Below are 144,179 nucleotides of genomic sequence, written 5' to 3' on the forward strand. Positions count from 1 at the left end.
TTCTGGTTCACCTATTGTGGTTGCTGGTGTATCGCAGATTTTTCCAAATATTTTTGTGTTCAAAGACATTTACATTGTGCTTAATAAGTGTGTTTAAGTTACTTTCAATGTGATAACAGCATGTGGAAGTGGTATTTTAAGGCTATAAACCATTAAACAAAGGTTTCTACTATTATAATGTATTTTCTATACATTTTATGCTTGCGATCTATTTATTCTCTTTCACCGAGTTGCTAAAAAAAAACAACAACAAAAAAACCTAGGGAAATGGCAGGGGAAACTTCAAATGTTATGTAAAAATGGCAAATATCATGCAGGAATGGCAAACAAGGATACCGGAGAGCCAGGATAAAAAACGATTGTTGAAAGAGTTCATGAACTAAAAAAAGAACAAACATTAAGAACACAACAAACACAGGAAACAGGCTCAACATGTAATCAACAGAAGACAACAGACTATAATGACTGGAGGAGAAATGAACAGAATAGAAGAAACTAAATTCAAAATAAGAGAGAAGAAGCTGATTGGGTGACACGAGGAGCAGCGATGACAAGACAAGTTGGAGACAATGACAAGGAAGGCATTGAAAAACTAAACAAAACAACAGATATCAATACAAAACCAAACACAATGTACATTTGAATCTCCAAATTTCAACACACAATCCTTGATTAAATATTTGTGATGATTGCACCGGAAACATCCATCCATTTTCAACACCGCTTATCCTGGTTAGAGTCGCGGGGCGCTGGAGCCTATCCCAACTGACTTCGGGCGAAAGGCGGACTATACCCTGAACTGGTCGCCAGTCAGTCGCAGGGCACATATAGACACGGACAACCATTCGCACTCACATTCACACCGTCACTGATTGGGAACTGAACCCACGCTGCCCGCACCGGAAACAAAGAACCAGAAAAGAAAAGAAAAAAAAAACGTTTCAGGCTCAAACCATCACCATTCCAATAAAAAACTAACTTTTGATGCTAACGTTAGCTCTGTTGTCCGAGGTTGCTGCAACATTTTGCATTTAAAAGGCCGTTGCAACCCCCCTTAAAAAATATATTTAAAAAAACAAACACTTTTTGTTATATTTGATAAAACTGTCAGTATGACTTGTGATGATGATCAGTAAAAAAGAAAAAAAAAATCCTACCTCTCTGGCATCTTTGTCCCTTTTTAAGAAAGCACGGTGTCTGAGGAAAAACAACCAAAAAGGAAATAATTCCATGTTTTTCTTAGTTTTATTGCCCATGTTGGCAGACGAGGGATGGACATTATTATTATTTTTTTTTTGAGGTGGCAAATTTCACACATTGTTTCAGTAAAGCTCCTGAAGCCTTAGGTACTAACAGGTCAGCTCGAGGCTGCAGGGGTGTGTTTGTTCGGAATGTGCCCACAAATGTACGAAAAATAACTTACGACTCCAAAGTCATGTCTAGATAATTTTAATAATATACTTCTGTCTGTACATACGGACATCTTTTAACTAATATAACAAAATGTGATTTTTTTGTGTGTGTGAAAAACTACAAACTGTACCTTTAAACTAGGCCATGGATGGGGAATATCTTGGTTCACCCAATTAGCCTCATCTGTCCGGAAGATCTCAATCAAGCTCTCAACTGTGGTTGACTTGATCTATGCCTCTTCATATCTTTTGCACATTGTGTCGTCGTCCACAGAGATTGAAAAAAAGACTACTTTGACAAACTAATGAATAGAAAGTACAGACCTGATTTCAAAATGTACGGAGTAAAACTAAAAAGCTGTCCAAAAAAATAAACAATCAGGTCAAGTACGGATACCTGAAAAATCTACTTGAGTACACAAAAGAAGTATTGGGACTTGTTACCTCCGACATGTAATGACTGCTTGACTGACATGTAATGACTGCTTGACTGCTTATGGGCCAGAAGTTAGAAAAGGGAGCAGTCAAAGCCCACACAGCTTCTTTGGCTAATGCATACAATGTCGTTTATTACCTACATGCGGACAGAAGTAGGAGGAGTAGTGCATTTGTGTGGTATTCCGTGAGTGTGTCACCATACTCCAGATGTTCCCAGATTACTACTTTCCTCCGTCCATCCCTCCATCCATCTTCTTTGACCTCCTGTCCTGCCCCACTGATTTACTGCTGTTGATGTAATCCCACCTTTTAACTCCCTCTTTGTCTCTCTCACTGACTTTATTATGCATTTGTCTGGCCATCCATCTTCCCATATAATCTCCCCTCTAATACTTACTGGTTATTTCTGGACGTGTCACATATAGAGGGAGCTGGCGTATTTATAGGCTGCAAACTAGAATGAATAGTCCTTCAATATACATGCAAGTTAACATGCCGCTGATGCCAAAATGAATCAAGGGCAGCCTGCAGGATGCGTGTTAATGAGGGGATTAATCTGTGTGTGTGTGTCTCTGTGTGTGTGTTGTCTCTTTGCTGTTGTATCTGGGTGTGTGTGTAAGTGTGCGACACCAGTTCCATGTATTACCGTTTTTAATTTCAGTCACTGTGAGAATATTAAAACATTACATGCATGATTAGCGAGGGGTATAATTCACAATAATTCTGCAAGTATATTTTTACATAAAGCTTATAAAATTTCGAGTTTATCGTCATTGGAGCCATGGGTGAGCTAGAGCCTATCCCATCTGATTTAGGATGAGATACACCCCTCGACTGGTGCCCAGCCAATCGCAGGGCACATACAGTATACACGAACAACCATTCACACTTACAGAGTCTTCAACTAACCTACAAAATATGTTTTTGGAATGTGCGAGGAAGCCGGATACCTGCAGAAAACCCATGCAAGCAATGGAGAACATGCAAATGTAACACAGGAAGGTGGGAGGGGTTTGCAATTTTAAAACAAGCACTTTTTACATATTTGTTAAAACTTGCAGTATAAATTTGACGAACTTCCGGTTAGCAACAAAACTTCAAAAGAAGGAACTGGACAGATCCCGAGACGAAACAAGAGTGAACATGGGAGCTGCCTTTCAGAGGTGGAGAGGACATAATCAGCTGGTTATCTTTTGTAATAAATATTAAACAAATAACTTATAATAACATTATATTGTTTGAAGATGAGTGTTTCATAAAATCAATACAAAGAAAAGATTTTAAGTCCATCCCTGATATTTTCCTGACAGAATTCATTAATTTATCTCACGCCAAAAAAACAAACAATACCCTGGAAACTGAAAAACCCTCTCTCTTTCTTCAATGCATTGTGGGATTATATTGCTTTTCTACTGACAAAATGAATTGTGAGAAACCTTGAGGGCACTATACAGGGGATTAATTAGACTCAACACACATTCAAACAGCACTGTCAAATGTCAGACATGTACAGCGCACTATATAGCGGGTATGGGAGTGATTCTGAACAGACCATCTGTTTGTGCTGTTTGAAAAGAAGGAGTACTGAGGGAAGCTGTAGAATGCTACGTTAGCTTCTCTCACAAGCTTCTTGTCACTTCAGATTAAAAGATAGAGGTGTGATATACTGCATGTGTATTATGTTTTAACGTTTCATATTTCATGAGGGGTTTGAAATCTAATACCCAAATGGTTGTAAAATGTGGAATTCTGTCTAGCTCTTGTTTTTTTTTTTTTCTTTTTTTACATTGTGCAGTGCGGCACGGTGGCCGACTGGTTAGAGCGTCAGCCTCACAGTTCTGAGGACCCGGGTTCAATCCCCGGCCCCGCCTGTGTGGAGTCTGCATGTTCTCCCCGTGCCTGCGTGGGTTTTCTCCGGGCACTCCGGTTTCCTCCCACATCCCAAAAACATGCATGAATTGGAGACTCTAAATTGCCCGTAGGCATGACTGAGAGTGCGAATGGTTGTTTGTTTCTATGTGCCCTGCGATTTGTTGTATAGGAGTTAATGCTAAAATGTTACTTAAATGTTGCCTGTTTAGTTAATAATGTTTTTAGGGTTACAGCGGTTTAAACCAGAAACAGTTCATTATTTAAAATGGTGAAAAATAGTTTCTGAATGGGAACTAACAACCGGTGCCTCGGGACTAATTGCGTTTGACCTTGGAGACTCTATTGTATAGCATCATCATAGCAATCCATATTCCTTGAAACAAATATACAACTGCTGTCTACATCGAGGTCACGAACAGTAAATCTTGGGCTGTGATTGCATGTTCTGACAAAACAACACATTTATCTTGTGTACATAAGATAAGCGCTCATTTTCTCTTTGGGGAAGAAAAATAATCAGAGTTGGTATTTAAGTGTACGACTTTGTGTGTTTGCATTAAAGAAAGGTCATGCTGTTGGCATTTGTTTTATAGATATGAAAAGAATGAAGTGTTTGCACTTTAAAGAACCCTGACTTAGCAGGTAACATGTGAAGGTAGGTACAATCACTGACTGCAACATTAGAAACACCAACGAAACCCGAGACATCCAACATGAGAGTGATACATAGGGCTGGGAGATAGGGCCTTGCCTTAAAATAACCTCAGAATCTTTTTTTCACAAAAATATGATTTCCGATTTTAATTCAGAAAATTCTGAATTGTTTCCCCTTAGCTTATTAAAAGAAAAAAAAAATGACAATGCCAAACAAACTTTGAAAAAGTTTTCTTGCACATTAATTTGCACTACCTTCCACATTAATAATACAAATAGATCATGTAAAATTATGTGCTTCTGCTTGGGAAAATGGCCCCTTTATCAAAAAACGTGTGGAAACGGTGCGATCCTTAATAGATTAACATTTTAAATGCTAAACAATTTAGATGATATTTTATGGAAAATTGACTTTTTTAATGTTTGTATACAAATGTTGGATCTCTGGAGTGGCTGCCCCCCACAAAGTGTTAAATTAAACAACCAAATATCTAAATAAATCTACATAAAATGAACTGTCATACATTGAGTTGTACAACAGGTGAGGCAAGGCGACCTTTGCCACACTGACTGTGCTTTTGTAAACTAGCTCCTCCATGTTTGTAGCAACGCTGTTAGTGCAAGCAGTGTAAATAACCAAGGACACATTTTGAACTACAGGAACCAATAATAAAAATGGATTAAAATAATCATAGTCCAAACAACATTGAAAAAAAAAAAAAAAACCTGTAGCACCCATTACTGGTGAGGTATTGCATTAGCTATGTTAGCATTAGCAGTTACAGCAAGTATCATAAAAACATCCATCCATCCATTTTCTGAGCCGCTTCTCCTCACTAGGGTCGCGGGCGTGCTGGAGCCTATCCCAGCTGTCATCGGGCAGGAGGCGGGGTACGCCCTGAACTGGTTGATCATAAAAACAGTCCCCGCTAAATTTATAGTAACATACATTAATATATACATAATATTTATTTCAGAATAATAGCTTGACACAAGGACTTACAGTTCCCATTTTGTTGAAAATTGTGAGTTATTTATGAAATTGTCCCAATTTATTTAGACCCCAGATGGCTGCCTATCAAGATACCTGACTACATTTACAAAAACTATTGTATCACAAAACAATATACAGTATATTTACAACCACAATAATAAACATATTGCTATATTAATGTGCCATTGCTCATTTAAAGCAAATGAACATTAGCACCTTCATAAAGGCTGGATGTTTGCTATAGATAATGTACTGTATGTATTTGAACTCAATAAATAGTATCATGTGTCCTAAAATAGTCTGTATTAATTACATTGGAGGAACTTTGTGTATGTTCAATGGTGTGAGCCAATCAGACCCAGTCATTACTTGTAAGATAATTTTAGTAGTCGACACAATCATTGTATTCATTTACTGGCAGCACAGTGGTAGAGGCAGCACATTCACAGCTGGTAGCTGTTGGAGGTTGAAAAACATTACATCTGTTTTTTGCTTCACACAGTTACCACCTGCATGCGATGCAGCGCAGCTTTATTTCTCTTGTGACAACAATTACGAACAAAAAGAGAAAGACAGTTTTGTTTTGATCCACAGCGTGTTGTTCCCCCCTTCAAACAAAACAAGACAGTTAAATCGGTGCTTTTGTAACCATTCTGCAAAGCAAATTCCTTTAATGAAATGCGAGTTTGCATATGGTCATATGGGAGACAAAACAGATGGCATACTTTATACAGCATGTGCATAAGTATGTTGTGCAGTTCAATTCTTTTATTTGCCTCATGGCCCAGTGTGGCACGACATAGAAGCGAAACGCTTTCATGTGATGACAAGATGAACGCTGGCTTGATCTTTATTATGAAATATTTTTAACCTCAATGCACACAGATTATATCAGCTGTGCCGACAGAGATTAATCACTACGATAACAATGTCTGGCGTGCACAATGGCCACTGTAACCCGTCCACACATCTCACTGTGGAGATATGGAACCAGTTCGTATTTCTGGTATGTGAAGGTCAGAGGTCAGGCCAGATCAGTGAGAAAGTCCATGGTCATGAAACCAATCGGACATAATGAGCTGTTGACTGCTCATGGAGTTATGTGCAGAATCAGATTTCAGCATTCTCCCCCTTATGTGTTGCCATGTCAATCTAATCTGCACAGAACCTTCAGAATCAGTAGTGCTGGTCGATGTAACTTAAACTACATTAGCAATGGGACTGTTTCTTTAACCATGTAGATTTCAAATTCGTCCTGACAGGGCCAGAGAATCTTTTTTTACATGCGATGATTGATTGGTCAGAACAAGCCAAGTTCAACTAACAAAACACATTTTGTGCGATCTACACACATCAATGGATTTAATAATCTACATCTCTGGTGAGAATGATGTCGTTTATTTAATTTTTTTAAATTTTTCTGTCATGTTATTAGATAAATATTGATTCTGAACTGCTCCAGATAATGAACATTGCGAAGTGGTACTAATGCTTGTTGGTATAGTATTAATCGTTTCTATAATTGTGGCATGGTGGTGGTGGTATTAAGAGGTGGATTAAGTTGGTTAAATCCTTACTGACTAACAATAATAACAATAATCATCATCATCATCATCACCCTCATCATATTTATTTGTATAGCACATTTCAAAACTTTACAAGGTGCAAAAGAAAAACAGTCAACAAACAAAAAACCATTGAGCAATTTACACAAGCATTGTAAAATACAAGAAAAATTAAATCAGTACAGTCAATAAATAGATCATAAAAACATGTACAGGTACATGTACAGACATTTTCGGGGACAGGCGCTCAAGCCAAAAATGTGCATCCATGGCCAATAATTGAGATCAGTGTCAGCGCCAGAGCACGTCCGCTGGGAGGGCATTCAGTCGGTATAGGGGGCACATTTCGCCACTCAAAAAATGTATGTGATTCGCACGTGCAACATCCGGTGCTGTGGTCTACAAACGTGCTTCTCGCAGTGGAGAATCAATTGTCATAGATTGCTGTGGAGGTGCCAAATGCTAGGCTAAGTTTGAAAGCAGTCAGCTTACTGAGCAGATGCATGTATATGTTACTTTGACAGGAAGTGACATGAATATAGGCAAATGATCAACATAGTCTCTTTTTTTATTTTGCTTTGATTTTCTGTTATCTTTATCTTACTGTTAGTGACGTAAATAAATTGATTCATATTTTGATTAAATTATATGTAAAGATTGGCACGAAACTGTCACCAATATCAATATACCTTATCAGACTGTCACATAGCTGAATTTAAGAACTACCTTTCATTTCAAATTAGAAACCAAATTTGGGTAGTTAAAGATAATGATTGGGGGGTTGTAGATCAGGGGATGTCAACTGTGGGTCTGTGAAGTCCATGGTACAAATAAAAAGGACTATAATATAGACTATAATAGCATGGGTGTCAAACTCATTGTAGTTAATGGGCCACATACAGCCTAATTTGATATCAAAAGGGACCAGACCGACAAAATCATATCATAATTAATATAATAATAAATAATATTTATTGAGAAAATGTTGCTTCAGTTTGCCATCTACAGTGCATGTGTGCATAATAGCTGATCAGAGTGATTATATTTTAAGGTACAAAACTTTAAGTCACAGGTATTTGGAACTTATAAATACAGTATTAGTCTTTCAAATTTAAAATCAACTCATGAAGACCTAGTAATTTTTACCACTCCATTTTCTACATGAGCATAATACAGCAATACTCAAAATGAGCATTAGTCCCCACAACCACAATATGTATTTTTACACTTTCAAATTCATCCTCCGGGCCAGATTTTACACCCTGGCGGGTCGGTCTCTATATTAGAGTAATATAATTTACAAAAAAAGTATATAGGTGTAAATTACACGTCAACATAATGTTACGATTTTAAATGAAACAAAACTGGTGAACTTGTTTCATTTGCTAAATTCTCTACCTGTCTGACAGCCGGTGTTTCTGTCTGTGTGCTGCAGCTCGCCTTTATGTTCTCCCCTTCTCTCTTCATTAACATGACAACATCACAATTTAACATCAGTAAACAGCAAGACAAGGCTCAAAAATCATGGATTTTATTAGTACAAAACCTTGTATAATAAGCGTGATGCTAGCCTGAAGAGTGTTCTCTTTTTTGAGTGTGTTTAAAATGTTGGCCCAGTAGCCATGTAATGTTTTCAGCGGTGTACTATTGTGGGTAATTTTGCACCAAAATTAGTCAAGGATTGCGCGTTCCTTCCGACCGGAGTCGCAGGAAGCAGCGCTCAACTGCATGTCATGAGAGCCATGAGGGGAGTGTGGGGAGGGGCAAGGCAGTAGAATATGTGCACTGCAGATCAGTGAGGTCTTTCAAGGACTCAAATAAAAGCCTGGCAGCTATCAAACGGGTGGGGGGGAATTGATGACAGAGAGGGTTTTTATTTTTTTAATTTTTAATAATGATGAGTAAAGAAAAAAATGGGTTAAAGGCCACTTTTGCCCCACTTTTCTCATCCAGGGCAAAATGGCTAATACCGGAACACCACTAGGGTTTGTGCACGTCCCTGCACTTAAGAAAATATTTTAAAGTAGACACTGTGTTTGCCGGCCTGATATCTCCAGGGAGGGAATTCCAAAGCCTTGGGGCCCAGATAACAAAAGCTCTTTCTCCTCCTCCTTTGGGCCTCAAAGAACTGTTAGTATTGTATTGTATGTATGTATTTATACATTTATAAATTACTGAATGCCCAGGTAGCAAATGCACGACCTTCCACCGTGTGTAAGCAAATCTATTTTTATTTACATTGCATTTCTCATGAAGACTGCTCACAAAGTGCTTCACGTGATTAAAATACAGAATCACAAAAATTATACAGTTAATACGAGGAAAAAAAAATCAAGTATTTCTGGGATAACTGCGGCCTGCCTAAACAGATGCTTTTAACTGCCGTTTAAAAATGTTTACTGAAGAGGGAGCTCTTAGCTCAAATGGAAGTGGGTTCCACAATTTCTGAAGTTCTATCACATTCAGTTTTTAATCTTGGGGTGGGATAGTAAGTAAAATGTGTCAGCAGACCACAACGACCAATCAGGACAATGAAAGTCCACCAGATGTGTGTTGGGAATAGTCCGGTCAAAGTTCGATCAGCACTCCCCTAGTCGACGATTGAAATTGTCTGGCCACCCCACTGAAAAATTCCTGGATTCAAATAAATGACCCTAAGCAGGTTGCAACTGTAAAAGCTAAGCTGTTTGCAGCAACAATTGGATAGAAGTGGTATGGGATACCTTTAAATGTGCTGATCACATCTCTGAGACGAAGCCTGTAGAGCGTGGAAGGGCCCTAAAATGGAACCCTGAGGAGCACCACACGAAAAGGGTGAGAAAGACTTTGGCTTATAGAGGACACCGACCTTTGATTGACTGGCAACTAAATCAGCGTGTAATTAACCTTTCATCCTAGGTCATGGGATAGGCTCCATCTCCCAGAAATCCTTAACAGGATAACCGGCTTTAAAAAAAAAATGGATCGATGGATTTTGAATGCAATATTTAAGATATGATTCAAGTGTAGACTCTCATCTTAAATTTACCGTGGATCCTTGGGTTACGAAATACCCTGTTTACGAACAATTCGGGTTACGTCCAAAATTTTCGTAGAAAACTTCCCACTCGTTCCATATTATTTTCAGTTTGTGAACATTCCTGGTATGGACGAACGGAAAGATCTATGTTGTGCTTCCACTTGCGCTGCGAGACGATCATGGACTCTGCATAACACAGCTGTAAGATGAAATCTAGTCTGCTCCGCGGCCTAAAGTGGAAATCTGTTACGCTTTCCTTGCAGGTGGAAGTTCTGCCACTGCATCTTCGATCAGCCATTCACAAATCTAATAGTGTTTGTGACTGACGTGATAATAGAAGTCCGGAAATTATTTTATTTTCATGAAAAAATACTATTTACAGTATGCATGTTATTTCTTGAATTGTAGTGTCTCTGTAATTAAGACAACAAACGGTTAACGTCAGCGTAATCACATTAAAATAGCTGTGTGTGTGTTCACTTGGCAGAAGTTAATATTTTTTTTTTTTAATCTGAGAGGAAGCTGGAGTGCCTGCAGAAAAGTCACATGCGCATGGGGAGAACATGCAACTCGACACAGAGAGGCCCAAGATAAGATCTGTAATTTTATCCATGAATCCATTCTCTGAGCCGCTTCTCCTCACTAGGGTCGCGGGCGTGCTGGAGCCTATCCCAGCTCTCATCGGGCAGGAGGCAAGGTACACCCTGAACTGGTTGCCAGCCAATCGCAGGGCACATACAAACAAACAACCATTCGCACTCACAGTCACACCTACGGGCAATTTAGAGTCTCCAATTAATGCATGTTTTGGGATGTGGGAGGAAACCGGAGTGCCCGGAGAAAACCCACGCAGGCACGGGGAGAACATGCAAACTCCACACAGGCGGGGCCGGGGTGGAGTTTGAACCCCGGTCCTCAGAACTGTGAGGCTGACGCTCTAACCAGTCGTCCACCGTTCCGCATCTGTAACTCTAGACTGTTTTTAAAAAAAAAAAGAAAAAAAGAAAAGGGCATTCTCACCACATCCCCATCTTACTGCCCTCCTTTGTATGACTTTTTTTTGTAATAAAGATATTTAGACTCAAAATTAGTTGCTATTACTTCACAACCATGATGTCCTCTTTTCCCTGGATACGTCTCCAAAATAAGAAATTTTTAATGACATCAGTCTGCATGTATTCTGCCACTGAGTTGGCTTGAGTTTCTCTAGTGTCTATTGTCACACTAGCTAGTATCTAACTTTTCATTACGCTGTTTACATGTCAATCATTCCAACTGTGGTTACTCCCAGAAAACAGGTTTACCTGTGGCATCTAGTAACAAAAGGTGTTTTTTTTTCTTTAGTGCCAGATAGAATTGTTTTTCATATCAAATGCCATTTGTTATTTTGACTTTTTTGTTATTTAAAGGAAATGTATTAAATTTGACTACCATTACTTTTGAAATTAGCTTTTGCTTGAACATGAAACAGTATATTAAGCTTAGTACAGTGATCTGGTGATCTTGTTGAAGTGGGTACATTTGTATATTAAAAAAAACAAAAAAAAACAAAAATCCATTCATACTATATTTAGACTTGAACAATTTCTGAGTGTACAAAGTGTCCAGATGCGGCAGCGAATAGTGATACAGCTGAGCATAAGCCATCATTTTCCAATGATTTGAGGTAACTACTAGACAGTTTGGAGAAGTGGCAGCTTAAGGATGCATGAAGCCATTGCATCACTAAGCCAATGTTGCTTTGTAATTACATGAGATAAGAAGATGACTGGAGATTTAGTGCATGTCTTGTCTAAATGAGAGAGGTTATTTGTGTGCTGGGGGGCATGGGACCAGACACTCATTTTACAGGCTTAGGCCACCATGCTGTCGGGACCGTGACTCTGATGTTCCTGTGTGGATGTACAAACGAGTACACGTGCAGGCAAAACGCACAAATGCAGACAACTTACACACAGTATAATGGAAGCAAGGCACAATGTTGTTTTTGCTCGTCAATTTCTGTTTATTGCCCGCCAAGGGCGGACAGGGGGAAAGCCAACCAGCCGGCAACACAAATTTCATGTAACCGATGATAAAAATAAATAATAATAATAATAAATGAATTTGATGTGCTTTTGGACCATAATTCATTGAATAGTTAATAATCTCAAAAGCCTAAAACGAAAAATCTAACGACAAAAGGAACAGAGTAAGGACTATCATCTACACACCCAGGAGAATTAAGTCATAAGGTGTGAGTACACACCTCATTCACTCACTCTCTTATTTAGATTTCCTCCCTTTTACTGGTCCGAGAAGAGATGCAAGGTACATGGACACTACAGTATATAAAGTACTCACCATTGTGTTGCTTTTAAATGGAAGAGGCTGAGTTGAAGTGGTTGATGTAGGTTAGTGCTTCTCAAATGTGTCACACAAAGTAACACCTCTAAAAATACCAGAATGACCAACATTAGCGTCATCGTCAGTGTTCATCAACGAGACAGAGGATTTAATATTATAAGCCACTGTAACATACACAGTTTAAACATTAACAGTGTTCTTGTGCTGGCAACGGACTCCTGTGTGGCAGTCGCCAAACTCGAACGAACGCCACATTTTTTTTTCTTCTCCCAACTTCTCACCACCAACTTTTCATTTTGGAGGTTGTTTTGTCTCATCCATCTTAACTCGGGTCATTTATCTACAGGTTGTAATACCGTTAGCTGAAGTGTGATTGACAGGTGATAGTCAGTCACAACAGCCTGGGAAAATGCATGGGACATAAACACATGGCCGTAATTTGATTGGCTCAAAACAGTTTTGTACAGTATAGTCTATCACAACAACGGGCCCACAAGTCGCGACGCTAAACCAACCGAACAACCAGCTAACCAATAAATGATAAGTTCAAATGGCAGGAGAGGAAATTTCAGAATCAGATTAGTCGTTACAGTACAGACACTGAAACTTTATTTCCCAGTACTTTACATCCAGATAAAATTAATTGAGGGCACCATATAAAGTTGATCAAAAAACTGCTCTGCACATCACTGCCTTAATCAGACAGCACTGTTGTTATTAAATGTCACGACAAAATCCACACTATATCACCGCTAGACCAAATTCTAACCAGACACGCACACACACAAACACATGCACAACAGTGTCCCATCATGGCAGACTGTTATTTCTTTCCTCATTAATTCCTCGATTTTGTTCAAGCAGTACTCAGCAAGTTGCAATGTGCCCACAGCCCGCGTGTGTGCGTGTGTGTGTACGTGTGTGTGTGTGTGTGTGTGCGTGCGTGGTGTGTGTGCATGCTTAGTGGCCAGACGGCTCAGCTGTTTGTTTGGGATTCATCAGGCGTTTTAAGGACTCGTGTGGATAAAAGTGGAAATTACTTTGGGAAAGGAAATGACGACTGTGTGAACAGGACACAAAAGTAGTGTAGATGAGGCGCATAAGAGATTAAAGTGGCACTAAACTGGCCCAAAAAATGTCACACACAAATTCTACACACCACAAAGAAGAGTAAGGTGAACAAGCCTGCTAAATCTGAATGAATGAAAAAAAAATTGCTTTGTATATAACATCAGTATTCAAAACTTGAGTAATAAAAGCCACCTCTCAGACGCTGTGGGTGTGTCAAATGGATGTGCCAAAAGGAATCAAGCATAGAGAGCTATCACCCCGATAGCTTATAAAATCAACTTAAAAAATAAATGGTTATTGTAGACTATAATCATAAAAATAAGCACACAAGTCAACTTACCCTCGTTGTTGGTGACATAACGTCACAGCCGAACACGGCATCTGACAACAGATGTCACACGGCTGTTTTAGCCCCGCCCACAAGATCAGGAAAATTCAAATGGTGAAAAAGATGCTTAAGCTACACCTGAACAATTCAACACTATATTGTTATGTCTTTGCCTGTTTTTAGCACTCTTCAAACATAATTTATTTAGAAAAATAATAATTTCTGCTTAGTGCCACTTTAAGAGGAAATCAAGGGACACTGGAACATGTAGACATAGCACCATATGCCGCGTAAGCCCATTATCCACTACTCAAATCAGGTTGCACTTATGTGCACCAATGGATTACGCATGGACTGCACCATTAATTAAGCCTTTTCTTTCTTTCTTTCTTTTTTTTTTGCTCCTTAGACACCAATGAGATGATGGAACATCACACTCCTCCAGCAGCCAAGTGGACTCGTGCTGATTCATGTAGAAACAATGGACATACAGAGTGTTACTATGACTGTGACAGTTTCAAAATGTTCTCGGAGACCCATCAAACAGCACCCACATCTAATGTGTGATCCTAGATCTGAGTGTAAAATTATTCTATTATTTAAATATTGGAGGCACATTTATATCCATGTGATGTTTTACGTCACTCTGTAAGCAGACCACATCTAGCAAGCAAATGCACTGAAAACTGTCAAATTGTATTTGACACGTTCCGTCGTGTGAAAACTATTCAAATGAGAAGCAGCGTGTGATTAGAGGTCAGAGGGTGGGTATGCTGTTGGTGCTGCACGTGAGGAAGACGTCATCGCAGTGGGAAGGTGACACAGCAACATTCAAAACTGTTTGCAGCCACTTGTAGGTGTGTTTTGCAGCACTAGTTGGAGCTTTCATCAAGAGGTAATCGACACTCCGAAATCTTGGAGAATGGTGGCATGAAGATGCCTCACAGGAAAGAAATCAGGCCAAGCTTGAAGTTAAAGTGTGCAATGTGAAGCCTTGTGGTTTAAAGTTGTCAACATATGTGCACGTTGTTGTGAATGACTCAGACAAGCTTAACAGATGTACACCCATCAAACCTGTCATGTCACTACCAAGTGTCAGGTGTGGGTTATCTATTGGTTATTTCTAACTCAGAGATCTTTTGACGTGACTTGCCATTGAAAAGGATCCAATCAGATTTGCATACCATCCATCCATTTTCTTTCCATTTATCTGAAACACAGGGGCAGTAGTCTAAGCAGCTCAGACGTTCTTGTCTCCAGCCATCTCCTTTAGTTCCACCGAGGGTTTAATTAAGGGTACCCAAACAATTTCTGAAATTCCCTTTCAAACAGCTGCCGTCTCATCTCTGTTATGTCTGTGACAGTACCTCAGACACTGGGATACTTGCAGGTGAGTGCCTTTCACAAAGAACAACCAATCAATGGACAAACCAACCACCCAACCAATAAATTAATGAAACAACAAACAAACTGAGAAACCAACCAAGACATTACCCAACCAACCAACCGACCAAGCCCTCGTAGGATCCATTTCTTTCATATATTCACTTTCACACAGCTGCCCTTCCACCTCTGTTATGTCTCTGATACTACGTCAGACGTTCAGAAATTTCCAGGTTGACTTCAACCCCCTGGCACGGGAAGAAGCCGACTTGGACAGTCAGTGTGAAAAGGACTTGTGTTTTGCAAGCATTGCAAACTTGTTCATCCATCCATTTTCTATTGTACTTAGACCCTGGACTGGTCACCAGCGAATCACAGAGCAACAAGCTGAGTCACATTACTTTAACATGAAGTAAGCAGTGAAAAACACTTTTTGATTAGACAACAGTTGCTGCGCCATGCACATTTGTGTGACATCGCCCACGACTGGCCTGGCATACATTTTAGTGTACTGTGTTTTCACTTAATTTTTGCTTTGAGAATGATAATGGTTTTGACAACATTGTAATTTCTATGAGAAGCTTTTCGAAGTTATTTGTTAGTTGCGGTTCATTGTTGTGCTAAAATGACCTTAGTTGTCAAAGAGATACCATCGCTTTCATGTCATTTAATGCATTTAGAAGTATTATTTTCTTGAACAGCATGAACTGAAGAATGCTTACAACTCACAATGGAATCCCATTATTCAGGTCCAACACAATACCTCAGATTTTGTTAAAAGACGTGATCGACTAATTTCTATCAGTTTTTACAGAGTACTAAATGTCAGGGAGAGAAAAGATAATACACCTCCCCTGTCACAGAGAGAGATCGCACATCATACAGTACATCACCTTCACAAGTACTGGTGGCGCTCTTACATACAAATCCTCCAGTTTAGATCGGCGAGTTAAGACACACAATCCTCAAATGCCTGCCCCGAGACCGCTGGAAGCAGTTTCCCCAGAAATCTGCGGACATATAAGCTGGTGATTAGGTGCTAAGAAAGGACATTTAAACGGTAGCGCTGCTTCACTCGGAATAATCAATTAGCCATTAAGACTATCTGATAACCAGTCTCCTCAACTTAAAAGCTGTGCTTGCTCTGCACAAACCATGTAAACAAAAATATGCAGTATGTCAAGGATGGACATTTGTTTTTCCTCTCAGGCACAATTTTATAAATCAGGGGTGTTAAAATATGAATAACTGTTTATGTTTATATAGTGTATCATAGCATTTGTGGGTTAAATGGTTCCCTACCAAATTACTTTGACCAACTTTCTGGTCATTATGGAAATAAATGTATGCACACTGGAAATATACTGAGCAGTCAAGTGCATTGTACCGCCTCCAACGTGACATGAATAAGCCAATCACATGATTGAGTAAGAGGAGCTTTGCGAGTGGGAAGAGTGGGTGTGTGCGAGATGGGCAAGCAGTAAGGAAGAAAGGTAGGATTAAGCAAATAATATCATTAATTAAAACTATATATGTATCTATAGTACTCATCATAGGCGAGTCGCTTTCATGAGCCACAAGGAATTAGTGTGCTTCGTAGTTTCAAATCTATTGCCAAAGGTGAATGGCTTGGCCAAAAATATATATATATAAAAAAAAAAACTCTTACTACACCAAAAACAGGATGTTCCAGACTGATGTGTTTTGTACTCCTCAGAGTATTCCTACTCTATGTACAATTATTATCAGAGCTCTCAGTGCCATGAGGCATATTAGGCCGCAATTGCAGTTTGTGTAATCTGTAGTTTTTTTATGGGAGCAGGTGATTGGGCCCTCTCATCATCCGCCAACCTGGAGGACCAGTTGTTTTTTCTGTCAGGGTTTCCCTTCCCGTGCACATGCTTACAGCACCTGGTATTCCCCGGCGTTTTCCCATCCAAGCATTAACCAGGCCCGACCCTGCTTAGCTAGCTTCGTTCTCAGGGTAGCATGGCCGTAAGCGGGGCTATGTACTATACACAACAAATATAACCATCGCCACATCAATGTCCCACATTCAACATGGCCACCACATAGGCACGGGAGGATCTAGTATATACTGTATCTTTGACCCGGCAATACGTCAGTCCCATCCTCTGCCTGCATTGTGCGAAAGCCCCAGTAAACAACAGCACACAGTTCTGGAACTAACAGACTTTGCCAACAGCATTTTGAGTGACAAATGGAAAACATTTTTGGACATATTTTTCACTCCTGACGGCCCCTTATATATATATATATATATATATATATATATATATATATATATATATATATATATATATACACACACACACACGGAAATATTTATTTCCATAATTTGAAATTATGGAAATAAACATTTCCATAATTACCCTAACCCTATAACAACAATCAAATACACTTTTTACTAAGGAAAATAACAAATAGTGTGGCGATAGTGAAATCTTGCATCTCTTTGCACTGTTATGGTACTGTACCGTACCTGTGCATTGTAGAATGCACCTCCCAATCGCTGTCTTCTGTTTTGTGAGGAATGTGCGGTCTGCGTGAACCGTTAGAGTCTCTTGAATAGCTGGGCTGCATTTCGTTTGACTCACCAGCCACACATTAGTACTTGAGACACTGATGACTCAAAAGTAACTCTTGCTGGTTTGCAGAAGTAACTGTAGTCGAATGACATTTTCCTGGAAAAGTAATTAGACTACGCGTTACTGGCATCACTGGTTATCATTAACCTCTTTAGGCATATGGCTCACGTGATGGCCAGGCTAATGTGTGCTAGCTAAAGCCCATTAGCCAACACACACATATTGACTACCCCGCTGAAGTGCACTCAATAAATCAAAATAGAGAGTCTCGCTCAGATACATTTTCACAAATAGGAAGATGACAAAACATTTCCTTGGCTGTTTAATTTCACATTTGATGGATGGGGAGGCACTCCAGAGATCCAACACTCACACAACCAATCAAAAAGTCAGTTTTCGATGATACTATATATCCACTTTCATGGGACTTGTTTTACTTTTAATTGCTCTCATCCTAAAGTTTTACAAGTGACTCTCTCATTTGTATATTCTATTTAAATACCGTGGCGGCATTAAAGTATGCTTTGGCCCAGCGTGAGAGACAGAATAAATATAACCCTTCCATCTGCCAGTGCAATCCAGATGCTGTCTCAGAAATAGAGGATTATAGCTAAATTTAGAGCAAGCAGGCTGCATCGAGGGGGAAAGAAATATTCGGTGATTAACTCGTGGAGCATCAATCCGGGGCAAGTGACCGCGTCGGAGCAGCCAATAGGAAGGAAGGAGGGAGAAAAAAAAAAAAAAAAAAACAACAATTTGAGACGACCACCGACAGTGTGAAAATGAAGCCATCCATAAGCGCGAGGGGCCGTCAAGACGAGAAAGGGAAATGTCCAAACAGTGAAGACAGCGAAAGAAATGGAGGTTATCGAGAGACCGGGTCATTTGTCACAGTCAGCTCAGTGACTCTGTTTGATGAGCCTCCTTAATTGTAAATATCATTTACTGTTGCTGTATTCTTATTTTCTTATAATTAGGGCTGTCAAAGTTAAAGCATTAACTCATGATTAATCACCCAAAAAATTATCATGTCACATTAATCATGTATTAAATCAGGTTAATTACACAATTTAGTTTGCCTGTACACACCTTTACCATAACCGCGGATGGATATTTGAAATGCGGTGGAGGTCGATATAAGGTCAGTGATCAGGTCAACGCTTACGCCAGTGCAAAGATAAGTGAGGAGAACCGGACTGTTGTGCTTGGCAGAGAGATTTGCTTCAAAAGTCATCCTGATAGGAATTAAAAACAAAAAAAAAAAAAAAAAAAAAAAAAAAGTTTTAAAAAAGGTAATTTGCATATTGTGCACCACTTTCATTGAAGCACAACATGTTTAAAATACCATCTCAAAGCAAAATGTGGTACTATGTGTGGTATATTTGGCACCTGTGATTAATAAAAATTTTAATGTGTGATTAATCTGATTTTAAAAATTTATCAATTGACAGCCCTACTTACAATGCGAAAATGTCCACTCCAGTAGTGGCGTGCCTAGAATAGGGTGGTGGACCCGGGCATCCATCTTGTGGGGGGGTCCAAACAGGTCAAGGTGGGCATGCCCCCCTGTCACCTCCACCCACCATGGACAACTGTTTCTCAAGGGTGAAAAACTTCGATTCGAACACCCCCCCTCCCCCCGACGATCGTCTTTTGTCCTTTTTTACAAAAATAAATAAATACATTTAAAAAGTTTGATCCAGATGGAGTCATTGTTAATTTTGCATGGCAACTCATCAAACCTTTTGTTATATTCTGCCCACACGCCATGGTGAAAACTCAAACACTTCCCAGGAAGAGTTTGTTGACCATTTGAAATGGCCAAAATCCGATTAATATGGCTCTTGGCTGCTTCGAGCCAAAATGGCAGACATCCTGTTCATTTTACAGCATTTCTTCTCCTCAACTTTTGTGTCAAATGGTGAAACTACAAACTACAGGGTCAAACTTCTTTTGACCCCGCGGGAGTCGCTACTGAGTGAGATTTGGTAGGTCAAAGCCAGGACGTTATACACGAAGTAAACCAGGACACACAGGCACCCATCAACTTTGAGGACTGTTCGGCTATGTTAACAACAAAACTGGTGAATCAATGCGGGCAGCCATGAAAAAACAAAACAAAACAAAACAAAACAAAAAACAAGCAGATTCTAGTGGAGTTCTTTTTAGTGCACATTCAACCTTGCCTCATGATTTCCCAATTATATTTAAAGAGATTCATAAAAGGAAACAATCACGCACAAGGTTATTAGAAATTTTATAACCTCTGCCAAGGCTGCGCCAAAATGTTTGACTTCATAGTTTTAGGCACTTCCTGCCACTACCTCGGTTTGGCAAAGGAGATTCATGCATTAGTCAGAGAAATGCAAAATACTCTTGCAATGTTAAGAAACACCTAGGTCGTGATATATTTGCACCCTATAACCCGTCGACCTGTTACATGGGTCTCTTCAACCATTCCTACATGTGATGTGTTTGACCCCTGTACATCTGACTTGTGTTTTGCCTATGCAGAAGTAACTAGCAACAAAGCACATGATTATTCCATTCTGAACAAAGAACACAGAAACGCAGTTTTTAAGTTAAAACACTTCATATAGATATTCTGCCACTTCCTAAACACAAAGTGCTGAAGACCAGCACCCAACATACAGTGGGAGGAAAAAGTATATGAACCCTTTGGAAATTCTTATATTTCTGCATAAATTGCTTCTAAGATGTGGTCTGATCTTTATCTAAATCACAAGAATAAACAGTGTCTGCTTAAAGTAATACCACACAAAATATGTTTTCATATTTTTATTGAAAATAACATGTAAGTGGGGGCACAGTGTCTGATTGGTTAGCACGTCTGTCTCACAGTTCCCAAAAACATGCATGACAGGTTAATTGAAAATTTGACACAGGCGGGGACAGGATTTGAACCCCAACCCTCAGAACTGGGAGGCAGATGTGTTAACGAGTCATCCACCGTGCCGCCAGCTTGCTATCATCAATGGAAAAATTAATTCACAAGTTTATCAAGATATTGTGTAGAACCTGTCCAACAGTTGAAGCTCAAAAGAGGATGGGTGTTGGAACCGGACAATGATCCAAAACACATAAGCAAATCAACAACAGACTGGCCGCAGAAGAAGAAAAGAGCGGCCCAGTTAAAGTCCTGACCTCAACCCTACTGAGATGCTTTGGCATGACCTCAACAGAGCGATTCGCAAAAGACATCCCAGGAATTCTGTTGAATTGTAACGGTTTTGTACATTTCAGAAATACCAATGGGTTCACATAATTCTACATTGGTAATTTTTTTAATTTCTGTAACATAAATACACCAGTATGTGGAAGGTCTTTAACCTAAATGATATGTTTAAAGCTAAAATATAATTCCATGTATTTTCAAACTTACTGTGTCACTAAAAAGGAAAACAATATTATTTCTTGATTAAGTTGTGAAATTATTTATTGTAAATCACTTGCATTAGTGAACAAGAAAAAGTCATTTTAGTCATCTAAATTTCAGTTTGAAAAGATCATTAGAATTGAAAGAATCCACATCAAAGCACGTCATGATGCCAGATGGTTGCTATATGACAGGTGGTCTAATGCATTTGTTAATCATTCTATGTCTGTGTATATCTCATTGATTAGCTTTTTTTCCATGACATCTCTTTAGCGTTTACACTGCAATCAAATTGGTAGATATTTTCATCCACATTTGATCAATACCTGATTTGGATCTCAAAACATACAATTCTCTCTATTGTGTGATGTACAGTATGTCCTGGAAAATCTAAATTGTGTCACTTAAACCATGTCGTCGTAATCCAGCCGGATGGAAACAAAACGACCGTATCTATCGTGTATTGTTTCACATAGCTGACTTTCATGCATGTGACATACAAATACACATTGTAAAGTATTCCTTAGCACCTGTTCTTACTGTCCTACTCGCACAGTTCTTCAAAAAAAGAGCCAAAAGGTGCTTGCTTCCAGCTCTTTGTCACTCCCAGTTGAGGTTTACTGCAAAACTGACACAAAGCAAAACAGAACAAAACATTGTATATTTAAACACTACAATGTTTAACTAAACTATATTTTTTTCTTAACGAAAGTATAATACAAGTATGATGCAAAATGCCATAGACGGGCTAATGAAAATGAGTAGAGATGATTGGGTAATTATAAACCTTCAAATAGGTGCTACTTAAACACACAGAGCAGCACCGTATCAAAAAAAGTCTAAATTCGGACTTGCCTGGATACTGTAACAGCTCATTAAAAACAGTTGCTTAAAAATATGAAATATAATGGGGGCACAAACGATGACCCACGATATGGTGGAGGAATACTATACTCCACTGTATTGAATTTACACACATCGGCCAAAAAAACAACATCTTCTGAAGGCAATTATGATGATGAACGAACACATACAAACAAAGAGTCCGATTTCCATACAGGACCTAATCCGTACATTCTGAGGTTGCAACGTGATATGAGCGATTGTTCACCTTCTGCGTCGATATCCATTTGTCAGCGGCGATGGCACAAGCACACACACACACGTGTACCGAATGCCACATACTGCAACTCACGAGGGCCAAAACACATTGCACGTGGTGTGACACATGCAACACCTTATGCGTATGACGGTTCTGGGTTGTTTCGATCAAAGGTGGCTCCAAGTGGAGAACATGAAATTAAAGATGGAGCACACAGGGTTCCTCTCACTGCTGCAAAGTCAGTCAGTCTGGCAAAACATGGCTGTGCAGACCTATAGGGCAGTGGTTCTCAAACTTGGGACCCCGGTCCACAAGCTGTAGCTGGTGGTCGGCAAAATAATTATTGTCGTATTATTTTAAATAGTGCATACTTGCATATGGGAACCAGTGCGAACAAAATGTGTATAGTTTCAAGAATATAGTACATATTTTTTAGAGAATAAAGGTGTCTTTTTCACAATTAAGTTGTCTTTTCAAATTCGCTTGTTAAAATATGGCTTTCCTTCCCAAACTTTGATTTGGATATCATAATATTACGTCTTTATCTTAGAAACGTTATTGCCATAAGATTGAACAAAGACACAGTTTTATCATGACAAAATACATCTTTGTTGTAAAGAATACCACTTTTTTCCTTGAAATATTTTTTTTAATTGTAAGATTACAACTTTTTTTTAATAAGCAACTTTTGAATTAACTCTTCCTCTATTTAAGAGTATATGAACAGTTCCAAATGCCAGTTAGTGCAAGCATAAATCCTTCAGGGTTATGCTAGAAAACAAAAGTGTCAGGAAAAGCCTACTAGAACTTCTGATCTTTATTTGGGGTTAATCAGAGCACTTTAAATGGTGGTAGATGTGTGCTGACTCCAATTTAAAGAGTTTTAGTGATACTGGTTATTTCTGAACACAGCCATAGTTATAAGGGTGTGCACACTTGTGCAAACATCATCTCAGTTTATTAATTAAGCTCGTGAAAAGATTTTTTAAAATTTTTTTAAATACCAATTGAGTTGTACTGATTATTAAAGAAAGCTTTGGAATGATTTATCTTGTCATTTTTTTAACATCACAAAAATCTAACATTTGAACAGTCATGTTAGTTTTTTTTATATTGAATGTTGATGCTTATTCAGACCAGATGTGGATGCAAACACAAAAATGCAAAACACAACAAAAGTGGCTTTTCCTCTGTGACTTATCACCGAAAACTGCAAGAAATACTGTAGTCGTATACACACCACTGTGTGTGCGTGAGTGCACGTCTACACTATCTCCCCTGTCCATGAACTCAGCACTCATACACACACGCACACGCACACGCACACGCACGCACGCACAGTTATATCATAACCCGATAAAATAAATGTGTCCGTTTAATCCCAATGATTGTATTTACACAACGGCCGTTGTGACTTTAACGGATTTGTTTGTCCTCATAGGATTACAAAGAAGCCAACTGAGTGGCACGACTGAGCCTTAAACAGCGACACCATGTGTCCGTTTGTAGTACTGCAGTTTGTAGGAAAAAGAAAATAACACATTATATATGTCATGGTCACATGCTCACGTTGGTGCAGGCAGCATGGGTTCCCACTCGGTGACAGTTCTGAATGTGAGATTGAATGGTTGTCTGGCTCTATATGTGCTCTGTGACTGACTGGCGATCAGTCCATCATATAGTCCGCAGGGTACACCGTGTACACCAATCCCAGGGCACAGTGGCTTTGCAACACCTAAAGTCAATCTATTCTCCTTTTTCAGCCAGAAAGAACCTGTTGACGCTCAACTCCGATATAGTGTGAATAATCCAAATTAAGGCTACCCAGTCCTAAACCTGATGTATTACTAACATCTGTGTTTTAAATGAATTTGAGCCTGGGTTTTATTTGCATATAATGGCCCAAAGGCTGTAGGTTGCCCACTCCTGTAGTAAAACGAACATACAGAGACTTATTAGAAATTCATCAGCTCAATAGCATCAATAGGGTTCTCAAGGTAAACAGACTGACTTGATACTTTTCACACGTGAGGTGAATGAGGAAGTGATAATCACTGTAAATAAAAAAAAAATAAAAAAAGGAAAAGGCAAAACACATCACCAAGGATGAACATGATCACGTCGGACAAAATCATGAGCTTCAATGCCTCATTTTTCCTCCTCGAACAAATAACACTCGTCAGCCATTAGTCATCATTACTACGCCGGCTCTCCCCCAGAGGCACTTCAAAAAATAAAGAAATAAATAAAAATGGAAAAAAAAATAATTCTTTACACATTACCTGAATCAAAGGTCTAAACGATATGACTCACGTCTCAAAGTCTGACACTGAATTTTCCTTTAAAGCAAAGAGCCTTCGACGGTGCGTCATTCTTCCTGTTAATCTTCTGTCTTGCTAGCTTGCTCGTGTGTGCTCCCATGAGAATTTAGAAGGAAACCATCCAAAATTGTAAGCACGATATCATGTTTGGACTATTCATCACCAACTGTTCCAGTCAATAAACATTGATATTAAACTAAAACAGATGCACAAAACCCTTTGTTTGACATCGCTTCAAAGTGTTAGGACATGTAATGTAGGCGTACATTACCTTGGAGCACACAAAAAGGTGACTGAACCAAAATTGTGGATGTCTGCAAGGCTTTGCGCGGAGCCTGCATTTATCTGTGCTAGTTTGGATTTTTGGAAACGGAACAGAAAATATACAGAAACCAAACGGGCAATAGCAACATGCTGAGGAGCATGTCATTTTTGCAAGTGCCCCAAGCACACAGCTAGCCTCGCTAGCTTGGTAGTGACATTAGTGGCAGAATGTTAGCATTTTGGTTGATGGTCTAAAGCGCACCATCACTTTACAGCTAATACATTGCTTACCTTGACTGCCAAACGGGCAATTCGGTACATTTGGCAGAAACGATCCTGGGTGGGCGCAGTTAGTAGATCGGTTTCCACATATGTTTGCGTGAGAAATCAAGATTGAGCCCATTTTTTCACCTGCAGACCTTTAGCAAATCAGGCCCCTAGTGGCACCACCTGTTATTTTTGAACATAGCCAGCGATGGCTAGAGACATGGTTTCTATGCAAGCGGAGGCCGCGGTTCGCTACGTACATACAACCTGTTGCACGAACGTCAGCGCTCCGACACCGACAGTGACTCCTCCGTCTGCAATTCCTCCCGTGCCGAGCAGGTGACAGAAGCTCTCATCCGTGGGGTAAGTGGAGCATGTAGAGACATTACTGGCAAGGGAAAGCATCAACTTTGATATGGAAAAAAAAATAAAAAATAAAATAAAAATTCAATCTGACAACATTAGCTACACAGCACGTACACGCTCTGCTGCAACATCTCCTGCTGTCTTTCTGGAGTGGATTACCACTTGCTGTCTTTTTTTGTCACCTCCTCAAACACAAAACCAGATTGTGTTGATGTGTGTGTGTGTTGAGACAAATAAAAAGGCGGAAGCACATCTTGTTAAAAGTAGGATTTGTATTATTTTCTTATCACGCTCATGGTTAGAACCTCTGTTGTTATGCTTTGTTTGTTTGTTTGTTCGGTTTACATTTAAAGTCATTCCAGTCAAAAGGTAAACATGATTGTAACTGTTGTTTCCAACATAGTAAATGCTTCGGTTGCGTCGTCAGACAACATCGCGTACACTCTCACACGCCCACTTACCTTCTTTTGTGTCCTAATTCTTATTAAGTGCAACAATGATTTTTACCCCCCCCCCCCCCCCCCCCCCCCCACCCACACACACACACACACACACCTTTACCCTCATAGCCATATAGATACCTGGGCTGGATCACACACTGCATTGTGCTGTGAGAATATAGAATCCATGCGTTGTATCCTAATATGATCAGAACAATACACTCTATCTTGTGAATAAAAAGAGGGGAAAAAAACTTGTGCTCATATATATATATATATATGTGTGTGTGTGTACTGTATGCACTTTGATCCAAAAGTGATTGCAAAGGTCACATTCTTTTAAAAACAGTCAATGTACATACCCACCCACACACACATTAGCTCTACAATATAGACTGTCAATTAGGTATTGTTTCAAAGAAACTGCTAGAGAGAGAATACAGTGAAACCTCTGAAGTACAGATGAAAATTCAAGGCCAATTCAAGCCTTCTTGTCATTTTTCCTTATCTTCGGTTCAAAACCAGCCATAAAAATGATAATAACCATATGCCGAGGCATTGATGTAATAAAAGTTCCCAAACAGCATATTAGGTAAGGGAGAAGACAAGTAACTGCCTCACACTCCAAGCACACGCCAAGTCCGTAAACAAAAGCAGTGCATCTCAGCGTCTGGCTTGTGGACGTCATGGGTAGCCATAAACTAGCAGCTCTTCAGATTTTTATAGCATAATAATTCACACTGTTCAAATTGTTACTGTTGCATACTGTATTGTCTACATTCTGCATTTCCTAAAAAGAAGACAAATAGTTGATGTTGCACTTTCCTAAAAACAGAAGTGTGAAGTTGTTAATTCATTTTGAATATCATTAAAACTGTTCCTCTTTTCACAAAACAGCAATTTATTTTTCATGTTTTTCCCTTACTGTACTGTATGTGAAATGAACCATGAACTTAAAATCAAGGAGAGTGTGAGTTTTGGCTTTTTGTTACGGACATACTTTTTATACATTTATGAAGTTTCACCACTATAACTGACCCCCTGAGGGCAACCATAACTACCAAGCAGCATGTGATGACAAGTTTAACACCCCTGCTCTAAACTCAGCAATTCAGAATTCAAGAAAAAAGAAAATAAAAATAAGCCTTGAAGACTAGATGTTGGCTCAGTTAGCACAAAACACCACAAAAATGTTTTGTGTTTTCTTTGTTTTTGTTTTTTTGGGTGTCGCTGCCACAGAAGGGTACAGGTGATGGCAAAGAGGAAAACTTTTATATTTTGTTTTGGATTGCTTTGGATTTGAGATCAGCACAGCTTTTCAGTTGAAGATAAAAATTAGGGGTAAATATTGGCTGATCACGTCGTTTATAAGGGAGAGAAATGGCCAAATTTTGGAATTTGGACGCGTTGAGGCACCTAACACTCAAATGAGTATGTATATTGTATTATGATATAAACAGGTTATGTGTCGCGGTAGGTACAGTAATAGAAAGTGTTGGTCACGATCATGAGAAAAGAATAGAGAATGCCATGTAAAAAAGTCAGTAACATTCAACTCGAGCCATGTGGTGACTCAGCGTTGCTTGTGTCGGGTTTTGATATATCTGTAAATCAATCATTTTACCATAAAGAGCCCATGAGCAAAAAATACTAGCGTCAAAGTCACTGTTCTGCCTGACATGTTTCTTTTCACAAACACAGTGTTTTTAGAGGGACCAACCCATGTTCTCCTGCTAATTACTAAAGAATGGAAAAATCTACAAAAAATATGTTTCTGGTGAAAGAATATAATCTTCTCTTTCTTTTGGTAGGTTCAATGCTTATATTATCACAGAACAAAATATTCTGTGGGTCTTGAAAGATCAGTCAAAATGCTCTAAAACAACTAACAATGTGGGGAACTCTGCTTTGAAAACATCTTGTAGTGAATAAGTTAATACAAGTTTTACAATGGCCACTTTCTGACCCTGGGATGGTTAAATTAAATTTCCATTATTTCCTATGAGGAAAATTGATTTTAATCCCAAACAAAATGGCAAAGAACTGATTGTGTTCCACTTCAGAGGTTCCACTATATTCCCGCATGTGGCAAGTGTGAAGTTTGTTCAAGCTTCATTTTCAAGTAGAACACACAAAAAACTTTTGCAACACTAACAAGCTCAAGGCTTGATAACCAGTCTGCATGCAGCCCAAGTTGACATATGGCTCAATTGTATTCCATCACCATTAACACAGACATATCACAGAAACGTAGTACTAAAAAAATAAAATAAAAAAATAAAAAAACAAACAAACAAACAAAAAAAAAACACTTGCATTACATTTCAAAACGTTTGAATGTTCATTTGCAGTCCAGTCTTCACATTTACACACGTGCTTGAACACCTCACGTGCCACTTGTTTGTGAGGGGTGAGAGAGAGAGAGAGAGAGAGAGAGAGAGAGAGAGAGAGAGAGAGAGAGAGAGAATCCATCAGTGCGTCCCAGCAAGAGTCCATATTGGGTGGCTGGCAGGGTTGTGGTAACCATGGTGAAATAAGTTGCGAGTTGCCATGGTAATGCTCTCCTTGGTAAGCAGTTGTTATAGTAGTGGTAGTGGTTGGCTTATGGCTGGACACAATCTCCCCACCATCATTTTGCTTTTTTAAACGTATTTATTAGTTTATTTTTTTTTGCATTTGAATTATGTTAAGTGTGTGGATGTGTTGCCTGGATGTTAGTATCCGCTCAAACATCCAGACAATACACACATACATACAGAAGAGAAATGGGCAATGAGATTGTGGCAGAGCACAACAACCGCAACACACTCCTTCATTCCTCCTCGGTATTGCTCAGTGTTCACATGCAGGGATGCTCCTCTGCGACTGTGCACGTGTGTGCTTTGTTAACCTCGGACATTTAAATGCTTTTACGAATGTTTCTCCCCTGCTTGACTGTGAGTAGAGATGGCAAAAAAAAAACATGAGTCCCACGTTGTGTTCATGAACTATCTTCTGCTTGGGGGATGAAAAAAAAAAAGAAGCCCTGTAACTTTCCACCTTAGGTGTAATGTTCCCATCGAGATCCAGGAAAAATCCAATCGATGCAGTTCACTTGAGTTCAATTTGTCCTGTTGCGAGAATCTATGGCAATTAACCCACAGGAAGTGAACTAGCCAATCAAATGCGTGGGTGGATTTAACGATGTATTTTTTTTCTTTTTTTACAATTATTTAATAATTTCAGTCTGACGTTGCCACTTTTATAAATGCTTTGTATGGCGTGCATGAATCAACACACACACGCACGCACAGACGACACACAATACACAGACTGCATTTTTACTGTCCCGCCCGCCGCTGTACTATCCACCCTATGAAGGCCCGTTGGCATGGTGACGCTGATGCAACGGCCGTTGCTAGGAGATGAAGAGCGTGGCCAGCAGTAGCATGGTGATGGTGAGCAGGAGGCGGTCCCGCGACGGGCTGCTTCCGCTCACGCTCTTCTCCAGCTTGGGGACAGAAGGGTTGAATTCATCTGAGGGAGACAAGAGGCACAAAAAACACGAGTTAGAAGACAAATTATTTGTTCCATTTCTTTTTCTCTGCAAAAGATTGAGAGGATATTACATCCATCCATCCATCCATCCATTTTCTGAGCCGCTTCTCCTCACTAGGGTCGCGGGCGTGCTGGAGCCTATCCCAGCTATCATTGGGCAGACATCAGACATCACCTGAAATAATACTCTTCTGAAAGTGAAAATAAACATCTAAAAAGTAAACGCAATAATCACAAACAAATGTTTTTTTTAAATTACAGATAGAGGTGACTGATCATGGCTACCTTATCCTTCTTGCTCTGTTTTTGATCAGATACTGGACTCTTGTACTTTTAGCTAACATTTTCCTTGGAGTGTTAGTTTATTTTCTGAGTTGTTTGATTGTATACTGTTGGGCGTAGCAGGAAGGCCTGATGTTTTTGTATGTTCAGGGACTAGGTGGTTTTCATGTTTTGATTTACCGGTATTTATTAAGTGGTCATTTTGTCAAATGTTTCAATTCAAAATGTAAAAAAAAAGAAGCTTACACTAGAGAGAATTAATTATGATACTGTAACGTGTGTAAATGCACATAATGATGGAAAAAGGCCATAAAAACTTGACTTTCGTTGGCTATGGAGAAAACCAACCTTTTATTCTGAGTTAAAATAGGTAGTTAAGAGGTGTTTCTTGCTGTGATCATCTTAAGTAATTAGGTTATTAGTGACATACTTTGCTTGAAAACCCTTCCCTGGATTGTCATTTTCATACGTCCGGGATATTCCATTGGTGTGGCAACACATAATGGATGACCCACTTTACTGTTGTCACGTGCAAAATGCTATTGACAGTAAATATGAAGACAAGTTAGTTTGTCATTGTTGGAAAAAGAAAGCCCTAACTTATTTTGAGGAGAATCCCGTACGATGTTTGCGGCATCATCTCGGAGTTTAATCTCATTCGTAAACGTTCTAGTTCCAGGAAGAGCGCTTCCAGGCGTATTTCAGGCTGAACAGGGAGCTTTAAAAGCCTCCGGCACAGACGTCTCAGTATATTATTTTTCTAATGTCCCAGAGTTTGGGACACCACAATTATTATGCCTTCCCTCATTTCTCCCTTCTGTTCACAGTACAAGTCAGCCAAAATAGCACTCAGAAATCACTCCGCCAGCCCCGCTCCCATTGGATGAGCTTTTGACGTCACCGCGTCAAAAGCTCCCGAATATAATATTTTTCTATCCGATGACGCAACCCTAAGCGTCAGACACCCTCTGCATTGGCGTGACGCTCGCCGTCATGTCAAAACACGCTGACGCCCCCTCGGCACACGCACAATGAATGGGAAAGTCGAGGGCGTCAGACGCTTTGCCAAGTGCAGTGTGAAAAGGCCATAAAGCCATTGGAGAATTCTTATTTGAAACACTTGTTTTTGCAAAACCTTCGGGTCACTTTGATTTGGCTTTTTGTCATTATCATGTCAACTTCCTCTCCCTCTGTGTCACTGCCTGTCTCTCCTTTTCTGTCCCTGTGTCTCCTGTCTATGTCTGTCTTTCTTTCCTTCGTTATGCAGTCTTTTTTTGCAGACTCGGGCCTGCCAAGACCATTTGATCCGGCCCAGCATGTAATTAAAAAATAAACACCTCTCTGAGGAACTATTAAAAGAAAAAGCCCCAAATCATCACAAATGTTCATAAAAAAAAAAAACTAAAACTTTCAACGGAACCAAGGACATTTGATGATTGCATCATTTTTTTTAATCACTTTAGTTTGGCCCTGGCAGCACGTGGTCGACTGGTTAGCACATCTGCCTCACAGTTCCTTAGGACCGTGGTTCAAATCCCGGCCCCGCCCGTGTGGAGTTTGCATGTCCTCCCCGTGCCTGCGTTGATTTTCTCTGGGCACTCCGGTTTCCTCCCACGTCCCCAAATCATGCGTGCTAGGTTGATTGAAGACTCTAAATTGCCCATAGGTGTGTATATGAGAGTGCGAATGCTTTTTTTGTTTATATGTGCCCTGCGATTGGTTGGCGACCAGTTCAAGGTGTACCCTGCCTCCCGCCCGAAGATAGCTTGGCCCTGTGAGAGCTAAAAACATTTATTTTACAAAAGGTATAATTTATAAATATAAAAAATATATAGCAGCATCAATGTCATCCCACCATTAATCATAATCCAGTTTTTACTGAAACTGGAGTGATTGATTTGATGATAAGGTTTTTATTATGTAGTGACTTTTAGTTGTGTTACATAAGTGAATAGCCCTTTATAAAAGTCTGACTTATGTTAGATTAGAAAGTTAAACTCATAAGGTGGAGTCTGATACAAGGTTTTCATCAGACAGCAACAATAGATTTAGATTTTTAAAATGCCAATTTAGTACCTATCCCCTGTATTAATCTTCAAATGTGCAAATATGTTTGTGGGGGGGGGGGGGGGGGGGGGGGAGTTAACTTGCATTGAACATTCAGGAACCTTGCTATAAGGCAGTATAACTGTGATCCCTTCCAACCACTCATTGAAGAAAGATAATATTGTACTGGGAAAAAAATGGTAAAAAATACACAGTTTTATCATTATCACACTTGGAATGATAAAGATTAAAAATATGAAAAATTAACAAAGGTAAAAGAAAAGTCTTGAAACTTTCTGTAATCATTTTTGTTGTGAAATTAACAGAAATGTACATTTTGCATGCATGGGGTAATGTCCATCCATCCATCCATTTTCTGTACCGCTTCTCCTCACGAGGGTCGCGGGCATGCTGGAGCCTATCCCAGCTATCTACGGGCGGGAGGCGGGGTACACACTAAACTGGTCGCCAGCCAATCGCGGGGCACATAGAAACAAACAACCCCGTGACCCTAGTGAGGAGAAGCGGCTCAGAAAATGGATGGATGGTTGGAAATACTTTGGTTACCTTTTGTAGGCAGGAGCGAAATATAAACTATGTAGTAAGTCACACACCACTGCACACTTCAAGCACAATAAATATATTGTTCAACAAATACCTCTCTGACAGTGTCAATCAAAATTGGACATTTTATTTTTTGTATATTATTTTTGTAAAGGCAGAATACAGCCCGTCTTGGCTCTCATTATATTAGTCAAGTGTACTTCATGATGTGACAGGTGATGTTTAGAAAAAAGCAGACGGGCGGCTGAGGGACACACACACACACACCATGTGTCAGCTGTTATTATAGAGCTCCTATTGTTCTGCAGTGATACACTCCCTGTCACACACACACACAAACACGCACACACACGCATGCACACGCACTTGGTGACGTCATAGAAAAAGTGCTGCACATGAGGTTTTGTCTCGCCGTACAAGCCGGCTAACGAGACAGGGGAGCAGACATTCTGTTATTCATGTTTGATGGTGTTCAAATAAAGAAGGGCAATATTATAGTCTGGCAGCTGCTCAGTGGCTCACACAGACAGGAGAGTAATATAATGACAGGCCGACACCTGCTTTTAAACATGGACTCTGTCTCCCACTGCTGTGATCTGGTGAACTCCGAGCAGCCCAAGAGACCAGGTTAAATGAAGGGTGGGCAAAGTATAGCCTGCGGGCCACATGTGGCCAGCTCAAGTTCTTTAATTCAGCCCATCAAGCATTTACGTTATTGAGCCCTGTAAATTTGTTGCATTAATTTTGTATGTTACTTATTAATTTTGTAGTCAGTCATTGACGGTGTAGTTGCCATGGTTTGTGTTTTGGTTTGGGTTGTGTTTAGTTTTGTTCCATGTTTTCCTGTGTTCCATGTTTGTCGTGTGCTCATTTAGTTATTGTGTCCACCTGTTGTCGTCAACCTTCTACCTTGTGTCGACCAATCAGCTCTCTCCAGCCACTCGTGTCTTGTTGTCTCGTCAATCTGTTAGTATTTAGTTCCTTGGCTTCTTTTAGTATGTCATTGTCTCTGTCTGTGCCATGTCTTAGTTACCAGTCATGTTTTGTTTTCACTTGTAGTGTTATTCAAGTTTAAAATTTTTAAAAAAAAAATTTTAAATTAATTTTTTGTTACTTTGGTTCTCTATTGTGGGACTTTGTTTAGTTTGCTTTTTCCATGTTCCTTGTTTGCCTTTTTTGGGGAATTAAATATATATATATATATATATATATATATATACACACTCTTTCACTCCTGCCTTGCCGCTGCTTCCCTGCACTGGGGTCCTCCACGTTTTTGCCTTGCCTTCAAATAACCAAACTGTGATAGAATGACCAGACCAAAACAGGACCCAACGGGAAGAATACTGCGTCACTGCACGCCATCAGTCTGCCTCCCAGCGCCCTCAGCTGCCAACCATAACTACCCTCCTCCAGTAAGCCCTATCATTCAGTCTTCTCTGTCCTTTTCACCTTTGTCCTCCACTTTTCATAGTTATTCCCCATGCCCTACAATTTACCTTCACATTGTTTTTTAGATTTCGATTTTTCTGACTCTGACACAGATCCCCCCCCCGCCCCCCCCACCTCCGATTCCTATTTTTTTCTCCGTCCTAGTCAGTTTTTGTCACATCACCCCTTTTCCAACCCCTGCAAATCTAATCCAGAGTCCTTTTACTTAGGCACCTGTTTAGCCATTCATCTGGGACTGCTGCGTGGTGGCCAACTGAGGCTCCCAAGTAGAGGTCCTATTTCGTCGTCCTGTTTTTCCCCCCCCTGTTTCCAAGTCACTTAATTTTTCACCAGTTCCACGCATCCAATTAAGTCACGTCCATCCAAACCTACCACCTCGTTCCGTACAACCCGTTTTTCCTAGTTTACCTTCCCGAGTCCCTGTACCCTCCTACTCCCAATCCTCAATGGCGGCAGGCTGAGGGAGCGACTGCAGACCCCGCTTCGGCAGCTCTGGCAGGCTCCCACTCTGGCGGCCGCCTCCCAGGTTTGGCACCATTGCCGTCTGCCTGAACGGCCCTGTAAAGACACTGGTGCTTGGCGTCCCGGACGACCTCCTGAACCGCTCAGCCAAGCACCTATCCTCGGGTGGCCTGGACGGCCACCAGACTGACCTGAGGGGTGGACTCTGATACTTATTTGTTACTTTAGTTATCTGTTGTGGGACTTTATTTAGTTTGCATTTTCCATGTTTCTTGTTCGCCTTTTTTTTTGGAATTAAATATTTTTTCGAGACTCTTTCACTCCTGCCTTGCTTCCCTGCATTTGGGTCTTCCACATTTTTGCCTTGCCTTCAAATAACCTAACTGTGACAGAAGTGGTACAATCGCCTGACTTGGGTGCAGGGAGCATGTGTTGAGTTACTTATGGTGGCGACCCATGTTGGGACAAGCTGAAAGTCACGACTGCATTGCAAATAAAATATAAACCTATTTTGAAAACTTTATTAAAATTATTTTTCATTACATTGTGAATGATTAATTACTAAATTTTTTAAAACCTCAAAAAGAAAAATATTTATTTTATTTAATGAAATTGCTTAATTATTATATCCATTCAAAATGACAACATTAAAAACTTTTTTTAAATTAAAATTCTACATATTTTGTGTACATGTTAACATTCTCTCCCCCCCCAACTACAAATGACCTGGCCCATCTGTTGTGTTTAAAAATCAAATGTGGTCCTTGAGCACTAAAGTCTGCTCACCCCTGGGTTACTCTTTGACGGGTCTGGAAGCTAGTGAGAGAGGCTGACATGGACGGCAATGTTTTTAAAGACACAAACGAGCATCTCACACAACTGGTTCAGACACACCCGTGCGCACACATGCTCGCAAACATTACGTGAAAATGTTCAACTATAAACACACAATTACTGCCTCACACGAGATGACATGAGTAGTCGGAAAGTGGTAGATTGTGTCTGATGAGTGAAGACGCCACTGTCATGTTGACATGAATGAAAGACCTCTTACATTGTCTATATTTGCAATGTACGGTTGAGGCCAAAATTATTCATGACAAAGAAAATGGCAAACGACTACATCAATTGCAATGTACTAGATCAATGGTTAAAAATTGCACCTTTAGTGTGTTTGAAAACAAAATGTTCTAAAAGACTAAGGCTGCACTCCATCAAAAACCGACATCAATGTGTAAAGAATATCACCACGTGGGCTCAGGAACACTTCAAAAAAGCCAATGACAGTAAATACAGTTCGGCGCTACATCTTCTTTTTCATGGACGCCACTGCTTATTTCAGCAAGACAATACCAAACCACATTCTGCACGTGTTACAACAGCGTGGCTTTGTAGTAAAAGAGTGCGAGTACTAGACTGGCCTGTCTGCATTCCAGACCTGTCTCCCATTGATAATGTGTGGCACATTATGAAGCGTAAAATACGACAATGGAGACCCCGGACTGTTGAACAGCTGAAGCTGTACATCAAGCAATCAAGCAAGAATGGGAAAAGAATGGGAAAGAATTCCACCTACAGAGCTTCAACAATTAGTGTCCTCAGTTCCCAAACGTTTATTGAATGTTGTTAAAAGAAAAGCTTTTTTTGGAACGTGTTGCAGCTATAAAATTCTAAGTTAATGATTATTTGCTAAAAACAATTAAGTTTATCAGTTTGAAAATTAAATAGCTTGCCTTTGTAGTGTATTCAATTAAATATAGGTTGAACATGATTTGCAAATCATTGTATTCTGTTTTTGCGGCACGGTGGCCGACTGGTTAGAGCGTCAGCCTCACAGTTCTGAGGACCCGGGTTCAATCCCTGGACCCGCCTGTGTGGAGTTTGCATGTTCTCCCCGTGCCTGCGTGGGTTTTCTCCGGGCACTCCGGTTTCCTCCCACATCCCAAAAACATGCATAAATTGGAGACTCTAAATTGCCCGTAGGTATGCATGTGAGTGTGAATGGTTGTCTGTTTGTATGTGCCCTGCGATTGGCTGGCAACCAGTTCAGGGTGTACCCTGCCTCCTGCCCGATGACAGCTGGGATAGGCTCCAGCATGCCCGCGACCCTAGTGAAGAGAAGCGGCTCAGAAAATGGATGGATGTATTCTGTTTTTATTTATGTTTAACACAAAGTCCCAACTTTATTGTAATTGGGGTTGTAATTAGATCCAGCATTGCTGTGAAAATAGATGAAAAGCGGTATTGACTGCACTAATCTTCTTTGAGGTCATATCAAGTTGTCGGAAAAAGGTGTCCTCAGGCATTCTAGTGAGTTACCACAACACACTCCTTTGTTTGAATAGAAAATTAGGAAAAGTACAGGCTAAACTTTATAACACTTGACTTTTGTCAACAAAAACTTTTGTCTTCCAAAACCACATATTTTATAATATTTTTATAGTCTGAAAATTCAAGTCGCAACACAAGCCAGAAACCTGTTTTGAGCAGAGTGAAGATCACTTTAAATGTCAGTCAGAACATTTCCTGACAGCACCTTTCATTTCTGATGCTTGTTAGTTAGGTAATTTGATGAACTCAGTGATTCAGTTCATTATGATATCCTTTTCACCATTATTTCATCCTCATCGCACTTAGCCCTAAGCATAAGTATATTCAGCATTATTAACAACAAAAACCATACACAATGCTAATTATTTATTTTCCAAACAGTCCATGAATGCAGTTAATTTAATATAATTAGAAATGGCTAAAATATTGCTTTTCAAGTTCAACGCAAATCTTATGTACTATTGTCATCCAACCATCCATTTTCCTCCACTTATCCGAGGTCGTGTCGCGGGGGCAGCAGCCTCAGCAGGGAAGCACAGACTTCCCTCTCACCAGCGACTTCCTCCAGCTCTTCCAGGGTGATCCCGAGGCGTTCCCAGGCCAGCCGAGAGACATAGTCTCTCCAGCGTGTCCTGGGTCGTCCCCGGGGTTTCCCCCTGGTGGGACGTGCCCGGAACACCTCACCAGGGAGGCGTCCGGGAGGCATCCTAATCAGATGCCCGAGCCACCTCATCTGGCTCCTCTCAATGCGAGAGTTAAGAGTTGGAGACCATGGCTTTATGAAACTAACAGAACCATATAATCTGCAAAAATCAGAGATGCAATACTGAGGGCATCAAACCGGACCCCCTGTAGGCCTCGGCTGCGCCTAGAAATTCTGTCCATAAAAGTTATGAACAGAATCGGTGACAAAGTCCAACCCTCACCGGAAACAAGCCCGACTTACTGCCAGCAATCCGGACAAAACTCCGACACTGGTCGTACAGGGACCGAACAGCCCGTATCAGGGGGTTCGGCACCCCATACTCCCGAAGCACCCCCCACAGAACTCCCCGAGGGACACGGTCGAACGCCTTCTCCAAATTCACAAAACACTACATGTGTTTTGTTGGGCGAACTCCCACGCACCCTCGAGGAACCTGCCGAGGGTGTAGAGCTGGTCCACTGTTCCACGGCCAGGACGAAAACCACACTGCTCCTCCTGAATCTGAGATTCAACTTCCCGATTGACCCTCCTCTCCAGCACTCCCCGAATAGACCTTACGAGGAAGGCTGAGGAGTGTGATCCCCTGTAGTCGGAACACACCTTTTTAAAAAGGGGGACCACCACCCCAGTCTGCCAATCCAGAGGCTCTTTCCCCGATTTCCACGCAATGTTGCAGAGTCAACCAGGACATCCCCACAACATCCAGAGCCTTTAGGAACTCCAGTCGGCTCTCATCCACCCCCGGGGCCTTGCCACCAAGGAGCTTTTTAACCACCTCGGTGACCTCAACCCCAGAGATAGGAGAGCCCGCCTCAGAAACCCTAGACTCTGCTTCCTCATGGGAAGGCGTGTTGGTGGAATTGAGGAGGCCATTGAAGTATTCTCCCCACCGACTCACAACGTCCTGAGTCGATGTCAGCAGTGCCCCATCCCCACTATACACCGTGTTGATGGTGCAGTGCTTCCCCCTCCTGAGATGCCGAATGGTGGACCAGAATTTCCTCCAAGCTGTTCGGAAATCGTTCTCCATGGCCTCACCGAACTCCACCAATATCAGAGTTATTCCCTCAGCAACCGCCAAAGCTGCATTCCGCTTGGCCAGCTGGTACCCATCAGCTGCCTCATGAGTCCCACAGGCCAAAAAGGCCCGATAGGACTCCTTCTTCAGCTTGACTGGATCCCTCACCACTGGTGTCCACCAAAGTGTTCAGGGATTACCCCCACGAGAGGCCCGACTACCTTATGTCCACAGCTCCGGTCGGCCGCCTCAGCAATGGAGGCGCGGAACATGGTCCACTCGGTCTCAATGTCCCCGCCTCCCCCGAGACGTGGGTGAAGCTCTGCCGGAGGTGAGAGTTGAAACTCCTTCTGACAGGGGATTCTGCCAGACGTTCCCAGCAGACCCTCACAATACGTTTGGGCCTTCTTCCCCCACCATCGGAGCCAACTCACCACCAGGTGGTGATCAGTTGACAGCTCCACCCCTCTCTTCCCCCGAGTGTCCAAAGCATGTGGCCGTAAGTCTGATGACACGACCACAAAGTCGATCATCGAACTGCGACCTAGGGTCTCCTGGTGCCAAGTGCACATGTGGACACCCTTATCCTTGAACATGGGGTTCGTTATGGACAATCTGTGGTGAGCACAGAAGTCCATGCGACTGTTTCTACTTTCTTTCCAGTATAATAAAATATTTGTTAATTTTATATTTGTGTCTGTCATCAGCTCTTACGTTGGTTTGTAGACTAAAATAAACGCTAAAAAACATCAGTGCAAGAGTGCAACCCGCTGTTTAGCTGCCTCAATGTTTGCATACTTATTTTATTGTTTCTCACTCACCCAATTGACTTCACTGAAGTTCCACGCGGTGTAGGCTGAGGCTTGGCGCGAGAGGGAGCACATCAGACTTCTACACATTGCGAAAGCCTTCTTTGCACAATATAATCTAATTCCAAGTGTTGCACTGAGGCCTTTGTTCGAACCTTTTGTTCGCCACCGCTGTTTGGCACAAGAACCTCTTCATGCGCATTCTTCAGTGGTTTTTGCCACTTTCTTCTTCGGGGTCGGCGGACTGTAGGAATCAAAAATTGTTTTGAATTTGAACGATTCCGTGAGAATCGGAATGTTACCCCTTGTGGTTGTAGACTTAAATGTCTTGTGGCGTTTTGCAGAGGGATTTGGGGAGAAAAGTGGCTTTTTGCATTAATCTGCCAATATAGGCATCCATGAGGGTGGGTAGTCTTCCTCCAATCACACACTCCGCTGCTTTCCTGCCCTTCGCAGTACAGCTGCTGAACCAACTTGTGCAGCAGTAGGTCAGGAGGCTCTCCATAGTGGATCTGTCAAAGCTTATCAGTAGATGTTCGGGGAGCTGGGCTTGGCGTAGTTTCCTCAGGAAGTACAGTCTTTGACGTGCTTTCCTCACCGGATGGGTGATGTTGGTCGACCAGGTGAGGTCTGCCGAGATCTAGACTCCAAGGAACTTGAAGCTTTCCACCCTCTCTACCTCCTCTCCATCAATACATAGGGCGGTGTACACAGTTCTTTTGGATTTCCTGAAGTCCATGATCATCTCTTTCGTCTTGGTCGTATTCAGGTCCAGGTTGTTGATTTCACACCATTGCCCGAGACGCTGGACCTCCTCTCTATAGTCTGACTCGTCGTGGTCCTTGATCAGTCCTACAGTGGTGGTGTCATCCGAAAATTTGACGATCGTGTTGTTGTTGGGGTGAATGGGAGAGCAGTCTCCAGTTCTGTTTTTGTTGTAATTCATCATTAAAAAAAGACCATTAAAGCAACACGTTTTTCCTCATGGTTTTGAGATTGTAGGGTAAAAGCTGCAACTAGCTATTAATGTGGAATAAATGGGTGGCAACAATGGGGAAATGCCAGTATCAGCAAAATATTGAATTTAAAAAAAAAAAGAACTATGAACTAGTTCAACTTTGGAACGGTGAACTTTGTTCAGAATTTTGAATTATGAACTATGAACTGAACTAGTTCATTTTTGGAAAGGTGTACTGAACTGAACTAATTCGCATAGAAAAGGAACTTTCCCAACACTGGTCGTCACAAACATTATATACAGTGTAACGTAAAAGCTATTAATTCCTGCAATACTTATACAACACCACCAGGTGACAGTATCGCTCTGCAGACGCCATCTTGTTCCCTGGTGCCTTCAAAGCGGATTAGTTAGATTTTATTTAAGTTGTATTATGCAGTAATTAACTTGTCTTTATGTTCTTTTTCTATTTAATTCAAAAGGTGCGTTTTCATTTATTTTGGTTTTATTTAACTGTATTTTGAATTGGTTAACTTCTCTTTATAGTTGTAAGTTCTTAATTCAATGGGTAAGTTGTTTTACTTGATTTTGCTTTAGTTTTATGATACAGTGGTTAACATCTCCTTATTCTTGTATTCCATTTATAATTCAAGGTTTAACTTTATATTGGTTTTATTTAGTGTTACTGTATACAGTATCCACTGATATTCTTCTCTATACTTGTATGACAGTTATTAATTCAAAGGTCGAGTCATTATGCTTTATTTTGATTTTAGTTGTATTGTATCAAAAGTCCCTTTCTTATATAGTGGTTAGATTGTCTTTAAACTTGTATGACAGGAATCAATTCAGTAGTATTATTTTATTTCATTTGTATTTAGTTTCATGATACAATTGTTAAATATGTGTACGATCATTTTTAATTCAAAGGGTAAGGAGTATGTATTCCTTTATTATGGTTTTTAGATTCATTATATAGTGTTTAACTTTTCTTATTATACAGTATTTAGCTTGCGTGCACAGTTAAGAAAGTTTAAAATGTCACTGTGTCTGTATGGTTAATACTGTGCTGTCATTATTATACTGACAGTTTGATTAAATTCGTTATGTCTTTACGTTATTTCCTGTGGGAACAACTTGGAAGTCAACCAGTCGCAGAAGGAATTGAGTTCAACTTTGGAGGTTCTGCTGAATCAAAATTGGAGACAATGTAATTGCAGTTAGAAATAAAAATGCTCTGGATCCCGGTGATGCTAAAAGCGACCGAGTGACTAACATTACATTCTCATCAGTGACATCCCTCCCGATGTTCCTGGCAGAGGTCGTCCAACACGTCGTCAACGGTAATTGCTGCGATAATAAAGCCCATTAAAGAAAAAGCTTCTGATTTCTCCGCTAATGGCCGGACCTACTGGTCAGATGCTGAAACCTGAACCTTCGCGGTGGGCAGATGAGCATCATCATGCTGCTCGGGGAGCTGCTCACGCCACCTCACGCGAGAGGAAATCTAATAGCAGAACCATCATTAACAGCGAAGGAGGCTGAGTGAAATGGAAACAGTGACAACAAGGAGGCTGATTTGGAATAGGCTGGTGTCCTTAACGTGAAAGGTGAACAACAGTAATTAAAAATGTGTCGCGACGAGTGTAATTGGATGTCAGTCGAGGAGAGGCCTTTGCGACTTCTTTGTTACTTTGCGAGAAACACATAGGCGTCTGTTCATGGGGTTGTTTGTCTGCAATTCTTGCTCTTCACTCTCAGAAATGAGTGTCAAAACTTGCTATTGACCTTACAGATTCTACATGTCCAAGCATTGCGCGCTTATGGTCCAACTCAAGATGAAGGCATCTCAAATATCCATCCATGTTTTTTGCTTTTGTTTTCTTTTTTGTTTTTTTTAGGCACACCACCAACCAAAAATGCCACAAAAAGTATATCTACTGAAGTCATGATGATCTCATCTAAATTTACTCACAAATGTACTTACCGTACTCATTGTGAGCGTGATTTATTTTGTTATTTGAATGACAACAGGTGGATGCACAGGTTAACTATGTACCTACTGCCATCTAGTGCAAGTGCATTTAATTGTTCTGACTATCATGATGCGTCGCTGGCATACTGTAGATAGATGAACAAACAGAATATTTGTAGTGTACAGTCATTTTCAGACCAATTAAGTGAAATTGGATCATTTGCTGCATACCTGATGATCTCTCACGGCACACTAATGTGCCAAAGCACAGTAGTTGGAAATCACTGTTCTATTGGCCTAACTCTGCCTAAACCGGTATGTGTCTTAAAAGATGATTTCTTGACGAGATTAAACATTTTCAACATTTGTCATAAAAGGAAAGAAGTGCATGGGATCCTAGATGTCATAATTCCATAGACTTTGAAGAAAGTGGTATTTTTGGCCAATATTGACACATCATGTACTGTTACAGACAAAATTTGAATGGGCTGTAAATAAAACAGTTGCCTGTGTTCTTTGCACATGAAAAGACAACTATGAATCCATAGTTTACCAGTACATGATAATACTCTCATTATATATCTATATAGAACCTTCTTCCTATTATCATTTTCTTTTGTTGTTGTTGTTGATTTGGGGGGATGGGGGAGGGGGGGGGGTGGGGGTAGAAGAACACCGCGGAATATACAAGTTATCCCAGCGAGTTCATATGACCCGCAGTCATTTCCCACAGCGGTGATGTATTTTCTCATGACAGTTATGAGAACACACTGATTTATGAGACAAATGCACACACGCACACACACACACACACACACACACACAGAGAAGAGTGCAAACACTTGACAGGATGAGGATTGATGCCCACGTGGCTGCTTGCATAACTAGACCTGGCTGGATGCACGTTTCTGTTGTTTGTGTTGATGTAAAGGGATCTGGCACACGATTGGCGGAGACATTTGATTGTGTCTGTCGCGTACCGATTTATTACCCGCTCCGCTGCCAACGTTAATTCAGCGCTGACAGATTTACCATCATTCCAATGACATCAATTGCTGTATAATCCTGAGCAACATAAGGCTTGCCAATATGTTGTAATTTAGTGGAAAAATCCAGCTTCTCTGTATATACTCACTATGCAATACACAGTCAGGCCCAAAAGTCTCAAATTGACTCATCATGTTTGTCATCTGCACTGCTCCTTTATTAGCGGTGCTCAATGTCTGGCTCATGAGGCAATATCAATATTCGTTCTAAATTGCAGTTAAAAGTATTTTTCTAAATTCCAGGAAACTTTAATTGATAGTTCTTATTAATATGGTGTTATGTAGATAAATTGCAGTATAGGGATGGGCATAATCAATTCATTTATTCTCATGAATTTGCTTGATTGTGTGGAATTGCTCGCTTCATGGAGCAATTGAGACACAATGGAGTGCACAATTTGTATGCCTTTAGCCAATTGCAGAAGAAGAAGGGTGAACATTATCAACATCACTTTCAGCACAAACTGGATTTGTTTTCCAAAGCGTTACACAAATTATTGTATTTTGAATCAATGCCAACACGCTTCGCCATGACTGTAAAAACAGAATGTAAAATTCTACCATATTTTTAAAAAATGCTTAGTTTTTGACGAACTATGACTTTTGAAGTATTACACCACTGCGAACTACATCCACAATAATAAACATATTCTTAACATCTCAGTAAAGTGAAAATAGGTACGTCTTGCAAATTTGATCGCGCCATTAAAATAAATAAATAAATCACAACATACATTGTAGCGTATACGGGTTAAGTAAAAGTAAAAATCTAGGAGAAAAGAATGAGCTGGAAGCGACGGCTGCGTTTCTTCCGGTTTAGTGTAATTTTAAATTATGGTGTTATAAATTAAGATATTTTATCTAGTAAAAGGGGCACCACGTCACTTTTTATGTTTAGCCTTTTTATCAGTCTCGTAATCTGAAGGTTGCTACACTTTATGAAATGTTGATAAAAGTTCTAGACGGCCAGGGGTTTCTTTCCTCGAACCCAAACACACGCAACAATGCAGTGTGTAGTGAATTTTATGGAAGACTTAATGCTCCACCATGGGGAATCTACAGGGAAGCAATACAGAACAACACAAAAACTAACAAAGTACAGACGAACATTGGCAAAGGAAACTGACTTGTGATGTGAGATTGGTAGAATGAGCGTGTAGTGACAATGCATGTAGCTGGGGATTCCTGTTCTCATTCATTTAAAACCCAAATATGCACTAATCTGTACTTTTAGTGGACTGCAAGTTTGACTTACGTGTTTTGATCAATTCAGGCAGGTGGGTCGACCTTCCGGGCATTGGCTAGAACGCTCACGAGGAATGGTTTGCAGGACAAGGAAGCAAAGAGAAAAAGACACAGGTTGGCCGGCGCACTGGCAGTGGCGATGCTTGCCACGCGGTCCGGGAAAGCTCGCACCGCAATTCCTTCCCAACGGAGCCTTGTCCGTAAACTGCCCCGCACCCAAAAGGGTAGCTTTGGGGAGCTGGCAGGTGCTCCCTGCGGTCCACGCTTGGACCGGCAGGGAAGTTTGGTGTCTCCCAGCCTCCGCCACCTCGTAGTGAGGTTGGGGTCTCCCAGAGCTGGGCCAGGCCTTCGGCAGGTGGAACAACGAGAAAGTGAGAGAGAGCGAGAGAGAGCGAGACAAAGGAGCTTCAGCTTTTTTATCCGCTTCAGAGAGCGAGGCCGGCCCCTTTTGATCAAATGGAAGGCAGACTGCGCCTCTAGAATTGCATTTCATTTTAGTATAATTTGTGGTTTAAAACCAATGGAATCAAATATTAATCATTGGATTTAAGATAACGAGACCATTGTTCCCATGCCCATCCTCTTTAATCCCTGTAACGAATGTTTCAATTGTATGTGTTTGTTGAGAACACTGTAATATTTGCAATGTGGCATTTGTATGGTGTGGAGTGAAACATTTCATCTGGTTCAGTTGACAACAGATTCGACATCAGACATTCAAGTTTGCAGAAATACAGTCGCTATTGGTGTTCATGTAAAGTTCTTACAATATTAGATCCCAGTCAATTCCGGTAAAGATTGTGGTTGGTGAACCCGCGTTCACAGTGACGTTCCGCCACCTGTGGGTGTCGCGAGTACCCCGTCCATTGTCCAGTGGCAAGTGGCGCGGTACACAGCAGGGCAGAGACGCCTTTGTTGGTGAGATTGTCCAGGCTGGCTGGTGGTGGAAGTGAATTAATTTAGCATTCGTGTTCAAAACTAGGTGTCTTTTGTCTTTTTGATGCTCCTGGTGCTAGTAATTCACTTAGCATCGGCGTGCAAAAGCAGATGTCTGGCTTGTAATTCACTTAGCGTCTGTATGCAAAGTTGAATTGCCATTCCGTAGTCGTCCACCTCGGCGGGGAAAGCGGCGTTAGCCCAAGACTGGGGTGCTGGGTGTCATCTTTTAATGGCGTGTCCGCTACAACATGAAATGAGGCTTCAAAATAATAAAAAATAAAGCAATTGTCTCTGCTCTCAAACGCTGTCGGTGTGTCCACTGAATGTATATTTTAACTGTCGATCAAATACCGTTACATCTGGCATCTCTCTTATTCCTACACATCCCTACATGTCTGAGCCGTGAAAATATATCTGTTTAAAGCCTCCAGTGGCTGGATTATATTCCACCAGGTTGTGGGAGGGTTTACAAGTCAATCAAAACACACACACACACACACACACACACACACACACACACTTTAGCACAAAAAAAAAAGTTCCTGGGTTTTAAGCAGCTCTCTATTTATGTATACTGTACATACAGTATATATTTTGTTATGTTATATAATGAATGCAGCTAGAAATCAAAGTGTGGAGATTCTCTGTTGTCAAAATGCATGGGTGCCATCAGCAAATGGGGCAATAGATCACTGACAGAAGCCTCTCAAAATATCCACTCTCTATCCTTATTCTGCATGGTTCCTATACTTTTTGCCCATCCGCCTTGTCCATGACAATCGCGCCATGTTTTTGTGGTTCAATAAAAAAATAATACAGTATAATGCAGGTGGAGCCTCAAAACTCAGGGTCGCAGTTTTTCCTTTGCAGCGTGTCAGTCGATGTCAGGTACTGCCCTTAATTGTGTCGTGTGCAGGTAAGAGTTGCCAACTGTAATTTTTTTAAAATTTGTGATCATCCACTTGAGTTACTTTTAGCTGTCAGTCAGTGTGCGATGGACCTAAGTAACTCATATTTGCGCCCTTTAGCCACTGACACGAATGAAAGTGCTCAGGTTTTTATAGTGTGGGTGAGGGGAGACTCATGCCGGGGCCCAAGTGCGTCACGCAGTGTCATTTCAGCCACGACCAAAAAAAAAAAAAAAAAAAAAAAATCAATCAATAAATAAATCTACCTCAGCTCCCCAACCCCCCCAAGCAGGCTTTCTAAGCAATCAATTACCCAGAACGAAATTCAAATTTAAATTCAAATTTGACACACAAGGTCCTCCAAAGGTTCTTAATTCCAGAGGAAAGTTGAAATGGATGCACCGGTCTTGGTAATGCTGATAAAGAAAATGTATTTAAAATAAAAGAAAATTGTATTATCTTAGTATATTATCGTCCCAAATGTAAATTATGTATTAAATACTTACAGGCAGCCTAAAATTGTTCACACCCTAGCCAGAGTTTGAGTTGAATTTCCTTGATAAATGGGGCATTCATTGAATAAATATGACTATTTCCATTTTTGGCAAAAAGCTAATAATATTTTTTTTGAATATTCATAGACAGTCTTACCTTTTTCCGCTTTGTTTTTTTGTTTGGTTTTGTTTTTTTTGTTTTTGTTTTTGTTTAGTTTTTTTACCGACATAAGGAATGGGCACCTAGCGGCCCCCCTTGTTTTTTTTTTTTCAAAAAACATTTGAGCAACAGTTTGAACTTATAATAGCGCCATTCAATCACCATTAAAGGGCAGACATTGCTTAATAGCACTTCCACCTGGTCTTCTCCATCAGGAACATCATTAAGAATAGAAATCAGTTTGCGTGTTCACCAAATTTACAGCAAGCTTTACATACCCGGATTGCATGGAGATGTTGTCAGCACTGACTGTTATATGACACTGATGACTCATACAAGACAAACAGAGGCTCTTCTATCTCAGGGAAAGAGGCTTTGTCGTGTAACTACCAGGAAGAGCATACTAGCATTATATGTATTTGGTAAGATGCCAGGTAATGCCTAGTTCAATTTATCTTAACATACAACAGAACTGACCGGGAGATTATTACATCGCACACAACTCACAACTGCTCGAGATCAGTGATTCTCAAAGTACAAGTCAAGTATAGTATTCAATTTTGAAGTTCGACACATTTACATTAAATCTTTAAAAACATTTGTTTTTAAACTTTTATTCACAATTCTTTTTAACATTTATGTGCAACACATTTCAAATGAAAGTGGCACGGTGAATGTCTGGTTAGCACGAAAACCTCACAGTTCAGAGGTCATAGTTTCCGGCCTGCCTGTGTGGAATTTGTTCGTGCATGTGCCGGTTTTCTCCGGCTACTCCAGTATCCTCCCACGTTCCATAATCATGCATGTTAGATTAATTCAAGACTAAATTGTCCTGAGGTGTGAATGTGAGTATCAACTCTTGTTTGTCCAGTCCAGGATGTAGGCCCCCAAGTCAGTTGGGATGGGCTCCAAGGCACGCGCGATCCTAATGATGATAAGCGGTACCGAAAATGGATGGTTAGCTGGATGGATGGAGAACTAAATATAAACATTATTTAAGTGGATTTTTTTTTCATTTTACCATATTTAAGTGATAAGTTCAAGCTGCATAAAATTACAGTGTCTAACAATAATATGAAATATATGTTTTACGAATAAAACCTCTGTTTTGTTTTTGATGAACACTTTGGCATACTGCACCATTGTAGTTTAATGTTGGTGATCATGGTGGTACTTGTACAACTAAGTATTGTTTTAGGTGGTATTTGGTGTGAAAAGTTAAAAAAAAACTTATAGAAACCAGTGAGATTCATGTTCTTTTATGACATTTGGCATGAACACTAATGTCCAGCTGCGATTCCAGTGTGAACAAGTATGAATGTGTCTTGTTACATCCCGATGTGCCTCAAAGATGATTTCCACACTCACTCAGGTGCAAAGACAAACATGACTCACCAATGTCGTCCATTTTTAGGCCCGGTCTAAGCGTGTAGTCTGCCTCTGTTGGTTCTGGCTCATCGTCTACATCAGAGGCTAAGAGAGAGGACCAGGGAGCAAGGGTTAAACGAGTGACCAAAGAGGTTTTAATTACTTCTCACCCAAGAGCTTGACAGACGCGTGCAGGAAAGCAACAAAGGAAAGAGCATTGGGGTTAACAAAATGGCCAGAAGCGCTATGACTGACAAGCGGCGGCAGCACAGCGAGTCCCGCGGAAGAGGGGGGAGATGTTTGGTGTGAAAAGGGATGAAGGGCAACAGAGTCCGTCAGGGAGGAGAAGTTAATATTCCAGGGATGGCGAAGTTAAAACAACCCGACAGGCCAGGAATCAAAGTGTGTGTGTGTCAGAGCCATGGGAGGGGTTAAGGCCACATATACATACCCACCCACTGACGATACATAGCAGCGATAAATTGATTTTGACAAGGAGTGAGGACTGTGGTGAGAGGGGGGGAGAGTGAGAGGGGAAGGATCACCATCACAGACAAAGCCGAGGCGATGCTGGAGCGAGAGAGAGAGAGAGAGAGAGAGTGAAAGAGAGAGAGAGAAAGGGGTGGACAGAAGGATAGATAGATAGAGAAGGAGAGAGGGAAAAGCAGCACTGGGGTTTGTGTGTGGAAACGCTGCAGGGGAAACTCAGCAGGAGTATTAATAACACTATACCTGTTTTAGATTCTGTGTGTGTTTTTGTGAGCGTGTGTGGGTGTGCACGCACGTGTGTGTGGTCGTAACTTGGCTGACAAATGTTAAACCTGACAAAAGAAATGTATTAAGAAATGTCCTCATCAGGCAGCACAGTCGCCTAGCGGTTCGCACATGTGCCTCATAATTCTGAGGTTCTGCGTTCGAGTCTCGGCTCACGCCGTCCTGTGTGGAGTGTGCATGTTTTCCCTGTTCTCGTGCTCGGCTTCCTCCCACATTCCAAAAACATGCATGGTCAGCTCAAGACTCGAAATTGTACATAGGTGTGAAAAGTTGATTGCATGTGCCCTGCAATTGGCTGGCGACCAGTTCAGGGTGTACATCGCCTCTTGCCCAAAGTCAGCTCAGATAGGCTCAAGCTCACACGTGAACGTAATGAGGAAAAACGTTATAGTAATTAAGAAAAGCATTAAAAAATACACGTAACTTATATTCTCTGGTACTTTAAAGGAGACATATTATGCATCGTTTTCAATTATAAAATAATTCCCAGGTGTTTTAAAAACATGTCTGTAATGTGCTTACCCCAAGTATCAATTAATAAATACACTTTACACAATCTATATTTTATCTTGCAGAAATTAGCCTTTTTGGAGGGGGTGGAGGCAGAGCTTGGTGTGACTCTCCTGAAGTGAGTTCGAACTGTGAAGCATACATACTGCAAGCCCCTCTAAAGACACCATGGATTTTATTTTCCTTTGCGAAGGCAGCACTTCATCATCAAGCCCCCGAATTATACTTCGACCATTAGTGTGAGGATCTGTGCGTATGGCGCATGCATGGACACATCCCCAATATGCTGGACCCCTGCTATTCGCGGGGTATACGGACCTAGCCCCAATGCAAATTGAACATTTCCACGAATAAATGACACTATCCTCAAAGTGATTGTCCATTGATGTGACTGCCCATATCTAATAGTTTCGATCATAATTATACCACAAACTATGATGACAAAACACATCAAATGCATAACAAATGCTTACAAACCTCTTCAACCATTGCTATATTGCCTTCAAAATTAGCTGTTGTAACGGATTCCGCTGGTTTTGACGCCACGTTTTTAAGTCCTAGTTTGGACAAACTATCGTGAGCCGCAGCAGACATGGGCACCACTGACTGTCAATCACAAATCTAACACCACTGCTGACGTTTGGTTGAGGATCACCACTTTGGTATTTTTTTGGGCGTAACTCGGGCTGAAAGAAACTGTTTGTTGTCTATATCGAAGAGATACTACAATACAATAAATATCACACAGACTGGAGACAGTTTTTTGCCACAAAAATAAAAAAACATATTTTCAGACTTACAGAAAACCACGACGTGGGTTCAGATTTACTTGATTGTTTAATTTCTCACGTGATAGTTGGGGTGACCCACCTCCATTTGCGTGCAAGCAATTGAAAAGTCAATTTTCCATAATACAGTAAATCCACTTGAAACCCTTTTAAACCTGAAAATATGAACTGAAATCTAAATAAAATCACTTTCAAAATCACTTTTAGTACCAGTGTGGCCATCAGGATACGGTCATGAGGTGTCCCCAGTGAAGCATAAAGACGTGTTTTGTGTGAGTTGAGAGAGGAGCTGTGTGGGCGGACCAACCGAGATGGAGCGTCGTTGTGGGTGGGAAAAATGTGAGACTCACCTGTGGAGCAACAAACGTACACACGTAGTCTCAGGCAGCTGCGGCTGTGGTGATGAGTCGGCGTGGCTGTAAAAAAAACACAAAACGCTCATGTTTAGATTGCCAGATCTGAATAATTACATGAAATAAAAAGCAATATCCAATCATGAGCGCTTACAGATGTAGTAGTACTCCTGTCCGACGTGGAACTCGTATCCCAGCGAGAAGGCGCTGTAGCGCTGGAACTTCTCCGAGAACTTGATGGGGGCGTGGGGGGCGTGCGGCCGGTTGCACTCCCACCTCTTGAAGCCCATCTGGGGGTCGCAGCTCCTGTAGCCGCGGTAGCTGACCATGTAGAGGACGTACTGCTCGCTGGTGCCCACCATGCGCTGGCTGTCGTTGTAGTGAGGGCAGTAGATGTCCAGGTAGTCGTTGACGTTCACCTGCATTGTGTAGCCCTCGCGACGCAGACTGGACACATGCAGACAAACCAGGACATCTTGGATTATCACTATTGTTTTGGTCCAAGACACGGACGAAGCGCCACATATATTTCAATTAGAAAAGGATAATAAAATATTAGATTTATTAGTTTACCATTATTATTATTATTATTATTATTTATTGCTGTTGTTGTGTTTTATGTTAGGTTCAAACCTTATTTTGTGCAGCACTTTGTTACAGCTTTTTTTTTTAAAAAGTGCTCTACAAATAATGTTGAGTTGAAGCTATACATTTTTATACTGTTTTCTTTTGCATTCATGGTGTGCAGCTGTCACCACGAGTAGGTTAGCTGTTTTAATCACCTGATTTATCAATTATAATTTTGACATAGTAAAAAACTAAGTATTTGCACATATTCTCAATTTATATTACTTAAGGTTTTATATACATTTATATGTATTGTGCAAATTCTTTTGTTCGATAGTTTTTTGCCCTGATTGTGGTGTTTCGCTTAATAATGTGTATTTTTTTTTTTTTTTTTAGAGAATTGTTAATTTTGTCATTCATAGTCTGAGCAATAGTTAGTATCAGGTGCATTACTTTTCACGAAATACAAGTGTATTATAGCTACACAATGTACAGATAAGCCCAAAATGATTTACATATACTTCCATTACTGGAAAGAAAAAAAAATGGAAAGAGATTGTCAAAACAACTTGAAGAAGTTGTTTTAGATATTTTCGCAGCTTTTTGGGGTGACCTTCCTGAATTATTATTCTTCATATACCTAATTAGATATGACAATTTGGAATAAATGCAATCTTTTGCACCATTTTAAAAGATAAACTTCTAGCATGCAGTGATTCGCAACCAGGGTGCCGTAGCACACGACAATAGTGTGCCGAGAAAGATCATCAGTGGTGTTCTGGAAAATGATACAATTGTGCTTATTTTGTCCCCAGATAATTATTTATTCATAACAAATATATCATTGTTCATCGGTCTGAGAGCTGCGTACAGTATAAGACAGGCAGAACAATTAAATGCTCTTCCACTAGATGGCAGAAGCTCCATTGAACCTGTGTATCCACCTTTTGCCAGTCATACAACACAAGATTAAAAGAATTTGTGACTAAATTGAGACAAGATCATCATTATTTCGGTTGTCATACTTTTTGTAATTTATAAGCTGTCATTCACACTTTCTTTCACATATATGAACAATTGAAAGTCTTCGATGAACCTAACAAGTACGTTTTTTAGAATGTCGGAGGAAGCTGGAATTCAGAGATCACGCAAACTCCACATGAGAAGAGATCGGAGGGCAGAAACTTAGAACAGTGAGGCAGGGATTTAGTAGGCAAGTATCACTAAAAAACCAAATGCGATATGCAGTCGTGACAGCACATGGAGACAGGGAGACGCAGACTGGGAATCAAAATCATCCATCCATCCATCTGCCGTACCGCTTGTCCTCACAAGGGTCGCGGACTTCCTGGGGCCTATCCGGAGAACGTGCAAACTCCACACAGGCGAGGCCGGATTTGAACCCGGGTCCTCAGAACTGTGAGGCAGATGTGCTAGCCAGTTGATCACCGTGCCGGTTTCAAATCATATAAAAGATCAAAATTGTCACAAAGTATTATCAATATTTTATGCTTGTGTATCATTACTGTATTGTTAGAGATAATACATCACAATAGCCTATTGATATGTCCCACTCGTACTGTATTACTGTATTGTTAAAAGTTGATGCATATCAATATGGAAAAAAATGACTGGAAGACTGTGTACTGTATTGTTATATCTTGCCAGGTAAAGTCAACAAAAAAAGTCCAGAACAGTCATGGTTCTGTTATTTGTAGATTGGAGAGAAGCAATGACACGCCCGACAGCAGCCACACACATCTACTGAGTTATTAATAACGCAAAGAAGGTGTGTAAGTAAATGTGTGTCGACTATTTGCCGTCGCTTCAGAATGGACTCAGGGCCCATGGGGGCCACCGCTTCCCACTCAATGTTAGCACCATGTCGTCCCCTACTCCCAATGCTCGTACATCAAGCCGAACTGCATGCAACGCTTGCCATCGGCCCTAAAAGAGAGTTTGCCTGACAGCAAGATAAGCCCTGATCGTGTGTCTGGAAATGTGTGTGTGTTTGTGCAGTTGAGGTGACAAAATGAAATATATTCCTTTCTGACATCCTAAAGTCATCTTTCTCTTCCCATGACTGACCATGGCTCATATCTGCTGTAAATCACGCAGCCAGTTGGAAAGTTCTATCAAGGAGGTATGGGCGTGTGCGTGTGCGTGTGCGTGTGCGTGTGTTACTAAAAAGTCACATGGGGGCAGCAGAGTGCCACGTTGTGCCTGATGCAGCGTCTCCTCCTCCTCCTCCTCCTCCTCTTCCTCTTCCTCCTCATTGCTGGTTCTAGGTCAGGTCTCCAAGGAGATGATTATTCAATTATTAAATGAAGATCGAAACACTGAGCTCAGTGTCTTCCTCTCACCGCTCTCCTCAAACCCTTGTCCTTCCTCATCTCGTTTTCTCACTTTTATAGCTACATGAAGGAGTAATTACAGTAAATGTTGGGCGCTCGTTCATCCGTTTCCTGCCTCTGCAAGCTGCTCCTCTTCCTGGACAATCTGTATTTTTGTTCCTGGGTATGTAATAATGCGCAATACCGACATATTGTACTTTAATCTGGAGAAGAAGAAAAAAAGTGAACATTTGGCTGACTTAGAACGGAATAGAACAAAAAGGAACAGGAACATTAGACATGAAAATGAAGATTTTGTATTACAGTTATAGTTGTTCCAACAGAGGACTGGGGAATTGTTGTACTGTGAAATTAAAGAGTCACTTGCATGATAGCAATTTATTAGTCAAGGAACCATATTTGGTAACTACAATTAAAGTCAAAATGCTACACTCCTACAGAACCATGTTTTTTTTTTTTTTTTTTTTTTTTTTTTTACATTATTGTAAAATAATGCATTAACAATGGGTAGAATATAGACAAATATATTACAGCTCTATTGCTAACTACAACATTGAAAAAAGTGTCAAAAGTATGCAACTCTAATGTAGTACATTCCTTTTGGGGGGTTAAATAGAAGGACTTCTTCGTGAAGTACATTATATTTACAATCTTCCCCTTTATTTAAAAATGCTGTAACTGTCCGTAGAGAACTCACTGCAAAACTACACATTATTTATTTTTAAAAAAAATGTATTTTATTTTACTATCTTTAGCCATTGATTATGACACACCAATATTTAAATCCTAGACTTTTATTACGCGATACAACTAGACAACTAGACATTTCTTTGTCTGTATTGGTGGTAGGAATCGGTTGCAGTACCCCGCAAATCCCCCGGATTGACTGTATACTGGAATCCAGTCGTCCATCTGGTATACCTTCCGTCTTTTGCCAGGGGCTCGAGAAATCGTTCAACGCTGCTCACAATGTTAATCTTATTATTTCATTCTTTGCTTGATTGTCAAAAAAAATGATTCATTTCAATCACCTCACAGCAAGGTAACACCGACTTTAGTCACTAATCCTTCCCCTACAAGGGGTTAAGTCTTTCTCTTCTCGTGTTTACAACTGACTTTAAGAGTCATCAGAAAGAGAGCTACTGTAGCAAGGGTTAACGGTGAAGGTCTCTTCTCCTCTGCGGCAGTGGAGCTTTTGTTCCGTTGAGACAGTACGACAAAATACAGCGTAAAATATTTCAAGGGGACGGTATTTATAGTGGTTGAAAAAAAGAAAGCAAAATAGAGTAACGGATGCTTTGACCAAGGAGTCCTGAATGCCAATCAACTTATGGAGCAGTGGGAGCTAAAAGTGAGCAGGTGTGTAAAAAAAAAAAAAAAAAAAAAAGAAAGAAAGAAAGAAACACCTAATGGAGAGTTTAAGGGCTTGCAAAGAATAGCAGGGAAGAACCCAAAGAGAGGGAAATGAGCTCAGAGCATCTTGAGTAATCTGGAAGCAAATCCCCGCCTTAAGATAAAAGCAGGTTTTACCATCCCCACGGTGTGTGTGTGTGTGTGTGTGCATGTGTGTGCGTGTGTGTGCGTATGCATGCACCTGCTTTGCTTTTCTGCTGTGGACAAGCATTTACTGTGTGTGAGAGACATCAAAGCGTCAAACTGGATGGAAAGATCTCTTTAAGGAGTGGATCAAAGCAAATATGAAGAGATGCAAAATGCAATTTAACCAAAGGACAATATTGCGCTAATATGGCACCAGAATCCCCAGCTGCTGTAATAAACGTCAGAACACGAGGAGAGAAAACAGACCAGTCCAAATGTATAATGAGTTTTTATAGGAATGAGTGATTTGGGGCTTCAGGAATAAAGGAAATGATTACGATCCATCTAGTTGTACCGCTGCAGCCTAATAAAAAATTGACATTAAACAAAATATACACCCACGTATTCAGAGGAAATAAACTGAACCATTAAATATACAAAAAGTTGACTCGTGGTACACAGGCTCCTTCTAGTGGTCCGCGGATGAATCACTTCATTTGTATTCAACATTTTAGTACAATACATTCACATTTCATCTTTAGGAACTGATTCTTTGTAAACATTTATTCAGGTACAATTTTCATTTGACGTTTATGGACAATGCATTTTAATTGACTCATTATTTCAGTACGGTGTTTTTCTTTGTTTTCATGTTTAAGTGCACTGTCAAACTGTGCATAAAGTCACAGTGGCTTACAGTCCAAAGTTTTGAAACATTACGAAACAAGTATTTTTTTTAGATGGTACTCGGTGTAAAAAGTTTGAGCACAATCGGAACGCGTTCTTTCATCGAATATGCTCTGTGATTGCGTTACGAGACAAGTCACCCCCAAACGGATAGCAGTCCGACTTCAAAATTCTCTGAATGAAAATGAGGCCAACGGATGCTTACGTTGCGCCCCTGTTTCTTTGTGCAAACTTAATGCGACACCCTCCATCCCGTCAGCATTACATTTCTTTAGTGAGCATTTACATTTCAACAACAAATTTCCATAAAAGTGTGTCTGTTTAGAGTGCAGAGGAAAAATGGATCTTTGTGTTATTCAAAAACGCCCTAATGGATTTCCATTCGCCTTAATGGAGTTTATGACATAATAATGCTCTTGGGATATAAGCAAGAGAGGGAAGGAAATAAAGTGGAGTTGCCTCTGCTTCCCTTCACGTTTCATGTTGAATCACTTGTCATTCCATCTCTCTTGCAAATACAAAAATTAAGTCGTAACATTAAGGGATAAAATGCCTTTTTTGTTGGGTTTGTTCAATCATCTAACCAGAAGGAGGTTTTAATCAACATTTAATCTTATTAATACATGGCAAGTCTCTAGAGAGACATTGGCAAGTGGGGTCTGACGGTTGCGTTTAGATTCAGAGTCACTAAATTACTACTTTATTCTCATAACGTTCTTTTCAGTGTGGACCTAATACTGCTGCATATTCATGGAATATCCTCAAATAACTCAATTGCACTTGAATAAATGGATGCCTCTGTCTAAAGAGACAGACACCCACAATTTATTGCAATACATTCAGTCCATAGGCGCTATTGTTTACACACAACCTCAACAATTGCTGAGCCCATATGAATGCCTTGGCTAACCAAAACAGCAGCACTGTCGCACAAACCACCGTTCCTGCTCAATATTAAAGTCAATGTAAAGAAGAGGAGAACGAGCGACAATGTCAACGACTGGAAATGTTTCAGGCTCACATTTTTGCAGGTTTTATTCATGTATTTGCTGCTCTATGTATTGTGAACACTATTCCTAAAAGATTTTTCTCATGAAAATCTCACAATGCCTTTTCTAGCCATTAGTATTTAACTGTTTAGAACAGAGACTCTCAAACTTTGGGTCCAGCTAGAGGCACCTTACAGTGGAGACATTTTTCCAAGCCCCCCCCCCCAACCCAATAACTCTAACACCAATTAAACATCGCTTTTCCGGGGGTAAATGGCCCAGTAACAAAATCATAGTTTAAATAATATAAACAACAATAAGTTGCTGTTTTCCCCTTTGTTTGTTTATGCTTACACATAACTATATGTTTGAGCCATGAAAATTCAAGCCTCCGGGGGCTGGAATACAGTATATCCCGTCGAGTCGTCACAGGGCTTTTTGACACTGTGACAATGAGGCACTCTAAAGCCGCCACTCCTGCTACTTCAGACTTTAAAAAAAATATTCTTCCCCCTCCTCGCTCTTTCGTCTTTCAGTGCATGACATGAATGCTATCACGGCAGATAACGAGGCGCTCTAAAGCAGCCACACCTGCCCGGAGCCCTAGTCCACTTGTTGGCTGTCACATCAGACCTCTTTCCCCACTTGCTCTGCTGTCTTCTCTCTGAGACACTTGCTGCCAACCTACGAGGCACCTTTTTTTTCCATTTCTTGCTCTTTCGCCTTTCTCTGCGCAACATGCGTGTACCCGTGGCTGACAGAGGCGCGCTAAAGCGGCCACACCAGGGGACTATCCAAAGGGAAGATGTTTTTTTTCAGGAGTGTATGCATAGCGAGAGAGCTAACTGCACGTCACAATTGTAGCAGATAACCGCTGTTGAGAATGATGGTGCTCAAGTTCTTCTATCGTGGGTGAGCAGAAACTAATGCAAGGGCAGTACACTAGCAAACATGAAGAGATGTTTTTTATTATAAGGACTGTTCTATAGTTATCACACGTTTCCATCACCATTTGCCCTTGTGTGCTGAACTGCTTAGCTCTGTACACTAACAAATATGAAGAGAGGGTCTTTATTGTATGGAAGCCTTTCAAAGTATTTTCCCCTGACAAACCTCCTTTATCAAACATTGCACACAATGGATCCAGTATTATTTGCTTGTGCCCAGTGGATTTCCCATGCTATTATTTTTCCATGCCTAACCAGTCTTGCTACTCCGGTGTATTACATTTAAAAGCTCACTGGTGCCCTTTTTTAAAACACTCTCGGTGAGAAATGATATGAACAGGTACATTCCGTACAAGGGTTTATTAAAACCTCATTGTTCAGGGATTATTCAGAAGAATGCTCTTTAATTGGAAATGTTAAATAATCTCATCAACAGCCTTGAAAAATTGGCATGGAGACCAACCATTAGGAAGACAAGAATGAAGCAGAACGAGATAATTAGCTCAACTGTCCACCAATGAATTACACATGTAATTGGACGTTAAGCTCTAGACCAGTGGTCTCCAACGTTTTTTGCACCACGGACCGGTTTAGAGTAGGCATTTTTTTTTTCACGGACTGGCTGTCAAGGCGTGGCATAAATATACAGCAAAAAAGAAATTAATACGACCGGCTTAAAAACGTACGTTAAATGCATGAAAAAGACAAGTCACCATAGCGCATAACGGATAAAAGCTTTCTTTTTCTTTGAGGTCGTAGGCTCTTCTTGTGGCTCCTCATGTGGCCTTTTTCCTTTTGGAAAGAAGCTCTCCAAAGACATTTGTTTTTTACTAAATTTTGCTACTTTGCTGACTTATTTTTAGTAACGTATCACGTGACTGACGTCCAGTCTAGTGTTGTTTCGTTCGCGAAAGTTTCGTTCAAAAGAACAAATCTTTTCAGTGAACGTAATGAACTGAATCAGTTTATGAAATGATTCGTTCTTTGAGGTTGGCCGCCGCCACGAGCGAGTCAGCTGGGAGCGCAACCGGAACTACTGCAGCGTTCTGTGCGGTGTTTCCATGTCAAATGAGACGCGCAGCTGTTGCAGCGGAGAATATCTGGTCATTTCTCAAAGTAAAACAACAAAATTTGACACGCGAAAACGAAATACAACGGAAATTATATCAATTGGTCATTCCTTCTATGCGGCCCGGTAACAAATGCCTCATGGACTGGTACCGGTCCGCGGACCGAGGGTTGGTGGTAACTGTTCTAAACATTTAAATGTATGTGGAAAGCTACCTTATTCTTTCATAGATTACATCTTATACTGTCCCGCCACCCTCATGAGGATAAGTGGTACGGAAAATGGATGACTAAATGAATGGATCTTATACTGTTACATGTTTAGTCCTCAGGATTAATGCTAAATTAATATCGCCTTTCTTTACCGATTTTCCCTTGTTCAATTTTAGCATTCCTGCTGACTCTCCAGTCTCTTTAGCACACAGGATGCACAATTAAAATTCTATTTCCCAGCATGACACACTGCGTGAGTTACAGGGGTCTAATGACACGACATCATCGCGATAGACGACACACCCTGCCACTGGAGCCGAGCCAGTTAAACAGACGTGGATGTGGTGCCGTAACTATAAATTCATCTTGCTCTAATTATGTACACATACGTCTTTATCATAAATTGTAGTCACATTATATACTGTAATACAATTACAGCAGAACCTCTGAAGTCAAACATAATCCGTTCTGTGATGCAGGTTGACTTCCAAGATAAATAATCAAATATTAATGTGAATTCAAGTACGCTGCTGTCATAAAAGATTGATAACTTTACAATGTTGCCTTGAGATATGAGTTTAATTCGTTCCGTGACCACACTCGTAACGTAAAACACTCGTATCTCAAACCACCTTTCTCCATTGAAATGAATAGAAATGCCATGGATCTGTTCGAGCCTCCAAAAAATAACCAACAAAATACTTTGTGTTTTTTAATAAGAAAAATAACTGTACAGATTAGCAGATAGAAATACTGTATAAAAAGGAAAGTTTGTGCCACATTTTCTGCTTTAATTCAATGGATACAATGGCCACACTCCTTCTGGTGTGCACCTGGGTGCAGTATGATACAGATATACAAATATACATAGAGCCGGTCAAAACTCCTCAGTGGGCTGCAGTAATATTAGCCGTGTCAGGAGGGGCATGTAACATAAAAATGATGCCAAAAAAAATCATACGAGTGACTTGCTGTGGCGACGTCTGATAGGATAAGCCGAAAGTTAAAACAATAAAAGGCGATGGTGAATGGAGAAAAGGAGAGGCACAGTCGCCAATGCGCATTTATTGAACACAAACCGTAAACCACATAAAGACAACGGCCACACTCATGCAGGAGATGCTGTCGACCACAGCTCACACTCAGACACTCGCGTATACTCACCGATGTTACACGCCGCCCCATCAGACCCCGCCTCTTAAAGGAACATGCATGTACACCGACACTACAAAATGTACAGTATTTTCTATACATTTTATGCTACATGTTTTCAATGTTTTTAAAAAAGTGTGTTTTAACATGTTTAAATATGTTAAGTGTCTGGAAGGGTAAAACAAAAACAATTTCACATGGAAGCTCTACATTGCGGGTTTCCATCTATTGTGTATCTGATGATATTTAATAAACTGTATTGCTCATATTGTATTGATTAGCAAGATGCTTGTCATGTCATACTAAGTTCAAATTTCGGTTTTAAAATTACGGTCAGCCTTTTCTTCAATGCCATCACTGGTTACGCTTCTGTGATAAGAAAAAGTTGAACACTTGTGGAGGTAATATTTTGCTAACTGAGCTAAAGTTTCATAGGAATTGCTCGATTCGACATGTTATCCCCATAGCACTGCGGTTGGTGTTAAAAAGTGTAGCTTAACAGTGGAACAACAAAATGTACTGAAATGTATTGCTTTGTAGAAACGCGCCCGAAGAGATGTACTGTAAGTCTGTGCTATTTTTAAAGTGGTCCAGCCACGTTCCACACATTGCTATTCAGGATTTAAATGGTATTCAGCCTCCCGAGGGCACCATTCTTCATCTCATTTTACTCCAGCACAGACATGCCAACCTGGTGTGTGCGGTGTGCAGTGTGTGCGTGTGTGTGTTTGCGTGTGTGCATGTGTGTAGGTTCCAATCAGACATCAGAGCAGAGGAGAGAAGGTAACATCTCTCCTGCTGAATGGAGAATCCCAGACGTGTAGCATGACTGACGCTGCCATCAAATACGGAGGAGAATCTTCCTACTCCAACTCCCTTAGCTCCTTTGTGTCCTAACTTCAATTCTGTCTCTATCTGATTTTTTTTTTTTTTTTTGCCTCGGATAAACACAGACAAGAGTTAAAAACCTTGATAGCATGCCTTTTGATAATGACGCTGTATTTGGTGCACCTGCACAATTTAATGAGATCTAACACAATAGATTTATCAAAATATTTAGAGTCAAAACAAAGAAACGAGTGTTTATTATTGCGGTTGGAGGTTGTAGTGATGTGGAACTGCACTGAATCACAATGCAAGCTGTTTCCCTAATACAGCAAATAGTGGTGGTTGGCGTTGATTTAGTCAGCTGTAAATAGGGGGAGGCATATATTATGGAGGAGGAGTTTATGTGTATGCATTTTTAACAATATTACTGATATATTACAATTTCTGTACTGTACTGTATTTATAATTTCACACACAACATGGTGAAGTTATAACATGTCAGTCGTCACGTGATTTAAAATCATTTTTAACAGTACACAGGGAACTTGATTACATTAGGTGGCGTGTATATAAAAAGGTCTCCACATTCCTGTTTCAAATGCCAGTTTTTATGACAAAAATGAAATGATAATGATGAAAAAAGTAAGTCATAAATCATTTCGGTCACTTAGTCAAGGTGGAGGGAATTATGAACAGTTCCAAATACTAGTCTAAGTTAGCACATTTAAAAGCGGTGACACCAGGCATAAAAAAAAAGATGTATTCAATTATGGAGATTCAGTGAAAACACAGACCCCCCCCCCCCCCCCCCCCAACCCCCCACCCCACCCCCACCCCACAAACAAAAAAGGCATTTTGCTAGAATGTGTCTGTCCGAGAAGAAGGGACGGGGTGTACACACAGTGCAGGAGGACCGAGATGTCAGTGATGATTTGTGAGAAACATTTTTCATAAAGATGGTATCACCTGACAGGTGTCAGTACAATGTTCACAATAATAAAAGGCACACATCAAACTGTAAGTACAGTAACAGATGACAAATGGACTGCGCCACCGTTTGTTAATGGGACAATTTTAACATTGACACTGGGGCTAATCTGGTCAGTGAGAAAGATTTCAATAACTGACTCAGAAGCCAATACAAGTCAGATTTACACAAATGTATACCCCTGAATGCCAAAACAAACAAAAGGTGGATGGATGCAGACTTAAAGAGACAGCAAAAGGCAAACAGCATAACGTATTAGTCCCCATTAGGCCTGCTGTAGTGAGTCACTCCTAGGAGACAAAGCAGCCAAGGACTTAGGTTTAGTGAAGAGGATCTATCAGATGGCGGCACGTTAGCACATCTGCCTCACAGTTCTGACGACCCGGGTTCAAATCCGGCCTCGCCTGCGTGGAGTTTGCTTGTTTTCCCCGTGCCTCCCTGTTTCTCCAGGCACTCCGGTTTCCTCCCACATCCCAAAAACATGCATGGAAGGTTAATTGAAGGCTCTAAATTGCCCATAGGTGTGAATGTGAGTGCGAATGGTTGTTTGTTTGTATGTACCCTGCGATTGGCTGGCGACCAGTTCAGTGTGTAGCCCACAGTTAGCTAGGATAGGCTCCAGCATCCCCCATGGTCATGAAATATCCCAAAATTTTATGACAAGAAAAAAAAAAAAAAATCTAATTTAAACAGCGTTAAACATGAAACATATTTGTAATTTATGAGAATAAAGTCAAAATAGAAGACAAAATACAAAATCAAAATGTTACAAGCAAAAACTCTTTAAAAAAAACTCAAGCAAAATCTTTACCTAAGAAACGGTTCAATTAAAATGTTTTTCATTAACGGTGAATAAAAATGTTATCGAAATAAAAGATTAAAAACAAACAGTTCTAAAAGACGAAATGAAAATGTAGTGAAATTAAAAGTTAAATACAACTGAACTGTACTGCTTTTGCACTGATTGTTTTGCATACCACTAGTGGCATACCACACTTTGCGAATCACTGCCTGAGATCATTCAGAAGATCCAAAACTCCATTGCTCAACAGACAATATGGCATGATCATTTTACCTGTCTTTTCAAAAATGTATACATGAGTGGAAAGGTTATCCCTGCCGTTGTCAGCCGAGATTCCTACTTTACTAAAGACTGTTGCTTTCCTGTCTCAGAACTCAGCGCCCTCACTCCTCACAATGGAAAAGGCAGATTTTTTTTGATGTGTCTCTTGTGTTGGATCTAATTAGACTGAATGTGCAGGTGTACCTAACGAAATGGCTGATGGGTGTACTTTGTTCCAATAGAAATCAATAAGTGCCTGGAGTGTGTCAAACAGGCTGGAATATCCTTCTGTCAAGGCTGATACAACACATATTCTCTCTGCTCATGGTCCAATGGTGGTAATTGATAAAAGTGTTACAGCTTCAAAATCTTTTCATTCTCCTGTTATGTTCCCCTCTGCTCCCTCTCTCTCTCTTGAGCTCCTCATCTTCACAGCATCCTGTCTTCTTCTTCCTCCTCCATCCATCATCCTGTCTGTCTCTTCCTCTCCATTGCTGCACATATTGACTGCACAGTACGAAGGAGTGTTCAAGCTGCGCCAAGCCAACAGTGGGTCCTTGAACATGCACCACATGGGCAAATGTATTGGGACATCATGCCATTACACTTGAACACTTGGAAGTGAAAATTGAGGAAAATATGTAGTTGGCCTTATTGAATAGGGATGAGCAGGACCACATTTCCGGGTTTTTGACTACAGTACATTTCCTTGATTAACAATGGTGCAAATTAATCATCAGTTATTTGGTCACTTGTTTAAATCTGAAACGTAAAGAAAAAAATTCAATTTTGTGTTGCAAATTTAGGTAGTAGGAAATGTTTCAAAGAAGCCACAAAAAAACAAAACCCGCAGAGTTAATCCTTTAACATTCTCGCTTATGGTTGTGACTTTGGAGGCATGTTATCCCGTAAAGTTTGTACAAATTCCAAATTGTACGACATTGGGGCATTTGGGAAACATGGTGGGCTAGTGGCTAGCACATCTTCTTCACAGTGAAGAGATCTGAGTTTGAATCTGTTAGAACATCATCTATGTGGAGTTTGCATGTTCTCCCTGTGCTTGTGTGCGTTTACGCCAGGTGCTCCAGCTTCCTCCCATGTCCCAATAATATGCTTCTTAGAAAAAGTGAAGACTAAATTGTCCAGAGTTGTGTGCCCTGTGATTGACTGGCAGCCAGTCCAAAGTATGCCCTGCCTCGAATGGCATAAGCTCCAGTTACCCGAAACCCTTTTGAGGACAAGCGCTATAGGAAACGGATAGCAAAGTAATCAATAGCATAAATGCCACAATAGTCTTCTTGAGACAACAAACTTGTTTCAACATCTCCTTTGCTGGTTGCAGCCAAGGTGTGCACTCCATTTCGCTTCGAGTGCTCCAAGATGCAGTTAATCAACAGTCAATTCCACACAATCAACAGAATTCTTATCTTTACTTGTGATTCCATTATGCTTATGTGCATCCATCCAGCCATTTTCTATACCGCTTATCCTTAGTAGGATCATGGGGCACAGCCTAGACTAGCTTCCAGCCAATCGCAGGGTACATCAAGTCAAACAACCATCTGCAATCACTTTCACAACTATGGACAATGTAGTCTTTGTTGAAGCTAACATTTGGAAGTGTGTGTTAGCCACTAGTTGGCTGGTGCCCAGTTCAGGGTGTACCCTAGCTCTCGCCCAAAGATAGCTGGGATAGGCTCCAGCACGCCCGCGACGTTGGTGACGATAAGCGGTACGGAAAATGGATGGATGAATGTTAGCCACTAGTCCACCCATTTTTCTAATCAATCAAACCTACAGTATATTGTGGGTGTACAACAATCAAAGATGGATGGAATTGATGAGGTAGGGACCCAAAGAGGAAATTAAGAGAAAGAGACATAGGTGAAAGAATAAACAAGGGCTTAAACGGTGATTAAAGGAAAATGTTGTTTGTGAATAAAAGCCAGACAAGTGCTTTCGGCCCTTAATTTGCTTGCTTATTGATTTTGTTTTCACCTTTATTTATCAAGCCCTTTCCAAGCATTCAGCGTATCACGGCAGACTTTCTATCTGGCAAAGCCTGACAATCCCTTTCTTTTATTCCGTCCCTTTGCTCCCTATCAATGCCTTCGAGGGAAGGCCTCTCCATCCCAGTGTGCTTTCGGTGTTCCAGAAGTCGCCGCTAGAGTGAACGACGTTGGAAGGAGTCGTAGGCGGCCGGCCAGCGCAGGCGGGGACGTACGCTGAACGAGAGGGTGTGCATGTTGTTGGCAAAGCTCTGCTATGATTGATGCTGATGCAGTCGGATGGCTGTGGATAGACTCAGCACTCAGCCAGACATTACCCTCTGACCCAGCTATTGATTCTCGCATTCACTGCCCCAAACAACACAACGGCCACTCTGACCCTTCTCAAGCAACCACCACACTAAAAACACACACACACGCACGCACGTGTATACAGTTGTCCAGATTGATCGTGTAGCATCGTCCTATGAAAGCTGATCAATGTGCCGCATAACAATCACTCTGCTACTTCCTGCCTCAGTGTGACGGGCCTACGTCCCACTGACTGATATGTTTGGGACAGGCGCTAAAGGCTCCAATATCAGTGCTTCGGGAAAAAGAACTCAAGCACCGTTTCCAATGATAACAACATCAGTCAGGAACGTCTCCCGAGCCACATTCAATACGGAATCCAAGGGAAAAATGCATTATTTTCCAGGCAGAGGGATGAGGTAGGGTTAGAAAAAGTCATGGCGTAGATAATATTTTCTTAAAGTGGAAAGGTGGAAAAGATCTGCCTCATAAAAGACCTTGCATATGAAGAAAAGTTTTGAGCCTGTAACTTTGCTCACTCTGCGATATTGGAACCTCGGGTAGAGCAAAATCTTTTCCAGGATTTATTCATATCTTCAATTTTCTCACATCAGATATGATGGAAATAGATTGCATTCCAGATTCATCATAAAATTTTGCATTCATAAATTTTTTTACAAGCATTACGTTTACTGATAAAACCGAGATCCCCACAGTGACAGATGGCGATCCTTACCAAATGAACCTAATCTAACCTGACCTAAACAAACCTAACCTATTGCAAACAAACCTAAACCAAACGAACCTATCGTATCAAATTGACCTAACAAGTCTAACCTGAACTTAACAAATTTAACCCTAAGAAACCTACCCTACCCAAAACAAACCTAAACAAATGTAACCAAAACAAACCTAACCTAAAAGAACCCACAGTAACTTAATCTGACCTAAACAAACCTAGCCATAAGGAACCTAAACTAATTTACAGTAACATGAGCTCAACAAACCTACAGTAACTTAGCCTGATCTAACCTAACCTAAATGAAGCAAACCTAACCTAAACAAACCTACAGTAACAAACTCAGGGACTCAACTGTATTATGTCTATAAGAAGAAAATACTGACATGCTTCAAATAGGGACAGAATAATTTGCCACAGCTATTTGACCCAAGTCGTATATTCTGACAAGTTTGACACGGCGCAGCGAGTTTGATAACTGTAAGTCCAAGGAGACTAAGCTGAAAAGAAGGAGCCCTAATGGGCTTCCAAGACAAAACCACAGCTGGCTTTCAACATTAGTCTCCATGGTGACAGAAGAAGCCCTTGCCATGGAGCTTTTGTCGCCCAAAAAAGGGGAGGAAGGAGGAGGCTGCGGGGGTTCATTGCTTGGTCTTCAAACCCATCCATTACCTTTTTATCCACATCTCTCCTCAGACTCGCTAATGGCTAATTAAGTAGCACTTATTATCGCCGCACATTATCACAAATCATCAGCTATTACTGTGGCAAATTGTGTTCCATCCAGTTTTTTTTTTTTTTTTTTTTTTAGAGGAGACCCTCTTTTTTCTTTTTTTCCCCACTCACTTGGTTGCAAAATGAACAAAGAGCAAGGCTAAGAGCAGCCTGGATACTGTGAACTATAGAAAATAACCTGGGTTATATGACACACTACATGCATGGCTGAAATAAAGACTCGTCAAAATGCAGAGGACAGTCTTACAACATGGTTGTGTGGTCTTGAACATCTGAACATGGCAGAACTTCTTACATTTACACCCAGTTTGTTTTAAAATATGTATTATTTTTCCTTCTGCTAGGGTCAAAATTTGGACCGACAATAGTAGGCTTTACACGATCAGCATTTTTGGGGGCGATCAGCGAGTTTAAAAAAAAAACATTTCCAACTTTGTGGGAGCACTTTGGAGATGGCCCCTTCCTGTTCCAACATAACTATGCACCAGTGCACAAAGCAAAGTTCATAAAAAGACATGGATGACAGAGTCTGGTGTGAATGAACTTGACTGGCCTGCACAGAGTCCTGGCCTCAAACTGATAGAACACCTTTGAGATGAATTAGAGCAGAGACTGAGAACCAGGCCTTCTCGTCCAGCATCAGTGTGTAACCTCACAAACGCGCTTCTGGAAAAATGGTCATAAATCCCCATAAACGCTCTTCTCAACCTTGTGGAAAACCTCCCAGACGAGTTTTTTTTTAAACTGTAATTGCAGAGGGCGGGCCGATGTCCTATTAAACCCGATGGATTAAGAATGGAAAGTCACTTAAATTCATATCTGAGTCAAGGCAGGTGAACAAATGCTTTTGGCAATAAAGTGTAGTTTAAGGCAAACGCGGGTGACAACACTTTTAACCGACTGCAAATTATGCTCTGCTCGGGCAGCGACCATCTGGAGCTCTGAGTTTCAAGCCCATCGCCCGCTTCCGCTGTATCCGCTCTCGTCATGCAGCCGGGGCACGGCCCGTCGAGTAAAGAGAAGCAAGCGATGGCTTAATAAAGTATCACTTCAGTGGTCTTGTCACCATTTCATTATATAATTTGTGTTATTCTGAAGAAGCAGTCTTTTGTTTTTATTTTTGCTCATTTTATTTTGTAGTTCACACATAGCAAACAGAGTACGTTCTAAGTCGTCTCTTATCTATCTACTCCTTTTACATTTAAGTGAAATGTCTGGGAAGACTTTTACATAATTTTCAGCTGGATGTTAAAATGTCAACAAGTTGAAAATGTTTTTTTTACTCTAAAAAGTGTTATATTTGGGTGAAACCTATGCCGTGTTCAAGAAAGGTTTGTGTTTTATATTTTTGAGAAATACTTGGTTCAAATAAAACATATTTTCATGACAATTTCAAGACGTAATGGCATGATTAAGTATGGGTACTATCGATGAATACTCAAATGTAAGTAGCCTACTTGTACTCGTATTTGGTGGTATCGGTCAATCCCTATTGGTTTATGTTGTGTGTTAATGGCAATATTTTAGGTTGAAAGGCCTTTGTCTTCTGTCGACTGCTGCATTCTTGTAAGAGCACACACCTCTGAGTGCAGAAACTGGCCCTTGCCACAGTGCGGTCGTAGATCCAGAAAAAAAAAAAACAAGAGAACATGCAAACTGCACACAGGAAGGCCATTGCCGAGATTCTAATCCAGAACATTAGAACTGGGAGGCAGATGTAGTCACTACTAATATTACTGAAAATGCAGTAGGAAAACCGAACAGAAATAAAGCAATATTCTATTTCTTTTATTCATAGGATGCAGAAGGTTCTAGATACTTCAGCGACTAAACTTCGCGAGCTTGAAAACAATTAATCAATCTGAGATGTCAGATGGTTTTGTTTATGGTTATGTTTTATAAGTATTGTCTTACATAAATCCATCTGGCAAAGAGCCAAAATAAACAAAACCTCAACCCGACAACGGACTAAATTAATTCCATGTCTCTCTCTCTCTTTCATGGTCTCTCTCTCTCTCTCTCTCTCTCTCTCTCTCTCTCTCTCAAAAAAAGGCTGAACCATTAAATGTAAATGGGAAACTCATGCTGAATCATTGTGAAGTAGCAGAGTGAAGGCACAATATTAGGAGCCAATAACATCAACAATACTACGAGCACTGCACTAGCTTAGTGTTGTTTGTTTTGAAACATCCTTTCCAAAAGGAGCCGCTTCAGTACTATTCTTTACGTTAATGCAGACCTGCCAACCTATAAAAATTCACTTCCAGGACAATTTGTCCAAATTTGTCTGAATTTCCATAAATTCAAAATTTTGTCAAGAACATTTCTATGCGACAGTCATAATCATAATCATTCATAAATTATGGGTTCAACATTTGTCATTCTAATGTTTTTATTACATCAACCTTGTCATGGTGGACACAGTTGCAGCCTGAATCAAAGTGCCATTATGTGAGATTTTGTCGTTCCATCATCAAAAATATCTGTGTCTTCGGATTAATTCACCTTTGCCAATTCTGTTTACAACCCTGGTCACAAAAAAAAACAAGCAAAAAGCAAAAAAAAAAGTCTATTTAAGGAGTTTAATTAGATCTCAGACATCAAAATTAAAACTCAGCACTCTATTTCGCAAACAAACAAATAACATTGCTGATCGACTGAATTGGATAGTTTACTGTATGTATGGACAATGATTTTGGTTTCTACTTTGTGCAATGTACTTCTTGTACACGTACGAGAGGTTCATGCAAGAAGAAGAAATGTAATTACGTCTTCTCTTGCATGCTATTCATATTACGTATTTATATGTCCTATATCCACAATCGCTGCTGAAACAATGCAAATTTCCCCATTGTGGGTCTACGAAAGGTTATCTTATATTAAAACTGTTTATTAATGATAATAATAGTATACTTTTAATCTGCCCAAGCTCTGAAGTGATGTGTGCAGTGACATACTAATTAATTTCCGGTTCAGAATTGGCTTCCTGTGTGGACGTGTATTATCTTATATTTATATTTCTAAACACATATTAATTGGCCTGTTATTTTGTTCAAAGTGAGTCACTCTCTGCGAAAACGCGGTTCCAGCCAGACCTATGTGACAAGTGTATTGTTTCACCAAATCATTTATTTCGATGTTTTGCGACTGCTTGTAACGATAGCTTAGCAATTAGCATTGACATTGTTTTTGACCTCGTCTTCGCCTATCCACTCTTCACTGTCCCTTTGTGACACTTTTGCAAGAAGCATGGCAAGCAGTCTACCTTATTCGCTACCATGCAGGTGATGATCAGTGACTCACAATGAATTGACTTTTTTGATTTTTTTTTTTCCCCCCAAAAAATCCAGAACAATCAGTGTTATTCAATGTTCAGTGATAGCAAAATACGAACAGAAAATTCTCTTTTGAGTGTTTGTCTTGCCAAGGTGAAACAGCATGTGGTTCATTATTGTTCTTGTATGCTATGTTCCAAGTTACTGAAAATAATTGGATTTTATGGTAACAAGGTGGCACTTTTTTATTTTAGTATAGCCCCGACGCTCAGTTGGTTGGACATTCAAACTACGCCCTCGTTTGTTGCGTTGATACACCGGGACTTGAGTAGAACAAATTTAATGAATTCACACGTTGTTGTTGAAGAGAAATCCTGCAGATTAGAACAGAGTGTTCATTTAAGAGTTTCAAGCTCAATTGGCCATTAAGAAAAATAATTATCTGTCAAAGAAATCAATGGAGCAAAACAATGCTAGGAAAAACATTGCTCTGCTAGAACAGTTGTTATGATTCCTGCATTCGCTGACTTCCTACTGTGTGAGATGTGTTGTATGTGTTTGACGCACATTTACTGTGCATGGATAATGTATACGACTCGTTCCAAATGTTTTATCCAATCGATGTTAAAAAAAAATAAAAATGAAAAAAATACAACAGGACAAATAATATAGGAATACAGTGGAACCTGCAGTTGGACACCTCAAGATGTACTATTTAGAGTTCAACCAAAAATTCTAAAAGTATGCCTCGAAAGTCAAATGAATCCTCAGAGTTCAAAACCATTATCATTTGCATATACAAATAAATGTTACCAAGTAGATGCTAACAGGATACATTAAACAACACGTATTAATTCCACAAAATACCTACAAAACGACGAGTGAAAAATCCTCCTGTTCCCAGTCTCTGATGTGCCTATTGGACATCCTTAAAGTTTGACTCGTTTTACTTTATTTTATAGTAGTTAACTTATCTTTAAACATGTATGTTTATTTTTTTCATCTATTCATTCAAAGCATGATATTTTTCACATTGTTCTGATTTTATTGAGTTGTCTCACACATTGTTTAACTTCTTTTTATACAGTGGTGCCTTGAGATATCAGTTTCGTTCATTCCGTGACCACACTCTCAAAACACTCATATCTCAAATCAGCTTTATTCACTGAAATGACTGTAAATGTAAATAAACCGCTCCAGCCCACCCAAAAAAACTCACCAACGTTAATTTATTTTTACTTGTAAAACAGTTAGAAATGTTAGTAACAAAACAAAACAAAAAAATCACCAATACAGTTGATGAATTTCTTGGTGCCGAGGAACTATGAGTTGAGTAACTTCATGTAATGCTTTGCCACCATCTTGTGGCATCTGTCGGAGATTATTAACCTTTTCGGGGGGGACGTCAATTAGTCACGGAATTTCGCTATTCTTTTCAGGAGGCGCATCTATTCCCCACGAATCGAGGGGGAACACTGTCGTGGTTCATTTCCCCGACTTTCATGCAGACACGTGGGTTCTGTTCCCACTCGGTGATGGCGCAAATACAATTGTGAATGGTTGTCTTCCGACCAGTCAGCTGGGTTAGGCTCCAGCTCCCCGGGACCCTGAATGGTATCAGCGGTGTCTGGCATGGATGGATGCATGTACGTTGTATTCTATATATTTGGGAAAAGTACTACGATCTGGTGGAGTGTGAAACTGTGTTTCGTGGGTTTTCTTGTCACGACTTGGTGGTGATGTGGAGATTCTCTCCAGTGAACATGAGCCGACTCTGTCAGACTCAACAGTCTATCAGTGGAACATCCTTCTCCCGTTTCCCACCTCCACATCCTTCTCTCCCCTCTTATCAGCCTTATCTGTCTCTCCTTCCATTTCATATTTCACGTTCAATCTTTTTGACGGCGCTCTCCTCCGACACCTGAGTCTCCCTCCTTCCTCTTCCCTCCACTGGCCCGTCAATGTGTCGTCTCTTCTCCCGACCGTCCAGCCCCCCCTTTCCCTGCTTGCTCCTGATGTCAATATGTCGTACGGTGTGGTGGCCATCTGTCAATCATCATGTGACAGTCATAAAAATGTGCATTGACGTGGACCTGTGTGAGTCCGTATTCAATAAAACATCACAGGCAAGCACCTGACCTGCTTTCGCTGCCTTTGAAGCTCAATGTGACTCGATGCCGACTCTCATGAGAAGTCGTGCGCAAAAACAACAAACACCTTTTACTACCCGAACGCTTAAATTTGAAATTGTGGAATGATGAAGGGCGGACTCTGAGCAACAGTAGAAACATAAATAAATAAAAATACTTGCTACTTCTTGGTTTGAGGAGGAGTTAATAAATGTCATTTGATTCATGCTACAGTGACTAAAATAAATGTGCATATTTTTCCCTTCTAAAAAAACAAGCATAAGAATAGATCATTTTCTGTTTGTTGCAAGGAAGAGAAATTCATTATAGGCCTAAGGAGTTAGTTGACAAACTAGTCAAGTTAGGCCAACTACAAGGTACAACGTAAAAGGTACTTTTGTTGTCAAATCTTCAATATGTGTAACACATACAGACGATTGAAATTACGGTACTCAAGGGCCTGCGGTGCTTCAAAAGACAGTACTAATAATAACATCAATATCAAAGCTAAATAAACTATAGTATATGCAGTATAAAAAGTACTGGTATTACTCGAATGTGCAAATATCAAAGGAACTAAGACAAACTAACTAACTAACCAACCAATCAAGGGCGAGAGAGGAAAAAACATCCTTTTCTGTTTCTTACGAGGTGTTTCTTTAGAAAATGTAATGTAATACTAGATCATTATTTTGCCACAACGTGAATGCATTCTATAAGTGGAAGTGGATAAGGCAATGTTGGCATTTATTCCAGAAAGAAGACTTTGCTGGTTATTACTTTGACGCAGCGGCCGTCGTACTCGGCGAATGAAACAGCGAGGTGAGGGTCCATTTAGGAACTGATATTCTTCATGTGGCACTAAGGTTTGCCGACATGTCGCCGTCTTTTCTCACACCTTTGAAACGTACTGTATTTATTCACGCTCGGCCATTTATTCAAAAGCCAAGTGCAAGAGCTGTGAGTGCTCATAAAGCCGCCTGGCGCAACCCCGTAGAAGCTCTGCCTGTACCGCCCTGCTTCCCCAATATGAAATATGCATGGGGCATAAAGAGCATATGGACCATCCATCTCAATATCCGCTCCAGCCCACCGTCAAAAAAAGATCATTAAAGCACACACACACACACACACACACACACACACACACACACACATGCATACATAAAAACACAGACTATGCTTAATGGTTTATCAGTTTGAGTGTCAATTTTGTGCTGACGGAGCATATGCAATAACACACTCATGCACACATATTAAGGCAAGACAGCTGTGTACATTTGCTCACTTAAAATGCGCGGTCATAATCGAAATGCATTACATCAGCAGCTGTCACACAACACTAACGTATTTATGTACTCCAAAAACATCGATGGACAATGTATCTCTCTTTTATGTACAACTCACACGTACCCGCTCAGTATTTTCTTTGTCTGCTCTATCATTGTGTCAGTAACCTTCCGCTACAGGGAATTCAAACGTAACATGAGAGAGAGAGAGAGAGAGAGAGACGTCGACACGTACAGGCAGTAAATCTCCAAACCCAGTGTCGGTGGATTTTGCCTCAATGAAGCGAAAGGCAAACAAAGAATCTAAACCAAGGATCCCCAAACTGCGGCGCGCCCGCAGGGATGCACAAGACACAATTGTAAATGTGATCCCTCCTTCCACCGCACAGTGAAAAGGTTATAAAATCAAAGCATTTCTTCGATAAAATTTGACTTTCACAGAACTTCATACAAGAATTACTAACAAACTAAGTAATCAACTAACAGTAACTCCAGATAATCAACCCTTCTTATGTAATTGGCTAACATTGTAACAAGCTAATGTTCTAACTCGGGATGTTGAGGTTTGGGATACTGCTGCTGTAGTCGTATACTGCAGACATGGTAATGTTAAAGTAAATGCCTTTGCTGTATTTGTGCCTAACGTCACATGACAGGCAGCATCGAGTCACATCGAGTTAAACCGGTAACGTATCCCTTGGTCACACTTCTCCCATAAGAACCTGGCGGCCACTGTAAAGCAGCACTCACTTGGGATGGGTCAAAGCAGAACTGTAGCATTTATGAAGATAATAATGCTGATTTTTATTGACACTGTCACAGAGGTATTCAATTTATGTCAAGAGTGGGTATTTTAATATTAACAGTGTTGAAGTTATTTTTTGCCTTGCGACTGAAACACGACCAGTCCAGGTTGTACGCCGGTATAGAAAATGAATGGATTGGATAATTCGTTAACAATGGTAATATGTTACTTAACATATGGTCTGTACAGTTTGGCTTTAGAGGTTCCATGTTCGGTTGCAACTGTGAAAGATGCATTCACCAATGAGTTCCAAATAGAGTCCAAATGGTGTGAAGATGTATCATTAATAAGGTTAATCGTTACTGGCGTGCCGGTTAGAGCGACTTCATTTCAAAACACATGCTTTGGATGTTTGTCGCCTTGAGAGTTGGCATTGCCGGGTTATTTTGCGCCTCACCTTGGTGACTTTCCCTCAGCCCCGGGAAGGCCGCCGGCACTCCCGGCTGCCTCCTGGTTTGAAATTGTAAGTGTGCACTTTGAAGGCAGATGTGCCACCTGCTCACCTCAGCTCCTCTGGACCTCATTTGACAGCCAATTTTAGGCACATGTATAAAAGACGCTGGTATATTTTCTGAGGCAGCTGGCTTAGGAGTTTGACTTTTTCTCCCATTCCCTCTGGCAAGGACTTCCTCCCCGCTGCCACCACAACTGCCATCAAACGCAATTTCTTTCTGGTCTTGGTCGCCGCCAATCTCTCCACTCTTGTGTAAAGTGGTAATCCCTTTGCCACCTGTCGTTTTACCTGACTCAATATCTGAGTCATTATCTCTTCGCCCTGTCCCCTCCTGTCATCCCCATCTATCTGCTGCTATGTACAATATCTCCATCTGCTTTGCTTATCTACCATGGGTTGACCCCTTTCATCTCCTTGCCTGTCTGACTCCATCCCAACATCCCTCCTCCCCCGTCAGTCGCCGATTGAAATGCAGAATGTTGCTGATTCACTTCCCCGCATCCTCTGTGGCATCAGGTTTGTGGCGTTCATAGCCAAGGTTCAGACTAACGACAGGCATCCGTCCATTAGTTTGTTTATCACGAGGATCACAGTGCGAATGGGGGAAGAAGGCAGGGGACTTATCTATGAAGTGAAGTTTGTATCGGAAAGTAAAGTCCATGTAAATAATTTAAAATACTTCCATTTGCTTGTAGACTTATCTCACAGTCACCTCCGGGCCTTGTTAAAACAGTCTAATGGGTGTGCATTTAGTTCAAAGGAGTTAAACAATGAATTACGTAGACACAAGGTCAGGTGCACAGAGGTGGTTGCTGGACTACAATTTGTCATAGGTAAATCATGGGCGCATCATGCACTATAAAGTCTTTGGACAGCTTCTCGGACTGTAATGCGGTCTGTGAATATAATGGAAATCATACATATACAGTACATATGAATATTTACATGATAAACATTTTGACAACCAGTTCAGGGTGTACCCCGCCTCCTGCCCGATGACAGCTGGGATAGGCTCCAGCACGCCCGCGACCCGAGTGAGGAGAAGCGGCTCAGAAAATGGATGGATGGATGGATAAACATTTTGAACAATCAGGTTCTAATAAATGCACGGCATAGTGTTCAAGGGGTTAGCACGCCTGCCTCACAGTTGAGGGGTCCCAGGTTCAAATCTGCTCTGCGCCTTTGTGTGGAGTTGGCACTAGCTTTGTGCCCCCCGCCACCCAAAAGAAAATGCAAATGAGGTGAACTGATGATTCCGAATTGTCCATAGGCGCAAATTGGAGTGTGAATGCTTGTCTGTCTATATGCGCCCTGTGATTAGGTGGCGTAGTTGCACCGCAACGCTCACCAAAAGGATTCATCAAATAGAAAAACAAAGTCGTAGCTGATCACAATGTATCCTGCAAGGTGTTCTCCAATTAACACTGTATACTTTCAGTATATAAATATCGGTGGATACCATTAGTGTTTGTTTTAAAAACAAAAAAAAACATCTATAATGGTGTCTTAATGACCCCCGCATTGTAGTAACTGTGTTTTGCAAAGTTTCCATTATGGAAACTGCAGACTGAAGTAAGTCAAAATTAATACTTACTAGGAAAATAATATTTTTTGTTTTTTTTTTCCTTATTAGGAACTTTTTAAAGGCCACTCTGATCAAATGTAAGATCTTACATTAAAAAAGTGAGCACGTTACAAATCAGCACTCACTAAACCGTTTCCTATTGATGGTTTTGCCCGTTCTGATCTCCATGATGCTACAACACAAAAGGAAGATGTGATGTCTGATGAACCAGACAGCTCTCTCATTTTGTAACGAGCCCAGAAAGTACAAAGGTGACAAAATAAAATAAAAATCACACGGCACCAGCAATTCAAAGCTGTACTGGATATGAATAATATTATTATGTATATAAATCCTACCTGTCTTAATCCATACAGGATTAGATCTTGACATCTGAAAAATGAGGCAGTTTAGCAGAATGAAGCATTATCCACACAGCTTCTGTCTTGTATTCTCAGTTTGTCTATGGAGTACTGTGTACCTTCGCGCTCTTTTAAATTGAGGTTTTACTAATCTGCCGGTACGTTCACCCCTCAAAAGGTGTTGATTTATGTGATTTACCTGAATTACATAATATCTCACCCATTTTCCAATCATCTCAACATGTCCAACCTTTGACCAGACAATGGGTAAACATTTGAGCACTCCATAATGGAAGTACGTTACGAAATCAAATTATTCATCATTATCTATATACTATTTATATTGCTTCTCCAAAAATAGATATACATATATTTCAAAATATTCTCCTTTTGTTATGTAATTCTGATTATTTAACTTTTGTCTCATACAAGGTGACTCAGCTGAGTGGTGGGTCAGCGCCCTCGTGTCCTCTATTGACCAGCTGCCCCTGTATTAGAGGCATGCCTGGATGAGTCTGGTGTGGAAGAACCTGAGAGTACTGACTGACCTCAACCCCCGAACAAAGACATTTCCAAAGACACACTCCAAAATCTCATTGAAATTCCTCCCAGAAGAGAGAGAGAAGCTGTTCTTTATCATTTACTGTATGTAACTTTTTACTGACTGAAAGTAAATTTTTTGCAAACCCTTAAGATAAAACACACATCTGGACAGTTTAGAGCAGTATAGTCATCTGATGGACAATACTTCAAAGAGATTAGCAAAAGAATGTCAGAGTTCGCTGAGAAAGAAATGACATATGTGTTGTACTGTTGCTCCTGAGGGTTTTATGTACCTGGCGGCTTGCATGAGTCAGAGAAGAAGCAGTAAAAGGAACAAAAAACAGAAGGTAAGAAATGATGATCGGTGCCTTGACTGCTGGAATTAGGCGATACATCGATGTGATAGTGACATTCTGCTAAGCTGCAGCATTATCTAATTTGGGTGAAGAGAACCATAAACGCTGCATCACAATAATGACTTTATTCCCCCGCCCTTATTTTTACCATCCGATAAAGACAGAAAAGTCTTTGTTTCTAAATCACGACAAAACTACAGTCTACAGATCTACATCGCTGTATGAATTTTTACTTTTGATTTATTGAGATATTGACAGTATGTTTATTAATGTGGTTGTAGTTTGCAATGGTCTAGAACTGCACTGCATCATACTGAGTTGTTTCGTGTACCTACATAAGGCAGTCAGTCCATTAGAAACAGCTCTCAGTATGATCCAGCTCAGTTACACACCACCACAAACTACAACCACAATAACATAACATGTTGTTACTTTGATAGCTCTCAAATCTGAGCATTATTATCTTTGTACTTTCTGTGCACCAGAAATTGTGCACAGTGCACTGAGAAAATACTGAGAGGGTACGTGTGAGTTGTACATAAAAGAGAGATACATGGTGCATAATTTGTGTATTAGTTCCTGTCTCGGAGCTCATTCAATTACATACGGCGTGCATGTAATTTAATGGACTGGGGGACTAGCAAGTCGTACGTGCATGTCCACCAGTGCAAATAATGAGCAACAGAGCAGGAGAGCGAGTGAGGGAGGGAGACTATCATGCTGAAGACAGCTGTTTCATACATCGTGTGCTTTTGTTCTGTCTCCTATCCAAAAAAAATAAAAAAAATCTTCCACACAACAGCGGTCTGCCAAGCGGAACGTATGTTAGTCAGCCAAACACTGGGCTTACAGTTCAGCCATGCACGTTCACACATTTTCATCACTCACTTTTGTTTGGAGGGGATGGCAGATTTCTGGCCACCACATAAATTTGGGCGCCGAAGTCCCTACAGAGTCTTATTAACAAGCACGCACACACGGAAAACGAGGGATGGCAAGAGACCTTTGGGTTAGAGTTCCACCAGGTCTGTTTCTGACTCTGGTGTAATGTGATGAAACCGGCATGCAGCCAATCAGAGAGGACTATTAGCCAACCAGGGAATCACCCACAGGTCAGCCAGCCAGACACACACACACACACACACACACACACACACACTGACAGACCAAATCATCCTGGTGTTCTCACTTAAATCACAATGCTGTTCACTGCAGGCTGAACAGAGCCTTTCCTGCTTTCCCGGCTATCAAGTGTTGCATGTAGACAGTAATTGGACCGCTCCTAATTGGTTGTGGTCCACCGCTTCCAAGAGCAAATGCTGTCTTTGCATAAACACACGTCCTTGTGTGTGTTGAGCATGTTTTTTTTGGTGTTTTTTTTTGCATGAAGAAACAAAGGTGAGGAGGTGAATAGGAGAGAGAAAAGAGAAGGGAAAATGAGATGGAGAGAGGAAGAGGGGTGAGAAAAAGTCAGCACCACAAGAAATGATCATGTTTGCAGCTGCATGAACCTTGACGCTTGGCTCATGTTCTGCGTGTGTCCATTTGCATGTGTGTGCGACTCCATAAACATGGTGGAATCACTTGGGAAAAGACAGTAGCTGAGGGATCATTACACAAACATGTCTGAGTCACTCTACAAACATGGTGCAATCTTTCCACAAACAGCGGAATCGCTTAACAGACGTACTGAAATCACTTCACATACATGGAGGAATCAATCCACAAACAGGGCAGAAACACTCACAAACATGGCAGAATCAAATGACAAACATGGACAAATCACTGCACTAACAATGGGGAGCTACTCCACATACAAATCTACAAAAATGGCAGAGGAGTCACTCCACAAAAAATGTTGGAATCACTTCACTTACAGTATACAGTGAAACCTCGAAAGATCAGACTAAATGGGGTGGGGCGTCGTCCGATATAGCCGATTGTCTGTTACATTGAAGCACTTTTTTTTTTTTTTTTTCATTTTTAGAATTATTGTTTTGTTTTTTTTGTTTTTTTTCGTGGCCTAAAATGCCCAGTACAGTAACAAAGTTATTGTAAATAAACAGAAAAAAAAACTTGAAAATGAAAGTTTCACATTTTTATCCAAACTTAACATGCTTGGTCATGGTGACCATTATAGACATACTGTACTCATCATAGGCAAGTCGCTTTATTGAGCCGCAGGGAATTTGTGTGCTTCGTAGTTCAAAATCAGTTGCCAAAGGCAAACGGCTTGAAAAAATAGTTTTTGACTATACCAAAAATAGCATGTTTCAGACTCCAAAGACTTTTTGGAGTTTGGTACTTGTCTGAGTTAACGCCGGAGCCATGCCGCTCTCTCGATGCTCTATGTGCAACAGACAATAGATATAACCACGCCGCCACGGCAATGCACCACATTTAACATGGCCGCCACGTGGGCACGGGAGGCACGTCTTGTGGAATTGGAACTAGTCGTATTGTATATCTGTGACCTGGAAAAACGTCAGTGCCATTCTCTGCCTGCATTGCACCACAGCACTAGCAAACAACAGCGGCCAGTTCTGGAACTAACAGACTTTGTCAACGGCTTTTTAAGTGATAAATAGAAACTAATCTTGGACACACAGTTCAGTCCCGACGGTCCGTTTTATCCCATATCCGTTATATCGGGGTCAGTTTTGTCGAGGTTCCATGACGAGATGCCATATAGCATCCGTATGTTATATGGCAGAATCACCCCACACCATGATGAACTCGTCCTACACACATGGTAGAATCACTGCACAAACATGACGTAAACACTCTACAAACATGGCAGAGCTACTTCATAAACAGTGCTGAGGAATGACTCCACCAACATGGTGGAGGAGTCACATGACAAATATGGATGAATTGTGCCACAAACATGGCAGAATCTCTCCACATACATAGCAAAATCTTTTCATAAACATGGTGGAATCACTCCACAAACGTGGCGCAGTCACTGTATGAAAATGGCTGATCTACTCCAACACATGGCAGAGGAATCACTGCACAAAAATGGGAGTCACTTCACAAAAATATTGGAATCACTCCACTTGCACAGCGAAATCACTCCAAATACGTAACAGAATCATCTCGTGTGATGACAGAAAAATGGCAGAATCAATACTCAAACATGGCATAAACACTTGACAAACATGGAGGACGAGTTACTTCGCAAACAATACTCAGCACAACTCTTCATGATGATTCATACAAGCATCAAGAAGGAAAAGGCTTTCCAGTACTGTATATCATTCACAGTTGCTTTGTTCCAGTGTGTTTTGACTCTCACTCACACACACTCACACACACACAAACACGCACACACAGTCATCAGCACGATATTATGAGCTGAGACAAAGACCTCCCACCAAGTGCCAAAGTGCAGCGTCAGCCTTTATCTTCTCCTTTATTAGCCCCTCGTCTCTCGCCTCTCTCCATCGCAAAGCCCGCCATCCCTCCCATCCCACTCGATCCAACCCTCCTCCGTCACGTCCACTCGGTGCAACTGTGCATGTATGATGGCATTTAAAGCATCTCGCTGCCCCCCAGGGCTGAACACATCATTCTAACCGTCCAGTGTTTTTTTTGTGTGTTTCTTTTTTTTTAACACGTTAGTATTTAAAAGAGATGGATGCGACATATTGTTAATTTCTTCATGTACTGTATGCATTGTGCAAGAGGCAAAGAGCTCCCTTTTCGTCAAACCAACATGGTGAAGATGATTGAGTCGTCCTCCAAAGGAAGCCGTTGCTTTTGTTCAACAATACATGACAGACCAAAGGACTTCCACTGATTTGGTCTTGTCCAACAGGACTAAAATTTTTTTCAGACCCTGTTAATCCCCCACTGATTAATGGGGAACCTCTCTTTACACTGTGCTATTACGTTACCTACAGTGAAATCTCTAAATTCTAATGCTCCTGAAATTATACGATTAAGAATTTGACTGCGGAAGGTAGGACCACATCTCGACTGACAGTAAAGTTTGTTCAAATGTTACATAATACATTTCTTGCGCAATAACCCTAGAGAAAACCTTGGAGGAATTGACACACCTAACACTAATAATGTTTAGAACTTCCTATATAAATATTTTAAACAGTAAATGTAACACTATGAGCCAATAATACTCTAATATCTTTTTTTTGCAACATTACCCTTAAGAATAATCAGCATACAGAGCTTTTTGAAAGATACTTAGCAGAGCTGTTAAGACTCTGTCGTAACTTCAACTCTGCTTGTCCCCGACATACAGTACAATGTCTTTCAGTCGAAATGTATCACTTCAACATACTTCCTTGACACCAATTAGTCCGTCAGCGACAAAAAGTGCGAAAAAACCGGGACAGGTGATTGGTTTAGCAAGTAGGTGAGGATCGGTTCCAAAGGGGAAAAAAAATCGAATAGGTGACTGTGAATACGGACCTGCAAACGGTTTAAAAAAATTAAATTAAAATAAAAAAGTATTATAATGGCAACAGCTTGACACTTGGATGGTAATATTCAGTTGGGAAAATTGATTGTGTGGATAGTGTTCCATTGTGTAGAGGTTCCATCACGAAGAAAGGTTGTGATAAAAAAAAAAAAAAAAAAAAAAAAAAAAAAAGTTACATTGTCAGATTTAATGTATTGGTCATGTAAGATAATAACTCTATGAAATGTGTGTAGCACAGTTTTGAGGTTCTGCGTTTGAATCTGTGCTCGGGTCTTCCTGTGAGGTGTTTGCATGTTCTCTCCGCGCTTGTGTGGGGTTTCTTCCTCCCACATTCCAAACACATGCATGGCAGGTTCATAGAAAACTCATAATTGTCCAAAGTTGTGAAAGTGTATGATTGTTTGTCTAATATGAGCCCTTTGATTAACTGGCAACCAGTCCAGGGTGAACCCTGCCTCTCGCCCAAAGTCAGCTGGGATGGGCACCTGCTCACCCACAATGACAATAAGCATTGTAGAAAATGTTACATGAAAAGGTTACAGCCATACTAATTTGACGTATGTAATTGTGGAACAGGCTGTACACCTTTTGTGATGTGTTAGCACTAGCATCAGTGTTAATGTTACAGTTGAGTAGGCAGTGCATGTATAAATATTTGCAACATGCTAAAACGATCAGACCTGACCTTGTAGATTCGACTCCTCCAGTTACTTTTAATGCTGCGTAAACTCTTTTGTCGCCCAGAGAAGTTGCTCTGTTTTGCTCCATAACTGAAGATTTTAGGAGCATCATTATTCAGGAAGTTCAAAACTTGAATGACAATTAGACGCTCAGCTACACTGTGGTAGAAAGGGGCAGCCACTAGAGGAAACTATTTAGAGACGACGATTACCTGAGGTTAAAGCCTTGTGTCTCACGCTATCATTATACTGCAGTATTTTTTTTTTTTTAACTTCTGCCTTGACTCTGCACCTAATACGTTTTTTTGTTTTGAATTGATCTTGTGCATGTTGAACTCGAGGGTAGAACATAACAGATTCTGGCTTCTAATGTGGCACAACCTACGCCATTCAATCCAAGTCAGATGTAACAGTGCTTAATCTAATATTCACAATTGCATAAATTATTCAAATCGTGTTCAGCACCCACCATCCAATGAAAGCGTGTCGTTCTGAATGATTGAGAATCAGTGAGCCTGGATTCTGAATTGTTTAGCCATAAAATTAGAAGACTAAAATTCAACAATTACCCGCAACATGTTGCCATTGAGGAAAAATGGTCAGCCATTTTATTTCAATTTGGGTATTTCTAATTTTCCAGCGTGTATTATTCAGCCTGTGACGCCGAAATGCAACCCTAAACAATGACTAAACTGCACTCCCGCGAGAAAAGTGATTTGCAAAACAGCACTGACATTTTCAAATAATTACCACTGAAGAATTGATCAAATGCTCCACAAGACAATACATTTATTACAAGTAAGGGAGGGCGCTGGCATGACTATATAATAATCAATTAATCGAGTTTTTTGCCGTGTATTAAAGGGGAGGCCTTCATGAATCATGTGAAACAATGTAACTGGCAGACGGGGCGAAACAAATAAGCAAGAAAAACTTATTATTTTTTTGTGATGGGAAAAGAAGGCAGTTAAATAAACAGTTTTATTCATCATTGCTTTATTGCGAGTCCCTATGGTGTGCGTGACTTGGCTACCGGGGGCAGTATAATACAGTCATGGAGACACAAAGGAAGAAGAGTTTCACAACTAGTGTGAGTGAGTCTGTAAGATGCGGTAATAAGAATCATTTTTCACAGCAGTTAAAGAATAAATGCCAGTGAGTACTGTTATATTGGCTGTGTGCGTGTGTCGATGCACCATTTCTTTCAAATATCAGTTGCTTGGAGCATTATAACACTGCCACATAGATGGTATTCATTACCCCATGTATGGAGTTTTGCAATGATTGTTAACATTAAACTTAGTAGAGGCAAAGCTATGTGGTTGTTTAAAAATGAAATGTACAAGTAATTCTCTTTGTTTTATTTTTAGCTTTAAATTAAACATCAACTAGTAAGGGTATTAAACAGCTTAAAGCCTCTTCTTTGAAGAATTGTGCACTATTTGCAAAACTGTATGGTGCTAATTGTGAAGTGAGTTGTGTTGCGTTGCCAACATTCAGCACTCGAATCGCAATTATTTTGCCCGTAAGTCAAAGCAAAAATATCAGACAAACGACGACTCGTTTTTTGAAAAACTCATACGTTGGGTCACTTGCATCTCAAAGCACCACTGTATAGTTACCTCAAGAATTCGATTTAAACATTTCTAACATAATAATATGAAGTCTTCTTGGTTGGTTGCAGCACACCCGTGCACTCCAGTCTGCCTTTATTGTTTCAAATACATCTATCAATGATCAGTTCCACACAAAACGATTATAAGGAATCCACTAATTGATTATTAGATACAAATAGAAACATAGGGGGCTTGAAAAAAGGTTAACCGAATTTATAAGTAAGCTGCAGTAGTAAAGTCATCATTACATTAAAGAGTTGTACAAAAAAAAAACTTTTAGGCCACTTGTATAAAACAATCAAATGAATAACGGTAAGTATGGCGGTAACTGAACGTGCCTTCTTGTGCTACGTGACAAAGTATTCGTACACTGCTGCACAAACTAGTTGATTGAACATCGATCATAACCTCAAAATATCATATATCAGGACTGTCGCAAACAGGGGACCCTTACTGTGTATAGATGGTGAACAGGATTTTAAAAGTTCTCATCTGTTTGGATCATCTATAAGACGCTTTCTGCTCAGTGTGTGAGTCAAAAATGGAGAAAAAGCACATTTTCACCTGTCGAGCATTGCACCTCATCTCATCTCTAATGTAGCTTGACCTCAACACGGTCTCCTTTTTATTCCACACAAACAACACCACTGTATGTCCCGCTCCCTTTAATAAATTCCTTCATTTCTTCTCAGTCATCAAATCGCTCCACGTTATCGCCACCATTGCGGTGTTGTGACCCTAATGAGGGAGCGAGAAAGACGTAGGGGACGGTGGGAGAGGGAATGGAAAAGGTAGAGGGCGGCGGAGGGCGAGGTTTTGATTTCACCGCAGACAAATAGGCCGAGTGTGCGCGGCTAACCTCTGCAAATGGCTTTTCGATCTCTAATTCTCAACAGATCGCTACAAAATGATTACATAAAGACACGCACGCTGCCAACGGGAGGACAAAGCGGGAGAAAGAAGGACGACGTCTGAGGAGAGCGTGGCAGTCTAACACCTAGCACAAAACTCTGTCTGCTAGGTGAGTCAGAGGATGTGCACACCTACAAAGCAACATTTGCACATACGTATGGCTTCCCCCCACTTCAAATATGGATGCACGTCTGACCCTAATGGCCCTCCTGGTAGTTTCTTTTTTTTTTTTTTGCAGGAAGGCAGATGATAACCATTGCAGAAACTCTCACGCCGTCTTTGTTGACAACTGCATACACTCTGCTAATGCATCCCATTTAGCGGATTATCTATGCTAGTAATTCCCAACCCTTATTAAATCTCGGCACCAATTTTAAATGACAAAAATCTCCCGGCACCATCGAACAAGACGTATGAATTCTGCAATAATGAGCTTGTCTCAATTTAGCCACAAATTGACTTAAAGGGACACTGTAACGTTTTCAGTTGTTTACTGGCAAAAATAAATGTCTGCTTTTATATATGTGATACCATTGGTGTATTATGAGATCTGATAATAATCTGATACATTCTCAGTAAGCGAATAATTTATTTATACATAAGAGTGGTGACCCAGTAGGGGAGCGCCATGACTGTCTGCCTTCTTGAAACTAAAGTTGCCAGTTTTCTCCTCAACAAGTAAGTCAACACTGCCTAAATTAGCCTCAAGCTAACTGTTTTCATTCGGTTTTGTGCGACAGTGTTATTGTTGTTGTTGAGGTCTTTTTGATATACAACGGCTACCGTTGTTGCAATACGTGGTTGAAAAACAGGGTCTAATAGTGTGCACTATTCGTTTGGATGCAATATACAACTTCAATGCTAGATAGGCGTAATTCCTGCACAGTGTCCCTTCAATCAGTGTGAAATCTGTTCAGTCTTTCATTGAACATAAAGCTGAAATACTCACAGGAAGCCATAACTTAGTCTTTTGTATGAATGGCAGCAGGTGGATCCATAGATTTATTATACCTTTTGCCATGTAATGCAAGAGCACTCAGCTGTCACTGTATGTCACTCCCATGCCAGACAACAGGAGGACATTGAATCAATTCATCTGAACTCTCGGAATGGTTGATATTGATTTCTTTATACTAAATAAACATTGAGTCATCAATGTCGATGGTACCTGATGTTGTTGACATATATGACATTGGAATAACAACATGATCGGCTATTTGCCGGGAAAATATGATAAAATATTAGATGTCTGATTGTCTGTCTGAGACACGTGGACCACAATGATCCAGCAGAGGAGGAGGTGCATGGCTTTGGTCAGAGACTCAGGGTAGGGTGGGCGCTTGGGGTTTAGTGAGGCTACCTTCAAATCTTGCTCGCAGTTTTAAAACTGTAAACCCCCTCTTTAAATGTCACAAAAAATACAGTGCAACATATATACAATATCCACTCCATTATATTCTATGGAATCCTCAGGCACTTTCAAATATGATGACAATGACAGCATGAGTTCCTAAAATTGAACATTTTATTTTGTCTTTTTTTTCCTGATTTGGGAGATATGAATAAGTTTGACGAGGTAGCATTTATTCCCTACAAAAGTTTAAAGCATAAATAAAAACTGCCATTCGCTTCTTGTGGCTTAATCTAAATTAAACTGCCTGCTTGGTTTATCGCCCGGCATTGAACTCGAAGAATGATGACGATCAATTTTGTGATTGAGCGGTGATGCAGCTCAAACCTTACCATCATTCTTTCCTTCATAAATCATCTCTTTGTCACCTGCAAGACATTCATGCAATTGTCTTGAGATGACGGATGACAAACGAGCAAGAGTTCACTTCTCCTCTTAATAAGCCTCATCTCTACTTTGTGTTTGTTGCTCCTAGATTGCTTTTGGCCTCAGCCACTTTGAAAAGTCATTCTGCTCCAACATATTCAATTGTTTTATTGTGTCATTACAGCACATTCCACGAGGCCTATTAGTCTGTAATGGCTCCGGCAAGCCAGATATTTCCTCGGAAGCCATAGACACCAACGCGCGCATGCACGACCATGCGCACACATGCTATTAAACGGCAATGTCGCCAGACGGTTATATGCGTCAATATTACGGCCGAGTGATCTGATTAAGTGCGCAGACACAGCACGTCGTTCAGTCCACCCGCCATCGCTTTCCCATTGCCGCTTTATAATCGGAACGAGAGCACATAGACATGCTTGCACAATAATACTTCTTTGTGCAGCGAGACGGGATTTGCAGAGGTGGCAAAAGTACTCGTACTCTGTACTAAAGTAGAAGTACTGATTCAACTAATTAACTTACGGTGCATATAAAAAGTCGACACCCCCCTGTTCAAATGCCCGGATTTGTTCAACCTTGGCTTCACTGGACCATAACAAAATGTCCCAAACAAATCAATAGGGGAACAAAGTTGGAAATTATTTATCTTGGTCTCATTTTTCAATATCACAAAAACCTGGGATTTGAGCAGGGGTGTGTAGAATTTTTATGTCATCTATAAGTAAAAGTAAAAAAGTACAGATTGAAATGTACATAAGTACGAAAGTAAAACTTTTTTGATTTTGTTTTTTTTACTGTCAATTATCAATAAATTGATTAATCAATTATTTACATACAATACCTCTTTTGATAATCCCAAAAATGCACACAAAATAGTTTTCTTCTTTTATCAAATTGCATAATGCTCGTCTCGAGGAGTGGTGTGCAAGGGGGATGAGGGGGGTGGGCGGCAGTGGCCTCGGGCATCCATCCGTGGGACCATCCAAACGTGGTTTTGGGGGCATCAACAGGCGTCCCCCTATACCTTTTCCCAGGCAAGCGTTGGAAAACCTCCATCTGCAACCCTCCGATCGGTTTTCGAGGTTGGAAAACTTTCATCCGCACCCCATCGGTTGACTTTACCCCTCTCTACACCTTTTTTATTACACCGTATTATTATTGGAGGTGGATGAAAAAGTAACTAGCCTTTTTTGACAACGCAAGGAGTAGATAATACAGATACAGTATCTGTTTTCAAATGTAGGGAGTATAGGTAAAAAGTCATCAGAAAAATATATACTCAAGTACAGATAACTGAAAATTTTATTTAAGTAGAGTAACAAAGTATTTGTACTTGGTGACTTTCCACCACTAGGGATATGTGCATACATTTACAGGGGCAGCACAGTGAGAGCTGAGATAGAGGAAGAGAAGTCCTGAGGATGTATAATGAGGTGAACGCCTGCTCAGAGAAGGATAATGGATGGTGGAGGAGAGGCAGGTAAAGCTGAGCATCTCCCTGCAGCAGGAGGCCTGCCTCTTCTGCGACAACAAAATGACATCAAATCACCTCCAGCGACTTCAGGCACACACACACGCGCACACACACACACACACACACACACACACACGCACACACAATAATAAATGTCTTGTAATACAGGCAAACTGTAACAGCAAAGTAGACTACACAGGCTCATTAGTGGCAGCATCAGGAGAAAAGTAAAAATGCTTTCAGTTTCACTTTTTGGTCCACGAAGTGCATTAAAGGACCGCCAACAAAACAGGACACCTGAAACCCAGACGAAGAAAATAAAATTATTTAATTAAACCCAATAAACAATGCCAAGATTCCACCAGATGGCGAATAAATGATAATTTTATTCTTTTGACCTCAGCACAAAAACAGCAAAATAGAGAATAATGGCAGGATTGGTTAAAAAAAAATCTGAAAATTCAGAAATCCATCCATCCATCCATCAATCCATTTTCCAAGCCGCTTATCCTCACAAGGGTCGCGGGCGTGCTGGAGCCTATCCCAGCTATCTTCGGGCAGGAGCCGGGGTACACCGTGAACTGGTTGCCAGCCAATTACAAGGCACACATAAACAAACAACCATTCGCACTCACATACACACCTACGGACAATCTAGAGTCTTCAATCAACCTAGCATGCATGTTTTTGGGATGTAGGAGGAAACCCACACAGGCACGGGGGGGACATGCAAACTCCACACAGGCGGGGCCGGGATTTAAATCCCGGTCCTCAGAAGTGTGAGGCAGACATGCTAACCAGTCGGCCACGGTGCCGCTTCACGAATGCCGAACTGCGAAAATGTCAGGGTTAACTGTATATGATACCGCTCTTGGATCTCATTAGGTTGTTCAGGTGTTCCTTATGCTGTGTCAAGCGAGCGTATATTAAGCAGCAGCCAGTACTTGAATGCCGGAGATAGTCCCCGTTGTCACTTTTGCCCCTAAGTGTGTGCGTTTGTAAGCATGTGTGTGTGCTTAGCCTCTCCAGCGTGTCTTGGGTGGTCCCCCGGGGTCTCCTCCCGATGGGACGTGCCTGGAACACCTCACCAGGGAGGCATCCGAATCAGATGCCCCGGCCACCTCATCTGGCTCCTCTCGATGTGGAGGAGCAGCGACTCCCGGATGACCGAGCTTCTCACCCTATCTCTGAGTGAGAGCCAGGACACCCTGCGGAGGAAACTCATTTCGGCCGCTTGATGTTCTTTCGGTCATGACCCACAGCTCGTGACCATAGGTGAGTCTAGGAACATAGATCGACCGATAAATTGAGAGATTCGCCTTTTGGCTTAGCTCCTTCTTTACCACAACAGACCGATACAAAGTCCGCATCACTGCAGACGCTGCACCGATCCGCAACCAGGTGTGTCAACCAGGTCAGCCCCACAACATCCAGATGCTTTAGGAACTCCAGGCGAATCTCATCCATCCCCGGAGGCTTGCCACCGAGGAGCTTTTTAACCACCTCGGTGACCTCACCCCCAGAGATAGGAGAGCTTGCCTCAGAGAACCCAGACTCTGCTTCCACATGGGAAGGCGTGTCGCTAGAATTGAGGAGGTCTTCGAAGTATTCTCCCCACCGACTCACAACTTCCCGAGTCGAGGTCAGGAGCGCCCCATCCCCACTATACACAGTGTTGATGGTGCACTGCTCCCCCCTCATGAGAAGCCGGATGGTGGACCAGAATTTCCTCGAAGCCGTCCGGAAGTCTTTCTCCATGGCCTCACCTAACTCCTCCCAATGATAGGAGGGACTCCCTGGGATCGATGGGGCACTAAATCTCAGTGAGTGTGTGTGTTTGTGTGCGTGTGTTTGTGTGAAAGATAGTAGGTGCATCAATCTTGCTGGATCTGATCGCTACTCTTTTTTTTTTATAATAATGAAGCTGTGAGCGAGCAGTTTTACAACTAGCATCTGTCACAACGCCTTGACACTGCCACACTGGTGCTCCCTTTTCTGTCCCCGGCAATCATTAAAAGGCTTCTCTGACTTTCCGCCTTCCCGAGTTATTGAGTACGTGTGCTTTGTTGTGCGAGTCCGTTCACGTGAGACTCCCCACCGTCTGACAATGTGTGCAGAATTTCACGCCGTAATCGGTCGGGGACCGGAACACACGGCAAACAAAGCAGAGCACACAACATTGAATTGGGGAGCTGGGGGCACGCATGCCTCACATACCCAAGATGCATACATCTGAAAGTGGAATATATAAGCCCAAACAAGCAGTGTAGACCTGGTCAAAAAGTACAATATTGTACCTTTAGGGGCCTCATACAGGTTCACAGGTACTACACTCAAAGATACAAATTTTGTACCATTGACTTTCACAGCTTGGGAACATACCTTTACCTTTTTGACCCCAGAGAGACAGTTACCTTAGAGTCCCTGTCCCTATTAGGTACATTATTGCAAAATGTAACTTTTTGTCATTGAGATAGTGTGCTTTTGTACCCTTGACACTTGAGATTTACAACACAGGAAAAGACTGAACTTATTTTGTCCATGAAAAGAATCCAATATCCATCCATCCATTTTCTGAGCCGCTTCTCCTCACTAGGGTTGCGGGCATGCTGGAGCCTATCCCAGCAATCATCGGGCAGGAGGCGGGGTACACCCTGAACTGGTTGCCAGCCAATCGCAGGGCACATATAAACAAACAACCATTCGCACTCATATGCACACCTACGGGCAATTTAGAGTTGTCAATTAACCTACCACGCATGTTTTTTTGGGGATGTGGGAGGAAACCGGAGTGCCCGGAGAAAACCCACGCAGGCACGGGGAAAACATGCAAACTCCACACAGGTGTGGCCGGGGATTGAACCCCGGTCCTCAGAACTGTGAGGCAGACACACTAACCAGTCGTCCACCGTGCCGCCAGGAGACCCAAAATTAGACCAATTTATCACATTGTTGTGGATTGTACCTTTAGGGATTTCATGACTTGTCCCTTAAGTGGTGCCCTCTGTGGTTCTGTTTTTGGAACATGGAATAGTATATAGTCAAGGGCACACAAAAGAAGACCATATCAAGAACAAGACAATGGAGTTAAGGTCGAGTGAAGACCTAGACGTTTGAGATGCAACCCAGTCAAGACTAAAGGCTTCTTTATACTTGCGCGGGCGGCGATCGCGCTGATGTCACTGCGGCTATCCCGCATGCAGTTTGCCTTTATACTTGAGCGCAACCCACACACGCTGTTTTGAAAATGTGCTGCAGTTCTCCTCCAAGTCGGGGGTGTCGCTACGGCTAGTATTGGTTAGGACGCCACTGCATTTTTGGGCCATTTCCGGTAGCCGTTTTTCCTTTCCTTTCCGGAACAAGGAACAAAGCAACAACAATGGCGACTGTGGAACAGGGTCTGCTAGAAGAAATGGACCTAGATGACCAGATGATATGTTTAATTATGCTGCGAAATCGATCAAGAAGGCGGCGGCGTATGTGGTATGTAGAACCAAGGGGAACGCTGAGTACATCATCACACCATGTGACTAAAACGGACCAATCACGAGAGATGATCTCCGCGGCATTCTACGCGCAGCAACAATTTGTGCCATGTGCGCGTTAAGTGACCAAACGTTGCCGTTGGCGCGCTAGCCGCGCTAGCGCAGGTGTATAAAGAAGCCTTAAGACTTTGGAAGTGAGGCTGAATCAAGACCAAATACTTTGGAGTACCAGCTGAGTCAAGACTAAATTTTGGAGTTGAGGCTTTGGCGTTGAGGTCCAGTGAAGACAGTGACTTTTGAGCTGTAGCCAGGTAAAAACAGAGACGTCTGAGTTGAGGCCGAGCCAAGACTGAGACTTTGGATTTGAGACGGCCTCAAGACGAGGACTTTGAAGTTGAGGCTGAGTCCAGTGCAAGACTTTAGAGCAGCAGCCAATCAAAACCAATATTATATATCCAAGGCTTTGTAGATAGGGTCGAGTCAAGAGTGACACTTGAGAGTTGAGGCAGTGTTAAGTCCTAGACTTTGGAGTTGGGACGGCTGAGTTAAGACCAGGACAATGGAGTTGAGGTTGAGTCAGATCAAAGCAAAGCAAAGCAAAATTATTTATATAGCACTTCATACACAACGTAACTCAATGTGCTTCCGATGATTAAAAGCATTTAAAAACAAAGAAAAAAAAAGCTTATAAACGTTTAAAACAAAGAGAAAAAATTAAACTACAATTAAAACAGTGCAAGAAATATCATTTATAATTCTCTAAAAAGCATGAGAAAAAAAGAAGAGTTTTCACCCTGGACTTAAAAACATTCACACTTGGGGCTGAAGTCACTTCTGTTGGCAACTTATTCCATTTGTGTGCAGTATAATAGCTAAATGCTGCTTCACCATATTTGCTTTGGACTCTGTGCTCCACTATTTGACTTGAGTCTGTCAATCTCAGAGCCCTATTGGGTTTATATTTCATTTCTAGCATTTCTTTCATGTATTCAGGACCTAAACCAGTTAGTGATTTATAGACCAGTAGCAGAACATTAAAATCTATTCTAAAGCTGACTGGAAGCCAGTGTAAAGACTTTGGAATTGGGGTAATATGCTCTGACCTCTGGTCAGAACCTGAGCTGCAGCATTCTGAATGAGTTGCAGCTGTTTAATGCTCTTTTTGGGGAGTCCAGTCAGAAGACCATTACAATAGTCAAGTCTGCTTGAGATAAAAGCATGGATGAGCTTCTCCTGGTCAGCTTGACACATGCAAGCCTTCACTCTGGATATGTTCTTCAGATGGTAGAAGGCAGTTTTGGTAATTGATTTGATATGACTGTTGAAAGTCAGGTCAGAATCTATCAGAACACCAAGGTTTCGGACTTGGTCTTTGGTTTTAAAAGAGAGGGACTCCAGATATTTACTTACAGCAATCCTCTTTTCTTTATTGCCAAAAACAATTATCTCAGTTTTGTTGTGGTTTAATTGAAGAACATTTTGGCTCATCCAGTTATTTATCTGTTTTAGACAGAGAGACAACACCTACATTGAACTGTACTCGTCTGGAGACACTGCTAGATATAACTGTGTGTCGTCTGCATACCTATGAATTATCGTTCTGAAGAATTATACCCAAGGGTAGCATATACAGGCTTAACAGGAGGGGTCCAAGAACTGACCCTTGAGGGACCCCATAGATCATTGCCATTCGACGAGATTGAACACTTCCAATGGTTACAAAATAACTCCTTTCCTCCAGGAAGGGCCTGAACCAAGATCAAGACTTTGGGGAAGCAGCTGAGTCAAGACAAGGACTTTGGAGTTGAGGTCAAGTTTAGCTTAAAGCTTTGGAGTAGAGACCAAGTCAAGACTAAGACTTTGGAGCTGCAATCCAGTCAAGACCAAGTCTTTGAAGTTGAGGCCAAGTTACGGCCAAGACTTCCAAGTTGAGGCAAAGTCAGGATCAAGTCTTTAAAGTAGCAGCCACATCAAGAGACCAACACCTTGTAGTTGAGGTTGAGTCAAGACTAAGACTTTGGAGTTGAGGCTGAAGAAAATGTTGGTACCAAGATATCTGATCAGTGAGGTACCACTTTTTGGTGCCCTCCATGGGGGACCATCTCTCGTGATACTATATCTAACGGTTGGGGGTAGAAAAGTTTGTTGATTGGTCGACAGAGAATCCTTTCATCAATGGAACAACAGCAAAGGAATCACGTAACTATTCAACAAACCCAGTTAGAGTAATTAGTCCAACTAGATGCTATCATATTTGTTTTGGGGCAGATGTTAACTTCCACCAGGTTTATCTTTTAGGGGCCACTTAACATTAGAATGCACACTGCTAAAAACAACTTGAAAAATGGTCACATTGATATGGAAATATACACCATCCACCACAGACACGAATGGCTAGAAAGCAGTTACTTAAACATCTAAAAATAGACAGTGTGAAGATGCAAATTGACATAAATACATGCATATGAATGGTATGCGAGGGTCCTGTGAGTATCAAAGACCATGCACTCCCAAAACCACAGTCCGGCAGACCCTGCATTTAGCATTAGAATGCATCAGTGGAGCACGGGAATGGAAGCACGCAGCCTTTCATACTGCCCAAAAACCACCTACAGACTCCATTTTCACCCCCTCCCCATTCGTGGTCCATCCCAGACCTGCACCCCCGCACAGTTTTAGCCCTTTTTGCTATTATCTTTTGCTTCTCTCCTCTCCCCCGTCTTAAGACTGCCCTGGCGTCTCCTCCGCGAGGAAGCCTCTTTAACCATGACCACAACTCAAAGCTGCAAAGACCGTGACCGCAGAGACACCCAAGACCAGATAAGCTTTGTGTGGGTGTGTGTGTATTTGTGTGTGTGTTTCTGTGTGTCAGTGCACAAATGTGTGTACGTTGTATGATAATTAGTTATGAGTGTCTACTTCAGATGCCATTTGGCTCGAAGGGGCCATCAACATTCATCCCGGCACCTCACTGACTAACTCAGCTTAATGGAATCAAACTTGGCCCATCAAACATGTGTCAGCGCATGAGTGTGTGCGTACGTGTGAGAGAGAGTATCTTATTTGTCAATACCCAGAGAGTCATCATAAGTATTGGAGAGAGGTGAGGCAGGAAGAAAAAAGCTTCCCCTTTTCTTTCTAATTACAAATGACAAATCTGCTGCTGAGTCGGTCTGGCACCTGACGATGCATGATAACCTCCCGGCACTCGGCAGAAACACAACCAGGGAATGCAGTCGTGTGTGTGTGTGCATTGACTGACAGATTAAAACAAGACCAGGACATCAAACAGCATCTTGCCCCACGCCTGTGATTCTCCGTGACATAGTATGACGTCTGCTGCCAATATCTCAGTTGTCTTCACTGCAACTTTACTTTTTCTTCAGTTACTTTTTCTTCATTGATTTTATCCACAGTCCTTTTACTCACTCACTCTCATGCTCTGGCTCTTATTCATCATATACAACAACAACAAAAAACTAAACAAGAGGATCATCCATTTTCTTTCCAGGTCTAGGATTGCAAGATTCTTACAATTCTTAATGTGGGAAAAATTCCACAGGACTAAATAAAAATTCACTACATTGAACTGATCATTTGCCAAATTGCATTTTCAAGGCAATTACTTTTTTGGAGTCCACAACCCCTATGCATGCCTTTATTTTATTCAACTATTTATGTTCATGGTTGTTCAATGACAGAACTTGAACTTAAAGTACTCACATGTAAAATGGAAACAAAAATAAAGTCAATAAAATGTTTGGATTTTCTTTTTTTAGTGAACAAAAGACCATTTTTAGAAAAGTTCAAAGGTGGGTGAAGGAATTACTATAAAAAAAGATTTAACAAAACAAAACATTTCAAGATAAAATAAAAGCGGCTTTGTTTTTTTTAGATGAAAAAGAACTATAATGGCGGCAGTGTGGATGACTGGTTAGCACATCGGCCTCACAGTTCTGAGGTCCCAGGTTCAAAATCCAGCCTTCCTGTGTGGAGTTTGCATCTTCTCCCAGTGCCTGCGTTGTCCTCCGGTTGCCTCCCATGTTCCAAAAACATGTATGGTAGGTTCAATCAAGACTGAATTGTCCATATGTGTGAATGGTTGTTTTTCATATATGCCCTGTGATTGGCTGGTGACCAGTTCATGGTGTACCCCGCCTCTCGCCCTGAGTCCGCTGGGATAGGGTCCAGCACACCCGTGACCCTAGTGAGGATAGGCGGTTCAGAGAATGGATGAAAATTCATGAGTAACATCCATCCATCCATCCATACAGATGCAAAATTATTTTTTAGAAAACAAAAAAAAAAAACACGAAAGAATTTGATTGAATTGTAGTTTTAAATAAAATGGAAACTAAAGATTAGAAAGAGGATATAGATAACACAACCAAGTGAGTATGAGAGAAATTGATTACATTCCAATTTTTAAAAACAATGCTGAAAATTTAAGGGAAAAATTACGTTTTCAAAAACGTAATTATTATTTTCCACCGTTATGAGTATGTCCAAAATCCTCCATCTTGAATTCTCCATGCTACTAACTGTGTCTGTCGTATTGACTGATATCCTCCACCAGGTTTACAAAACATTGCAAATAACATTTAACATCTTATCATGCGGTGCAGTTCGATACAACTGCAAAATAAACAAAACGTTTTTCTAATTTCAATTGTAGCACAGACTGTTAAAAACAATTGCTGGTCTGAAACATTCTTAATGATCTAGTCAGCAAGTAGAGATGTCCAAGTAGTTATTCATGCTTCACTAATTTGGGACCCCGGAGTCTAGCAATGGGACTGCAGCAGCTGCGATGCTCTCCAGAGTCATTACAGTATCACACAGATTGGTTGTTAAATATTCACAAATGATCCGCCAGCTCTGACTGTTAATCGAGAGCAACCGATGGCATTCACATTAGATGAGATACGAGTTTGACCCCCGTGCTATGTTTAAATCCCAACATCTACTACAACATACTATTGGATTGCCTTATTAAGTGAAATTAACCACACTATAACCACAATGATAGCATTTTTGTTAAATGAACACATCTCTGATGGTCAAAACCGAGCACTAATATCTTTACAAAGGATGAATGGATGATCCAGCTCTTGTATTGGATTAGAGTGTACAGCTGTACTTATGTTGTGCTATTCTTCGTTAACTGGCAGTCACGACACTGAACTTCTGCAATCATGTTAAATGTAGTCAAGCAGCTGTGCAGGGAAGCACAACTCCGCCAAGGCACGCAGGCTACATTTTTGTCCTGAACATTTTGTTTTAATGACTCCAGGTCCGCAGGCCTCCTTAAGGGACTTCATCGGGGACCGGCTGTCACCAAAAATTAATAGGCCCGTGCTGCACCTTTGTACGCCGAGATCAGGCAAAATTGGACTTCTAGCTTTTTGTGTAATCCAATAAGAACTTTAATCAGGTCAGGAACAGGAAGAACAAACAGATGCGTTTAGTTTGCGATAAAAGGTGTTTCAAATACACTGTGTCCCAAAAGAAATATATACTCACTCTTTAACTGCCCATTACTATATATACATATATATATATATATATATATATATATAAATAAGAAAGGAAATTTATCATAAAGTGCTATTGGAAGTATGAAAAGACAGTTAAAAAGGAAGTTTGGCGATATGCCAAACCGACGCAGCATTGTCGGTGCAGCATTCGTTCAAAAATAAAACATTTAAAAAGTGATCTCTTATTTTCTTATTTGTTTTTTAATCTAAAAATTACAGATTCTTTATGATTCAAGTTTAGATCAAAAATACCAGATTGACAAACGGGATGCCACAGGACTGAGTTTGATTCAAATATTTGATTTTAAGATTTGTTATAACCCTTTCAGCAACAAATATTTGAACACCAACAGTAGCAACACATAACAACACAACATAACAATACTCACATTCATATATTATTTTTCCTTTGCAAAAAACAACTAATATTACTGCAGCTTAGTGAGTCACTTAGTTGTTAAATTCTTCTTTTTTTGTCTGTGTGTATCTGTATTATACTCCCCCTAGTGGCCAAGGAGCGCAAATGAGAAAACCCGCAAGGAACTGCTGTAGTCCACGACTCACGCACTGACGCTCACGCGCAGCCTAACAGACTCCAGCTCCTGATCACTCACTAGCCCACGCCCCTTCACGGCATGCAACACACGAATAATGCAGTACATGAAGTAATTACTCTTTGTAAAACTTGTTTTTTTTCTTTACATTATCTTGTAGCATGGTTCTTTGCATGCAATGTAACACTATTTTTCTTTATTTAAAACATGGTGCTTTCAATTAATTTTAATAGAGAAAAATAATTGTGAGCTTGGTCAGGGAGCGAATTAAACTTGGAAGTCAAGGTACCACTGTATATGAGTTATGGCCAGTCAAAGAGTGAGCACATTTTTGGGACACCCTATAGAAATGTACGTTTGTTTTATACACCCAACAAAGCGGTGGTAGAAGTGAGTTCATTCTAGGGGAACGCGCTTCATCCCATTCCAGCTCTGCATTGAGTTAACATTGACTCCCCGCTGAATGGCAGCGTGAAGGCACAGGGCGCCGCTAACCGGCAGGCACTATGGCACGCCACACTGCTCCTTGGCGGCAGAGAGGCGGGCTGGCATTGATATGGTAATGCCAGGGACGTTCCGGGGGCCAAAGCTTTTGGGACCATGGGCACTCTGTGATCCAGCCCGTCCGAAAAAAGGAGACAGATCTCCAGGGCATTGTGATCGCACCGCCACAGTCAAGGCCTTGAGTGATCAGGATAAGCCCGTCCGCGTCGCTTTAGTCCTGTCACTCACGCGCTATTGTGGTCATGGTGAGCGGCCATTTTCATCACAATTGACCTCGGCTTTAGCAGCACTGTTGTGCAGGGCACCTCCTCTCGCTATTCTTCTGTGGCCTCCCCTCCTTCCTCTTTGCCCTTGGCAAGTGCGTTTTTTTGTCCGTCTTGTTGTGTTCTTTTTTTTTTTTTCCCCCTCCGGGAACTACAGAGGCTGAAAGATGCGGATGACGCACAGTAAAATGTACCAGTCGCCTACTCGGCTGTCACAGAGCCTTTGATTATCTCGGCTGATACTGTAGAAAAATCCAACATGTGATGCAGAAAGAATATTTGAACACACGCCGAGTTGGCGGACAGGTGGTGGCATCATTCAGGTTTTTATTTAATTGGCCCTTACCATCACAGGACGGTGTTCTGTTCACATACAGTGGAACCTCTAATACTTGTTGCTGTTGGAATGTTTGCCATAAGATATGCAAGACAAAAAAAAAAAGGTCTGGTCAGCTGCATGGCGTTCAAGTGGTTCGTACATCTACCTCACAGTTCTGAGGTTTGGGGTTCAAATCTCACTTACCGCATTGCTTGTGTGAGTTTTTTTCCAGGGTACTTTGGCTTCTTCCCATATTCCAAAAACAGAAAGTGAATACAAAAGTCTTCACACCCCTGTTCAAATGCAATGTTTTTGTGAAAGTTTTTCCACCATTAATGTCCCCTATAACCTTCACAACTCGACTGCTTTTTTTTTTTTAAATCTTTTCAAAAGGGTAATTAAAAATAAACATAGGGAATAGTGTGGTTGCACAATTGTTTACACCCTCTTACAACGTATATACGGCTGTGTTCAGACTAAAACACATTACATGGGAGTCAGCATACACTTGCTGACATTTAACATGCCTCTGATTATGCCAAACAAGTTTTGGATATTCTAGTAGGCTTTTTCTGACATTTCCTAGCAACACAGACTGCTATTTTGAACTGTTCATAATCCCCTCCACCTTGTCACAAAAGGTGATGTTTGGAACTAAGGCTGAATATTTTTTGGCTATGATTCCAAAAGGTATGTTTGGTGCAAACATAACACCACTCATGACCACCATATTTACAGTGAAGCATGATGGTGGCAGCATCATGCTATGAGCTGTTTTTCTTCAGCTGGACAAAGTGGAGGGCATTCTGAACAGTTCGAAATACCAGTCAGTGTTGTCAGGAAATGTCGGCAAAATCTGACTAGAAGATCCGAAAATTATTTGGGTAAATCAGAAGCACTTTAAATGGTAGCAAGTGGGTGCTGACTCCCATTTTACATGAGTTTTTCTGTTATCATCGCACTTTTTCTTTTTGCCATCACAATTAATCTTCTGTGACGGTCACACAAAAAAAAAACACAATCGTGGAGTAAATCCCTATATGATCACTGAGCTGAAGTCTCATGATATTTATCACGCTTTCTTGTGATTTTATTTTCGACTTTCGAGTTTCCACTGTATTTGTGTGTGGGTGTTACACTGTTTCCTCTAGTTTATATGATCAGCATTGCGGAGGGAAAACAACAATACACTCCCTTGAGGGAGGTAATGACAGCACTTGTCCTTGCATATACTGTATGTGCTCTGTATGTGTGCATGTACGATGGATAGGGGAGAAAATGGAGCGAGAGGTTGAGGAGGCGTATGCATATTTATGGGAGCAAAACATTGTGGGTAAAGTATGTGGGTGGTATCGTTGTGCATGTGGGGTATTCACTCACTCTCCTTCATGCATACACACAAATATATATGCACATATTAGGGATGGGAGGAGTGTTTGCCTGGCTGCATAAAATCTGCTTCATCCACACATAACACATCCTACTTCACAACATCTCCTCCCACATCTCCCCCCTCGCCACTATCTTTACTTCCCTTTCTCCTGGGAAGTGACACAGAATTCTTTTGAACCTAGGTGCATTCACTTCGACAACTCATATCCCCCCCCCCCCAACATACATATATCTTCCAAGCACACATACCCCCACAACCTCCCACTCCCCCCCGTCAGGCATGCGTTGTAAAGACAGCGCTCACCTCCTGCGGGCCCTGCTTGGACTTTAATTACGCACACCGCAAAGAGAGATGATAAATTCTCATTCATATGCCGTCTTACTACCGCGAAGGCTCGCTTATTTCCACGGCTGGAAGCACGGTAGACGGCGTGGGTGTTTGCACTTAGGCCAGCTCGGATCAGTCGCTTCACATCCGCAGCTGCTGACATTTGCACAGGAAAGAAATCAAACCAAATGATACTACAAAGTGTATGGACACACACAACTGGCGGCGCAGATGAGGAGGGGTGACGTGTGATGGGGGGGCAGATGATGATTTATATGATGATATACATCTGCAGCAATGTGATTTGTATCCCAGGCAATGTTGCATATCAATGGATCAGGGGAAGCGTTTCATGGTGGTAATGTTATTTTGGCTTCACTCGAACACTTATTTCACAGGAGTGAGACTTCATTTATTCACAAGCCATCTAGGGGCGAAATATATTGTTTTAATTTACAGAGCCGCTATGGATATGCACGTCACATTATGGATTCTGACTCAATTATTTTTCTTTTTATTCATCAATCAAAAAAATACACTGAGGTCAGAGAATAGAAAAACCTTACGTTATGAAACACTGCGGTTTTCATATGCAATAAAACAATGGTAAATATCCCATGGACACATACACAAGTCATGATGAATAGCACAGAATACATGATTTTACTATCACAAACATGAAATCCAAAAGCCCTTTGGCCACAAATGTGAGCCGCGATCACAATCAATAAAATAACTAAAAGTATTACACTCTGGCAATGATAAATAGCAACCAGAGACCAGGATTGAAAGTACGTTTTTATAGAGGATTATATTGTAACATCCACTAACAAATGTTCAATAGATGAAGTAGTGTTTTTATATGGGAAAGTGATGGGGCAGCGACCACTTATTTAAGTAAGCTACATGCACTGACACAACATCACTAAAATTCCAATAGATCTGCCAACCACAAAGCAATAAATCACACAGAAACTGTATTAATGTCATTATCTGAATCGCAGGGCCACGGTTCGGGTCCCACTAGGGAGAAAATGTAAAGATGGCAACTAGTAGTTGGAGAGATGAAAGTGCTTGCTGGCTACTACCGAGGTGCGCCTGAGCAAGGTCCCAACCGCACACCCCTAGCTCAAGAGACCCCTTTCTCTCCGACATCTTTCCTTGCATGCCTGCATGTGTGTGTTTTGGTTCTGTGTGCCGTGCAACACAAATATACAGCAGAGTGTAAACTTGAGGGATTATAATTAGTTTAATAAAAAAATAATAAAAATGCCTCAACAAAAACAAGAATTAGCTTCACGTAAGTCAGTAAGATAATTTCCGCAGTGACTCCAACAAACTCACACGTGTGCACATTCCAAAGTTGTGTTGAAGTACAGTGGGATTTATCGATTCCAAGATAGGAAGCCAAGAACCTTAATCCTTCATAAACAAGCAGGAAGGAATCAGCGAAACACACACACACACACACACACACACACAGTGGCTATGGTCTGAACGGATGAGAGACTTGGGAGTCGTGCGATGATGCAAAGGAGAGTGAGGAGGAAGCGCTGCAGAGAAGCCAACAGTAGGGCCATAAAGGGAGGAAGAGGAGTGCGTGTGTGTGTGTGTGTGTGTGTGTGTGTGTGTGTGTGTCTGTGTGTATAGGATGTCCGTGATTCCAACACTTACACAAACAGACAGCAAGAGCAGAAGCAAAAGAAGAAGACGAAGAAGCACGCTGAGACAATGACACAGCACGCACGAGGCCGAGATGCAGTTAAACATCATGTAAATGTTCAGTTTGTAATAACAAATAATGAAACGGACGTGTGGTTGTTTGCCATCAGGGCACTCGTGTAGGAAACATTTCAGAACTTGCCGCCCTGGCCCGGCCGTGCCCGTGACTTGTTAAAACCCTGCGTTGAAACAAGGTCATAATTCACTTAGCTATATCCCAATTTCCGCATAATTACCAGCCCATTCTGCTCGGAGGAGAGAGAAAAAACCTCAGACACATTAACTCTGTGATGTGCATCATTACTGCGATGAAAGCGGTTAAAAAGCTTTCAGCGTCGGCCTCTTTGTGACAGCTTAAATGGATAAAACCTCAATTAAAGACGTTGGCTTTTTCTGTGGATAGAATCAGCATACTGTGTTTGTTGACTCGAGGTCCTCCATTGGCCTCATAATAAAGTGTCTCTCAAATATTCTCCTAAAGGTTTTTTTTTCTCTCTCTCTCTACTCCCACCAACTCTGTTAAGCAGATGAAAACATATACAGTGGAAAGTCTAAATTCAAATGGTATCATTGAAATGCTACCAGCATTTTCCAGAAAGCTTTAAAGCCACACAAAAGGTCTTCAGCTCAGTGGTTCTGAAAACTTCTTACACCAAGTATACTTGTATGCCACCTCAAAAAATACTTGGCCATCCAAGTACCACCACCATGACAAACATTAAAAATATAGTACAGCAGCGTAGTAGTGTTCATCAAAAACAAGGCAGATGTTTTATTCCTAAAAGCGATATTTAATATTATTGTAAGCCACTGTAACATTACATGCGGTATTAACAATAACACTGCATTTAAATATAGGGGAAAACTGGACTTAAATAGTTCATTCAAATATATTGCACACAAAAGTTAAACTAAATTTGTACTTAAATGAATGATTAAAAACAGTTATAAAAGAATACATGTAAATGGATTGTACTTTAAAGTTGTTTAAGCACAACTGAACTGTGCTAAACAAATGCGCTGTACCTGATTTGATAAACGTTAAGCCACTGTAACATGATACAAAGTTTGAACATTTAATTCAATAACTCTTTTGTGCACCACAAGAGGAACCCTGTTACCACTTTGAAAACCACTGCTTTTAGTGTTGTAGAGTTTTCAGCTCTCCGAGTGTGTTTTGCTTTTTCTTTGGCTTTCTTTTAAACTCTGCAGCCACAGAATGGGATCAGGGATGGCAAGGTGGAGAATCGTCAGAATATAGCAAAAAGATGCTGGTAATTTAAAACACTTGTACTGTATCTCAAATCATCTTTGCCTACTGAAATGAGTGGAAATCCCAATAAATGTTCCAGGCTCCCAAAAAAATGTAAAATTTTTTTTTTGTAATGTGTTTTAGCACCCTATAATATTGTACTTCATAAAACTATACAATGATGACATAATTGAATTGAATGTAACCACTTGACCACTCCTTGCTTCAATTCAATGGACATTGTACTGCTACTAGTGTGCGTGCCTTGACCATCGAGAGGCAGTATAATACTGACATAGAAACACACACGAAGAAGAGTTTTACAACTGACTGAGTAAGCTGCAATAATACTATCCGTTTTTTGCAATGGATAACGAATAGATGCCTGTGAGTATTGTTAAATTGTTAGACTACATGTGTTGCCCTACCATTTATGTTCAAACGTCTTTTTCGTAAAGGCTCATAACACAACAACACTGATGATATGCATTCGCGTGTGGCGTTTTGCATTGTTTGTTAGTATTAAGCTAAAGGGAATTTATAAAGGCAAAGCGATGTGGTTGATTTAAATACACAACTTGTTATTCTCTTTGTTTTTTTGTGTAGTTTGACAGAAAGATTTAACTGGGAGTGGCAATAAACAGCTCAAAGCTTCTTTTTTTAAGATTTGTTTGCTATTTGCCAAACTTCTGCTTGCTTTGAAGTGAGTTGCGTTGATCTCACTGCCACCATGCAGACCTCGCAATGTATCTCACGTTTTTGCTTGCAAATCAAAGCCAAAAAAAAAAAAAAAAAAAACAGTCAAACAACAGCGCATCTCTTGAAAAACTTGTAAATCGGGTCACTCGTATCTCAAGACACCGCTGTCTAACGTAACCACTGAAGAGGAATTGTACCTTCCAGCAAAATAGCGTAGTGACATAAGCATTACTGCTGCTCAGTGCAGTATGGCTGAAGCAACAATAAGAGGACCGTAATGGACATTGCAAAATCAGCTGGGTTCGGTATTATGTGAAGAGACCTGACTCCCAGGCACACACAGTAATCAGAATTTGCATGTTTGTCAAGAGTGTGTACGTGTTTTATTGTTTAAAAGGTTTGCTGTATACGGTTTACTGTGCTAACCTATCTATATTTGTATGACAGGTCAAATGTTAATTAAAACATTGCCTCTCCAGTTTATAAAGGTTTTAAGATAGTCACAGTTGAGACCAGATTATTTCCATTATTTCCCATGGGGAAATGTTGCTTCCAAAGTGACCGGCATCCTGAAACAGATTGTGTACAACCTTACAGTTTTCAGTTTCACACGCGTTTGCTCTGTAGTGACCAGGTTCAGCATAAGGCTGAAGACGAGAGGGGAGTTGCCATCATTAGCCGCCATGCCGCAAACACGCCACATGCACATCTGCTGTGTGCCTCTGTGTGTGTAGAACCTCAAAGAGCAATAGCTATAGGAACACACACACACACACACATAATATATAAATATAAATTAGATATTTATATATGTATAAAAGTGCTTTGAAACAGCATGTAAACAGTACAGCCTTGTTATTAGCACCTGATTAGGCCACTGATGCTCAGCATCAATTCACAACAAGTGTGTGTGGGTATGTGTGTGAGTGTGTGTGTGTGTGTGTGTGCGTGCGTGCGTGTGCGTGCGTGCGTGTGTGTGTGTGTGTGTGTGTGTGAGCGCGTGCATGCCTGCGTGCTTGCGTGAGCGTGTGTGCGTGCATGCGTGTTTGTGAGTGATTTGCCTCCAGCCCTTTCCTGTGGTTTTTGTTCTCTGTGGACAATTTGTTCAAATTTAACACTTGGGTGGGGAAGATAAATTCCTGTTTCACCCCACATTTCAGCTAAAAGGCAACAAATCACAAAGGGGCAGGGAGAGGCGGTCAGTTGTCGATTTGGCAGTCAGGGGGCGAAAAACGTTGGCATTTATTTGCTTCAGACTGCATCATTTTAACTGACGTATATTTAGCATTTAACATCACTGGTAACAGCATCTAATAAAAGTTTTGATCCCTCTCCCCTCTTTTTGGTTGACATTTAAAAATGCACTATCCATTTTTTTCTGTCAAAACGCTCTTTTGGCAAATTTACAGTATATAGAGGCCGTTTAATCGAATCGGTGCCAATTGCGCTCCCGAGAAACAAAATGTACAAATGTACAATGACATTAATTAAATTTTTTTTTGTTTTTTCTTAATTAAGCAAAGTTTCCTGCACATTGATCTGATTGCATATTGAATAGATACAACTTTAAAATATACATTTAAACTACTTTGAACACTGGAAAATAGCATTTTATTTTGAGTTTTTTGCTTTTCCACGCTACCTAAAATAAAACTTCACCATGGAATGTTCATTTCAAACCTTTAGAAATGTTGCATTTTATTTTATTTTATTGACACATTTTCGTTACTTCTTATCTCAATTACACATTAGGTTTATTAATGGGGGAAAAAAAGTCCAGTTACCAACCATATTACCCCCTCTGAACAATTTGGAATATTCAACAAGTCATATGGTCCACAGGAATTTGCATCACTCTGATCCTCTGCATGCCATGGAAAGTTCATTCATTTATTTTTGGGGTATTTTTGATTCTTATTTCAAATTCAGCTATGACTGGGTGGGGTTAAATATTTTATTATTATTATAATTTTTTATTTGATTTATTTTTTTATTTTTATGTCATGTCACTGATGGTGTAGTGGTACACTCGCCTGACTTTGGTGCGGGCAGCGTGGGTTCAGTTCACACTCAGTGACTGAGTGAATGTGAGTGCGAATGGTTGTCCGTGTCTATATGAGCCCTGCGACTGACTGGCGACCAGTTCAGGGTGTAGTCCGCCTTTCGCCCGAAGTCCGCTGGGATAGGCTCCAGCGCCCCGCGACCCTAACCAGGATAAGCGGTGTCGAGAATGGATGGATGGATGGATATTATTTGTTTATTTTTTAAATATTATTTGTTGAAACGCTGTAATGTGCTTAGTGTCAACATGCTATTAGCATAAATGCCATGTGGCTGTATTTTATGTATTCGCTAACTTTATGCAAATATATACAGTATAGATAGATAGATAGATAGATAGATAGATAGATAGATAGATAGATAGATAGATAGATAGATAGATAGATAGATAGATAGATAGATAGATAGATAGATAGATAGATAGTATATCAGAAGTCAATAAAATGCAGGTTTTCCCCATTTTGTATGCTTCTAACTTTGTGGGAAAAGTTTGGGGAAGGTCTATTGCCCAAAGTAAGGTCCATAAATGCATGCTTGGATGGGTTTGGTCCAAGGATTCCGAGAGATACACATCAAATCTTGTAGAACGTAAATCCCAGAGGAGCTGTTATACTGTAGCTGCAGAAGTCCGTCCAACTTTCTTACTACAATTTTGGCAAAAATTGCCTGTTGGTTACAAGCTGTATTGTGAAGTCCTTGTATCAGTCACTTGTGCTCAACTGTCATCCAATCGACTTGCAAATCCATCTTTCATGGCCTTTACATTATTTAAACCTTCTGAGCCAACGTTGGAGTTCAAAGCAATCACAGTTAACATTGGACATCAATACTTCATTTTCAGTGAAGTGCTTCTGATGAGTTCCTCATCAGCACAGGAGGAAATGAAACAGCCAATTAAGATGAAGTAGAGCTGGATTTTTATGGCTTTTCTTATTATGCACACCGATTTGAGTGTTCTTCGTGCAAGTGTGTGTAATAAAAGGCTTGTTTAAGGTCTGTTTATTAAATGTGATGTCAGGAGCATGTAAAGGGGATTAAGTTGAGATTAAAGTTCAAGATATTTGCCTTGACCCAAAAAATATTTTTAAACATGTCATTTTCAGTACTAGCCATTCATGCACCCTGAAAATGCTTTTTTTTAGTCCACTGGTTTTGTCTACTTTTGTTTCATTAACTTCTAATTAAAATTTCACAGTGATATTAATTGAGTGACTTTATGTTATGGAAATTTATCAGACCAGACTACTACAAGTGATTGGCTAATGATGTGTCTTCAAGACTTCAAGTAGCATGTGGCCCATTATAAAAGATAAGGACAAATGTGTATGTCAATGTCGGACGACTTTGTATTCTGCATTTTGCGCACTACTCTACACAAGCTCTCCTCGTCCGTGCAAGAAATACAATGACAAAAAGAACACGCTTGGTGTTTTCCCACTGTTCATTAAGGTAGTGTAGAAAATATTAGCCACAAAATGCCACTCCTCTATCAGCTGACAATTCTTTAATTTTATATTGATACCTTGCTTTTTCCGGAAATGATTTTCTTCCAGCCTCTGAAAGGTCAAAATGACCTGACAGTTTCGGGGTTACAGCACTGGCTGTAATTGTTTTTCATAGAGATTTATATTGATTTTCCTTAGGAAAATACCATTACAGTAGATGTTTTGCAAACTGTGGGAAAATGCGTTTTTGGTGTCAATGTAGCCTTTAGTCCATTCATTTTCTAAACCGTTAATCCTGTTAGGGTCATGGGGGGACTGACTTAAGGCGAGAGGCGGGGCCCTGGGACTTATCACCTGTCAATCACAGGGCTGACATAAAGTAACCTTAAAATGAAAAAAGAGTTTCCAAACTTTTTCCAGCACAAGACCCCTTTTAGAGTTAAAGTGAAAGCCATTTGCCAAAAAATTGCATGCGTGCGTGACAACGAATGAAGTAGTTTAGAGCAGTCATTCCCAACCAATGTGGGAAATTATACAAATTCACTTAATTGGTCTGAAAAATATTCGTTTACTACAAATAATGTATCGTTGTTCATCTATCTATGACAGCGACGTATAGTGAAATGCTCTTCCACTACCACCACACCACACATCATACTTATTTCAATAGGTATACTTTTTGTGACATTTTTGTTTGGTGGTGCGCCGTTAGATTTGTCTTTTTCTTTTGTGCTTTGGCTCAAAAAAGGTTGGGAAACCTAAACTACAGCATTTTACTTAGGCAATTGGTGACCCAATAAAAGTTCACTCGTGACCCATTTTTGGCCTTGACCCGAAGCTTGGATGAACCTCCCATAAAATACAACAACGTGATGACTTTCCCATCATGTTATAAGATGGCGAAAGACACATTTCTAACTCCTCTCCTTGGACGCAAAGTTTAGAATTTGAGATGTTAATGACTTTCTGTCTTTCCTTCCTTTCCTCTACTTGGATCCAAAGCAACACAATGTATTTACTGCACACGGCACTTAGAAGACCAATGCGTCTTATTATGCCAACAGCAGTCATACATCACGCAGGTGTGTTCCCTATTGTCCCTAATTAATGGCACCCGGGTGTAAGTGTCTGCGGGACACCACGCACACGCAAAGACTTCCAACACTTTGCTCCCGAAAAAAACAAACACAACGCGCGACCAACATGCTGCAAGGCCTTATTATTTGTGACTAATGACCGGTCGCATGGCTGGATCTGTACAACTGCTATGACGATCGCGGCACTTGCGTGAGTGTGTGTGTGCGCGTGTACAGAGGTACTATCTGACATCTAGCAACAGTGCAAAAAATCCACGATGGATGGCTTGTACATGCTAATGCGTGCACAAAAACACAGACGCCACAAGATAGTGTGTGAGTAATAGTCTCCCTTGTGCACATATTCATAAATGTAAATGTTGTTGTGCTAAGTGGGGCTGGGAGACGGATTGTTTGCACCGCTGTCAGGAGGCCGCTTGATTGGCTTGTTTATTGTCTAATGTCAGAAACGCACACACAACAACACTATTGTGTCAAATAGAGAGTGCGAATGAACGAGTGCATCGGTCAAATACGAACAGCATTATTATCATGACCCCGCTGGTCTTTGCTTTGCTGTGATTAAACATCAAATCGGCGTGACTCGCGAAAGGTTAGGTTAGTTAGTTAGTTAGTTAGCTCAGTACATTCATCTTCGAACAGTTGACCTCATTAGATTCGCGGGTAACCGAAGCATAGCCCCGATGATTTTAGGCAGGAGGCAGAGTACCTGCACCTTCGACTGACTGAGTCATCAGAAATGTTCTTAATCACTGTTACTTTTGAATAATATGACTCAACTATAAGTAAAATGTAGCCCTCCAAATGATTACTTTAGTAAGAGTAAGTACTTAGTGAAAAAAAAAATACTCTCGTGAGTAACTTGTAATATCTGATGTATTAATTTTTTAATCGGAGCATCAACGTCATATAGAAAACCAATATGAAAATAGGAATGTGCAATTTCAGACATTGTCCACCAATATAACTTACAGTATGTAACAAAGACAATACATTTCATCTTCGTGAATAACTGAAATTAAGGAAAGGTTTTACATTGAGAAAATGCGTTTTCTAAAGTTCAAAGTGGAGTTCTTTTCAGCTGAAATGTGGAAATGTTTAGGCAGACACAGATCACAACGCATGATGGATTCAGTGTGTGGCCAGGGGTGTGGTGCCTGTTCTGACTGAAAGTCGCAGGCTGTTGTTCCCTCCCTTGTTTTTGCCGTATTTCACACAAATTAGTCACCGTGAAAACCTTTGCTTCCGAGCGGGGCCATGGAGTCATTGTGTGCGGTCATGTGACTGCATGGCTCCCTTTGATTGGTGAAATGGAGTCAAATGTCAAATCGTGGTTATGTTGGATTGTCGGAACAGAGTCACGTGACTGTCCCTGAGGCACAAGTCTCTCTGGGAAATCTGAATAAGTACATCGGACAAGCAATAATAGATAGGTACAAATAAAGGCGGAGAATGGAATGTAGCTTAACGTAATGTTCTAAAGTACAAAAATACTCGAGATAAAGTAAAACCTATGTTGCGTTAAAACTACTCTCCCAAGTGCAATTTATCCAAAAAGTTGCTCAAGTAAATGTAACGCAGTAACTGCAGCTCGTTACTACCCACCGCTGATCGCAAGGCAAATATAGACAAACAAACAACCATTATTAATATTTTTTTCATGTGGCAGAAAACCAGAGCACCTGGAGAAAACCCACGCAAACACGGAGAGAAAGTGTAAGCTCCACACAGAGATGTTCCAATGGGGAGTCAAACTGAGATCTCTTGACTGTGGTGCAGCCATGCTTACCACTATACCGGGTAATACACAACACATTGATTCAAGCAATGCTTACAAAACGGCACTACGTACAGTGTCACTCTCCATTACGTGTCAGAAAGGCGCTTTACAAATGAAAGTTATTACATTATTTTACAGAGGTGCCTTGAGATCCGAGTGACCCGGGTTTTTCAGGATACCAGCTGTTGTTCGGATGATTTGTACATTTTTTTTTGCTTTGACAGTGTGAGCAAAAAAATAAATAATAATTGAGACACGAGCGAGCGCTGTTCAGTTCAGCGGATCGTGAACAATTCTTCAAAAGGGGGGCTTCAAATTATTTATCGCCACTCCTAGTTGATGTTTACTGCCAAACTAAACGTGTATTTAACACATATTGAGGAACACCATAGACTAACGAATAGCATCTATCTTGCAGTGTAATAATGCTTTAAACAATGGATATTTTAACACAAATGTTGCAGCACCGCACATAGAGAGACAATATAACAATACTCACAGGCATATACAGTATTCTTTGTTGTCTGTGAAAAACGACTAATATTACTGCAGTCGCTGAGTCACTTACAGTAGTTGTGAAAGTCCTCTTCCTTTGTGTCTGCATGACTGTAATATACCACCCCCAGTGGCAAACCAAAAGGAGCCGCAATCAATTAATGACGTACAAACATGATGTTCAAACTGTTTCATTCTTTAGATTCTATTTAATTATGTTATTGTTACTATATATTTGTATCAAGTGCACTATTATAGATTGTTATTGTCCTTATTAAAAACACAATACACATTTATGGGGGGAGGCTGCAATGGATTAATAGCATTGCCATTCATTACAATGGAAAACTTTATTTTCAAAAGCACTTTTCATGCAATTACATGATAACTCCAATTCCTTTACAAAGGGAAAATCAATCCCCTCCTGCCTCTCATCCACACAGACATAATATATGGTCCACACAAATGACTTGTGGAAAGTTGGCCCCCAAACAAGATGAAAACCAGCATGTGTGACTTGGCTTCATACAATCCCACAAAAAAATGAATTTACTTCCAACACTGCAAAATTATGAGATAGCCGGTATGCAAATTGGTAAACTGCTTCATCATTAGATCACGCACACATAAACACACGTCGCACACACACAATCACAGCGGTGGCTAATTGCCAGGTGGTGGAAGATAATGTGTGATTTAATGGACTGATGGATTTGTTTTCCTTTCAGTCACCCGCCAGTGAACGGCAACATCTGTAACAGCCGACTAGCAACTTACACACATATGCCCACGCACACAACCCATCACACAGTGTGCCCAGGGACAATGGTGGCAAGTGACTGATGGGCTTTGTGCAAAAGCAGGAAATGAAACATATTGCCGGACGTGAATGCGAGTAGTATCTATTTATGAAGCTGCTAATCCTCAGTAACAGTCTGTCTCATGAGGTTGATGAGAAAGCTCGGAGGGGTTCAGAATGCGGACGAGGACCCTGCAGCTTTTACTGTGTGTTTACCGCGCCGACTGACAGCTACACCGCAGCTTATTATTGGCCTTGGAAACCTTCACGCCGCACTGCCAAGCGAGAGAAACTCTGGAGAGTCCACAGCGCCGGCGGCGAGACACACGTACGCCAACAACAACCTTTACAACAAGTGGGTGTCGCGGTGCCGAGTGCAGATATACAACAAATAGGGCAAATAGGAAAGGGGAATTGAAGTAGTAGTATGAAAGAGTATTTTAGGCACTGCACTTTCATGGCCACCCTCGATGCGCAGCCTACTGTACGTTGTCACTGTGAGAGGAAAGAAAGACGTGAAGATCAGGGATGAGGTGTTTAATTAAGTGCAGTCTTTTGCTGAAAGACACACACCGAAGGAGGCTACGCCGCTGGGAGGTAGATTGGCAGAGAGCGCAGGAATCAGGAGGGTCAGGTTACAGATTAAGCTGCTCTCTGATAGTCTTTGTCCGCGAGCCAAGTGATACAACCAGCGAAGAAAGACACCTCATTACATGGAACTTTTAATAAGATGCATTCAAGTCTTTTGCAATAAAATCTCTCAGTGTGTTTAACTGTTACTGCAAGGGAAAAAAGGAAAGTTAAAAGGTATTCGAGGCAAACTCTGCAAGCAGGCTTCTATAAAATATGCAGCGATTTTCTCCATCCTTCAACTACTATTGTTTATAAGCTAATAATGACTATTCATACAGTGGCCAGGGAAAGTTAATTTTGGTACAGAGAGTACCCAAGAGAGTACCCATTCAGAGGGGTAAGTAAAAGTAAGTAAAAATATAGTGGTGCCTTGAGATATGAGTGACTTGACGTACGAGTTAATCAAGTAAGGAGCTGTCGTTTGGCCATATTTTTGCTTTGACTTGCAAGCAAAACCCTGAGATACGAGCGCTGTATGGTGGCAGTGACTTAACTCAATTCACAACAAGTAGCATTTCGGCAGATAGAATTAGTGAACGGTTCTTCAAAAAAAGAGGCTTCGAGCTGTTTACTGCCACTCCCTGTTGAAGTTTACTGTCAAATTCAAATAAAACAAAGAAAATGACGTTGTGTATTAAAAGCAACCACATTAGCCTCCACTAGCTTAATGCTAACATATAATGGGTAACACCATAGATGGGCTAACAAAGACATCTACGTCGCAGTGTTATAACCCTTTAAGCAGCAGATATTTAAACACAAACAAATAGACAGTATAACAACACGAGCATATATGCTTTATCCACTGCGAAGCTCGACTAATATTAGTGTGGCTTACTGAGGAATGAGGAGACTCTATATATACTGAATCCATATGGCTGTATGATACGACCCCCAGGTGGCCAAAGTGGAGTCACCAGAAGGAGCAGCACAATGTCCACTGAAATAAAACAAAACAAAAAATATATTTTTTAATTGTTTAAAATTTTTAAGTTTTAACATTCTTAATATTTATGTTGTTACGATTGTTTGATACAGTACAATACTACAGTGTGCTTTTTTTCCTCATTAATAAACACATGACCATTTACTTTTGGGAGGCGCTGGAACGGATTAATGGCATTTTCCTTTATTTCAATGGGGGAAGAGGATTTGAGATACGCCTGTTTTGAATTACGAGTGTGGTCACCAGCCTGACATATAGCTTCCAGGTAGGAGCCATGTCACGATGTTTTTTTTTTCTTGAAAACAGGAGGCATCAACAGTATTTGAGGAGGGGCATGTATTCGTTTAAGGCGGACAACACGTCCGGTTATTAAGTGGGACACAGCGTCCATTAAACATCTATTTTCCCAACGCCTGAATTTCCTGTTGTGAAACTAAAATGGCTGACTTGTAAGACTGAGGACTAAATGCTTGATTCTTTTTCAGCCGAGTTTTCACATTGTTTACATCTTTAATAAGCGCAGTCATAAAACCCGACAGAGGCAGTTCATCTCTTTGTCTTAGGAGCCCAATAAAAGCACAGCAGAGGCGAAAACAAAGGGAAATAGTCAACCGCATAAGAAGGATGGGAAATGGTCCACACTTTGGCAGATGCAGGAGGAGGAGGATAATATTTGTAACTCTTGAAAGTAAATCTGATGTTTTTTTAAGTGTTTGGTGACCTTGCTGGGAAAACTCTCGTTTTGGTGCCAAACCTCACCTTTAGTTACTCACGATAAGAAAATGTGTTGATGTTAGTGTGTGACTCACACAAGGCTGACATAGAATAAAAAACAGACAAAGATCTGCAGCTGAATCACTTAAATGGAGAAGGGGATGAGGGGCGAGAGGATTAGAGGGACAGGAAAAAGGACAACGGAGTGAGTGTAGACATGAGCAGGAGGGTTGGAGATTGGGAGAGCGAGAGCTCGAACAGTGACACTGCTACAACACAACGGGGTCAGCAAAGAAGCGCACCTAATTGAACCGATAGAGACGACGCCAAGAGAGACTCTTGCTCGTCTTTCTGTTCCTGCGTGGCCGAGCGTGGCTGATGCTGAAGGAAAGAATATGGAAAAGAATAAAAGTGTGTGTGTGCAAGTGAAATGGTCCAGAACAGGGATATTAATAGTCTGTTTAAAAAAAAAAAAGAGACTCCGGCAAAAACTACAACTGAACGGTCGTAGAGAACCACTATAACCGCTAGACATTTTCTGGAGTTTCTCATGCATTCCAAGTGGATGAAAGTACAATTGGTTTCAAATAAAACACATACATATTATATACAGCTGAACCTGGCAGCACAGTGGAGGTGTGCGTCTCCACTGGCAGTTCTGGGGCGGGAGGGGGGCAGTGTCCCTTAACACTGTGCCTGGACGCCGCCTCCATACAGTTATTATGCAGTACTGAAGTAAGACTTGTATTACGTTGTGTAGGGCGTATCACATGTTGACTTTGGGCTTTAGAATACAATTAAAGGATGTACTCATACAACAACAACAACAACAACAACAACAACAACAACAACAACAACAACAACAACAACAACAACAACAACAACAACAACAACAACAACAACAACAACAACAACAACAAAATACAATTAACCCACAGAATAAGGTCACTGATGGTGTAGTGGTACACTCGCCTGACTTTGGTGCGGGCAGCGTGGGTTCAGTTCCCACTCAGTGACGGAGTGAATGTGAGTGCGAATGGTTGTCTGTGTCTACATGTGCCCTGCGACTGACTGCCGACCAAGTTCAGGGTGTAGTCCGCCTTTTTTTTCTGATATCTAGTGTCCTGTGGTTTATTGTTTGTTTTTATTTCTGTCCTCTCCTTTTCCCTTTCAAACCTCATTCTGTCCCACTGAAATGTTCAATAAATATCCATCAGAATACAAAGAACCACAGTGGCAGTATAAAACCTCCACTGTGTCACAGGGATACAGATTCTCCATTCTGATGACCGAACAAAAAAAAAGCCTCTACTGTGTGGAGTTTGCATGTTCTCCCTATGCTTGTGTGGCTTTTTTCCTGGGTAATCTGGGTTCCTCCCACATTGCAATACCAAAGACTTAAAATTGTCCATAGGTGTGAATGTGAATGGTCATTTGTCTATACGTGGCATGCATTGGACTGTCCAGTCTAGTCCCGGTTGTACCTCGCCCAACGTCAGATCCGATAGGCTCCAGCTCACCGGCGACCCAAATGAGGACAAGCGCTATAGAACATGAAGAGATGACCGCCGAACCTATCTAGCCGTACAATTTGGAATGTGAAACATAAGTCGTTAAAGTCGCACAAAACTTCAAGAGTGACATCATGCGAGTCGTTAGCACAGTAAACATCACGGGTTAACTCTGGCCGTGTGCGTTGCATTTTCTTTGGCTTTTTGGCGACTTATTTAACAGAAGGAGCAGCATCAACAAGGCACGTGAGAGGAGAAAATACACTTGAAGTTTCTTTTTTTTTTTTAGAATTTAAGATGAAACATGATAGATTAAAATGGATGTTGGCAATTAAAAAAAACTTGATTCATATTTATGAAAACAGTCTATGATGACAGTAGTAAATTAAATGTGATCCATTTTAAGTTTTATTTTTTTGTACGAGACATCGGTGGTGTGCACGTGATGAGTGTGCCCGCGAATGCACGACAAATGATTGACATCTCGTAAGTTACGCCTTCTGTCTCTGATTGGTTGTTTTTCCTCTGGCATTGAGGTTTACATCAAATACAGAGGTGGTTGATTTTTTTTCACAGATCACAGATTACCAAGTCACAATGACGGTTTTAACAAATAACAAAAAAAAAACTATTTTTTGCAAAGATTGCAAATATTCACTTTTTCTTCTTTTCGAAATAAAAAATGTCAGTCGATTTAAAATGAAGGCCAAGCCTTTTGAATTGCTTTTCACAAAAGCAAATTCAAAAATTTTGAAATTTGTTCTAAATTTGAACAAATTGGATGGATTGTTTTTTTATTAATAGGTTCTTTGGTGTATTTTTTGTTGAGACGTGTTCTAAATAAAACTGTTATCCACACATATACACACACATGCATATATACACACACACATACGCATACATACACACACAATCTCTGCAGCGAAGCAGTGGATGAATAACAATAAATCCCAAATATCCCAGTGGGATATAATAAAGCAGAAAGAACGGGCAGAAAACCAGGACATTTCTTCTTTATAATATGATAAAAATAAATAACCCTCTCTTCCACACACACACGCACACACACACACACACATACACGCACAAAGAAAAGACGGCTAAATTCTTACTGAATATTGGAGCTGTTCCAGTAAATCGAATGCCTGCTGATGGACCCCTGGAGCGGGCTGGCCCAGGTGAGAGTCGTTAGCACCCAGAGAGACAGCGGTACCAGAGCCATGCTCTCGGTTCCCCCCTCCCTCGGTGTCTCGGGTCACTCTCTCTTTCTTTCTTTCTTTCTTTCTTTCTTTCTCTTTCTTTCGGTGCGTTCAGCCCACCAAAGATCGCGACTCAAACATCGCAGCTAACGCCTGTGAGACAAAACAGAGGGCAAAACACAAGACTTGACTGACTGAGAGTACCGCGTTAATAAGTGTTGTAAAAAGAAAATACATGGGGTGGGGGGGGGTGGGGGGGCTATTGTGATGTGAAGTGGCACACAAACACACACACAAATCACACACACACACACAAATCCATCCTTCACTGTAGTGTAGGAGTGTAGGGTTTAAAAAGCTGGATGTGGTCCTCTCTTTCACTCTCACCGAGAACTGCTGCAACTGAGTCCGCCAGGGGAGCGCAAGTGGCCGGGGACGCTCGACGAGGGAGGTCGGTCTTCCTTCGGGCATGGGACGCCCCAGTAAATTGATGTGGAAATTAAGCACTGTTAATTAAATATTAAAAAAAAAAAAAAAAAAAAAAAAAAAAAAGAAGCAAGTCCTCGTCAAGTTGTCTTATACGTGAAGCTGCTTTTTGATTTTGATTTTGTTTTTCTCTCTCCCATCAATCAAAAGCAGCGAAACTATTCATCCCAGGCTCAGTCCGACAAGCATCGCTCCCTCCGGTGAGCCCGCCTGCCTCCAGCTGCTCTCCTCCGCGCGTCTCCCTCCTTTTTGGCAGCCAGCGCTCGTCCGCTTCGGTGACTCCGCCCACCGCCGCCGACGTCACAGGCGCAGTCCTCCAAAGTGGTGGTGGCGCAAGCACATCGGGAACCGCCTGGCTGCCACTTCCAAGTTCTTGTCAGCCGCTCCACCCATCATCATCTGCAAGATACGTCTGACTGCAGCCAGGGGACACATCTGGAGCCCGTTTTGTTTTTCAGCACGGCCACGCCCCCTACTACGACACTACAAGCACACGCACACATTCGGAGGGCCGAAAACAACATTCCTCAGTGCAGCAAATGGACGTTCGGAAATACACCGCACTCTCCAATTGCGAATTCAATTCGTTTCGTGACTCACCTCAATTTGCTATATCAAATCAATTTTCCCCATTGTAAAAATGCCATTATTCCACAACAGTCCCAGAAAAACACTACCCGTCTTTATGCTGTTTTTAATAAAGAAAAATATTACTGTATTGCATACAAAGATAATAAAAGGGAACGTGGGAAAGGTTTTTATTAAGTGTCATTACTGTACAACAACTCAACTGTATTCCATTTGTAAAGCGCCTTAAAACAACAGCAGAGGAAACAAAGTGCTTCACATATATAAAAATCATGCATAAAAGAATCATTTTAATATTCGTGTGTTCGATGTATGCCTTTAAGGGGCACGGCCTAGTGTGGTCGTGCAGTGTGAGCGTTTGGGCCTGAGCTGACAGCCTGTAGTGGCTCTTTGCTTTAAGTTTTCTCATTTTGTATCTTTTGTTTGACTGCTTGTCCTGTTCATTAACAGCTCAAAGTTGATCAGTGACTGTGGCTCTCATTTTTTTTAAAAAATTTTTCACCTCACTCGTGCGGCTGCATACTGTATCTGAAGTTTGCTTGCAGCTCAAATTTTGGCTGCCAACACAGAGCAAAAATGTAATAGAAATGGACCAAGCGATGCAAGAGTTGCCGTCAGCCAGAGCTCGCATCCAGAGACTCACAGACGGACTCGCCATAGCCACCATCGCCTACATCACACGCCAGCCCGCCAGGCCCCCGCCTCTTAAAAGCACACATCTAACACAAAGATAAAGTGCTTTCTCGGAATTTGGTCCTTGCAATTTTTGGTGTTTTCGAATACATTTACAATGTGTTTCAAAATTCTGTTCTGATCAATTTCAATGTCCCACACCGTCATTTTTTTTTTCTTCCTAATCTTTGATGTCCTTTTATCGGGTTTGCGTGATAATTTGCTTTGAAAATGCCCATGATGCCCTTTTTCACGTTATTCCAGTGAGTCTTTTACGCCTGACGTTTGAGACGGACAGATTTCTCATTCCTATTTGATATGCAAATAAACTTTGCTCTTGATTGGATCACTGATATCTCTGTTTTAAATATAGAAAACAGCGTCGCTCTAATTGGTCCTTGGCGACATCTCGCACTTTGGTCCTTTTCAGCGGGTTGTCGGCGCACTCATATCAGACAACTGTGCGCTGTGAGCGGTCACAGAAAGCGAGATGCCCCGGTCACCCCGGCTGGTTCCTTTGATTTTTTTTTAATTCATCCCCCACGAAATGGGCCCGAACACAGCACAGTTCTGATTCCAAAATGCTTAGGAATTTCTCCCCCAAAATAAATTGAAGCCATTTATTCCTCAACTCCTCTGGCAGGTGATGCAAATCTTCGAACAAGAAGGAGCCGCATTGCCACTCAGCCATTTTCCCTGAGATGAGTGGATTTGTAGCAAAAACAAAGTGGGCAGGTAATTAAATAATCATTTCTACGTCACAACGACAGAGATTTCAAATTCCCCTGTTTTGAAAGCGGTTTGGTGTTCAAAGGCTATTGCAATAAATCAACATACCGCATAGATGTCAAACTAAAACCAGGTCACAGACTCGTTTTATGTATAAAACTGGATAAATTTGTGGATTTTGTTGGAAGGAGACTTTTAAGACTCTAAAGTGTATGTGTGTGTCTGTGTGTGTGTGTGTGTGTGAGTGCGTGTGTGCGCGTGTGTGTAAGTGTCTGTGCGTGTGAGTGTGTGTGCGTTGCAGGTGGTTCCGGAACCTATCCTTCGCAATAAACAGCTGTTCACTGTAATATCGTTTGCAACTCATCTCACATTATTCCCCATAAAAACAAATAGTTTAGAGCTGAGCACCTACAATACACTCCATCGATTCTCACACTAAGGTAAAAAATGAAGTTTGCCATTCTGTAAGTAGGGGCTAACTTTTATATGGGGATAAGTACACAAATTATTTCCTGTAAAACATTGGGGTGCACACCAATAATTCATGTTGATTGAGGATGATGATGAATTAACTGCGCAGTCCGATGAATGACGATGAACAAATCGAAGCAAACAAAGCGAATTTTCCAGCGTTTTCCAGTGAATTGTTTTATATTCTAAAGGCAATGGCAATATGTGAATCGGTAAGCGCTTGCAAAAAAAAAAAAAAAACACACAAAAAAACCCAATAAGGATTCAAACGAAAGGATGATCACACGTGGGTCAATAGTAAAATAGTCACACTTCAATATACAGTCAACAAAGCTAAAATAAAATAAAATAATAAAGACGTGTCTCATTCATATCCAAACGCTGGGAATATATTTGGCAAATCTTCACCCTGGCTGGAGTTTCTTAAATGATAGCCAAGCCTTTTTGTCCAACATCGCTGTCCTCTGACCACACAAATGCAGCTTCCAAAAGATATATGCCAACATGTTGCAGTAAGACTTCCAAGAAGAGTGGAAGCTATTAGTGCTGCAAAAGTCCTTGTTTTCTTCCATTTTCACTTCGTAATTTTCATCTATCTATGCCAGCAGTTTTTAGTGACAAGCAGAACAATTAAATACTCTTCCACTGGATGGCAAAAAGGTCCAATAAAGCTGTGTTTCCATGTGTTGATATTCATTTAATAGAATAAGTTGGCTTCCGCAAGACATGTCAGCTTCGTATTCAACTAAATATGCCCAGATTTCAAAGTACATTTGTGACGCAACTCGACAAGATTTTCAGTATTCATACATTTTACATTTTAGTTTGGTGGTGAACCGTGATATTTTTCAAATGTAAAATCGGTGTCTTGGCTCAACAAAGGTCGACTGATGTGAATAAATTCAGCTTATGCATAAAGTTCACTCTCTATAAAGTTCTTTATGTTACTAGCAGCATTCATATGCTCCCAGTCACATCCCTAAATATTGAGACATGAACACAATTGTCATCTTTTTGGCTCTAATTTCTCACTTTTCACCACCACAATGGATTGAAATGAAATTAACAAGATGTGCTTGCTGCAGACTGCCGTCTTTAATTCGAGGGTATTTACATCCATCCATTTTCGGTACCGCTTCCCCTCACTAGGGTCCCGGGCGTGCTGGAGCCTATCCCCAGCTGACTTCGGGCGAGAGGCGGGGTACACCCTGAACTGGTCGCCAGCCAATCGCGGGACAAACAACCAACCATTCGCACTCACATTCACACCTACGGGCAATTTAGAGTCTTCGATCAACCTCCCGCGCATGTTTTTGGAGTGTGGGAGGAAACCAGAGTACCTGGAGAAAACCCACGCAGGCATGGGGAGAACATGCTAACTCCACACAAGCGAGGCCGAATTTGAAACCGGCACCTCAGAACTGTGAGGCAGACGTGCTTACCGGTCGCTCACCGTGCCGCATGGTTTTTACATCCACATCAGGTAAAACTGTGTAGGAATTACAACAGTTCTTCTTTATGCCTCCCACTTTTTAAAAGCTAGCACGCTCCATGCTAGCATCACGTCGGCGCACAGCGCTACGAGTCGGACGGGACGTTGCGCTACCGAGCGGCCAATCCAAGCAACCAGAGATCTGGAGAGAAAAGATGCAGAAATACCATCGTAGGCTTACTGCTTCTCCCGGGTCTGTGTCTGTTCTCTCCAACGCAAGACCTCTGGTGACGAGCCCCGTGCAATATGATAGGCTGCTGCATTACTGCAGGGCACGACACAGACGACGTGACAGCACGGCCATCTTGGCCAAGTTGCTACTGTGCTGACACATGACACTGTTGACTCATTGGTAAATGAGGAAAAAAAAGAAGAGTCGCACATGTTATGAACTGAACAGAACACATGCGGACCGAACCGAACCAGTGGACCCGAACAGTTTTGACAGTTTTCAAAGATCGCCACTAGAGAGGTATGGCGGCTGTTGCTCAGGATCAAGTGGGAACTTTGAAATCCACGTTACAATTATGGCTTCCATCTTCTTAGTAGAACTTTTTCTTTAAAAAAAAAAAAAAAGGAAAAACACAACTTTTTTGTAATATTACAATTTTTTCCTCCCAACATGTTTTTTTCATAACATTCCAACTTTATTTTTATAAAAACTATTTTTATAAGTAATTTGACCATTCTTTTAAACATTTTAAAATATCTGTTTTTAACTTTATATCGGTACATTGTTTGATTAACGTTTATGTGCAATACCTTTTGATTGAATCATTATTTAAGTACAATATTTAGTTTCCCTATTTTTAAGCAGAGTGCTATGTATTTTTTAGGTGGTAGCTACGTGGCGTAAGAAGTTTGAGAACCACTTCTCTACGCTAATCTTTTCAGGGCTCATCATTGTTTACAAGCTCGCTTTCGTGTAATTTAAACTACACTTCTATCACCGCACCTCTAGCTCCTTGTAGGTCACTAGAGTTAGTTTGATGCATCACAAAATGGGTTCCAAAAATGATATATACTGTGTGTCTAAATGCCTGCCCCGCAAGGTTAGGATGAACCAACCCGAGCGATTCCTTCATTTACCGTTCCTGTCCAGCGTGTCTCCCACAGGTGCTCGGGTGTCGTGACAGCGAAGGCGACGGCCTTTTTCAAATAATTCCCACTCCCTGACCCCCGCTGCCCTCCATTGTCAATTCTCGGCTCATTCATTAGAGCCTTCACTTTGTCACCCAGCCGGTATATCCCCCAGTTAGACATTAATGCACTCCATCCTGCCTGCCGAGACCTGGTAAAAGCTTCAGTAATGAGACCCCCCCTCCAGCACTGTGGATGTCTATGTGAGGGAGAGGGCAGATGTGGATGGAGGCAGAAGTGGGCAAAAATAAAGGTTGGGTTTTGGTGTCGCCTGCTGGGATAAAGGAAAGACAGAATGATTTATTGGATGAAAAACGAATGGAACTAAAGAAGGAAGGATAAGACGCCATGGGGGATCTTCTTCTCCTATAATGCAAACTTTCTTCACTCTGTCATTCCTGCTAGCACTGCTGTTTTGCCTCCTCGTGCATTGTCTCTGCTGATCCACCTGTCCTTCCTCCCTCCTCTTCTTCTCTCCTTTTTTAATGAGGACTTTTCTCATCCGCTCACTCCATCATTGCATGTCTACATGGAGCCCGGTCGAACAACCACCAAAAGGCTTAATATTTCATCACCAAGTGCTGGTGGCAGTGGAGCCGTGGCACTAACTTGAATTTTCTCTGGAATTCTGTTGCCCGTAGCCCAACATGAAGTGAATGATAAATATCAAAAGCCAAGTGCTGAGTTTTAGGAGAAACTTTAACCCCCGTTTTTACAGAGAGTAAAACAAGAAAATTGATGACAATGTCCCCTGGCGGTGTTTTCATATTCAAGCAAACAAACGTTGGCTTTAGCCATCATCAAGCACTTAGCCAGAAAGTTGATACAATACAGTGAAAACTCTGAAATCAAAGGCCTCCAAGGATACAAAATGTGCAATTTGATCAACATTTTCTATAGACCCTTTTAAGTTAAGATTTGTTTCTAAATACATAATGCACGTTTGAAGATAATTGTTGTGGTGCTAAGACTGAGAACCATGTAGTATTCAATTGTGGAGATATAGCGTTAAACTGTTTTCCACCAGCTGTCCTGATTTTTTTGGATGTGGCTATAATGGGACTCAGTGATGCACTGGGCAACTGGCATGAGTCCTCACTCACCCACTATATAAGAACTCGAGCGCCTTCTTTTGTATCACTGGTTATCCGGCATAATTGTGAGTTAGTTATTATTACCAGTTAGCACTCGAGCTAGTTGGTGGCTTGCGCCTCTCACGGAAAGCCTCGCGAGTGGGATAAATTCCGCCCACTGGAGGCTTTTAGCGGATATATTTTCGCGGCTCAAACATGTAGCGATGTGTATGCGGAAGAAAGTTGGTCTCTACTTCGTCTAGCAACTTTCGTTGTTCAGTGGGCATGGTTTCACACATTCAGAGGATACGCCCACAGCATTTGCGAGTGGAGACAAGTGTTTGATTTTGACAATGTTGAAGATTTATTTGATATACTTAGTGATTTTATTTTTTTAAAATTCAAATTAAAATTTGGGGTGATTGTTAAAACTCTTCTCTGCGGTGTGTCCAATTTAGAAGAAACTGTTTACTTTCACTTTACGACTTAAAGTGTGTCCGTGAATTGGTGTCATTTGGGATCTTTCGAATACGATAGTTTGACCAAGTCGCACTCACTAAATGAGACCTGGAAAAGTTTTCTGCTCCTTCACGTTACTGTTCAATCCCTGCTAACGAAACTCGACTTGGACGCCTTGTGTGCAAATAAAATGCGAAAACAAAAAATGCATGAGCGGTTTCTCCCAAAGAAAGCACAAGGGGAAAATGTGCTTCACCTGGAGAGCATGGTTGATTGACTGTAGGGAGCCTGCTCCGATTTGCCTTGTAAATATTCTGCTTGGATACATTTTGACAGAGATTGTAAATCAGGTGCAAGAGGTACCATTTTCCACTCCTTGCGCTACCAAAACACTTCTTGCTTTTCCATTTGTTTTTGTTTTTTTAAACGGACTTGTTTCAGCAAACACCCCTGTCAATTCTAATCGTCAGGCTTGGACTCGGGCTGCGGTGCTATTGGATTACTTAGCGTTGGGTTTATTATGAGAAACGAGCTGGTGCTGAGTGCACACGTCGCGACACGGAGGCTCTTATGACATTTTCACCCCGTTGCCAGCCAAACAGCACATCTGTTAAATGCTCCTTTTTTTTTTTTTTTTTTTGCAACCTCGAAATCTAATCGCCGCTTTGTCACCCGTTTGCAGAGTTCATATCCTTCTCAGGGCCTGGGGAAATAAACAACACACATATGAAGTCGCCATAGGAGGCCTGTGTGTGAATGTAGGCTACATTGTAAACTGGCATGCGTGAACTTGGAAGTCTTTCTTAGCTCGCCTCCCGCTTCTCGCTCCGTGTCTTGGCCCGCCTCGCTGTTCACTGTTGTGTTAGTAAATTGTACTGACATACTCAGTCCCCCCTCCTCCTCACCTCTCGCCACCTCTGCTACTCTCCCTCCATCGTGGACCCTCTCTCTCACCCGACTGACTGACACGAATTTTCAATCTCTCTGTTTACCTTCCACCACTATGCCTAAAACAACAACGGCGCCGGCTGAGCGCCAAGAGGAGGAGGAGGAGAAGGAAGTGAGAGATGGACCAGTGCGGGACAGCGACTTGTGTGGGGAGGTGCAAAAAGAAAGAACAGGGCTTTCTCTGTGTTTTGGTTGGAGAGGAATCCAAGGGGGAGAGAAGGAGTGAAAGGGGGAGGAGCTGATACTTTTGAACAGTCACGCGAACCCAGCCAACGGGAGGGTAAGGGGCGGCTGGAGGTGATGGATTCGGACGTGGGGGGAGTGGTTGAGAAGAGTTAGATGGGGCACAGACCATTAAGAGTGCAATGAGATATACAGAGCGAGGGGGGAGTGAGAGGACAGCAAGAGTGATGTGTGGCAGCAGGGTTTTTCCCCCCAAGATGGGGAGCACCAGATGAGAGAGATAGAGAGAGAGAGAAAGAGAGAGAGAGAGATAGAGAGAGAGAGAGAGAGAGAGAGAGAGACAAAGAGAGCTCAGAATAGATCTGCTCTCGACAGCATGAAATATTGAACGAAAAGGAGCGAACACAAAAAAGAGGGTGGGAGAAAATGGCCCGTCTGATGAAGACAAATACAATTGTGCGTTATTTGTTGTTGAAGGTAAATGAGAAAGAAGAAGACAGGGATAGGGAAGAATAGAAGAGGGTGGGTGGATGGATGACCACACAAACGCACACACTAGGGGTAGGTCTTTTGGGTGTTTATCCTGTTGAACTAGTACATGCAGCTGAGAGTTCCAGAATGCCCTAATAGTCTTGAGCTATCAGCAACACTAGATGCACTAGATTTAAACAATTAAAATCGTTCTGAAATAAATACAGATTATAGGCTTTTTATTGCACGATGATTTTATTTTATTTTTTTCCCCTCCATAATAATCAACCCATTTAACACACAACTGCTCAGCTCCTTCGTCAGGGCGTACTTGGGTTTGTTCAGGTGCCTGGGGCGGGGAGGGGGGCAGGATAGACTGACAGACGGAAAGCTGCTGCCGCTCCTCTTGACCTGTCTTTTCGGAACATACGTCATTTTTTGACTGACTGAATATGAGCAGAGCAGCTTGCAAAACATTTGCCTGTATTAATAATTTTTCTAAAACAACAGTTCAATGTATAAATCCAGAGCTTACGTCAAAAATATGAATTTATATGGGGAGAAAAGTGAGCTACTCCAGCTTATAACGTATATACAAAGTTAGGAAAAGACAAAGGGCTAATGTTCCAGAACTTTCCATCACAAGAATCACTAACAGACCCACTTTGCAGAGACAGCAGAACCAGGGCACTGGGAGCAAAGCCCCCCCCCCATTTTTGGCCTGCCTTTGATGTGCCCCTTTACCCCTTTAATCACGTATGTTTTCTCTCCCCTTATTCATTGCACTGGGTGGTACCTATATGAGCGTATATTGCTCATCGCCAACATAATTACATTTAGCAACCCATCAAAGAGTAACATGAACAACAGTATTTAAAAGACAGCATTTTCAAAACAGAAAAAAATTCAGTAAATCAGTTGTCAATGTCGCAGAGAGCACACGGTACTGACATGCATGCACATCTTTTGGACATAATCACATTTTCTAACAAATAAAAAACAGCCTGCGTCTTTTACTTGTCACTGTTAGCCTAGTAAAAATAGACCTGCATAAACTTAAAGGTCAGCAAATTCATCACTACAGTTCCAATGTTTTGCTTTATAATGGAGTAAAGTATTCCCATCTTTGAAACCAATTGTGTTTTTCGAATTTTTGAGCATGGTTGCACTCTTTGTTGGAAGTGCCCCCTTAGCACTGTGTCACCACCTGTGTTCCGTCACCTCTGCCACCTTGCCTCTAAAAGAACTGCGTGACATACTGTTGACCCTTCTCTTTTGTCCGTCCCTGTCTGAGCCTTTCTTTTCTTTATATTTTTGAGGCATCCTCCCGTCTCCGCCTCCACTCGCTGTCCGTGAAAAGTTAACGCTCTGTAAGATGGAGCAGGTGGACTGAACCATTTTACATAAATAGGAGAAGGGAGTGTTAAGAAATGTTTCCAAACCAAATACACATAGTGCTACCGCCAATGCATTTTAAATCAAATATACTGTATGTGTGATTGTACATTTATAACTGAGTGTCATATTATTTTGGCAGTATTATAATTGTATTTGGGGCCTCTATGGCCCCTTGACAATCAGGGCCCCCTAGAATCCTACTCCTTAATCTCCCCTTTTCGTCAACCCTGGTAGCAGCAATATATTATCATATCAAACAATCTAAAAAATAGAAAATGCATTCACAACCTCAGTCAATGAAATTGAGCAAATTGAGAGCATTAGTGTACAACAGTACTTGAGTAAGACGTACAGTAGCTACTACATATGCAGAAAATAGTCAGCAGCAGTGTACAGTATGTAGCAAAAAAATATATATACGCATGTATTAATAACTAAACAGTTGAGAATGAAATGCAAACCAGCAATACCAGAATGCTGTGATAGTCTTGAGCTTTCATTGTACCCTGCACAGATTCAAAGCACCCTGTGTGAGATACAGCAAAGCAGTCCCAGAACAACGCTGAGCCGCCTCAGTGTTTCTCGGTACAGTGTTCTTCTCTGATTTTCTCTCTTTTCTTCTCATCTTTTCTTTTTATTGTGTTTAGTTTATGTGGGAATGACAATAAGCAGTTTGACGCAAGCATTCGGCTTCGTTTTTGAAGAATTGTTCACTATCTGCCAAGCTACTGCTTGTTGTGAAGTTCACTGCCACAATAGCTCATACTCCTAACATACAGTACATTTTTGCTCACAGCTCAAGACAAAAAAAAATAAATCAACCAATCGACTCCTCGTATCGTAAAAATGCCGTAAATCGGGTCACTCGTAAGTTGAGGTACCACTGTATTGGGAATTCACTTTTGTGTCATATGTTTCAATTATTGAAATTAAATGTATTTATATGATGCCTGCTTCATTTGCAAGAAGACTCTTCCTACAGGTTTGAGTTCAGATTGTCTTATTCTTCCTCGTGATTATCGCTGTAAAATCGTATCATGGGTTACTCGGCACGCACACATCCAGTCAAAGACAAGATGACTTCCATGTGCATAGAAGACAGAGGGGAATTTGGTGTTGAAAATATCACACTGCAGAATATGTTTCATCACTACTTGCGCAATCCCAACACTCACACACACATACATGCACACATACGCATGCGCGCACACTTCTTTTGATCTCCCTCCTCACTGATCTGCTCTTCTTCCATGTCTAATATTTAGGCAGCATTTGGCAGGTTTGACGAAAATTACCATGGAGAAATGATTTTATTTATTTAACTTGTACATCAGAAGCTGGCGTACAGAGCACATGGAGGAATGCTTCTCCTTCGAGAGACAATATGCTGAGTTTCCCATTTTATCTTTAAGTCCCCTCTAAGGAATCTCTGTTAATGTAAAGCCCTTAACCCTCAACTGCTCAGTGGACATTGGTATAAGATTTTTTGAAAAAGGGTGATGTTACAGGTAATGTTATACGCCTGTCTACATTATTTCTTTAATCACTTTCTCCTTTTGCAGCCCTGCAGGGAATGTTCATATCCAGCTCAGCCTGAGAAAGAAATCTCTTTAACAAGAGCATTGAGAGAAGTATCGGAGTGAGTTAAAAAAAAACAAAAAAAAAAAACTATATTGCTCTCTCAGGTAATAAGAACCTGCTGAATTTGCAGTTTTGTTCATCGACGAATCAGAATATGATCAATCACATCGTCAGATTGCATCAATGAAGGAGAAGCGGTAAGATGATTGAGGCGTGACAATATAAAGGCACTATATTTAGTAAGAACATCACAAAACTAATTGGTTCAACTCATCAGCTACTTATATTTGAGCTAGACTGGCCAATTCACAAACTACAGCAATACATGCTCAGTTTTGATTGCAGTTGGCCTGACTTGCTTGCACTGGGTCGCACATGAGATGTGCTTTTAGGGTTTTGTTACTGAAGCATAAAATATTACATAGCTTAATGCCTTAATATCTTGCTAACTTAGTCGTACCTTGTGTTCCATATCGAGACGTCTGTTTGTGACTTCTGGTCTTTTTGTAACTCAGAGAGCTAATAAGAAGTCAGCAGGTTATACAGCATTCTCTATTCAGGTTCCAGTACTCTGAAATGTCCTACCCACTGGAATTAGACTTATTTATACGAGCTTGTATTTGGTTAAACCACACCTAGTTTGCAACTAGTCTCACCCCCTGACATCTGGATCTTGGCCTGTTTCACTGCCGCTTCTCCTCTCTCCTTCACCCCTCATCTGCTGCTCGGCAAGCGGCTAGGTGTTGATGATCGAAGTCAGGCTCTTCCTCAAGACAAGATGGGGGCCACTTTCTGAATTCTGAATCGATCGACCGACACAGGTGCTGAGGAGAACCACTTGTCGAGTAGCGTCTACCTGCTGTGTTCCGTTTCATTAAATTGACTCTCATTCTGTTTGAACTAATATTGTACAGCATCATATCTTGTGATGGATGTTGCACACTCGGCATCCATTGCAGCCTGGTCATCCTGAAGGGGGATCCTTCCATCTGTGAATGCTGACAAAGTTTCTTCTTCTTTGTTTTTTACCCTTAATGGCATTTCTCAGACTTTATATTTGGTTAAATGTGGGGTCGAGACCAGGGGGTGTTTTGGATTTTTGTTAACTTTGGGTCTGTGAAGCCCTTTGAGACTCTTTTGTGACAAACGGCTATACTTAAATTGACCTGACTTCATTGACACTCTCAGAGAGGAATGAATGTAACAATATGTTTATTATTATGGATGTAATTTGCAGTGGTGTAGAATTGCACGGCATAATATTGAGAGCTGTTTCTAGTATTATACCCCTCATGTACAATATTGCAATAAGGTAACACCTCAGAATAATTCACAGTAACAGTCTCTGCGTTGGAAGTAGCACAAAGCATCATTGTTCTTGCTGCTGCTTCCCAGAATTCCTTGTGGTGCTCTTTTTAACTACAAGTTGTAGAAAATCAAGCTAATTGTTGCTTTTTACTTGCATTTGTTCCATATTGTTGGCCCAAACAGTTCCATATTGTTATGAGCGTGTGCATTACCTATAGGCCAATGTATGTCGGGTTAGGTTGGTGTTTGTGAATTCATCTCATAAAACTCGCACTGTGACTTTTGTGTTAACTAGTAGCATACCGGTCATGTTGCATAGATAATTTTACTATTTTACTGTCCCTGGATGTACATGTCATTGAAACAATGAGTCGCAGCCCTGGAACAATGAGTTCCTGCATCTTATTGTGACGGAATACAGATACAGTAATCCTCTGCTCTATCACTGTTGTTGCTTCGCGGTCCATTCATTCATCCATCCATTTTCTGTACCGCTTATCGTCACTCGGGTCGCAGGCGTGCTGGAGCCTATCCCAGCTATCTTTGGGCGAGAGGCGGGGTACACCCTGAACTGGTTGCCAGCCAATACATAACATATCTATGTGTGTATATATATATTATGTTATTTGGCGGCACAGTGGACGACTGGTTAGACCCAGGTTATATATATATATATATATATATATATATATATATATATATATATATATATATATATATAAATATATATATATATATATATATATAAAAGAGGCGGCACGGTGGACGAATGGTTAGAGCGTCAGTTCTGAGGACCCGGGTTCAATCCCCGGCCCCGCCTGTGTGGAGTTTGTCACTCCGGTTTCCTCCCACATCCCAAAAACATGCATTAATTGGAGACTCTAAATTGCCCGTAGGCATGACTGTGAGTGCGAATGGTTATTTGTTTCTATGTGCCCTGCGATTGGCTGGCAACCAGTTCAGGGTGTACCCTGCCTCCTGCCCGATGACAGCTGGAATAGGCTCCAGCACGCCCGCGACCCTAGTGAGGAGAAGCGGCTCAGAAAATGGATGGATATGCAAAAAGAGTGAGGTATAATGTTTTTAAAAGGTTTGACATGACAGCTAGCATGTTGACCGGGGCTTCATGTTGATATGGCTGCTTGAGAACACTTTTTTGTTGCTGCATAAAAAAGTCCCGCCACGCCCCGGTGAGCTACAGTATATGTCAGCCATCAGAGGCGTTGACCTGACACATTTTCGCAGCTCAAGCATGTAGTTATGTGTAGCCATAAGAAACTTGCTAGCTGAAGTAGCATCCTTTTTTCCAAGTCACAGAAGTGGCATTTGATTGACAGTTGATGCCCACAACAGCTGAGAGAGGAGACCGGATTTTTCATGATTTTGAAGCCTCTTTTTGTATTTGTCGATTTTATTTTTAATTATTCATATTTGGCATGTTTGTTAACAACAGTCTTCTCTGTGATGTGTCCACTAAATTCTCATTATGGTCATGGGTAAATAGAGGCTCTGCCAGATGACTTCGGGCAGGAGGTAGGTTAAAACACATGAGTGTTATTATAAAGATGAAATAAACTGTAAAAAAAAATCAAAAGCATTTTTCAAGTCATCACTCAACAGTTTTGAATGAGCTGTTTCACATTTGAGTCAAAACCTGGAGGACCCAACTGCAGGGAAGGAGAGAGGCCAGGCAGGAGTGCAGGAATTACAAAAAAAAAAAAAAGAAAAAAAGAAAAATCAACCAAGGCATGTGGAAAAATCTAACTAAACAAAGTCCCAAAACCAATAATCAAAGTAACAAAGAAACACTTGAGCAAACAGAAAACAAGAATACTCGTGATATAACTTTGTAAAACATCCATCCATCCATTTTCTTCCACTTATCCGAGGTCGGGTGACGGGGAGCTTTAGCAGGGGTGCCCAGACTTCCCTCTCCCAGCCAATTCCTCCAGCTGTTCCGGGGAGATCCTGAGGCGTTCTCAGGCCAGCCGGGAGATGTAGTCTTTCCAGCGAGTCCTGGGTCATTCGCGGGATCTCCTCCCGGTGGCACATGCCTGGAACACCTCACAGGGAGGCGTCCAGGTGGCATCCGAATCAGATGCCCCAGCCACCTCATCTGGCTCCTCTCAATGCGGAGGAGCAGCGGCTCTACTCTGAGATCCTCCCGGATGACCGAGCTTCTCACCCTATCTCTAAGGGAGAGCCTGGACACCCTGCGGAGGGAACACATTTCGGCCGCTTGTATCCGGGATCTTGTCCTTTCGGTCGCGACCCAGAGCTCGTGACCATAGGTGAGGGTAGGAACATAGATGACCAGTAAATTGAGAGCTTCGCCTTTCGGCGTAGCTCCTTCTTCACCACAACGGACCGATACAAAGTGCGCATCACTGCAGACGCTGCACCGATCCGCCTGTCGATCTCCCGTTCCATTCTTCCCTCACTCGTGAACAAGACCCGAAGATACTTGAACTCCTCCAGTCGGGGCAGCATCTCATCCTTGACCTGGAGAGGGCACGCCACCCTTTTCCGACTGAGGACCATGGTCTCAGATTTGGAGGTGCTAATTTTCATCCCAGCCGCTTCAGACTCGGCTGCGAACCGCTCCAGTGAGAGTTGGAGATCAAAGCTTGATGAAGCCAACAGAACCACATCATCTGCAAATGCAATACGGAGGCCACCAAATCAGACACCCTCTACGCCTCGGCTGGGCCTAGAAATTCTGTCCATATAAGTTATGAACAGAATCGGTGACAAAGGGGGGCCTTGGCAGAGTACAACAGTCACCAGAAACGAGTCCGACTTAGTGCCAGCAATGCAGACCAAACGCTGACACTGATCGTCCAGGGACCGAACAGCCCATATCAGGGGGTTCGGTACCCCATATTTCCAAAGCACCCCACACAAGACACCCCGAGGGACATGGTCGAACGCCTTCTCCAGGTCCACAAAACACATGTAGACTGGTTGGGCGAACTCCCATGCACTCTAGAGGACGCTGCTGAGAGTGGAGAGCTGGTCCACTGTTCCACGGCCAGGACGAAAACCACACTGCTCCTCCTGAGTCTTAGATTCGACTTCCCGAAGGACTCTCCTCTCCAGCACCCCTGAATAGACCTTACCAGGGAGGCTGAGGAGTGTGAGCCCCCTGTAGTTGGAACACACCCTCCGGTCCCCCTTCTTAAAAAGGGGGACGACCACCACCCCAGTCTGCCAATCCAAAGTCACTGTCCCCGATGTCCACACGATGTTGCAGAGGCGTGTCAACCAGGACAGCCCCACTAAATACAAACAAATTGATGAGACAATGAGGAACACCTGGACAATAAACGAGTTGCTGGAGGGAGCTGATTGGTTGGCACAAGGTCGAGAGTTGACAAGAACAGGTGGGCACAATGACTAAATGAGCACCAGACATGAACAACATGGAACGCAGGAAAACATGAAAAAAAAAAAACAATCTAAGCGGAAACACAGACCATGGCACAGCTGGCCTTTTTTTTTTTGGTTGGAGGGAGGGTTTAACAAGTATCTAAAAGAACAGTCAATAAAGGAAATAAATAATGCAATTGAGTGGCCGAGCTGTAGGCACGCAAACATTCAGAATGCTCCAAAAACAGTGCCTTGACACATACACAAATACACAAAGGCAGACGCTGAACTTGTAACAGGTGATTCTGCATGGTGTCACTGTGACATCCACATCCCATCAACGCATGTGATTCTGACAGAGGTGGGTCATAACGCGTTACATTTACTCAAGTAACATTTTCCATAAATTGTACTTGTCAGAGTACTTTAAATGCACCATACTTTCTACTTTTACTTGAGTATTTATGTGAAGAAGGATCGATGCTTTTACGCCGTTACAATGATCGACATGCCTTTCGCTACTTTCGTTTATTCATTCGTGCGTGTGCGCGTCTGTTTTTAGACTCCATCTTTGACTTCCGTATTGGGTGCCTGTCACGCCAATCAAACGGGATCACCAATGTCATTTGACTCCAATTCAGACGACACAAGGCAGTCACATGACCACACACATAGCCTTCGCGAGCCAATCGAAATGACTCATTTGGGGGGGAAAAACAGAAATCATAAAAAAATAAAAATAAATAAATAAAATAAATATTTTACAGACTCCAAAAAACAATCACTTTATCATGCAGCTCTTAAATTGTGACTGCCCAAACTAGGATATTTTTGAGAAAACACCTTACGGTAAGTTGCAGATGTTTCTATTGTTCTTTTGGCGGTGGATATGGCAAAATTACACACCACACCTTCAAGGACAGATGATGACTTCACACCTGAGCAGGGAGGTGGCGGTTGTTACATTGGATGCCATTGTTTTTCTGATTCTATTTTATCACAATTTGCACTCTAACCTAGATTGATGGATTGACTTGTAATTGCTATCAGTATGGGCTGTAAGATGGCTATGTGGTCTTGTGCTGACAGCCATGAAGCCTTGTAAAGGGTGAAATGCATTCTGGGTAGCGATGGTGTATTACGGCTGTGTGGGTGCTCTTAGGGAGTCCGCAAGATGAGAGTGATGGAGGATGACAAACCATTTATGGTTCGCTGAGCTGCTAAAACTGCATGCACAAATATGTAAACACACACACACAGAATATATTTCTTCTTGCACAGAGTTTGAAAAGCACCTGCTATTTTCAACAATACGATCTAATGGGTAATGGGTACCCATGTGCGTGGAATATTTATGACTGCGTGTCTGCAAACGCGGACTATGGAGCGCTGACTGATTCACTGACTGTGAAAAAGAAAAACCAGTACAGACTGGTGAGGCTTTGGTGACACAAAAAATTGCATCTTAACCATATTCTGACAACCACCACACCACAAACTCCAAATCTTAAGTTAATGATCGTATTGTCACTGTAACAAGGAGGTAAGAAGTGTTGCCCTGGCAAAACTTCTGACCTCCTGGCGTAGCTTACGTGTTGGTCAGAGAGCCGGTGTACCACGGGAGAACGTTAATACTCTGGCAGTGGAGTCTTGGATCTGGCAGGCTTAAATGCAGGCAGAGTAGAGTGCTGATTGGCAACAGGTGCGCGGCCGAGGTGGTGCTGCTTACTGGGAAAAGGGAGAGGGGGACAGAGAGAGGGCGAAGGGGGCCACCCAAGGTCCAACAACGGAACTGCAGAGACAGACCATGACATTGTTGTTTTATTCCAATGAAATATTATTCAGAAACAGAAAAAGCAATTATTGAACATGGCATCAGTATCACTCAAATATAAAACATCTTTAGAGCAGGGGTTACCAACGTGGTGCCCGTGGACTCCAGAAGTAGCCCGCAGGCCAGTGCGAAAAATAGCTCACCAGTGATGCGACATTGTGATTTTCTAGGAATGTTGTAGAAGTGATCAGTGGAAAATGTAAATATTTAAAATTTTGTGGCAAGTGACACATGTGACACATTATGACTTATAAGCAATGTTCAAAACTATTGCTATTCGACTTTTTTGTAAGCTTACGTAAATCATTGATGGAGGGGGGGCGCCATATAAGATCTCGCCTCGGGCGCCAATTTGGCCCCATTATCTTGGATTTTATGTAACGTTAAAGTGACGACCTATATGCTTATATAGAAAAAGATCATGGTCGCTTTAATCTCACAAAATTGCAAGCAATCGTCACCAAAATTGATTTGACACCTCTACTCATGCCTACTTTAACCTTTGAAAATATCAGAATGGTCGTCCATTATTTTTACAGGACGTTAAAGTGTCTTCCTCATTAGAAGACTGGACATGTCTGTTCTGCGCCAGCTAAGTGCTCTAGGACCATCGCACAGGGCACCATTCGATCCAGGAACTGATGACTTGCATGATGGAGCTCCTGCATGACTGCGATCAGAACGCCAACACCTTTGTGCAACTTTTGGTCATATACCGAATTGTACAATTTTAACTTTTGTACCTCCAAGAATTTGGCATCATGGCCGACGACCACACTTGCCCTTGGCATGCTATGCCCTGTTCCCGAAAGCATGTTAGCTGTCATATCACAGAGACAGCCAAACAGCCAGGGGAAGTTCTTCACGCGTAGTGTGTTCCCTTGTTTCCTTGCTTAGTTTGTTTCGTGTCGTCCTCAATTTCTTTTAGCAACACCTCTGCTCGGGAGGAGGTAGGGGAGCATGTTGACTTGAATACTTAGCAGGTACGGCCTTGTATTGCTGCTCATTCTTAAGCCTTCTGCTGAAATTAATGATCAGGACGACTAAATGGGCTGTCACAATACACCACTCTGGAGAGTTGCACGGGTAGGCTGCTGGCAGAACACACAGAACACAGACTGCTACATGTACACAAACACACACACAAAACAAAGACAGAGGGGCTATTTCTCAAGGTGAAGTGACCCAGGAATGCTTACAGTTAGAGCATAAGGCTGGAGAGAAGAGCAGGATAAAGTGAAGAGAGAAAGAGTAAGTAAAAGCAGGTCTGGTCCAGGTGGGCTTCACACTGTGTTATTTTAGGAGGGAGGGCGGGGAGAGAGGGAATGATGGAGGGTGGTGAAGATGAATGTCGTTAATTAAGATGAGAAGGCAGAGGAGACAGTGCGGAATTACACAAACACTAATTAGAGGCTTCGTTAGGGGCACAAAATGAGAGCAGGACATCCATCTTCGCCAGACGCCATCCTTCTTCTACTTCTCTCATTGCCCAGTTTACCCCAGTGGGTCTTTCCGCCACCACTTGTCATTCCTCTACACCCTCCTGTCCCTTCATCAGTCCACAAAGCTGTTAAGGGGTGCCATTAAGCATTGGGAATCAAACAATTTGATTCCCAATCTTTTCTCCTACAACTTTTTGTTGTCGTAATCGTTCATTTCAATTCCCGACACCCTGACACACACGCACACGCACACACACACACAGCACTATTTTTATTGCATCACAAAGGCAGTCAATCCCTCTTCTCCTCCTATATCCAATACAACACATACAGGATGGTGCTTCTCTTTATTGTGTCTCTTGTCTCTCCTTCACTGCTCTAACCAGGGAGAGTATCTGCTGCACGCTGTTGCTGTCTCAATCAATTTCCCCTCCAAGCACGCAAACACATACACACACAAGCACAGGTAACAGGAAATAATGAGGCATACATACGGATAGAGCAGAGTGCTGCCCGCGCCATCGTCTCTATTTTAACGACATTTCAAGAAACAAAACATGAACCACGACACTAACCATGATGCCCTGTGATGGCTATAGTATACAGGGTGGGCCAGACTTCATGACTCATTTAGTATTTCTCAATATGCTTATTTTAATAGTATTATTCGATTTTATTATTTGATTTCCTAAAATGCGTAACATCTTATATAATGATTATTTAAAATTTGATTAGCCAAGGCAGTGATTCCCAACTTTTTCGGAGCCAAGTCACCCATTTTACATTAGAAACTCTCACACCACACCACACCACCAAACAAAAACGTCACAGAGCGTACTAGTACTAATATAATGATGCTAGTAATGTCTCAACTTAGTCACAGATTGATCTATTGGAAAGTTTGGACCTGTTTAATTGAACGCAAAGCTGATTTACAAACACGCAGGGAGTCAAGCCACTTAATCTGTTGTATGGATGCCAACCGGTGAATAGCCAGGTTTATCGTACCTTCTGCCATCTAGTGGAACAACATTTAATTGCTCTGCCTGTCACGATATATCACTGTCATAGATAAAAGAACGATATATTTGTCCAACTATACATCCGTCTTCCATACTGCTTATCCTCAATAGGGTCGCAGGCGTGCTGGAGCCCATCCCAGCTATCTTCGGGTGGGAGGCAGCGTACACCCTGAACTGGTCGCCAGCCAATCGCAGGGCACATATAAATAAACAACCATTCGCACTCACATTCACACCTACGGGCAATTTAGAGTTGTCAATTAACCTACAATGCATGTTTTGGGGATGTGGGAGGAAACCAGAGTGCCCGGAGAAAAACCCACGCAGGTACGGGGAGAACATGCAAACTCCACACAGGCGGGGTCTGATTTGAACCCAGGTTCCTCAGAACCGTGAGGCAGATGTGCAAACCAGTTGGCCACTGTGGGGCGTGATATATTTGTAGTTATAAAAAAACGAATTAAATAAGAAAAAATTCACAAAAAAAATCAACTCTACGTTTCATGTTTTTTCGACTTATGGGATTTACTTTAATAAAATGAAATGACATTAGAAGTGTAAAAAATCTTCAAATTACTCAAATTATTGTGGGTTGTTCTTTAATAACTCATTTGTAAATAACTAATCATGAAAAACCTCACAAAAGATGAAGATCAAAATCTATGAATTTGAAGAATAAATCAAAATGGATGTATGGAGTTTGCATGTTCTCCCCGTGCCTGCGTGGGTTTTCTCCGGGCACTCCGGTTTCCTCCCACATCCCAAAAACATGCATTGTAGGTTAATTGACAACTCTAAATTGCCCGTAGGTGTGAATGTGAGTGCGAATGGTTGGTTGTTTGTATGTGCCCTGCGATTGGCTGGCAACCAGTTCACGGTGTACCCCGCCTCCTGCCCGATGATAGCTGGAAGCGGTTCAGAAAATGGATGGATGGAAATAAAAAACTAATTCAAGATAATGTCCAACTGTGTTGTTTATTTTTTTAATATAAGAGAGAATAAATAGAAGAATAACAATTAATAGGACAAAAAAAATCCCAATTTTTTTTTTCTTAAAATTAATTAAAAAGAACAAATACAAAGGAAACAAAACAAATTAAATACCCTCTGACAGTCGATTCCAGTGCAAGCTAAATTTGCTAAGATTCCGGTGGAGCTAAACCTCATTATGTGGCAGTAAAATGACAAGTGACCCCCAGCGGGAAAGTAATAGTTTGATAGCAAAAAGGTGATTGGCTCACATATAGAAAATGGATTCTATAGATAAATTAAATGATTTAGGCCCAGGCCTCATTACTTTTTAGAAGGGCACTGTGCAGAGCACATACCTCTGCCAAGGCCGAAGTCATAAAATTATTTTTTTTTTTTTGCTGTTAAACGCATCAGCACCAAAATATAATGGATTCTCCACTAAGTAGATTTACCGTAGACATTTTACACCACTTTTACCCTGCATTAAATGTAATAACGAGGAGGAAAATGTTCGGTCGCATGCACAGGAAAAAGAATTGGCTCAATCTAGGAACGATGGCTTGACGATGCTGATGTGTGTTAAACACAAGCCAGCTGCAAAACTCTAATAATGAACACATGTATGGGGAGGGGGGCATATTTCTCCGGGGTACAATGTGTTCTGATGCGAGCAAGCTAGCGCTTCAAATGATATACTCAAGAAAAAAGGGGACGGCCATTAGCTGGAGGTTGAGATGCTCCATGTAAGACAGAAAAAAATGTTCACTGAGTATGAGCAGATGTGAAAAAGTCACTTTTACATATCTAAGATTTACACTTCAATGCCAGTGACTGACAGAGTGACTTTGCTGCAGGGCTCCTTTCCTCCCATTCTCTCACGCTGAATGAAAAACTACTATTAAATATTGTAGACCTGTTTTTGTTTTCCCCTTGACTGGAGTTATGGTAAAAGACCACCCAAACTCCTTTTTAAGATTAAACATAGATATTCATCAATACAGGGAAGGAAAGGTAACTGTGTGCAGAGTAATAACCAGCAAGGATAATAATGAACAATACAATATTTAAGACAATGCATTATGTATAAAAACAACAGCTAAAAGCAGATTACTGAGTAATATCAAACTGTACTAGTAGTGGACTACTTTGGTGAAAATGTATTGCTACCAATTACTGGATGTTGTTCAATTTGTACAGCCTATTAGGATTTTTGTCAATGGATCCAGTGGAGCGGCACGGTGTCTGACTGGTTAGCACATCTGCCTCACAGTTCTGAGGACTGGGGTTCAAATCCCAGCCGTGCCTGTGTGGAGTTTGCATGTTCTTCTCTCTAAATTCAATGGCTAAATTGCTCCAGCAATTTAGCCCGCGACCCTTGTGAGGCTAAAGCGGTACAGAAAATGGATGGATACAGTGGAACCTCTGAGGCTGAACACAAACCATTCCATGAGACCTGTTCGAGCTCCACTGGGCTCAAATTGAGAAAACATTTTTCCCATAGCAAATAATGGAAACGGAATTATCTGTTCCGGGGTCCAATTGTTGCCACTATTTTAATTGTACAGGCAATGATTTATGAAATACTTTTAACATCTTAGTCCCCCCCCCCCCCACCCCCCCCCCTCCCGCTCAAGTCACCAACCAGCAGAATAATGTGGGCAAAAAAATATAAATAAATAAATCTCAGATTGACAAAGCTTGAGAGGATGCAGCAACGTACCATTCACCCCCAACATTCCCCGGACACACAGCTGTGATGTCCTTGAGCAAGACACAGATACCCTAAACTTCTCCCCGGGCGCTTCTTAAGTAGCCCCCTGCTCCAGTGTGTCACTTATAATGTGTGTGTTTGCTGGGTCCACTACTGTGATGGGTAAAATGCAGAGGAAAAATTGCCGTGTGCATGCGTTCACGACAAATAAAAATAATTCTTCTTCTCCTCTTTTTAAATAGTACATGTGATTTAGGGGCGGCACGGTGGACGACTGGTTAAGAGCGTCAGCCTCGCAGTTCTGAGGACCCGGGTTCAATCCTCGTCCCCGCCTGTGTGGAGTTTGCATGTTCTCCCCGTGCCTGCGTGGGTCTTCTCCGGGCACTCCGGTTTCTTCCCACATCCCAAAAACATGCATTAATTGGAGACTCTAAATTGCCCGTAGGTGTGAATGTGTGCGCAAATGGTTGTTTGTTTATGTGTGCCCTGCGATTGGCTTGTGACCAGTTCGGGGTGTACCCCGCCTCTCGCCCGAAGATAGCTGGGATAGGCTCCAGCACGCCCATGACCCCAGTGAGGATAAAGCGGTACTGAAAATGGGTAGATGGATGTTGCGATTTTATTATTTCCAACTTAATTTAAGGATAAAAATGATCAAATGGTCAAAAGTTGTGGTTCATTATATTCCACTCCAGTCCTCTCGGTGCCAGTAGTCACAAATAATGTACTAAAAGACGTCTCTTTCTCTCATTCCACAATGGTAAATGGACCGCACTTATATAGCGCTTTATCTACAATATCACAATTGTAAATAACACATTTGTCGATTTGCTTCAGTATTTTGAGAATCACCAAAATTTAATGGTTTTTTTGCCCAAACTGTTTATAAAATGTATCAAAATATATGAGCAGAAATGTGTGAAAGAGGTGAAACTGAATATATGAAACACAAATTTGGGGGAAGGTACATTAAATAAATAAAATGTAACATTAATGTGTGGACTTCAGAGGCACGGGCAGGGGGATTTTGTCCGTCTGGATGGGAGCTTGACTAATGTTTTCCATATTTCCCTCTGGCATCAATCTCATACAACTCTTGGCAAGAAAGCAAATATTTCTCATAGCATCAAGCTGTTCCTTTGATGATTTATTTTTGTACTTTAAAACACGAGTGACACTTGTTGAGGAAGCACTGGAGTCTGCATCTTCAGTTTCTAATAAATACTACTGCATGAGTCTGTCATAGAATTCATCACGCTGCTCCTACCCTTTCTACGAGTGGAAGCAGGAGCGGGAGAACCACCCCGTTCTCTCTTGATCCCTATGAAGAATTCCCGGTTGCCGCCATGACGGCCGCATGCTGATGTACAGCAGAGCCGCTGCGGTTCCTCCCATCGTCCTGTAATCCTTGCAGGTGAGAGAAGGGGGGGTTTGAGATGGATTCCTAAGTATCTGATTGAGCAGCACACAAGATGAATAATTGATAGCCAGGTTCACTGTGCCAATGAGCACACGGAATACAGACACACAACACATACACACACAATCACTCAGGCTCAACTAATCTTCCAGGAAATGTCGTACGTGATGCAATTAGTGGCAGAATAGCTAATGCCGTCTGTGTCTCATCTGACTGCGTGTCTCACTGTGTGTTTGAGCGTGTGCAGCACGTAAAGCACCAATATGAAATAAGTTCATTCATAAATGTAAAACTATTGGTTGATGTTCAGGGAGTTCCCACCGCTCGCTGAGACTAACAAATGCATTTCCATCAAAAGGTAGAGCAGTACTGTGCAAAGGTATTTGGCCGCCCCTGGCTCTATTGATTTTTTTTGTTTTTTGTTTTTTTTCTCGTAGCGGCCTTTTTTGATTGTATAACAGCAAATAGTAGGACAAATAAAACAATAAACGATTGCAACAAAGGTTTAGTAGGTGGGTGGCGCATGGGCTAAGGAAGAACTCATTCTATTTTGGTAAGAATCTCGATAAAGGTGCAAATGAATTTAGTTTTCAGTGTTTGGGTCTGTATGGCAAGGGTACTCAACAGGTGGCCCCGCTGACCACCTATTTGCGGTCCCCCAAAGTGTTCTGGCCCTTTCCAAGATCAGACCAGATCGAGCGTTCTCAGTAGTAGTATGGCAGTAAATCACACTTCACATGACACTACCGCTGAACCGGATTAGAACTTCTGTTCAACTGTGTGCGTCAATGACAAAGTGAGTAGCGACACACAAATACTTTAAGTAGCTTGTTAGCATTACCCATTAGTGTTATTATTAATGTGTTATTCGTGTGTTTTACGTCATGTTAATTAGTGAAAGTTACCGTCCACTGAGTCAGCTAATTCCAAGTAGAACCAGGAAGTAGCCTCCTAACTAACAGATGATCAACAAATACAAACTTTACAGTCGACAAAATTTTTTGTCCCCCATTTTTGTTAACAGATTGGCCTTGGCGGAGGTCTGCACTTTACTGAGTGGCATTCTAGTTATTATGTCCATTATAGCACTGCTGAAACAACAAATGTAATAGTTGGCTTCATCATGTACACAGTGGTTGGCACATCTGGTTTCCTCCTGCATTCTGAAAACATGCATGCTACGTTAATTGAACAATACATTTTCCAGAGGTATGAATGTGAGTGTTAATAGCTGTTTGTCTATATGTGCCCTGCAATTGGCTGGCGACCAGTCCAGGGTGCCCAAAGTCAGCTACGACAGGCTCCAGCTCATCCGCGACCCATTATGAGGACAAGCGATGTAGATGCACAAGGATTTTAGTAGGATTTTCTCCAAAATGTTCTACACTCTAAATAGAAGAAAATAACACATGCTGTTTTTTTTCATGACCTACAATATACCATGTCACATTATTTGCGGATTTATTCTTCATGTGAGTGCATTAATGCAATTGAACATACAGTATACGCCAACGTTACACAACCACAGTGACTCACGATCCTGGAGATTAACTGAATGATCTGTGATACAGAGCTTAATTTATTTGTACAATTTAAAACTAAAAGTTCATGAGATGATGTTGTCCCACGTTGAACAAAAAACAGACAATCCGCTTAATTCAGACGGAAAAGGTATTATAATTAGCTTTTTTACATTATTCACCCACCAGCCCCACCTCCATTGTGCTCCTCCTAAAAGGTCACATTTATTAACATTATTTTGACGACATAATACATCACAATTTTATAACGATTAACAAAATGCTGTTCCTGTAAAACCAACAAAGCTTTTTTTATTTCATGGCCTTTCGATGTCTCGCTTACAGATTTTGTCTTTTACACCACCATAATGGATAAGAAATAAAACAACCAAGATGGTTGAATCATAGACTTACAGCTTTAATTCAAGAGGTTGCACAAAAACATGGTATTTACCATTTAGGGATTATAGCCATTTTATGGCGAGCACTGCTTTCAAAGGATCCAAAGCGTACCACATTATATGAAAAGTACCACTTTCAAAATGATTCATAGCATACCACATTATAGGCAAAGTACCCTTTTCAAAGGATCCAAAGCATACCACATCATTTTTCAAATACAGTATGATGGAGGCTCTGAACATATGAGCATTATGAACTCTTCATAAAATGACTGTAGTTCCTATATGACAAATGCCACATTTTTGCA

At 41.2% G+C, this 144,179-nt stretch overlaps 1 protein-coding gene across 1 annotated transcript; it reads right to left on the reverse strand.

Annotated features, from left to right (window-relative positions):
• Window positions 1-25,974: 25,974 nt before the first annotated feature.
• efna3b (ephrin-A3b) lies at window positions 25,975-118,060 on the reverse strand. Its single transcript, XM_061675581.1, has 6 exons — window positions 117,569-118,060; window positions 117,095-117,334; window positions 50,728-51,020; window positions 50,571-50,636; window positions 48,176-48,253; window positions 25,975-29,364 (listed from the first exon to the last, which is right to left on the reverse strand). Exons 2-6 carry the CDS (start codon window positions 117,202-117,204, stop codon window positions 29,246-29,248), a joined length of 666 nt encoding a protein of 221 aa, XP_061531565.1. The 5' UTR covers window positions 117,205-117,334; window positions 117,569-118,060; the 3' UTR covers window positions 25,975-29,245.
• Window positions 118,061-144,179: the final 26,119 nt, after the last annotated feature.

The sequence above is a fragment of the Phycodurus eques genome, chromosome 4, assembly GCF_024500275.1.
Source record: "Phycodurus eques isolate BA_2022a chromosome 4, UOR_Pequ_1.1, whole genome shotgun sequence".
Taxonomy (NCBI): domain Eukaryota; kingdom Metazoa; phylum Chordata; class Actinopteri; order Syngnathiformes; family Syngnathidae; genus Phycodurus; species Phycodurus eques.

What these genes read in the sequence shown, in the direction of transcription:
- efna3b (XM_061675581.1), bottom strand. Translation starts at nt 117,204, where the DNA reads ATGGCTCTGGTACCGCTGTCTCTCTGGGTGCTAACGACTCTCACCTGG. An exon ending in ACAGGAGTACTACTACATCT is followed by an intron (nt 50,637 to 50,727) that starts GTAAGCGCTCAT and finishes TTTTTTTTACAG; the next exon opens with CCACGCCGACTCATCACCAC. An exon ending in GTACGTTTGTTGCTCCACAG is followed by an intron (nt 48,254 to 50,570) that starts GTGAGTCTCACA and finishes CCTCTCTCTTAG; the next exon opens with CCTCTGATGTAGACGATGAG.